The 141644-nt window shown below is 44.0% G+C and overlaps 8 protein-coding genes and 1 long non-coding RNA gene across 68 annotated transcripts in view; 4 read left to right on the top strand and 5 right to left on the bottom strand.

Annotated features, from left to right (window-relative positions):
* LOC126981197 (cell division cycle-associated protein 7-like) overlaps positions 1 to 7268 on the bottom strand; it is an 11289-nt gene extending 4021 nt beyond the window's left edge. For 41 of the 42 annotated variants that reach the window (XM_050831951.1, XM_050831965.1, XM_050831953.1 and 38 more), the window contains exons 1-5: positions 6838 to 7267; positions 4403 to 4508; positions 3261 to 3460; positions 2829 to 3063; positions 500 to 768 (exon numbers count right to left, since the gene is read on the bottom strand). In XM_050831951.1, coding sequence (XP_050687908.1) covers positions 500 to 768; positions 2829 to 3063; positions 3261 to 3460; positions 4403 to 4480 — 782 coding nt within the window. In that variant the 5' untranslated portion in view covers positions 4481 to 4508; positions 6838 to 7267. Of the gene's footprint in view, positions 1 to 499; positions 769 to 2828; positions 3064 to 3260; positions 3461 to 4402; positions 4509 to 6837 lie in introns of all 42 variants that reach the window. The other variant, XM_050831961.1, reaches the window with a different exon arrangement.
* A 4549-nt stretch (positions 7269 to 11817) lies between these two features.
* LOC126981198 (protein canopy 4-like) lies at positions 11818 to 19016 on the bottom strand. Of its 3 annotated transcripts, XM_050831997.1 has the most exons (7): positions 18851 to 19016; positions 16943 to 17172; positions 15736 to 15853; positions 15092 to 15226; positions 14653 to 14737; positions 12746 to 12973; positions 11818 to 12715 (listed from the first exon to the last, which is right to left on the bottom strand). In XM_050831997.1, the coding sequence occupies exons 2-6, from the start codon at positions 17052 to 17054 to the stop codon at positions 12755 to 12757; spliced, it is 669 nt and encodes a 222-aa protein (XP_050687954.1). In that variant the 5' UTR covers positions 17055 to 17172; positions 18851 to 19016; the 3' UTR covers positions 11818 to 12715; positions 12746 to 12754. The 3 variants fall into 3 exon arrangements, with proteins under 3 accessions (XP_050687954.1, XP_050687953.1, XP_050687955.1); XM_050831996.1 differs by having other exon boundaries at positions 11818 to 12973; XM_050831998.1 differs by having other exon boundaries at positions 11818 to 12973; positions 16943 to 17166; positions 18851 to 19009.
* A 2269-nt stretch (positions 19017 to 21285) lies between these two features.
* On the bottom strand, positions 21286 to 28531 carry LOC126981194 (protein CLP1 homolog). Of its 3 annotated transcripts, none has more exons than XM_050831942.1 (9): positions 28327 to 28531; positions 26961 to 27302; positions 26625 to 26786; positions 25862 to 26096; positions 25535 to 25705; positions 24699 to 24886; positions 23834 to 24053; positions 23450 to 23540; positions 21286 to 22199 (listed from the first exon to the last, which is right to left on the bottom strand). In XM_050831942.1, the coding sequence occupies exons 2-9, from the start codon at positions 27042 to 27044 to the stop codon at positions 22088 to 22090; spliced, it is 1263 nt and encodes a 420-aa protein (XP_050687899.1). In that variant the 5' UTR covers positions 27045 to 27302; positions 28327 to 28531; the 3' UTR covers positions 21286 to 22087. The 3 variants fall into 3 exon arrangements, with proteins under 3 accessions (XP_050687899.1, XP_050687900.1, XP_050687901.1); XM_050831943.1 differs by having other exon boundaries at positions 26961 to 27201; XM_050831944.1 differs by lacking the exon at positions 28327 to 28531 and adding an exon at positions 28279 to 28297 and having other exon boundaries at positions 26961 to 27201.
* A 249-nt stretch (positions 28532 to 28780) lies between these two features.
* On the top strand, positions 28781 to 40179 carry LOC126981193 (abl interactor 2-like). 2 transcript variants are annotated; one of them, XM_050831940.1, is made up of 10 exons: positions 28781 to 28932; positions 30141 to 30312; positions 30937 to 31104; positions 32409 to 32556; positions 32805 to 33040; positions 33501 to 33783; positions 34540 to 34629; positions 36439 to 36585; positions 37751 to 37822; positions 38508 to 40179. In XM_050831940.1, the coding sequence occupies exons 2-10, from the start codon at positions 30187 to 30189 to the stop codon at positions 38669 to 38671; spliced, it is 1434 nt and encodes a 477-aa protein (XP_050687897.1). In that variant the 5' UTR covers positions 28781 to 28932; positions 30141 to 30186; the 3' UTR covers positions 38672 to 40179. The 2 variants fall into 2 exon arrangements, with proteins under 2 accessions (XP_050687897.1, XP_050687898.1); XM_050831941.1 differs by lacking the exon at positions 34540 to 34629.
* A 373-nt stretch (positions 40180 to 40552) lies between these two features.
* LOC126981195 (aspartate beta-hydroxylase domain-containing protein 2-like) lies at positions 40553 to 44980 on the bottom strand. The gene is made up of 3 exons (XM_050831945.1): positions 43757 to 44980; positions 42896 to 43648; positions 40553 to 42706 (listed from the first exon to the last, which is right to left on the bottom strand). The coding sequence occupies exons 1-3, from the start codon at positions 43950 to 43952 to the stop codon at positions 42474 to 42476; spliced, it is 1182 nt and encodes a 393-aa protein (XP_050687902.1). The 5' UTR covers positions 43953 to 44980; the 3' UTR covers positions 40553 to 42473.
* Positions 44981 to 45190: 210 nt separating this feature from the next.
* LOC126981196 (28S ribosomal protein S33, mitochondrial-like) lies at positions 45191 to 47111 on the top strand. Of its 3 annotated transcripts, none has more exons than XM_050831947.1 (4): positions 45191 to 45417; positions 46089 to 46238; positions 46444 to 46558; positions 46931 to 47111. In XM_050831947.1, the coding sequence occupies exons 2-4, from the start codon at positions 46102 to 46104 to the stop codon at positions 47042 to 47044; spliced, it is 366 nt and encodes a 121-aa protein (XP_050687904.1). In that variant the 5' UTR covers positions 45191 to 45417; positions 46089 to 46101; the 3' UTR covers positions 47045 to 47111. The 3 variants fall into 3 exon arrangements, with proteins under 3 accessions (XP_050687904.1, XP_050687906.1, XP_050687903.1); XM_050831949.1 differs by having other exon boundaries at positions 46083 to 46238; XM_050831946.1 differs by having other exon boundaries at positions 45193 to 45400.
* A 2375-nt stretch (positions 47112 to 49486) lies between these two features.
* LOC126981192 (protein rogdi-like) lies at positions 49487 to 56540 on the top strand. The gene is made up of 7 exons (XM_050831937.1): positions 49487 to 49796; positions 51405 to 51476; positions 52099 to 52245; positions 52719 to 52876; positions 53256 to 53376; positions 54404 to 54613; positions 55089 to 56540. Exons 1-7 carry the CDS (start codon positions 49761 to 49763, stop codon positions 55155 to 55157), a joined length of 813 nt encoding a protein of 270 aa, XP_050687894.1. The 5' UTR covers positions 49487 to 49760; the 3' UTR covers positions 55158 to 56540.
* A 1764-nt stretch (positions 56541 to 58304) lies between these two features.
* On the top strand, positions 58305 to 79666 carry LOC126981191 (uncharacterized). The gene is made up of 6 exons (XR_007733803.1): positions 58305 to 58450; positions 59177 to 59254; positions 61939 to 62080; positions 64304 to 64410; positions 67807 to 67880; positions 79499 to 79666. It is a non-coding gene; the product is annotated as an uncharacterized LOC126981191 (long non-coding RNA).
* On the bottom strand, positions 70040 to 121077 carry LOC126981190 (uncharacterized). Of its 12 annotated transcripts, none has more exons than XR_007733799.1 (7): positions 110012 to 110441; positions 107851 to 107915; positions 104949 to 105036; positions 104084 to 104195; positions 91975 to 92043; positions 73698 to 79548; positions 70040 to 73655 (listed from the first exon to the last, which is right to left on the bottom strand). XR_007733799.1 is itself a non-coding variant. In XM_050831933.1 (7 exons), exon 7 carries the CDS (start codon positions 75357 to 75359, stop codon positions 73914 to 73916), a length of 1446 nt encoding a protein of 481 aa, XP_050687890.1. In that variant the 5' UTR covers positions 75360 to 79548; positions 91975 to 92043; positions 104084 to 104195; positions 104949 to 105036; positions 107851 to 107915; positions 117839 to 117915; positions 121035 to 121077; the 3' UTR covers positions 70040 to 73913. The 12 variants fall into 12 exon arrangements, 8 of the variants coding, with proteins under 8 accessions (XP_050687890.1, XP_050687889.1, XP_050687885.1 ...); XR_007733800.1 differs by having other exon boundaries at positions 70040 to 73572; XM_050831933.1 differs by lacking the exon at positions 110012 to 110441 and adding exons at positions 117839 to 117915; positions 121035 to 121077 and having other exon boundaries at positions 70040 to 79548.
* Between the last annotated feature and the right edge of the window lie 20567 nt (positions 121078 to 141644).

The raw sequence follows: 141644 nt of genomic DNA, 5'->3' as shown, positions 1-141644 counted from the left end.
AGGCAGGGAAAGGTGGAAGAGGAGGCAGGAAAAGGTGGAGGTAGAGGAGGAAAAAGTTGGAGGTGGAAGCATGGAAGTAGAAAAATGTGGAAGTCGAGGGATGGAGGTGTGAAAAAGTGGAAGAGGAGGCAGAAAAAGGTGGAGGTAGTGGAGGAAAAAATTAGAAGTGGAACCATGCGAGTAGAAAAAAGTGGAGGTCGAGATGGAAAAAAATGTTATTATTATTACTATTATTATTATTATCATTATTATTATTACATAGATGTATATAGAGAGAACATATGGGCAACGGTACCATATTATCGTACCCATACCTGCCCCCACCATCACCCCTATCCCCCATACACACCTGCATTGACCCCATACCTGCCCCCACCATCACCCCTACCCCCATACACACCTGCATTGGCCCCATACCTGCCCCCCACCACCCCTACCCCCCATATACACCTGCATTGACCCCATACCTGCCCCACATCACCCCTACCCCCCCACACACCTGCATTGATGACAAGTGGTTCCTATGTGTGCGTTGTAAGTCTTCCCGCCGCTTCGATCCGCCACGTTCCTCAGGGCCGAGGCACTGATGTCCTCCGGCATTTGAATATTCACGTTGGGGTCGAAGGTCAGGTTGCCGCCGCCCCGCCGTCGCCCACCGCCAGACCCCTCGCTGCCCCGTGTGGACCCCGTGCTGCTCCGCCGGGCCGCCTCGCCGGTGTAGGGCGGCTCGTACTGGGTGACCCGCCGCATCTTGGCAACGTCCAGGTCCTGCGGAGGGAATGGCATAAAGAACTCCATTGCTCAATGAATAAGACCTCCTTAACCTGGTAGCAGCGGGGATCATGTTTCTTAATGGTCCCTCCAAGCGAGAAAAATGAGAAAAAATCACCCCTCACACAAACCATTTCATAATATATATCAAAGCATTTGTGATCAGATTATGCATCATCTATTTTGGGGGGGTTATATCATGGCACAAATTTGGCCCATCGCTGCTACACGGTAAAGCCACAAATCTGGCCCGTCGCTGCAACACGGTAAAGCCACAAATTTGGCCCGTCGCTGCTACACGGTAAAGACACAAATTTGGCCCGTCGCTGCTACATGGTAAAGCCACAAATTTGGCCCGTCGCTGCTACACGGTAAAGCCACAAATTTGGCCCGTCGCTGCTACATGGTAAAGCCACAAATTTGGCCCGTCGCTGCTACACGGTAAAGCCACAAATTTGGCCCGTCGCTGCTACATGGTAAAGCCACAAATCTGGCCCGTCGCTGCTACATGGTAAAGCCACAAATTTGGCCCGTCGCTGCTACTGGGTTAAGTTTCTTCCTATGGTGTCCTTCCCCTTCCTTCACTACACTTTCTCAAACCCTTCCTACTCCTTCTCACACTCTTTTCTACTCTTCCTCAGCCTTTCTACACTTCCTCACACCCTTCCTACTCTTCCTCACACCCTTCCTACTCTTCCTCACACCCTTCCTACACTTCCTCACACCCTCTCTACACCCATTAAGTCACCAGGTATTGTTTCTGTCCCCTCCCCTTTTATTTTCATTCTTCTCCTTAGTTTTCTGTCACTGTCTTTTATTTTTCATTTCTGTCATCTTATTTCATCTCCTTTCCCTCAAGATGCTTCCACACACACACACCAAAACAGTACTGCAGGTATGTGGGGGCCAGTAAACACGTCAGCATACACATTCACCAAGGCTTTGTGGGAGTGGTGGTGGTGGTGGGCATTTCCGAGGGTAGCTTTATGAGCCTGGTGGTACAGGTAACTCTCGATTTATGCGAGTTTGGTTTACGCGTTTTTGAAATAACGCGTGGTCCAAAATCCAAATAAATGTTTAATTTACACGTTTTTTTTCACTTATATGCGATATTTTATGGAGTGGCCACCAGATGTCTCACGCAACTGGACTCACACGGCCACACAGCTGAGCTCAGTTCTTCCCGCGCGCCACTTAAACAACAATACAGTACCCACGCTGCCACGCTACTCAACAACAACAACACCCTCGCTGCTGTGCTACCACGAGGGGAAGGGTAGCCAGAGGAGGAACCACGAGAGGGAGAGGAGTCAGAGTGATACAGTAGGCAATAAAGGTACAAACCTACCTCTTGTTTGATTTACACTGTTTTTGATTTACGCGACCTCTTCAAGGACACAATATTCTCATAAATCAAGAGTTACTTGTAGTTTGAGAAAGCCTCTGAGCCATGAACATGAAAAAACACACATGAGAATTGGCCTTTGAGAATAATTTATGTGAAAACCAGAAGAATGGAGACAGAATAAGTGGAGTTGAAGGCAGGGAAAGGTGGAAGAGGAGGCAGGAAAAGGTGGAGGTAGAGGAGGAAAAAGTTGGAGGTGGAAGCATGGAAGTAGAAAAATGTGGAAGTCGAGGGATGGAGGTGTGAAAAAGTGGAAGAGGAGGCAGAAAAAGGTGGAGGTAGTGGAGGAAAAATTAGAAGTGGAAGCATGGGAGTAGAAAAAAAAGTGGAGGTCGAGAGATGGAAGCAGGAAAAGTGGAAGAGGAGGCAGAAAAAGGTGGAGGTAGTGGAGGAAAAAATTAGAAGTGGAACCATGGAAGTAGAAAAAAGTGGAAGAGGAGGCAGAAAAAGGTGGAGGTAGTGGAGGAAAAAATTTAGAAGTGGAAGCATGGGAGTGGAAAAAAAGTGGAGGTCGAGAGATGGAAGCAGGAAAAAAGTGGAAGAGGAGGCAGGAAAAAGGTAAAAGTGGAGGCAGGAAAAAGTTAAAGAGGTGGAAGCATAAAAATAGGAAAAGGTGGAAGTGGAAGAATCTAACACCACCACCACCACCCACCTCCACAAAGCACTGAATGTCATCGTCCTCATCCTCGTCCTCCTTGTCTGATTGGGCGCCGTCAGAGCTTTGGTGGTGGCGGACGGGGAAGCGGAACTTGACGTAGAGAAGGCGCGGCTCCCTGTTCTCCTCATCCTCGTCCTCCTCCAGGGGTACCCAGTAGGGGTTGACGTCATCGTCCTGGATGAGCCGCTCCCACTCCTCCTGCGGGGTGAGGGGGCGCTCCTTCTGGCTCCTGCGGAAGGGGAGTGGTTGGCGGAGTGACGGTTGGGGTAAACAAAGCAAGGGATGAAAGTATATATGGACTGGTTAACTCTTGCATTAGGAAGTTGGACAGTAGTGTAGCAAAAGGATATAAGAACACCACACAGAGATAAAAGGAAACTACAAATAAAATAAATAAATATATGAATAGATAATTAAAAATCTCACCTTGTCTTTGGCGGCGAGGTGTACGGCATGAACCTGTGTCCGGCGCTGTGGCTGCGAGTGTGTCTGCGCGGTGCCCATCCCTCGCTGCACCGCCTCCGCTGCTGCTGCTTCCTGGGCGGCCGCTGCACCTCCTGGATGGCCGGCTTGGGGGGCGCCACGCTGGCCTTGAACTCCTGGAAGTCCTTCATCAGGGCATCCATCTGTGTGGGGGGAGGAAGGGAGAGGAAGGAACATTAGTATAACCCCCTCCTCATCCTTTATCTTTTGACCCGTTCTGTTCAAGTACCACCTTCTAACCAACTCAATCAACTTCATTCTCCTTATTTACAGGCTACTATGTATTAACCCAGTAGCAGCAATGGGCCAAATTTGTGACTTTACCATGTAGCAGTGACAGGCCAAATTTGTACCATGATATAGACCCGCCAAAATAAATGATACAAAAACTAATCACAAATGATTTGACATATATTATGAAATGGTTTGTGTGAGTCTTATGCTTACTAATTCCTTCTACTTCTCTCTCATTTACTGTCCTTTCTCTCTCTCTACCTTACTCAATTACTGCCTTTTAACTCTCTATCATGTCCTTCCTCCTCATTACCAGGCTACTATTAATACATGTGAGATAAAGAAAAATTCTTGATCCTTACTAATTCCTTCCACTTCTCTCTCAATTACTGTCCTTTCTCTCTCTCTACCTTACTCAATTACTGCCTTTTAACTCTCTCTATCATGTTCTTCCTCCTCATTACCAGGCTACTATTAATACATGTGAGATAAAGAAAAAGTCTTGATCCTTACTAATTCCTTCCACTTCTCTCGCAATTACTGTCCTTTCTCTCTCTCTCTACCTTACTCAATTACTGCCTTTTAACTCTCTCTATCATGTCCTTCCTCCTCATTACCAGGCAACTAATAGACGGCAATGAAACTCTACACAGACTGTCCAAAATTCAGTGTGGCAGAAATATAACAACACTTCCAGACAGTTGCCGTAGAATCTATATACAGCCGATAGTTAAAACATCGATTATGTGGTGTAACTATATTTATGTGGACCATTCATCTTGGGGGAGCTACTCTTCAAATACTGTTGCCGTCTGAGGGCTGTTAACACGTGCGACAGTTTGCATCCTTACCATCTGTTTCCTCTTCTGTATGTTCTGTTCCCTCAGCAGCTCAAACTCGCTGAGGTCTTGTGGCCGCAGCATCATCATCTTGGCGGCGCTGACTGTCTCGCTCTACCTGAGGACACGGTGGGAGTGTTGAGATAGAGAGGCTTTGGGGTGGTGGTCTCGGTAAGTTGAACACACTGCTTTGTACCCAGAATGGAAGTGGAAGTAGTGGTGGTGGTGGTGGTCGTAGTAGTAGTAGTAGTAGTAGTAGTAGTAGTAGTAGTACTGTAGGAGCAGTAGAAAAAGGAGGAAAATCATAGTAAACAAGAGGAAAGGAAAGGAAAACCATAGGAGAGAGAAGAAAAGGGGAGGAAAACCACTGGAAAGGAGAAAAAGGAAAGGGGGAGGAAAAAGAAGGAAACCTTGGAAAAGAGGAGGAAAGAGAAAATATAGGGAGGAAAAACATTGTAAAAGAGGAGGAAAGAGAAAATATGGGGAGGAAAAACATTGTAAAAGAGGAGGAAAGAGAAGATAAGGGGAGGAAAACATTGGAAAAGAAGAGGAAAGAGAAAATAAGGGGAGGAAAAACACTGGAAAAGAGGAGGAAAGAGAAGATAAGGGGAGGGAAAACGTTGGAAAAGAGGAGGAAAGAGAAGATAAGGGGAGGAAAAACACTGGAAAAGAGGAGGAAAGAGAAGATAAGGGGAGGAAAAACATTGGAAAAGAGGAGGAAAAACATTGGAAAAGAGGAGGAAAGAGAAGATAAGGGGAGGAAAAACATTGGAAAAGAGGAGGAAAGAGAAGATAAGGGGAGGAAAAACATTGGAAAAGAGAAGATAAGGGGAGGAAAAATATTTGAAAAAAGAAGATAAGGGGAGGAAAAACATTGGAAAAAAGAAGATAAGGGGAGGAAAAACATTGGAAAAAGAGAGGATAAGGGGAGGAAAAACATTGGAAAAGAGAAGATAAGGGGAGGAAAAACATTGGAAAAAAGAAGATAAGGGGAGGAAAAACATTGGAAAAAAGAAGATAAGGGGAGGAAAAACATTGGAAAAAGAGAGGATAAGGGGAGGAAAAACATTGGAAAAGAGGAGGAAAACCAAGAAAAGAGATAAAGCCTTTCTTACACTCTTCCCCTGCACAGCTTCCTCCTCCTCCTCTTCTTTAGCGGAAATACTCGATAATCTCTTCTTATATACTAATGCAATGTTCCCTACCTTATTCATGGCACACAGTAAATCCTAGCCACACAAACACTATATTTCTTTTCAGAGAGACTATATCCTTAAAAACTAGTTGGAGGTTCAAACATGTTCCTCCTCTCTGCTCCCTGCTGCTCCTCCTCTTCTTTAGTGGAAATACTCGATAGTCTCTTCTTATATACTAATGCAATGTCTCCTACCTTGTTAATGGCCTTATGGTAGAGAATTAGAACTATACAGACACTATATTTACCTTGGAGGAAGAAACTATTGGTAAAAACATGTTGCTCTTCTCTCTCCTCCTCCTCTTCTCCTTTCAAATGCTCGATAATTTCTTCTTATTTACTAATGCAACGTCCCCTACCTTGTTAATGGCCTTATGGTAGTGAATTAGAACTATACAGACACTTTATTTACCTTGGAGGAAGAAAATCAGGGTAAAAACTTGTTAGGGATTTACGAACACTTTTCTCTCCCCTTCCTTTCTTCAAAACACTCAATAATTTCTTCTTATATACTAATACAACGTCCCCTACCTTGTTAACGTCTTATGGTAGTGAATTAGAACTATACAGACACTATATTTACCTTGGAGGAAAAAAATCAGGGTAAAAACTTAACCTTCCTCTTCTTTTATAAAAATACTCAATAGTTTCTTCTTATTTACTAATGCAATGTCCCCTACCTTGTTAATGTCTTATGGTAGTAAATTAGAACTATACAGACACTATATTTACCTTGGAGGAAGAAAATCATGGTAAAAACTTGAAAACTTGTTTGGAATTTACGAACACACTTCTCTCCCCTTCCTTTCTTAAAACACTCAATAATTTCTTCTTATATACTAATACAACGTCCCCTACCTTGTTAATGTCTTATGGTAGTGAATTAGAACTATACAGACACTATATTTACCTTGGAGGAAGAAAATCAGGGTAAAAACTTGTTAGGAATTTACGAACACTTTTCTCTCCCCTTCCTTTCTTCAAAACACTCAATAATTTCTTCTTATATACTAATACAACGTCCCCTACCTTGTTAATGTCTTATGGTAGTGAATTAGAACTATACAGACACTATATTTACCTTGGAGGAAGAAAATCAGGGTAAAAACTTGTTAGGGATTTACGAACACTTTTCTCTCCCCTTCCTTTCTTCAAAACACTCAATAATTTCTTCTTATATACTAATGCAACGTCCCCTACCTTTCAAATGGCCTCATAAGTACTAAAGAGTCGACATATAAGCACTATTTACCTTATAGGGGAGACAATATTCGTAAAAGGTTGCTGGAAACTTGTTTGGGATTCACTTGCACACTCTGAGCCTCCTCCTTCTCCTCCTCTTCTTCCTTCAAATACTCGATAATCTCCTCCTATTTGACTGTTATTATGTTCTCCACCTCCTCAACGGTGTAATGGCAGTGGCATAAGTGAGTCCCAGCCACGCACACACAATATTAAGCAAGGAAAACAAGGAAAATAAGGAGGCTGTGTAGGTGGAGGTGAGTGTGGCGGTGCCCTTCCTTCCTTCCCGCGTTTTTCGTGTAAATATTGGACTTTTAAAGATGGCGCGGGGGCAAAATTTTTAATTGCTATCTTCTTCCTGGGTCTGTTTTGCTTATGTGGGGAAGATTTGTGTGTGTAAATTTATCTTTATCCTTTTGAATGACTTATCTATGCAGACTACTCAGGTCAGGTGTACTACTGCTACTACTGCGTTTGACACGGTGGAGCAGTCATTGCTTCAGGATTGCAAGAATACTGGAATTGAGGGTGGCGCGCTGGATTATCTGATGAGTTACCTTGAGAACAGATTGATTGATTGATTGATAGTTTATTGTTGCAGGTAAACAGCAAGGGAGAAGGGAGGAACATGCCATCCCAACCCCCAGGCAGGACAGTGTGTGATTATACAACTATTAGTACATGTGTAGGTAGCACCATGAAACTAAAATGATACAATGGTAGGAAGGAAAGCACAACAAGGGGGGGGTCGTGCGTGACGCCGATGGTAGATGACGTAGATGTGACCCGTACATGTCAAAGCAGCGCGAACCTCGGGGTGATAATGCGCGAAAGTCGGGATGGTAAGAATTCAGGACTAACCGCGAAACTCGAGGATCGCGAAACTCGAGAGGGCACTGTATATTTTTAGAGCTATGAAAACCAAGGTAACACTCCTTGTTGATCGAAGGGTTATTCAATAATTGTAGATAATGAGTCTGATGCCATCAGGGTGTAAGGTGACTGTTCTTAAAAGTTGCATGAATGTTTGAACTAGGGCACTTAAGGGGCAATATTTCCTTCTCTTTTCTCTGAACTATTTATTATGTTAGTCGCGCATGGCGCAAGTGTTGGGGGGGGCTTCCTCCCTAAGAAATATGGGCGGTGTTGTTATGATGAAAAGTTATCCATGAAATAGCTAATCATGGGCACACACCAGCATCAAGACTTATGGCAAGAAGAGACAGTACATATGAAAATTTTATTTTAATTAATAATGAGCCAATTATATACTACTGTATTAATACTTACAACCCAAAATCTTCAGTCCTTATAAATGTTACTTCCAAGGGTTTAAGTATTGAGAATCACATGTAAGGTAATGTGAATATTTGTTTTGCCAAATCAGTCCACTACAAAAACTGTGAACTTGGTCTTGTTCAGTACAAGAACATGAACCCATGTATGGTAGATGCAGTGGTATGCAGTGAAGCTCACTGAAATAGGTCACTGTTTAAATATTTGTTGTTAAATCTTAGTATATATCCCTTTGAGTTGTCAGAGTGGTGCCTTTTAATGTAGACTATGAATGGAAAGGGTAATGAATATTTGCATTGATAGCAAAGGTGCAGGAAGTATAGGTAGTTAATGCTATTCAAACAAACAGACTACCCATCAGAGGAAAATGGGGGAGAATGAGATAAAGGCAACTGCATAGGATCAAGGGAGATGTGGCCTTGTAAAGAATTTTAATCCTTATTAAAAAGATGTTGGAGTGATAGCAGAAATAGGAATAAATATAATGTACAAACTAGAGAAGATAAAGACTCTGCCATGGCCATTCCTTCTAGTGAAGCTCTGAATGCATATGATGGTAGAGATTGACAGATGGATACATGGCTACAACTTAAGATTAAAGTAGGTGATGTTTCTACACAGGCAAAAGCTATAGAATACTAATGATTTTCAATCGTGTTATGCCATACAGTGCAGCAATATTTTCTCATTGTACAGTGCAGCAATATTTTCTCATTGTACAATGCAGCAATATTTTCTCACATTTCCAGGTTGCAGTAAATGGGTTAGTGATTGGCTTGAGGCACAATTCCATGTTGAAGTTATTGATGACAAACTTACATCCTTATGCTAATAGGCTAAACCTAGTTTGCCTATATAAGGTAACTTTGCAGTATTACTTAATATATAAATGAGTCATAGTATTTATTGAGTAGGACTTGAGTTTAACTCACTGTAGATTCCATGAAAGGTAGCATGATATCTCATACGTTTTATTTGATTAAATGGCTACTGAGAAAAAAAAAGTATTTTTCACTTTCGTTGAGAGAATGATGACAATAATCTTGCAACGAAACCTGCCCACTGGATGGCCGCCCTGCCAGGCTCCATCACAAACACCGACCTCTACAACACCGTGGGCAGCAGATAATGGTGAGCAGAACAAGTGGCTGGCTGGCCGCCTCACACACACAACACCAAGGCATAGGAAAAGGAATTCCTTAGACACACCAGCTGGGTTTTCTTGAATTTACTAAGTCACACGGGATACGTGACAGAGATATGCGGTACACAGGATACAGGCGCAGGCATGCGGACACGAGTAATCAGACACTTCCTCTCAGTCGCCTCCTCCAGGCTTCTCCCAAGACACGGCGTCCCCTCAGCCTGTACCCTTCAGCATCTACAACTACAACACACATACAAACGTCACTTTCAAACAAACACATTTGCAACATTAAACAAACCTATTTGCAAAAGTACACTACATTCTCATTATACATGAACACTACATAAAAACAATTTATTGCAAAAGAATATTTCATGAAAAAAAATGTTGGCAGGTATAGGGATACTTTCCTCATGCTGTTGTAACTCGCAGTAACTGCAATGGACTTCTTTCCAATTTATTTTTTGACCTGCTTACATCAGGACAGTGTTTTGTGGGTTGGAGGTTTTCCAACTCACAATTCAATGAGAGACAGTTAAGCCCCGTTCACACTGTGCCGACTCTGGGCCACGACAACCCAGCGACTTTTCCATTTGACAAGTTGGTTCCCACGCTCCAAGAAGGGGGGGGGGGGGGGGTCTTGGCGTCTTGGTGTCTTGCCGTCTGTGTGGGACATTCGGCCAACTAGTTGCCAGCATGTCGTGCAAACCCTCACGACTTCAGACTCGCGTCACGACGTCGGCGCAGCATTCGGCAACAGTCTCAAGCCTCTTTCAAGACATGCCCGACCCTTTCACATCAACACCCAACACCTCGTGTACCCTAGAGTCGTGGGTAGTCGTGGCCCAGAGTCGGCACAGTGTGAACGGGGCTTAAGCTTGGGTACTTAATGATTTCTTAATATGTGAATTTTTGCACCAGAAATGAATTTAGCGATCAACAGATGTAATTAAGTATTAGCATCAAAGAGCCTGAGAGGAGTCTGAGAGTGGACTTAATTAATGGGGCTCTAAGATGCGGACACCTGACAGTGGAGTGATAAGTAATGGGGGTTATACCTATTACTCCATGGTCAGGCCAGAGCGATGGTGCCTATTTCAAAGCAGTAGTTATAGCAATTTCAGACTGACTGCAGTCCTCTGTCGTTGGGGTTACTCTGAGTCTAGTTGCCGAGCGTATGATGCTGGTGAGGTTGAAGCACACCTTCGGTTTCATATCTCTTATTGCAGTGAACGTACACTCCTACTGAGATGTATGAACTTGAGGAGAAAGACATGTTCTATGCTAAGTTTAACTCTATAGTCGACCAGTGCCCCCCGTGCGACACACCAATTATCTTGGGTGACTTTAATGCATCTACTGGCGCAGAGAGAGCTGGCTACGAGTTATGTACGTGCTAGTCTCCATTGCTCTGGCACCAGAAACGTAAACAGCTATTTCCTTCTGAACTTTGCAAAGTCCAGAAGGCTGAGGACTGCTGGTTCCAAGTTCCAATGACTCGAGCCTCGGTGCTGGATTCGGTACAGTAATGGTGGCAGTGTGGCCAAGGAGACTGATCACATCCTCGTTAGGACTCAATGGAGGATCCTCCATAATTGTAGGGATTTCTGGAGTGCTGAGTTCTTTGCAACCGACCACAAGCAAGCTTTGTGAAAAAATAAAATGGGTTTCACAGAACGAATCATGAATTATTGCGAATTTATTGTTCGCAACACACACTTGTAAGGCCTGAATCACACACACCGACTCACCTGTGTTGTTACCAGATCCTTCCTCCCAAAAATTACCCAATAACCCTTCTCCTATGGGCCCAAAGGTACGAGATACTGGTAATACTTATGGTTGTAGGGCCTCCTTATCCAACCTTGGGGTCGCGACCCCAAGTGAGGTCGCCATGCGTTTTTCCTGGGGTCACCAAGACCTCAAAATAAAAAAATGGTGTTGTTATATTATAATAACACATATACAACTAAACTAGTGGGGTCGCGGTCATGTCTAGAGGTGCATAATTAGGGTCGCCTGAAAAAAGGATGGGAACCACTGTTGTAGGGTTTTCAGAATAGGTTGGTCTGAAGTGTGTCGGGTAAGGTGTGCCGGCCTGTAGTAATGTAGAGGTAGTAAGTAGATGGCACGTTGCTCGCGTGTTCTACAGCAGTGTGCATGTACTGCGGTGTTACCATGGTGGAGGCTCACAGCTCACTGAGCGCGTGGCGAGCTAGAGCTGGCCTTGTCTCTCACGGGACATTCTAGAACATTCTTTCATGGTTTGAAGTGAATTCGAATAGCAACTGCTAATTTCGGATGCTCCGCTTCGCTCCCGGATTACCTTCACCTCCTGGACAACCCTTAATTCCTAACACACTCCCCACAGAAGATTGCATTTTAAAATTGCAATGAACAATTTGAGGAATATGAATTATTTAGAGTTGTTCTAAATCTGAGATCTAGATTAGAACTAATCAAGTTTTTGCTAATGATAGCAGGCTCACTTTTATTGTAGTGCCCAAAATCATTTTATGGAGTTGCATTGAAATTAATTCTCACCTCTTAAAGTAAAGTGAAGCATTTTATTTAGCTAATTCTCATCTTTTATTTTAAAGGAAGGTGTAGCATTTTATTCTTAGATCCTCACTCTGACGGGAACAGGTCAAGAGTGCAGCATTCATAAGGTACGTCCTCACTCTGACTTTAGTTTGTCAAAAGTGTAGCAAGACATCCTTACTCTGAACATAGTATATAAAGAGTGTAGCATTTTAAAGTAAAGAAGACTTTTTTAGGAGAAGAAAAAGGACAGAAGCAGACTCTAGACACACTTGATACTTTTGTCAGTTATTGAGTATTACAAAATTCTGGTCCACATGAGAGATATTTATGTAACTTATTCTTTCCATGCATCTTGGTAGACAGTAAAATTATCTATCAGTTTATCGATGTAACTATCTGTCTATCTCTCTATCAATCAACTAATCTATCTTTCTATCTATCTGTATTTGTGGCACCTTGTAACAGCATCCATTGGTAACACACACACACACACACACAAACACTAGTATATCTTTTCCTCCTCCTCCTCCTCCTCCTCCTTATCATTACCATTATCATTAATCTGCCTTCCCATGATGAGCAATGAATGATTTTAAAGACACTTGCAAACTATACATATAAGAAAACATTGACAGTATAAAACCTAATGCTGCTTTATGACCTTGCTCTCTCTCTCTCTCTCTCTCTCTCTTCCCTTCTCTCTCTTTCCTTTCCTTCCCTTCTCTTCGTATCCCATCCTATCCAATCTCTTCACTTCTCTCCATTTTTCTTTCTTTCTCACACACACACACACACACACACACACAAACACATCCCCTCACACACAAACACATCCCTTCACACATACAAACACATCCCTTCACACATACAAACACATCCCTTCACACACACAAACACATCCCTTCACACACACAAACACATCCCTTCACACCCACGGTCACTAGAACTCATCCTTCTCCGAGGCAGTCCGGGCAGAGTCCCCCTTGGCACCCTGACCCTTGGGCGACGGGGGAGACTTGACATCCTCCCCGTAGGGCTCGGTGAGGCACTGGCGTTCCCGCAGCACCTGGGAGCACACCGCCTCCTGCAGCGTGTCGCCCTGGTCCCCAAAGTACCAGTCGCTGATGACCTCCTCGTTGTCCTCCACGAAGCCCTCACACTGCAGGAGGAAGGAAGTTTGATTGGGTTAAGATGTGCTGTTAACCCCTTGGATGCAGATTTCCTACAAAAAGACATCATCAAGCTGCAGGAGTGCAACAAAAAGTGGCTGCTCCAATTTAGTGAAGAAAAATGTGAGGTCATGCATCTTGGGAGGGGAAATCCAGCACACCAATATCACATGGGAAACACTCCACTACACACCACGGAGGCAGAGAAAGACCAGGAGCATATGTTACCAGGCTACCAGTGAAGGCGAAATTCGTGCCAATCGCAGCGGACGGGTTAAGGGAGAGAGAGAAAGGTGTGTTGATGTATCTATGGAGAAAGGTGTGTTTATTTATTTATAGGGAAGGCATTGTTGATGTATTTATAGGGAAGGCATTGTTTATGTATTCACAAGGAGGTTAGGTTAGGCTGTGTTCTTAGGTAAAGTAGAGAAGGTTGTGTTAGCCTGTGTTTAAGTATTTATAGGGAAGGCATTGTTTATGTATTCACAGGGAGGTTAGGTTAGGCTGTGTTCTTGGGTAAGGTAGAGAAGGTTGTGTTAGCCTGTGTTTAAGTATTTACAGGGAAGGGATTGTTTATGTATTCACAGGGAGGTTAGGTTAGACTGTGTTCTTGGGAAAGGAAGAGAAGGTTGTGTTAGCCTGTGTTTACGTAGTTATTGAAAAGGCATTGTTTATTTATTTAACCCAGTAGCAGTGACGGGCCAAATTTGTGGCTTTACCGTGTACCAGTGATGGGCCAAATTTGTGGTTTTATCGTGTACCAGTGACGGGCCAAATTTGTGGCTTTACCGTGTACCAGTGATGGGCCAAATTTGTGGCTTTACCGTGTACCAGCGACGGGCCAAATTTGTGGCTTTACCGTGTACCAGCAACGGGCCAAATTTGTGGCTTTACCGTGTACCAGCAACGGGCCAAATTTGCGGCTTTACCATGTACCAGCGACGAGCCAAATTTTTCCCATGATATAAACCCCCCAGAACAGATGATGCATAAACTGATCACAAATTCGTTGATATATATTATGAAATGGTTTGTGTGAGTGATGATTTTTTGTCATTTTTCTCGCTTAGAAGGGCTACCATTACCACTAACACTGGGTTAACGGTGAGGCTGTGTTAGGCTGTGTTCTTGAGTAAGGTAGAGAAGGGTGTGTTAGGCTGTGTTCTTGAGTAAGGTAGAGAAGGCTGTGTTAGGCTGTGTTCTTGAGTAAGGTAGAGAAGGGTGTGTTAGGCTGTGTTCTTGAGTAAGGTAGAGAAGGGTGTGTTAGGCTGTGTTCTTGAGTAAGGTAGAGATGGGTGTGTTAGGCTGTGTTCTTGAGTAAGGTAGAGATGGGTGTGTTAGGCTGTGTTCTTGAGTAAGGTAGAGAAGGCTGTGTTAGGCTGTGTTCTTGAGTAAGGTAGAGAAGGCTGTGTTAGGCTGTGTTCTTGAGTAAGGTAGAGAAGGGTGTGTCAAGCTGTGTTCTTATGGGGAAGGAGGGCTGTGTTCTTGAGGCAGAGAAGGCAGGACAAGGGGAGGAAGGCTGTGTAAATCATAGTTCTTGAGGTAGAGAAGGCTGAATTTTTAAGGCAGAGGAAGGCTGTGTTGTTAAAGTGAAAGTAAGGCTGTGTGTGTCCTTAGTGTTGTCCTCCTGCAGCTTCCTCCTCCTCCCCTCCTATAGTGTTGTGTTCACCTGTGTCTTGAGGTGTGCCACTTCCGCAGAGGGCTCGTCCCACAGGTCCATGGGGATGCCCAGGTCCACCTTCACACCCTTGTTCCTGCAACACACAGACAAACATGTAGGCACTCACTACAACATTATTTTTACTCTTACTACTACACACACACACACACACACACACACATTGTTGAAGCGAGCAGTGTCCATATTATGAAGGAAAAGTTGGACAAATATAGACTGGGAGACAGGACTGTCCGAGCTTGAGCTCAGGCCCTGTATACTACAAATAGGTAAATACACATACACACACTGCTCTGGTAGCTCAGTGGTTAAAGCTCTGCACTGCCAGGCTTCACAGCCTGGTAGGTGAAGGTTCGAGCCCTGCTTAGGCTGGGATTTTTCCGCTTAATAATACTAATACTAAAGAGCATGTCCTGCTGCCAACACTCACACCAGGTTATGCAGGGTCTGGAAGGTCTGGCTCATCTTCTTGGCCCAGCGCGTGGAGTCCGTGCGCTCCTTGTGGATGCGGTAGTCCATCATACCCCGGCACACCTCCTCCAGGGTCTCCACCAGGCGCAGCTCCCTGGAACAACACATGCCCCTTAGGGAAGCTGCTTGGCCACACACACTAAACAAAGAGTGATGAGGGAGTCTCCATAACAACCCTAACACATTGATTTGTGTTTTATATTATTTATCATTGCTGTTTGTTGATAAAATTACTTTAAATCTGGATAAAACAACAAGTAAAATGATTTTTATATAATATTTTGTTGAGATAAGGGACGCATGAATGGGAGTTACGTTAGTTTCAATGGGGAAATCCGTTTTGGTTTACGAGTGTTTTGGTGTGCAGCACAATTCCAGAATGAATTAAACTCGTAAACCGCGGTATGACTGTACTTCACCTGAAACCATTTTTACATCCCCATGCAACTTCCCTATCATTTATTTTTGGCATAATAGGTGAAGAGATGGACCCAGACTGACCCCCCTATGTGATACAACCCTTCCCCAGACTGACCCCCCTATGTGACACAACCCTTCCCTAGACTGACCCCCCTATGTGACACAACCCTTCTGCTTGCTTACGATTTGTTGTACTTGGTTTTCTTCTTCTTGGTATCCATGCTGTAGCCCATCTCAATGACCCCCGACGAGTCCTTGGCCTGCAGACGCTCACCCACCTCCTTGGTCACCAGCTTGCACACTGCGGCAACAACACACTCAAGTTAGTCAGGGCCCTTGATTGTTGGGGGGGAGTGAGGAGGGAGCGTGGAGAGGGGTTCATATCATAGAGTTACTTGAAGTGATAGGCTGAGATTAAAATGACTAGGTACTTCCGCATGATAATTACCTCTGGGAGTAAATAAATAGACAATCAAAGAGGGCAGGTACATAGATATATACACAGGTAGTTTTACACAAGTTGAAATGAATGTGAAGTCAAAAATACAATACATTTCATATATTTCCATCAGTGCCACAAACAAAGCCTTTCAGTTCCCTTGTATTCTTAACCCCTTGACTGCATATTTCCTTGCAGAAGACCTCACCAAGCTACAGGAATGGAACAAAAAGTGGCTGCTACAATTCAATGAAGAAAAATGTAGAGTCCTGCACCTTGGAAGGGGATATCCAGCACACCAATACCACATGGGAAACACTTCACTACCCACCACAGAGCCAGAGAAAGACCTGGGACTACATGTTACCAGGTTACCAGTGAAGGGATATCCAGCACACCAATACCACATGGGAAACACTTCACTACCCACCACAGAGCCAGAGAAAGACTTGGGACTATATGTTACCAGGTTACCAGTGAAGGGATATCCAGCATACTAATACCACATGAAAAACACTCCACTATCCATCACAAAGGCAGAGAAAGACCTGGGACTATATGTTACCAGGCTACCAGTGAAGGGATATCCATCATACCAATACCACATGGGAAACACTCCACTATCCACCACAGAGCCAGCCAAAGAAAGACCTGGGACTATATGGTACCAGGCTACCAGTGAAGGGACATCCAGCACACCAATACCACATGGGAAACACTCCACTATCCACCACAGAGCCAGAGAAAGACCTGGGACTATATGTTACCAGGCTACCAGTGAAGGGATATCCAGCATACCACTACCACATGGGAAACACTCCACTATCCACCACAGAGGCAGAGAAAGACCTGGGACTATAAGGTACCAGGCTACCAGTGAAGGCAAAATCCGTGCCAATCGCAGCGGACGGGTTAAGTACCAGACACATCTTCAGTCACCCTCGCACTCACCTTCACAGTCAGTGGCGTACCTCACCCCATACTCCTCCTCCTCAATGTTCTTCTTGGCCAGGGCACCCACACACATCCACACCAGGACTAACAAGTGTAACCTCAGCTCCATGGTGGACGGCCCGCAGAACACAGCACCGGCACCTCATGTACTGGCAAGGCCCTGGCGCACACCTGGCCTGTGTGTGTGTTGGCTCTCTCACTCGTCACCTCCCCTGAACCTCCTGCACCTGGCAAAGGAAGAATAAATTAGGGAAAAACATGAGGTAAGGATTAAGACAGAGAGATTAGGGTTTTTTTTTTTTTTTTTTTTTTTTTTTTACAGCAAAGGAGACAGTTCAAGGGCACAAAAAAAGTAAACATTAATAAAAAAAAAATGCCCTCTTCGCTGCTCTAAAAAAAAGAATCCAAAAGATAGGTCAGTTCGGGAGGAGAGGAGCTGGAGGTGTCCTGATACCCTCCCTCTTGAAAGATTCAGGAGGAAATACAGATGAGCAGGATGAAGAAAGATTGTCAATTGTTGGGATGAACCGAAAGGAGGGATGAAATGCTGGTGCTTAACCCCTTGAACAGGGGTGGGATGAGCATAGGATGAGGCATGAGAGAGTCGAAAGTCGGGCGGGGCAGGGGAGGAGGGGGAGGTTAGCAAGTTCAGAAGAGCAGTCAAGAGTGAAGATAGAAAAAGAGAGAAGAGAAAGAGAGAGAGATTTTTCATGTTGAAGAGAAGAGGAGGAGGAGAAACGCATAAGATAAGGAATGGTAGTACATGAATGCCTAACCTCCCATGTCAGGGGTGTACCCAGGGCTGTAAAAGGGAAGGGGGTCTTTTTCAACTAAATCAGGACACTCACTACTTTTATCTTTTTAGGAGCAGCGTTTAGCAGGCTTTTTTTGTCTCCTTTTTTTTATGCCCTTGAGCTGCTTCCATTGCTGTAAAAAAAAATGTGGACCTTTGAAGCCACTTGAAGAGCAAAGCCAAATCAGCTGGAGGGAGGAGGGTAAAAATTGACATATCTGGGTGCAAGTGCCGGCTGTCACAAACTGGGACTTTTTGTTTTGTTTTGATTTTCACAGAAACCGGACCTTATAGCAGATACGATGGGGGGTTGTCTGACCTCCTTGCTTGTCCTTGTACCTTCCACAGACTGCCAGTGAGTCAGCCCTTATGTAAGTCCTCCTACAACACATGAATGCCTAACCTTCCCATAGGGGTGTCATGCCTGCCCTGTGTCATCAGCCTTCCCCGGCCTGCCAGAGTGTGTCAGCCCTTCAACAAGCCCTCCTACAACACATGAATGCCTAACCTTCCCATAGGGGTGTCATGCCTGCCCTGTGTCATCAGCCTTCCACGGCCTGCCAGAGTGTGTCAACCCTTCAACAAGTCCTCCTACAACACATGAATGCCTAACCTTCCCATAGGGGTGTCATGCCTGCCCTGTGTCATCAACCTTCCCCGGCCTGCCAGAGTGTGTCATCCCTTATGTAAGTCCGCCTACAACACATGAATGCATAACCTTCCCATATGTCATCAGCCTTCCACGGCCTGCCAGTGAGTCAGCCCTTCAACAAGCCCTCCCCTTCAACAAGTGCTCCCATAACACAAAAATACTTTATCTCCCTGCTTGTGCCTGCCCTGTGTCATCAACCTTCCACGGCCTGCCAGATCAAATGTGTCAGCCCTAGCGTAAGTCTTCCTTCCAGAGGCTCCAGGGCCAACGAGACAAAGATGAGCACCGAGGCCAGGCGCAGTGACACCATGTTCCACCTGGAGGAGGGCGGCGTCCCCTTCACTATAAAAAAAAATATAACATGTATAAAACAATATTCCCAGCCCTGGGCCACGCCGCCGCTAAGGGTCCCTCAGGCTCTCCTCCTGTCTTACCCCAGCTGTAAATAGTCTTTCCCTACCTGTGTGTTGTCTAGTGTTCCATGTGTTGGCCTTGTCTCGGGTGTCTGGGCGGCCTGGGGGAGAGAGAGCCACGGGGTGTTCGCGGGACGCGAGCGTGTTGAGTTGAGATGACGTGTTGACACTCCTCCTCCCTCCAACGGTCTGGGTCTTGGTTATCACAATACTACTACTACTACTACTACTACTACTACTACTACTACTACTACTACTGCTACTACTACTACTAGCTACTACTGCTTCTATTATACTACTACTGCTACCACTATACTGCTATATATTTCAACTCCTCGATCGCCCTCCCTATTTCCCTCGATCCCAGCATCCGGCCTGCATCTTTTTTTTTTTTCTTTTTTTTCCAGCAGCCTTATTTCACATATTATCTTTCTCTTTTACATCCATATTTTATCTCCGCAGTCTTTTGCAATCCCTACTTCATCTCCTCTCCCTCCCCATTAAATTCTCTCTTATAACTGCACGTACAGCATCGATCCTTCATCTCGATCACTTTCAAAATCTTCATATCTCACATTCAGCATCCTCATCTCGATCACTATATAGTCCTCAGAATCCTCATCTCACTTTCGATTAGCATATCCTAGCTCATCATCTCAGTCCTCAGCATATCCTCGATCATATCTCACTTTCATAATCTTCTCACTTTCACCATCCTCGAGATCATCTCACTTTCGATCCTCATCCTCATCTCACAGTCCTCAGCATCCTCGATCATTTCACTTTCATATCTTCATCTCACAGTCCTCAGCATCCTAATTTCACTTTCATATATCTTCATCTCACTTTCATCATTCTCATCTCACGTACAGTCCTCATGCAGCATCTCACAGCTATATTCTTCAGCATCTTCATCTCATTATCATCATCTTCATCTCACTTTCAGCATCCTCATCTCACAGTCTTCAGCATCATCTCGATCACTATCATCATCTTCATCTCACTTTCAGCATCCGGCCTCATCTCGCACATGCAGTCTTCAGCATCTTCATCTCACTCTCTATTTTAAATCTACAGAACCTATTTTTTTATTTCACCCTCGTATATGTTAATTCTTATTTCCTTCCAATATATGTATAGTCACCCATAGCAGCCCTATTTCATATTTATCCCTATTTCTTATTTAACATTATATTTCCTCTTGTTGCATTCCTATTTCATCTCCTCGATCGCCCTCCCAACAACCCTATTTATCTCCTGTATATATTTATATATCATTGTTTTTCCTTCTCTTTTTTCCAGCATCCCTATTTTTTATCTTATTTCATCTTCTCAGCCTCACAGATTCCCTATTTCACCTCCTCACCCTCCCTATTTCCCTTTCATAACTGCCCATGCAGCATCCCAATTTTATCTATTTTGTATTTGTTTCATCTGCTAAACCTCTCTGCATCGATCCCTATTTCATTTCCTCATCTCCCTATTTTTCACACACATAACTGCCCGGCATCCCAATCTCATCTATTTTTCTAGCATCCTTATTTCAAATTATCTTTTTTTTCCATCCCTATTTTTTTATTTGTTTAATCTCCTCAGCCTCTCAGATTCCCTATTTCATCTCCTTCCCCTCCCTATTTTTCCTTTCCAACTGCCCAGCTTCCCAATTTCATTTATTTTTCTAACATTCTTATTTCACATTTTATTTTCCATCCCTATTTTATATTTGTTTCATCTCCTCAGCCTCTCAGAATCCCTATTTCATCTCCTTCCCTCCCTATTTTTCACTCAAATAACTGCCCAGCATCCCAATTTCATCTATTTTTCTAACATCCTTATTGCACATTTTATTTTCCATCCCTATTTTGTATTTGTTTCATCTCCTCAGCCTCTCAGAATCCCTATTCCATCTCCTTCCCTTCCCTAATTCCCTCATATAACTGTCCAGCATCCCTATTTCATCTCTTCTTTTTTTTCTGGCATCCCTATTTCACATTACCTTCTTTTCCATCCCTATTTTGCATTTGTTTCATTTCCTCAGCCTCTCAGAATCCCTATTTCATCTCCTTCCCCTCCCTATTTTTCACTCACATAACTGCCCAGCATTCCAATTTCATCTGTTTTTCTAGCATTCTCATTTCACATTTTCTTTTCCATCCCTATTTTGTGTTTCATCTCCTAATTAGCCTCTCAGCATCCCTATTTCATCTCCTCACCTCCCTATTTTTCACTCACATAACTGCCCAGCATCCCTATTTCATCTATTTTTCTAGCATCTGTATATCACATTCTATTATCTGTTTCCTCTAAGTCATTCAAGAGTTTATTTATCATAGTGTAGTCAGGTCTCTCTCTCTCTCTCTCCTCCAGTGTTATCAGCTGTACTTTTTTTTTTTCCATTTTTTCTTTGTAATTTAAGTCTTCCAGTTTATCTTATCTTATGTGCCTGTGATGAAGGGGTTGAGGGGCAAGTAAAACATATGAGTAAGTAATTCATGACCACAATTTATTAACAAACTTGTGATGACATTGTTAAAAAAAACCTTGTGAAAGTAGAAAATAAAATGACATCCTCCTGTATATATATACTTGTGTGGTGAGGCAACATTTTCAACTGTTATTATTTTTTTGCACATGTTTTGGGAGGCGAAACTGACATGGATAATACTCTTCAAGGAGGCTCTGCTGACGACTGTTACTACTACTACTACTACTACACTTACAATTACTACTACTACTACAATTACAATTACTGCTACTACATCTATGGTACTACTGCTATTAAGACTGGTACCTCTACAATTACTACTACTCTTCTAGGTTAACTTAAATACTGCTACAAGAACTACTACGACTACTACTACTATTATTGGTATACCTACTAATGATAATGGTAATACTACTTCTACAGCTACTCCCCCTCCTCTAGGTTAAAATCATTCTCCTTCTTTAAAGACTCCACTCCCTACCTCCGACCTTCCCTCCCCTCTCTCTTTCCCTCCCTCCCTAAAGTAACACTCCAGTCAACCCATCATGGCTTTGGAGGGAATCACCTTTCTTACTTGTCTCTCTCTTCATTTCTTCCTTCTTTCTTTCACTTATAAATCCATCTCACCTTCCACACAAGTGCACATAGGGCAGTGTTCCAGCCGCTCCGGGCCAGAGACTGCCTAGCCGCTCCGGGTGAGAGACTGTCTTTGTGATGGCAATGATGATGGCGACATACACGGTATGCAAACGTTACTGGTGAGGACTTATAGGAAACACACAGTGGTGGTGCTCTGGGCCTACGAGGAGTCCATGAACTGTACGTCTGTCAATATGTAGATGGTCTTGGGCAGGGGCTTGGGCTGGGGCGAGAGGACCTTGACCAACTTGTTCTCCTCGTCAACTTCCAGCCTGGAAAGAGGAAACAACATGAGCTGGGGTCTGGTGGAGGTGGTGGAGGGGTGACTGGTGGGTAACTGGGGCTGAGGAAAGAGCTGACAGGGCTGAAGAGACTGGAAAAAAATGGTTTACAAAGTCTGCTGGCAAGTTAAGAAGTGGGGACTACAACAGGCCAGTATTCTCAAGCATTTTGGGGTTTACACAGACATTTGATAAGACTTTGGTAGAGGTGGTGTTAGCATTTCCATGAGAGCAAGTGATCGCAGAAGCTGAGGTATATGGCAGGGATCAGGTGGCAAGACAGGGTGTTCAGTACAGATGTAGCTAACAGATGTGGAGCAGAGGACCTGGAAACAGTGCTCACAAGGGAAAGACTCAGATGGTTTGGACATGTAAAGAGAGCAGGGGAGGATGCAGTGCTGGGAGTTTTGGAGAGATAAGAGGTAGGAGGAAGATCAGTTGGTAGACCTTGGTAAACGTGGAGAAGGTGTATACAGGAAGACTTGGCACTAATGTGATTGGATGAGCATCAGGCAAAAGACAGAGTAGAATGGAGGAGAGCCATAAAGCGTCCAACCGCTCAGGAAGAGTGAAATGGATGGATAATGTTATGAGCCTGGTGAGAGTTTGACAAGGCTTCTGCACCATGAACTTGAAAACCTCTCATGGGAAACTGACTAATCTCTTTGGTGGCTTTTGGAAACAGTGATTGTGAAAGCCAAAAGCATTTCAGAGAACACATCTTGGCATCAGTTCTATACTTTCTGCCCTGCCTAGCCTTATAAACACCTGCCTAGCCTCTATTTCAAGCTCCCTTTCATATTTCCATCATCTAGAAAACTCCTATAGATGTTCCTCTCCTCCATCACCCTGAGCATGAACCAAAGAGCTTCTGAGAATGTGGACCTCAGAGTCAGTTCTATACTTTCTGCCCTGCCCAGCCTTATAAACACCTACGTAGCCTCTATTTCAAACTTCCTTTCATATTTCCACCACAGAGAAAACTCCTATATATGTTCCTCTCCTCCACCACCCTGAGCATGAACCAAAGAGCTTCTAAGAATGTGGACCTCAGAGTCAGTTCTATACTTTCTGCCCTGCCCAGCCTTATAAACACCTGCCTAGCCTCTATTTCAAACTTCCTTTCATATTTCCACCACAGAGAAAACTCCTATATTATGTTCCTCTCCTCCACCACCCTGAGCATGAACCAAAGAGCATCCGAAAGCATCTGAGACTGTGAATCAAAGAAGGTAACTCACACGCAGATGAAGCCGGCCACGTTGGAGGTGAGCAGCTCCTCGGGGTCGGTGGCCAGGCTGACAGCGAGGATGTGGTGCTTCAGCTTCACGCCTGGAAGGGTTAACAACTCTATTTTAGGCGAAGGAAACTATAGATATGTTTGTTGATATAGTGAAAGGGTGATAGTTGTTATATATTCATCTCTCTCTCTCTCTCTCCCTCGTCTGTCTGTCTCTCTCTCTCTCTTTCACTCTTCATTTATCCCTTCTTTCTTTCACTCTTTTATTTATCTTTTTCTTTGTTTATTCTTTCTCTCATATTATTTATTCCTCCTTTCTTTCACTTATTCATTCATATCTCTCTCTCTCTCTCTCTCTCTCTCTCTCTCTCTCTCTCTCTCTCACCTGGCTCCACAGGCACCAGCTTGGTCATGTGGTCATCCACCTTCATGTCCGCTGGCATGCAGGAGTCTGGCAGCGCTGGGGCCCCGATCTTGTATATCTGGAAGTGTGACATCTTGACCTCAAAGCTGTGGGGGTGGTACTTGGTGTGCAGGCCGTAGTAGTACTCTCGGATGCGGTCGTCACGGGAGGAGGCGCGCATGGCTTGGGTGCCCTCCACGACCTAGGGGGGGGAGAGAGGGCATGTGTATTTACCTATTTGTATTTAGCTATCAGTGGTTTACAGTGCCTGAGGTAAGCTGGGATAGTCCTGTCTCCTTGTATAAATTTGTCCAAGCTTTCCTATATTATATCTATATTATCTGATTCATCTAAATCATTTATGAGTTTATATCGTCACCCTCATAAGATAATTGCCTAAGTCATTTTTCAGCGATTTCCAGGTTTTTGTTTACATCAATTTTTCAACATGAGTGACCCCCATTTTTGTATAGCTGCCTTGGGTTTGAGTGTTCTAGAATTGGCCTTTTCATTTCTGCCTAAATCTTGAGCCAAATGAGATAATGACTTCTTTTTCTGATTTCCTGTAAAGTATAAAATAATGACTCAGGCACTCTGTTTACGAAGGAGACGATATACTCTAATCAGGAGCTTGGCAGAGAAGGGTGCAATGGTTGGGACACGTGAGAAGAGACAGAGGGCAGAGATGGTGGATGATGATGATTATTAGGGTGGTCTGTCTCGGCGCCGGAGAGAGAGATGGTGGAGGAAATGGAGGTGCTAGGGAGGACATCAGCTAGAAGGCCAGGGAGAACATGGAGAGGAAATGATAATAATGTTAGGCTAAACAATGACCCCTTGCACTCACCCCGCCACTCTTGGGTAGGAAGACGACCTTGATGAAGGGAATGTCTCGCACCAGCTCATTGTACAGCCTCTCCTGGTCCAGCACGATGATCACGTCCACCTCAAACGCCTGCGCCACGTGGGTCAGGCTCTTGTACCCCTCGTCCTTCACCCAGCCACACGTGTTGATCACCACGCCCGATGCAGCCACTAGGGGGGGAGACGAACATAGAAGGGGAACTTTTACACACTCCTATACACCTGACAATGAGCTTTAGGTGTGGAAGGGGGGCTCTCACACTCTCTTGCTCATCCCTATTCTATCCAAATTCCTTATGCAAGAGTTAACCAGCATCTTCATTCTTTCATTCCTTATGCTGGGGACAGATGAGAGTGAAAGGGGGACTCTCACACTCTCTTGCTCATCCCTATTCTATCCAAATTTCTTATGCATGAGTTAACCAGCATCTTCATGCTTTCATTCATTCTGCAGACAGATGTGGAAGGGGGGCTCTCAGGTGCTCTCTCACACACTCCTACACACCTGAATGCAAGGGCTGTGGGTGTGTCCCTATCTCTCTCTCTTTCCCTTCCTACAGCCTATGCCCCTTCTCCTGCAACCTTTTTCTCTCTCCCTCTTTCCCCTTCCCCCCTGCATAACTTTCCTCTTCCTCTCTCCCTTTCCTTCCTTCTCTCCCTCCTTTTCCCTTTCAGAGCCAACACTACCCTTCCTTTACCTGGCATATCTTTCCTCTCTCTCCATTCCCTTACCCTTCCTTCCCTTTCCCTTCTACTGCCTTCCCTTTCCTCGGCATATCTTTCCTTCCCCTTCATACCCTCCCTTCCTCCCCTGCCTACCCTTCCTGTTCCTGGCCATCTTCTCCTGCACGGTGGCTGCCATGCGGGACACCAGGATGTTGTACAGCGTGGGGTTGCTGGCGGGGGACAGGTGCCCAAAGTTGTAGACCAACGGCGCCTCCTGGGAGAACCCTTCACCCACCGAGGCCGCGCGCTCCACCAGCAGGGCGCCTGTGGGGGGTGAGGAAGAAGAAGGGGTTAGAGGAGAAGGAGGAGGAGGGGGAGTGATAGATGAGAAAAGGGAAGGAAGGGAAGACGAGAATAAACATGAAGAGGAGAAAATAGTGAGTCTCCCTCCTTGCCCCATGTCCCCCCCCCATGCCTCACCAATGGTCCCAGGTATGGAGATGGCCCCCTGGCCCACATCCAGGTCCACAAAGATGGGCCGCCGCCCCATCCGCACGGCGTAGTTGAGGAGGATGCGGCAGAGTGTGGACTTGCCCACCGCACCAGGGCCGACCACCATGGTGACGGGGCCGCGGGTCTCCTCGCCCCGCCCCAGACCCTCGTCAGCGTGCTTCCTCAGCCGCTCCAGGCAAGCGTGGGTGTTGAGGTACATCACCTGGGGGGGAGGGAGGACAGGTAGACAGGTACAGCACCACACACAGATACAGACACATTACTATATAGAGATAGATAGACATATATAGATAGATAGATCATGAAATAGATAATCTCCACATACAGATAGTAGATAGATTCTTCACCAAATACAAATACATCATCAAATATATTGTAGATAGACAGACATATAGATAGATACCGTAGATCATCAAATATAGACACATCACCACATATAGAAACAGATGCATCACCAATTATAGATAGATAGATAGATAGGCAGATATAGATAGAAAGATTACCAAATACAGCTACAGGCAGCCACTATAAACACCTGTCTGAGCCACAATGGGCCTACCACCAAGCCCCACCAAGAAAGCCTACTCCAGCCAGTGGTCAAAACATAAAAAAAGACCACCAAATATATAGACAGATATATAGATAAATAGAGAGAGAGCAAGAGCGAGAGAGAGAGAGAGAGAGAGAGAGAGAGAGAGAGAGAGAGAGATTGTAGTAGCGGCCCCCTCACCATGGGCGTCTCCTTGGCCACATAAGTCCCCTCTGTGGCGCCGGTCAGCTTGAGGCCGCAGCCGTGCCAGGTGTAGACAGCCACCTTGGCACCGGGGAAGAAGGTGTAGGGCTTGTCGGGTGCCAGCTCAGTGCCAAACACCTCCGCCTTGCCGCTGGTCAACTGGAAGACAGACACACATATTATTGGCACTTTTACAGCTCACTCTCCCTTTCACATTATTTCTGCTTCTTCAACTCTCTCTCTCTCTCTCTCTCTCTCTCTCTTTCTTACACATTATTTACACTTATTCAACTCTCTCTCTCTCTCTCTCTCTCTCTCTCTCTCTCCCCCCACCTTTAGCTCCACCGTATCCTTCTTGCTCTCCACCTCAAAGCGCAGCTCACAGTCATGGTCCAGCTTGAACTCCTTCTCCGCCATAGTGCCGCGGCCCACCCTGGCACTGGCACCTGGGGCTCAGGGGGAGACTGTCTGCTGTGGGGAGGCTCAGGATGCCACGGCCGCTGGGTACTGGAAGCTGCCGGGCACGAGGAGACTCAGCAGACCTTGGTTCCCCTTCAGCCACTACTGACAACACCTTCAGGAAAAGAATGAGATCTTGACCTCTTGTTCTTTTTTCTTTTATTCAGAACAGCGTCTAGTAAGCTTCTTTTTTTTCCCCTTGAAGTCCCTCCCTTGCTGTAAAAACAAAACAAAAGGAGGTGTTAGGGTGACAAGCTTGGGGCAGGGGTTGGCTATTGAGTGTCTGATAGAAGAAGAAGCCTGTATTTATAATGGTATCGGTGCCTCAGTTCACCTGTTTTGAAAAGCCCCTCGTAGAAGTAGGTGGGATTTTCCTGGAGAGATTTTGTGATCCTTGTGATAGTTTTACACGACTTCTGCCCCTTAAACAGGAAGGGCAATTTAGCAACCTTCAAGAAAGCACCGAAGACTCACTTACTCGCTAAATCCTACAACACAACAAACATGCGCACCGATGAGGATAATGTTCGGTACTAACATCATTATATTGTTGAAAGCCCTGCGGAGGACTGAAAACAACTTTAAACAAGTGATTCAAGCAACGAAACTGAAAATTTATAGTGACAGAGTTACAGCGAGGAAAGTTAAAAAATATAATGCCATTGACAAGCAAGTTGTGTGAATAAGCAGAAGAGAGGACTGAGAGGAGGAGGAGGAGGAGGAGGAACTAAGAAGCGATACATTGAGATACAACTCAAGAAGAAGATAAACGATTTTGGGAAAGTGCCCACCTCAAGACCTCACAGCACCAGGCAGAAGGTCAAGAAATTGCAGAGAAGAGCTTCCTACGAGACCTGGGGGTACTAGTCAGTCACGACTTTTCACCCACTGAGTACATTGACAACATCACAAGGACGGCCATGCCACCAGCTTTACCAATGAGGGACCAAGACTATTCAACTGCCTGCCGAGGGACATCAGGGACACTACTAACTGCAGCACGGAGACCTTCAAGAGAAAGTTGGACCTGTTCCTGCTGGGGATCCCCGATGAGCCCCTTGTTCTACACGCGACTACTCCAAGGGGGGCAGAGAGTAACTTATTCCCTGACCAGCTGAGCCACATTAGGAGTGGAGCACAGTGTGGGGGCGCTGGACTCCCAACGTCCCAAGTCGACCGTGGTGAACATTACCTGAGCTACAAGACAAGATAATCAGTCTGGGGGGCCACACACGCGTACCCTTGGTCAGCTGTGGGGTCCAGGCGGTGCAGGGGTGGGGAAATATTCTTCAGTGTGTTAGGGGTTGGAAATGTCGTGGCTTCTTCTTCTGCAGTGTTTTCAGGAGCAAGTAATCAAGTAATCAAATGGAAACAAGCGTGCGGCCCCAGGGTGAGGAAGGGGAAGCCGCCACACTGCTCAACGTAAACACTGAGGGAGGCTGGCTATAAGGTATGGGGTGGCTATGGTATAAAGTGACTCATTGAAAGAAAAATAAACCCTGGAATAACGTGAAACTGGCCATATTATATTTTTTTGGCATATCAACTTGTTATCTCAGGCAACTTTTATCTTGTTTGGTAGGATTTCATATGGCCTGCCCTGCCCACTAAACATGTCCTATTAAACTATTAATATTGTCTGTACCTTTGAAACTTGTAATAGGTCTAGTTTTTAGTGTATATAGGGTGCATTTTGTTGTTTTATGCATGTTTTAGTGATGTGTCAGAGGGTGCGAGTGGCAGCCCTGGACACACAACAACAAGGCAGGCAGCCGACGCCCTTCCTCCCTGTGCCGAGTTAATCCTTCCCGCCTCGCCCACAGGAGCTACGGAGGCGGCAGGGGATGTGAGTGTGCTCGGTGGATGTTGTGAGTGTGTAGAGGTGGGCAGGGAGCGCGGCTGATGGGGCTGGCTGGACTTACCGCTGCCCCCGAGAATGCAGGCCAGGCTTTAGGGGCTTATCTGTATCTGTTACATTTACTCGCCTGGTTGGCCCACCCGTTCTCTATACCACGACAAGGAAATACACTAGAAAAACTTACGTGGGTGGGGTCACATCATCACCTGGTTGCCTCCCCATGTGCACACGTTAGGCAATATTAGGTATACGAAATAGGGATAGAAAGGGGCAGTTGAAATCTGTAGGTACGCTAGTCTGTAGGGGTTTGTATATAACTGAGTGAGTATAAGACAATTAAGTACAAAAGACTGAGTTGTGTACTGTATATTCATGGGTGTATATTAATTATTGTTAATTAACTAGACTACTGTATGGCTCCCATCTATTAGTCTTCAGTGTGTAATGTCACTGAATGTTTGTAATTATAGACTGATAGGACAGTACAGTTTCAGCCAACCAACGATTTTCTCACACGGTTCATGTTTTTCTGGTGGTAGTTGTTGTGAATTGCATGATTTTGTACCTCGGTTCCTTCGCAAATGTCTACTTTTCGAGTCATGACCGGCTGATACTATTACCGTTTACCGTTGATGAGGTTTCAGGAGGGTATGGGAGTGAGTCTACCAGTTTTTCTTTTCCCTTAGAGTTAATTATTGGCAGACTTATAGTTGAGCATACCCAAGAACAATTATCCAGTCTGGGTTTAAAAGAACTGGTTGAAGGAGCATTGACAAGGAACATCTGAGTTTTTTTTTTTTATTTACATCAAAGGAGGCATCTCAAGGGCAAAAGAAGGAAACAATAATGAAAAAGAAGCCCGCTATTCGCTGCTCCTACAAAGAGCTCAGAGGAGTGGCCGAAAGATAGGTCAATTTCGGGAGGAGAGAGTTCCAGTCAGTTACAACTCAGATGATGGAAGTGTTTGCTCTGATCAAGGTCCTCTAGTGTTCCCTTTTCCTCTCTGCTGGACTCATGGCAGTATTTCAATCCCATTCCTTTATCTGTGTCTGCATCCTTCTTTTGACCTGTAACGCTTCGTATTGCTTCTTAGCTCCTCCTCCTCTCAGTCCTCTCCTCTTCTTCTTCACACACTTTCCTTTTCAGTATTTTCCTGTGATGACAGATGTGGCTGAGGGAGTGTTCCTTTCTTGCAGAGGGCCCGCAGGTGTTGTGCCACACACCACCACCACCACCACCGCCATGGCACTGTCGTCTGAGTTTGTCACGCTGGTGGAGCAGGAGATCCCCGAGGGCCGGCAGTCCCTCTCAGATTCCCACGCCAACCTGGAGAAGGTGGCCGCATACTGCATCGAGAACTTTGCCAGGGTGAGGACGCACACACCACTGTTTTGTTGCTCTCTGCTTTTTGTTTTCTCTCTGCTAAATGTGTAGTGTTGCTCCCTGTCAAAATGCTGGAGAAACCTTCATGTTATGGGTAATGGGTGAATATACACACTTGTACCACACCATGAGTTATTATGTCCTACACTGTATGTTATTGATACATTATTACACTATGTATTATTATTGATATCGGATGAATTACCGTATGAATAGATCACTTTGGTCTGGCATTAAATTTTATGTGTGGTCAATATCTATCTATATATTTATCTGTTTATATCTTTATTTTTTCATTTTTTATTTCATTTATTTATCTTATTTAGTTTTATGCATGTGTGTGTGTGTGTGTGTGTATTTACCTAGTTTACCTAGTTGTATTTACCTAGTTGCAATTTTACAGGGCCTGGGGTTACGCTCGTGTGGTCCCGTCTCCGTATCTATAATTATCCAACTTTTCCTTGAAGCTCTGCACACTCTTCGCCGATGTGTGTGTGTGTGTGTATTGTATTATAGAAAAGTAGTTTAGTATAGGAGAAAAAGTGCATGAGAAGGGGGCAGAAAATTCAATAAGTAAATAAGTAAATTCAATAAGCGTTCCACCGGCAGGCTGAGAACAAGAATGGCGCACTTGAGGAGACCAAGAACTACACAACGCAGAGCCTGGCCAGCGTGGCATACCAGATCAACACCCTGGCCTACAACTTCCTGCAGATGGTGGAGCAGCAGGCAAACCAGCTGGCAGAGATGGAGAGCCAGGTCAACTACATATCACAGGTCAGCACTCCTCCCTCACCCTCAGGCCCTTAGCATCTCAAGGCTCACACACTCACACTTGATAAGGCTGTGGTAAAGGTTATGGGTGTTGCCAAGGGTAGGAGGAGGAGGAGGAGGTGGTGAAGAGATGTATGTTAGTGAGAAGAAGATAAGGAAGAGGAGGAGGAGGAAGAGAAAGGGATGAAGGAGGAGGAGGTAAAGAGATGTATGTTAGTGAGAAGATAAGGAAGAGGAGGAGGAGGAGGAAGAGAAAAGGATGAAGGAGGAGGAGGTGAAGAGATGTATGTTAGTGAGAAGAAGATAAGGAGGAGGAGGAAGAGAAAGGGATGAAGGAGGAGGAGGAGGTGAAGAGATGTATGGGAGTGAGAAGCAGATAAAGAAGAGGAGGAGGAGGAGGAAGAGAAAGGGATGGAGGAGGAGGAGGAGGAGGAGGAGTTGAAGAGGTATATAGGAGTGAGAAGATAAGGAAGAGGAGGAGGAGGAGGAAGAGAACGGGATGAAGGATGAGGAGGAGTTGAGGAGGTATATGGAAGTGAGAAGATGAAGAAAGGTATATGAGAGAAGATGAGTCCTATTCTTCCACTATACATTTTATTCATAATTAATTTACTTCAACCTGTTTCTCTTGCCATCTATTGTACTTCTTGCTCCCAGGACAGACAGGTGGTGGGTGCAGTGGAGAGGGTAATGGAAGAAAGGAGTGTGGGCATGGAGGTAAATAGGGGAGTAAGGAACAGTACAGTCGTCCCTCAAATAGTACGTTTTCCAATAGTTCAGTTTTATGTGGATTTTCTAAGAAGATTTTTTAGGATTTTTAAATTTAAGGGATGACTGTATTATCCTGCATCAGACACCTGGACATGGAATACAGCACAGCAATGGAGAATGTATGCAGTGGAATTGAGTTCTATAAGAGGTGCATGTGGTGTGTCAGGATGGGATGGAGAGAGTTTTGAAAGCATGTATGAGCGGTTTGGTATGGGTGCGACAGCAAAAGTAGTGGATTGTGGAGTGGGTGAAGTGTGGTGCGTTGAGGTGGTTTGGACATGCGATGAGAATGGGGGAGAATGTATGAGGGAAGGACTGAGGGAGGGGGTGTCGCCTGTGAAGTGGATCAATAGGGTGAATGAGTATTGGAGCGAGAGAGTTGGAAGTAACAGGATTGAATATGCTGAGATGGAGTGCCAGAACAGGGAGAGATGGAGACGCTTCTGCTGCGGCCACCCCCTGGAGATAAAGATACCCTCTCGTGTGTCACCCCTCTGGCTCACCCCACACCAAACACCCTCCCCCATCCCCTGCAGATGGTGATGGTGCACAAGGAGAAGGTAGCGCGGCGGGAGATCGGCGTGCTCACCACCAACAAGACCACGGCGCGTCAGTACAAGATCCTGGCGCCCTCCAACACAGAGAAGCCTATCAAGTATGTCCGCAAGCCCATCGATTTTACCGGTGAGTGGGCAAGGTCTTGGGGTGAGAGAGAGGGGGGGGGGAGGGAGAAAAAGAGAGGGATGGGAGGGAGAGGTCGGTAAATAAAAAGCAAAAATGGAAGTAAGCAAGAGAGAGAGAATAAAATAAGAAAGAAGAATGTAAGGAAGCAAGAGAGAGAGAGAGAGATCGATAGACACAGACAGAGAGAGAGAGAGAGAGAGAGAGAGAGAGAGCAGGACCATCCTAACCCTCCCCCTTTGTGTCGACAGCCTTGGATGACATTGGGCACGGTCTCCGCTCCTCCTCCTCCTCCACGCCTCGGTCCAGACGGTCAGCCAGCAGCGTGGGAGTGCCGCCCCCCCCTGCCCACCAGCAGCCCCCCACCTCTGCCGGCCCCGCCCCCACCACCAAGCCCCCCACGCCGCCCCAGGCCAACCGCTCCGTGTCCTCCCTCTCGCGGGGCTCCAGGGAATACCGCACGCCCCCTGCTGTCGCTCCCCCACAGGTAAGTGCCCTCCCCTTGGTTTGTGATAGTCTGATAAGGCAGAGCTTGGAATAGGAGGAAGATGATAATGATGATGATGAGGAGGAGTAGAAATAGACAGATGAGCAGTAAGAGTAAGATTAAGAGGAGGAGAAGTGGGTGAAAGAGGAGGAGGAGGTAAAGAGGTATATGGGAGTGAGAAGATAAGGAGGAGAAGGGGGTGAAGGAGGAGGAGGAGATGAAGAGGTGTATGGGAGTGAGGAGAAGAAGGAGGAGATGAAGAGGTATATGGGAGTAAGAAGAAGATAAGGAGGAGGAGGAAGGGGTGAAGGAGGTGGAGGAGGTGAATGGGAGTAAGAAGATAAGGAGAAGGAGGTGAATGGGAGAAAGAGGAAGATAAGGAGGAGATGAAGAGGTGCATGGGATTAAGAGGAAGATTATAAGGAGGAAGAGGATAGTGCCTGAATATCCTCTGTTTCAGGTGCCGAGTAACTATGCCCCGAACTACCCCATTGGTCACCCACGGCGGGGCGAACGCACCAGCGGGTACAGCACACTCCCCCACCAGTCCGCGGCACATGTGGCACCCATGGCCCACAATGGGGGAGGCGGGGGAGTGGTGGCACCTCCCCCACAGGTTGGCATGGTCCACCCCATGGCTCACGGCGGGGTGCCCCAGGGAGGGTCCTATGGGGCCCCGCCGCCACCCCCGCCCCACATGCAGGAGCCACCCCAGTATGCTGCACACCAGATCAACATGCCACGTGAGTACGGATGTGTGGGTGGGTGTGGGTGTGGGTGGGTGGATGTACCTAGTTGTATTGTGGGTGTGAATGGGTTTGGGTGTGGGTTGGTGTGGGTGTCTGTGTGGGTGTAGGTGAGTGAGTGTATTTTTGATTGCTATTTGTATTTTTATAGGAGTGAGTCAAGCTTATAATGTGTGTGTGTGTGTGTGTGTGTGTACAATTTTCAAACATTCTTCCAAGGTCTCAGGGTCAAATCTTATCAAGGAAGCTTTGATTAGTTCCCTGACCTTAACACAGCATACACAGCCTTGCCAGTGTGAATCTTTCAGTGTGATTATTGACCATAGTTGTCATTTGGGCTGTGCTGTGCAGCCTGAGATTGTGTATCCTGTAAGCATTGACTCAAGGAAACCAATTGATAGCAGTAATGTTGGTGGAAGATGGAAGAGTGTGTGTGTGTGTGTGTGTGTGTATATATGAGAAATGATTTTCCTTATCTTCTTGATCTGGTGAAGCAACAAGCAAGAAATTATGAATTATTCTCCTTACTTTCTTGATCTAACTTGTGACTCAGTAAGTGTGTGTGTGTGTGTGTGTGTCTATAACAGTGTTGCTTTTCTTCAGGTGTGTATGCAAATCTTCCTCTTCTTCCTATGTACTACATCAGTGAGTAGAGGCTGTGTGTGTGTGTGTGTGTGTGTGTGAGTTTGTTCCTAACCCCCATAACCCGTGATTGCTGTTGCACGCTGCTGGACCTAACACACACACACTCAGGCTACCCCACGGTGATCCGGCCAGCCATGACCTTACCCAAGAACCTCACCAACAAGTCTCTGGCCAACAAAGTGTCAGAGCCAGCCCTAGGTAACCCTGTAGCCCTTGTGCACCCCTAGTAGTCCTGAGAGGGTAACACTGTGACCCTTGCTGTAGGGCTCAACAGTCTTGTGTTACTCTGGTCATTGAAGTCTTATACTTTCCTTCTAGTTTTTTATTGTATTGGATGAGTTGAGTTTTATCCTGTTGCTGTATTGATAAGTGGGTGTTTCCTTTTACTGTATTGTTAGTGGATGAGTTGTTTTAGTACTCATTATTATTGTTTAAGAAGATGAGTATTGAAGCCTCACATTTTCCTTCCATGGTTGTGGCGCCCACGTGTGCACCAGCATGCTCTGGCAGCCCGCTGTGTGTTTGATTTCATGGATAATTTATGATTGCCTACGCATAGCTGCCAGTATCAATAACATAAAGGCAGTGATGAGGAATACCTATAATTATGTTTGTTTTTAAGAAACAAATCATTGATACTGTCTCAGACACCTGATTTGTTATCATTTTCTCTACGGAGAGCAGTGCCAAGGCTGTTTAATAATTTTAATCAGCGACTTTATAAATTATCCAAACAGCTGTGACGGTGTTAATAATTTGAAGCTCAAAATCAACTATAATTGACAGTATTTGTCATTACTGCCAGCATAATAATGATAGTGACAGGTGTCTTGCTATCATTAATTACCCATGAAATGAGACATGCATTGTTGTGGCAGCCAGAGCATGGTACTGCACACCTCAGACACACAACTGTGCTTTTGTATTAGATGAGTTGAGTTTTATTTCTGTTGCTGTATTAATAAATGAGAGTTTCTTTTTACTGTATTGTTAGTAGATGAGTTGTTTTATTATTATTTATCATGATTCCTTTCATACTGTTATTTCATAGGTAATGTTGTTGAAGCCTCAGTTAATATTGTTGAAGCCATAGATAATGTTGTTGAAGCCTCAGTTAATATTGTTGAAGCCTCAGTTAATATTGTTGAAGCCTTAGATAATGTTGTTGAAGCCTCAGTTAATATTGTTGAAGCCTCAGTTAATATTGTTGAAGCCTTAGATAATATTGTTGAAGCCTTAGATAATGTTGTTGAAGCCTCAGTTAATATTGTTGAAGCCTTAGATAATATTGTTGAAGCCTTAGATAATGTTGTTGAAGCCTCAGTTAATATTGTTGAAGCCTTAGATAATGTTGTTGAAGCCTCAGTTAATATTGTTGAAGCCTTAGATAATGTTGTTGAAGCCTCAGTTAATATTGTTGAAGCCTTAGATAATGTTGAAGCTTCAGTTAATATTGTTGAAGCCTTAGATAATGTTGTTATACCCTTGATTAACCTTATTGCAGACTCAGATAATGTTGCACCCTTGATTAACCTTTCTACAGCCTTGGATAATGTTGTTATACCCTTGAATATTGCAGACTCAGATAATGTTGCACCCTTGATTAACCTTACTACAGCCTTGGATAATGTTGCAGCCTTAGGAATTCTTGTTGCTTCCTGAGGTAACTTTGTTTTACTGTACAAGGCTTTTGATCATCCTGTCTTACCTGGCACAGACCCAGCCTTGTGGCGGGAACAGTGTGGGGGGAGCTGGGACTGTTTCATGGGTGTGGGTAGGGGTGAGGGAGTGTGTCTACTATTACTACTGCTGTCTGTCAAGAGGAGAGTATCAAGACACTTTCAAGGGGAGAGTATCAGGAAGCTCAGGATCTTGTTGCTGTTTTTTATTTTATTTTATTTATTTATTTATTTTTTTGCCCTTGACCTGCCTTCCTTGCCATAAAAAAATAATATACCTCTATTACTGCTATTATTGGTGCTACATTATTGACCCTTCCCCCCTCAGCGCCCCCCTCCCCCGCCTCCTCTGGTCCTGTGAGTGAGCCCGACTACACCAGCCGCTCCTCGGGTGCCTCCAGCCCCCCCCTGCCGCCGCCGCCCCCCTCAGAGGTGGACGCCCCCCCTGCCATACCCCCGCACTTCATGGAGAAAGGTGGGGACTCTCTCTCTCTGTCTTTCTATATCCATATCTATTAGGGTTGCACCGATTAATCGGCAGGTAATCGGTAATCGGCCTTATCGGCCATTTTGCCGATTAATCGTTGGCCGATTAATATTATCAAAATTTTTTTCTCTCTTTTATGGTGCAATGTACATAACACAATATCATTAATATTGATATAAGGATGGTGATGTTACCAAAACTCTTGACACACCTTTCCACAGCATTTATTACAAACAAGTTAATATGCAAATGTACATTAGACAATTCAAATTCATTAATTATTTGAGAGAGATATTTCATGTCATTCCTTTCCCTTCATTAGGCAAACATGAATCAATACCTACTCAAGAACTTTTTTCCCAAAAATTATGGCAGATGGCAGACAGTGTATGGCAGATGGTAAGCAGCGTAATTATGGCAGAATTCCATAATTATGGCAGACAGCAACACTGGCCGGTGGTCATTGATGTTCACCGTACTGGTACTGGACACGTTCTGTTACAGAGTTCGTATGATACCCTCATACCATTTTCAGTTTTACCTAATTGATGGACAATATTTATGTAACTTTTCATCATTGTAGCTACACAAAGCTATTATTTAATCAAATTAATATATACGTAATCATTCTGCATATTTTATAGTATACTAATAGAAAATTAGAACAAGCGTGTTTTAGATTAGAATTAAGCTAACACAGTGTAAAACACAGTAAATCAGAACAAGACGTGAGAGATTGATAAACTCTCTGTACACTACCATTTCTAGTAGCATCTGTATATTCACCACAAGAACGAGAAACTGACAAATTTTAACATTAAAATCAGGATGTTGCCAAATCATAAGTAACAAATTACAAGAAGTATTTGCTCTCCATACAAAAGATGACAGCTGCCCAGTAAACAAAGTTGTAAACATGAGAGTAGAGGTATGTCTCTAACTTTGTGATATCAGTATCCACTCCAGTAATAATATTAATATTAATCTCATTTACAATTTCAAAGTAATCGGACGATTAATCGGTATCGCCCAACTGCTTATCGGTGCAACCCTAATATCTATCTGTATGTATGTATCTCTCTCTCTGTCTCTCCAAAATTACTCTTCATTTATTTTCCTTTTTGTATTATTTCTTGTTGCTGATATTTTTCAGTGATGGACGACATCCCGGTTCGTCACATGGGCCCCCCACCACCAGCTGTTCCGCCGCACTACCTGGAGAAAGGTAGGCACTGTTCCTCCTTCTCCTCCTCCTCCTCCTCCTCCCAGTACAATGAGCAGGTTCTCTAAAATTTGTTCCATGGGTTTCCTAAGGATCGAACTACATTGTTCATGCTGCCCACCTCCTTGTTGTCTGTGACTGTCACTTAACCCGGTGGTAGCTGTGAGCATCATGGTTTCTTAAAGGCCACTCCCTCCAAGCGAGAATAATGAGAAAAAGTCATCACTCATGCAAACCATTTTATAATATATATCAACGCATTTGTGATCAGTTTATGCATCATCTATTTTGGGGGTTTATATCATGGCAGAAATTTGGCCTGTCGCTGGTACACGGTAAAGCCACAAATTTACCCCATCGCTGCTACTGGGTTAAGGGGCTTGTGTATCATTCTCCAAGTGGAATTAGCAGCATCTTACCCGTAACTGTGCAGGGATGTGTGGGTGAAGTGTGGAGTGGTGTGTGTTTCATGGGTGTGGGTAGGGGTTTGTCTTCTACTACTACTACTAATAATAATAATAATAATTTCTTTCTGTCAAGCATCAGGGCAGCTCTCCACCTGAAACTGACCTCTCTTCTGGTTCCTCATTCTTTTTTTCTTTTGTCGGAAACGTCTGTCGGGCTTATAAAAACAGCGCCTGTGTATCATTCTCTGCGTGGGGCCTCATTTCTGCCGTCTCCCTTGCAGTGATCGCCGTGTACGACTACTCAGCAGACAAGGACGATGAGTTGACCTTCAGCGAGAACGCCGTCATCTATGTGCTAAAGAAGAACGACGACGGCTGGTGGGAGGGAGTCATGGATGGCGTGACAGGACTATTCCCAGGGAACTACGTGGAGCCCCTCATGTAACGCGCACACACACACACACACACACACACACACATACGCATACACAAATATAGATAAATAAATAAATGAACAAATGAATGAATGATTAAAAATAACACAAACACACACACACACACACACACACACACACACATAAGTAAGTGAATAAGTAAATTAATGACTAAGTAAAAATGATATACACACACACACACACACCACATGCAAGAGAGAGAGAGAGAGAGAGAGAGAGAGAGGAAGGGAGGGGAAGCAGAGGATGGTATAGTTATTCTCTCTCTCTCTCTCTCTCTCTCTCAAGCACAAACTACTATCCCAGCCATGACCTCCACACACACACACACACATTCATTAGTATTAGGCTGCATCCAGGTTATCAGTGTGGTAAGTCAATGGCGTCTGTGTATGTAAGTGTTCACTGTACATATATATCTTTTTCAGTAATAATTATAAGTAGTAATAATAAGATTGTGTTTGGAAGAAGGAAATCATGTATGTATGTAAGTGTTCATTGTACATATATTTCTTTTTCAGTAATAATAATAATAGTAATGATGTGTTTGGAAGAAGGATATTTGGGTTGAGTCCTCCTTATATTATACTGTATTATTATTATTATTATTATTTTATTTTTTCATTACTATTACTGGTTAATTGATATATGTTTTAGGCGGAGTCGTCCTCCTCCTCTGCATGCTGTGTATAGGTGTATGTGCAACACTTGATTCATATGAAGGTCAGCCTCCCCAAGGTGATAAGTGCATGTTTAATTGAGGAACAAATTGGACCCCACAGAGAAGTAGTGACCTCTTGCCAAAATTGACCCCCATCCAGGGCTGGGTCAGGTTGAATTCAGAAATTAACTTAATCAGTAGAAGTAGGATAGAAGTAGCAGACGTGGTAGCCGCAGAAAAGTGTCCCTATAATGTCCTTCCCTTCAGCCTGGCCTTGGCAACATTGGGTCGTATTACAAGATATTTTGTCTCCCAAGTTCACGTATTTGACAAGGCTTTCGTAGGAGTTGTGGGCATTTCCAGGAGTAGTTTTATGACCCTGGTGGTAGTCTGACCCTTCTTCTGTACCATGAACCTCAAGAAACACTCATTAGAACCCGACTGACCCCTCTTTGGCCTTTAGAATTAGCTGATGTGAGAAGCAAAAGTGTCTTATGATACCAACCATTGTGTAAAAGTGTAGCCAGTGACCGTGGCGTGGCTGAGTGTGTTCCGTGTGTGTTGTGCCGGACAGTGTGTTGAGGTGCAGGCTGTGTTGTCTGGCAGGCACTGATTACACACACGTTGGCCTTATGATCTGCGGCACCAGCAAGGAAGGAGTGGCACCGTTCCAGCCTGTCAAGGTGGTGGTGCCATTGCCTGCTGTCTTGCCTCAATGGAAAGTCTAGAGAAAATGTCTTCGGTCAGTCCCAATTTTTGCTCACCAGGAAATACTTTACTGTTAATTCATCAGTGAAAACTTTCCCTGTGCATTATATACAATAAACATGTTGTAACCCAGACGGTATTCATAAATTACATCCCATGCATGCTATGTACTCATGAAAGCCAGTCTGGTGTGAAGGCTGACCCATCCCTGTCCAAGAGTGTATCTCAGTGTCTAGAACAGTGATGGTAGCAGTAGAGGATGTAGAAGAGAAGTAGAGGCAGTAGTAGAAATAATGGTAGTCGTAGCTCTCTTTAGAAAGGCAGCATTCATGTAAAAGCTGACCACCATAAAGAAATGTACTTTTACCTGAGCATAGTTTATGGCCACTGGTGTTAGGCCATGAGTAGCTATGGCTGGCCCAGGCGTTGTGGCCACGGCTGGGTCAAGCAAGGCAATGTTAGGACAAACACTTCAGTAGGAGATACAAGAAAGAAACGACTGCTCTACAATCACTTCCCTTTTAATCTTAAACATTTTATACATTGGATGTGGTTTCAGTATTCCTCAATGTGCATTATTAGGTCACTGGAAGTAAGATGCTGCTCTACAATCAGTTTCCTTTAATTTAAAATCCCCCATACATCTCATGTAGCTCATAGTACACCCCACACACCAGCACTCATCATGATACAGAAGCTGCCAGCACTCAGACACTGCCCTAAGCACGAACACACTGAGATCAAACTGGTGTGTACAGGACCACAACCAAGGACTATAGTAGTGTGTTTTCAAGCCACTGACAGGTCCTGGTGAGCCTAGTCAGCCCATACATTTGTACCTATTGGAAGGACTCACATTGATGCCATTCCTTCTACCTTTAAATTTTCTTCTCTCTCTTCTTTGAGCTTCCCTTCCTCTTTTCAGTTCTCCCTCAAGGTTCTCTTCCTGTCCTCCCTCCTCCTCTGTTCAGTGTTACCAGCACTCATCTGTATTATTATTGTTAGTAAAATTTGACCACTATTTGACAACACACTATTTTAATTAATGAAATCCGAGCACTCTCCACACTATCTCTGCTCCTCCTCATTATTAGAACGATCTGACCACTATTCAACAACATTCACTATATCATTATATTACTGAAATCTGATCACTGTTCCACTTTATCTTCCCTCAAACTCATTAGAATTAATATCTGACCTCTAGTATTTGACAACATAGTATTTGCACTAATCATCCTTATTATTACTAAAATCTAATATACATAATTCACTGTTGGCATCTAATGAACATATACTTTTTTTTAATCTTGTAAGTACAATTCAGTATACATATCTATTTAACATGCATATACAGGCTCACCATTGACTAACAGAAGAATAACTCAGCTATACATAAACATAGGTAACTGTATACCAAACTATACGTATACTGGTAATCAAAAACTTTAATTAGTTTACCTGCACTGTCATCTATTATTTCTATCCATCACTTCCCTTCTAAAGCTCTTTCTCCCTATGTCTCTACTACTGTATCCCTTGACTAAAAGTCCTGTTTCTCCCTTACCAAATATTTAATCCAAAACATTAATGGGTCCCACAAGTGCTGCCTTCTCTTATTTTTGCCCCATCCCTTCCCTGCCTACACTCCCTACTCTATCTCTTAATGTTCCTCTCCTTGACTGAGTCCGGTTTCTTCCTTAGTTTTTATTTAACCCAAAACATTAATGGATCCTACAAGTGCTGCCTTCTCTTATTTTTGCCTCATCCCTTCTCTGACTACACTCCCTACCCTATCCTTCCATGCCCCTCCCCTTGACTAAGTCTGGTGTCTCGCTTAACAACTATTTAACCCAAAACTTTAATGGGTCCTACAAGTGCTGCCTCCTCTTATTTTTGCCTCATCCCTTCTCTGACTACACTCCCTACCCTATCCTTCCATGCCCCTCCCCTTGACTAAGTACTGGGTTACCCTTAATACCACAAGAATACAATTAGTTTCCCAGAGAGCAGTCATTCAGCATACACAGCTACAAGCTCCTGCAAGCCTAACACTGCCTCCCCTGCAGCTCTGTACCCACTCAACTGAATCTTCCTAGAGCTTTGCCATGAACTAAATCCTGTTCCCTTCTAAATATTTCTCATCCCCCAAAGGATAAGCCCCTGATCTCATGACTTCATATCCTCTTCTATATCTCTCCCAGCACAAGTTACCGGTCATGGTGGGAAAACAAATACTGAGAAAGCTGCCCAACTCTTTGTGGCATTAGTATAAACATCCACCTGGAATACTAATGAGTTTGTGCTGGCCATCAACACACACTTATATTTAGGAGACACAGCCTTCTTGTGCGGTAGGCTTTAACACACAATCGATGTAAAACAAAACAAAAATCAATCAATTACAAAACCAGCCATGACTCAGCTCAGTCCAGTGGTGCCAGCAGGTCCAAGAGGCACACCTTCTCCTCGTCACTCACGTCGGGGTGCCAAAAGTCCAGCAGCAGGATGGCACGGGGCTCACACTGGGCAGCACTCGGACGACTGCCAAAGTATGCTGAGTGGGTGAAGGAGTCATCGAAGAGTAAGGTCTTGCCGACACCCCAACGATGCTGCTGCCCGGCCACCTCCAGCCAGCACTCAGGAGGCACACGCAGGCCTGGGGGTGAGAGAGAGAGAGAGAGAGAGAGAGAGAGAGTCAAAAATATATAAAAGCACTTGATTATCTGCCCCTAACACATCACAGCACAATTAGCAGCACATCAAACCTCCCCCTTCAGCTATATACCGAACCTTAAACAAAGTCTGTACACTGGTAACCTAACTTCAAGAGGGCTGGCAGACGTACCGAGGTGGCAGCGAAGGCGCAGGTTGGTGGGTCCACAGTGTGGTGCGATGTGTGAGTTTGGGTAGAGGATGGAGAACGCAGCGTTGCCGAACACACAGTCATTCATCATCGCCGGCAGACAGCCAAGGACCAGCTCGGCCACCCCAGGACACCGCCGGCAGTTTTGGGCGACGATCTTGCCCTGGTTGACGAAGGGGAAGATGCACCAGTGGCCCTGCGGGATGTTGTTGTTCTTCCAGCCGCTGTTGTCGCCGGACTTGAGGGCATCAAAGACCGCACCAAACTCTTTCTGTATTATCTCCAGGTTGAGTTTCAGCAGTTTTTGGTCATTGGTATGCACCTCAAAGTCCGTCCAGTTAGGATTGGCCGCCAACTCCATGTGGAATATTGTGGGGCTCTGTGAACTCTGCGGGGACTCTGCCTTCCCTGACGATTCCTTATTTCCTCCTTCTTTCTTGTTCTTGCTGGGAGGACTCACTTTGCTGCCCTTCCCTCTGTTCTTCACTTTTCCTTCACTCTCTTCCTTGAGCTTCCCTTCTTCTTTCCCCTCCAATTTCTCCCCCTGTCTTCCCTTCTCCAGCCTGCTGACAGCCTCCTCCACACGTTTCAGCGGCCCCAAGTCCACCTTGCCCTTCTTCCATGTCCTCCACCTGGCCCTGACCTGCTGCCGAAGTACCTCGTGTCGCTTGCACCTCACGCACTCCACACTGTCGCAGCGCTCGGAGTCTGAGTGGCCAGCCGCACCCTCACTGTCTGGGAGGGAGAATAATAAGAGTAGGAGAGTTAGAGAGTAATAAGAGTAGGAGAGTTAGAGAGTAATAAGAGTAGGAGAGTAATACAAGAAGCCATGGAGCTACTCACTGTCCGGGAGGGAGCAGAACACATTCCTGGCGGCGTGGAAGAGGATATCCCTGAGCGGCAGATTAGTCTCCTTCTTGTAGAGGCAGAGGAGGATGACGGAGGCGAAGGAGGTGCCGAGGAAGAGGGAGGGCAGGAGGGGCACGGCAGGGTCCGGGAGGTTGGTGAGGAAGGCCGAGCAGCAATCAAAGAAACCCATCCTCGTTATCTTCTCTCTTCTTCAGTGTTTTCGTGGGTCTGTTATCCCATCAATACAATGGGGTCAACCTTTTCAGTGGTCTGGCAGGAAGCACAGCTGTTGGGAGATTCTGAGGCACTCTACTGTTGCGATGATGACCACTTGGCTTCCTCATGAATGCCCTTCTTCATCTCCTGGAGTGCCTTTCTTCTTCTTTTGGAGTGTTTTATGGGGCTAGTTAGGCTGAGGGACCATGGCCTCCAGAGCCCCGGCAGTGTTAGATGCTATCAGGTGTTTTAAGTTTGTCGTTCTGTCACCAAAGTTGGGATTAGATCCTGTCGAGTTGCCTTGACTTCTGCAGGAAGGTTTGCGTACACTTGAGGGCTTGGAAGGCTGTGTTGGGGCCGAGGGTATCGCTACCCAGCAGGTCCTCTAGGGTTGGCCTGTGAATGTGGAGTCAGGGATGCTTTGAGGCTGGTAGGGAGGGAGTGGAATCTTGGGCAGTGGAGCAGGAGGTGTTCTGGTGTGTCAGGTTGTGTGGGGGACCATTGGCAGTGAGGGTCCTGGACTATGTTCAGTCTGTGCAGGTGGGCGTTGAGGCGGGTGTGGCCAATCCTCAGGCGGGTGATGGCTGTGTCCAGGGGACGGCTGGGGGAGCAGGGCCGCCAGTGCTGGCTGGGGGAGTGTCTGCACCGTCCGAGGGTGATCTGTCTGAGGTCGGCTGTCGCCTGTCAATCTGGTGGTCCAGTGTCTGTTGGAGGACTGTCAGAGGTGGGTCAGCACTCAGCAGGTCACTGTGGTCCGGTGGCCTGTCGGTTGGCTGGGGATGGGAGTGCCTGTAGGGGTCCTTCTCTACAGGGGTCCTCACGGCCTCCTCCGCGCCGAGTGACAGCTGACAGGCTGCTGTGTGTATCTGCTGGACCCTTAGGTTTGCCGATTTCTGTCTCTCCCACCCCGATAACTGGCTTCACATATACTTATCGTTAAAATGCTTAATTATTGATGTCTTTAGCAATAGCTATAAGTGTCCAAAAACGGTAAATACGATGCTCGGAGTACGATTATCTGGCGACGGTGGACCGAACAGGACACTAATGACTGATTTCATCAACAAACAGAAAATTATAATGCGATGGCGTGTTACAGTGAGGAAAGTTACGTAACACAATACTGTTGAAAAGTGTCTGAATTAGAAGAGAGGACCGAGAGGAGAAGGAGGACCTGAGAAGAGATACATTACAGGTCAAAAGAAGAAGAAGAAGCAGCCCGCCAAGACCCAGAGACGGCCCGGCCCCTGCTGCTGCAGCCTGACCAGCCCCTAAAACACTGAAGGAGAACAGGAAAGGCTGCTCCCCCATCCCCGTCACCCCCAGCGTGCCTGCCTGAGGAGGAGCGGCCGCCCACCACGCCTGGGACGCCCCCGCAGGACACCACCACCCGAGGCCAGGCTCTGCGGGGCCGCCGCTCAGGTAACACCACCACTCAGGTAACACCACCACTCAGGTAACACCGTGGAGGCTGGGGGACGTGCCTGTTGTACTGTCATATGAAGGCCGCTGTGTTGTCCTCGGCCGACACACTGGTAGGAGGCAGGGCGGGGCGCTGCTCCTGCATGCCTGTGCCTCGCCCTGCCTGGCTGCCTCCATGGACGGGTTTACGGTCCCCAGACATGTCAAAGTGTAGTCAGTTGTGCTGGCTGACGCAGCTTCCTTCCTACCACAACAGGGCTGATTGACTGTTCACCAGCAAGCCTTAAAAATTCTATGTCTTAAAAAGACAAAAATTGACTTTTCCATGAGTCAGTACAGTATCTGTAACTGTCAAGCTGTGATGAGATAATAGTTCATAGTCATGTAGTATAGTATTAAAAAGTAAGTATATAATGTGTGGCCCTGTAGATAATGTCACCTTTGTGGTAAAAACAAAATGCCCAAGTCATTTTTCTTACTTTTTAGGAAATTGATAAAACCTTTTTTTAAATCAGTTTGTAATATTGACAGAAAAGTTAAGGCAGCTTCAGAACAGTCACACCCTAGAATGACAAAGGCAACTGAACCTAAATATGCGTCACATGATAACTAAACAAATTCTGGAAATTGTCAAAAAAATAGTTGGGCAGTTTATTTCTGAAGGTAACATTACATAACTCTGTTCCAGGTCCTCTCCAGTGATGGCGTCGCGGCTGCCGGCAGTGTCCGGGCTGTACAACTACGCCCGGCTGGCCACCAACACCACATCCTACAACAAGCGCATGACCAGACTCAGCAACAACATCTTCGGGGAGGTGGTGCGCCCAACCTCCAAGACGTAAGTGTGGGGGCGGGGAGAGGGATTCACACAGACCATGGGAGGATGTGGAAGAAGAGTACAGTGTGTAAAGTGGACTTGGGAAATGCCTCAAACACCTATGAAAGCCTTGTCAAATTGGTGTGCCTAGATGCCATAATGTTTAAGAATATGACTTAATAATAATAAGAAGAAGTGTGTTCATATTTCTTTCCCTTCCCCACAGGTCGCTGCGAGTGGTCAACATGTTCAGCCAGAAGCCCCTCGACCTGCGACCTGAGATCACGGACTACTACCCTCGCCACTACGAGACGCACAACCTCATGATGACCCTCAGGAAGGTGTGCTGCCTGAGAGAGAGAGAGAGAGAGAACAGTGCCTGTCATTTTGTCAACCTTATTTCTTTATTTATATAGAGTAGCAAGTTTGGGACATTTAGAGAGAGAGAGAGAGAGAGAGAGAGAGCAGTGCCTGTCATTTTGTCAATCTTATGTCTTTATTTATATAAAGTAGCAAGTTTGGGACATTTAAAGAGAGAGAGAGAGAGAGAGAGCACTGCCTGTCATTTTGTCCACCTTATTTTTTAATTTATATAGAGTAGCAAATTCGGAACATTTAATAATAAGAGAGAGAGAGAGCATATAATAAAAAATAAGTGAAGGAAAGAAAGAATAAACAGAGAGAGATATCACAGTCCGGCCTTCCTCCTCCAGTATGGGCTGTACCGGGACGAGCACCAGGACTTCAAGGAGGAGATGGTCCGCCTCCGAAAGCTGCGAGGGAAGGGGAAGCCGAAGAAGGGTGAGGGAAAGCGCTCCAAGAAGTGATGGACCCGGCGCCGCAACCCTGTCTGGCCACCTTGTAAATAAATAAATAAATAAATAAGTACTGTGACGGTTGTATGTTGGCCCTAGTGAGAGAGAGAGAGATACATAGGAAGAACAGACACCAGAAGACCTGTCGGTCTATGGCGAGGGTGTCTGTTTACTACCGCTACTACTAGTAATCTATGTGTGGCAGGACAGGATAGAATAGATGAAGGCTCCTCCCCACCCACCTCTCCCTCCGGCAACGTGCCGGCAGGAAATAGTTAGAAGAGAACACCATGTGCCTTTAAGGAAGAAAGGGACATGGAAATTTTACAGTAAAGAGAGAAATAAGAGGAAATTACTACCCTTAACTTACGCTACTGGTGACCTAAGCTGTGGGGAAAATTATTAAGTTGTCAGGTTGTACTCGTGCTGCAGAGAGAGAGAGAGACATATATAGATAGGTAGACAGAGACAGCTAGATAGAGAGAGAGAGAGAGAGAGAGAGAAGCAAGAGAGTTGGAGGATAAATTGGTTATGTCAATCTGCAGAACATAGTCATACTCACCTCTCCTACCCATGTACATCAATTTATGACCCCCAAATATTCCACCCACCTAAATCATTGTTCTCAACTGAAATTATTGCTTAAAAAAAAAACATAATTATTGATATGTTTCATGTTGATTATCAGCAAAACACATTGCCATAACCACCATGCCCAGAAGTCTATTAGTGTCATTAAGTTTTCAAGATGTACTCTCTCTCTCTCTCTCTCTCTCTCTCTCTCTCTCTCTCTCTCTCTCTCTCTCTCTCTCTCTCTCTCTCTCATACAATAAGTCATTAATGGGTTGTATAATTAGATTGCTATGGAGATTAAATTACTACTTAATTATCTACTTGATCTCCTACTCTAATTACTCTCCTACTCTAATTACTCTCCTACTCTTATTACTCTCCTACTCTTATTACTCTCCTACTCTTATTACTCTCCTACTCTAATTGTTCTCCTACTCTAATTAATCTCCTACTCTTATTACTCTCCTACTCATATTACTTTCCTACTCTTATTACTCTCCTACTCTAATTACTCTCCTAGTCTTAATACTCTCCTACTCTAATTACTCTCCTACTCTAATTGTTCTCCTACTATAATTAATCTCCTACTCTTAATACTCTCCTACTCTAATTGTTCTCCTACTCTAATTACTTTCCTACTCTTATTACTCTCCTACTCTTAATACTCTCCTACTCTAATTACTCTCCTACTCTAATTACTCTCCTACTCTAATTACTCTCCTACTCTAATTACTCTCCTACTCTTATTACTCTCCTACTCTAATTGTTCTCCTACTCTAATTAATCTCCTACTCTTAATACTCTCCTACTCTAATTACTCTCCTACTCTAATTACTCTCCTACTCTAATTACTTTCCTGCTCTTATTACTCTCCTACTCTAATTGTTCTCCTACTCTAATTAATCTCCTACTCTTAATACTCTCCTACTCTAATTACTCTCCTACTCTAATTACTCTCCTACTCTAATTACTCTCCTACTCTTATTACTCTCCTACTCTAATTACTCTCCTACTCTAATTACTCTCCTACTCTAATTACTCTCCTACTCTAATTACTCTCCTACTCTAATTACTCTCCTACTCTAATTACTCTCCTACTCTAATTACTCTCCTACTCTAATTACTCTTCTACTCTTATTACTCTCCTACTCTAATTACTCTCCTACTCTAATTACTCTCCTACTCTAATTGTTCTCCTACTCTAATTACTCTCCTACTCTAATTGTTCTCCTACTCTAATTACTCTCCTACTCTAATTACTCTCCTACTCTAATTACTCTCCTACTCTTATTACTCTCCTACTCTAATTACTCTCCTACTCTAATTACTCTCCTACTCTAATTACTCTCCTACTCTAATTACTCTCCTACTCTAATTACTCTCCTACTCTTATTACTCTCCTACTCTAATTACTCTCCTACTCTAATTACTCTCCTACTGTAATTGTTCTCCTACTCTAATTACCTTCCTACTCTAAAATACTGAGTAGGAGAGGTGAGTACGAGAATTTCTTACGACTTTTCTTCTCCCTACATTCCAAAATATATGGGATGGCAATATGTCTTTCGTTTCCTCTTTATTTATCCTCTTTCCTCTTGTTCCTTCTCCTCCTCTTTCCGTCCACTTATAGAACAATCTTTCCTCTTTCTTCTCGTGTTTTTCGTTTCTTTCTACAATGTGTTCTGCAGACTGATTGACAGTTTATTGTGATTGATTGATAGTTGACATATAACCAACGTCGTTTTATCCTTTTTACACGCATACAATATATCAATAATTAAGTTTTTAGTAATAATCTCAGCCGAATACCGATATACAAGTGGGTATAATATATATTTTTGGTCATAAATCGATTGAGTAAGATGCCATACGAGTACGATATCGCGATCAGCTGACAGAGTGAGTGAGGGGCCAGTGAATGACAGTGCCGCCCCGCTGAGTGCCTGCTGAGCGTGTGACAGGAGGCATGGACGGAGGAAATAACTAGGGAGGAAACACTAGATAAGGCTGGGCGTCTCAAGATAACCGTAATAATAGGCTGCTAAGGTGTCAGCCACTGCCAGCCTCACGGGTCACCGCGGAGAACCTGACCCCTCCCCTGCTGAGTGCTTGATTGACCTTTTTCTGGCCCCTGCCGTGCCCCGCCGAGTGCGTGATGGGTGACCCGGACAGAGGGGAGCTGATAGTGCTGGTAAGTACTGGATAAGTTCTGGTGTGTTGGTGCGTGGGGTGTGGGCTGCCGGGGCGGGCCAGACAGTGGCTGGCCAACTGGTGGGCCATGGCCCCGGCCTGGACGTTATGGTATTTACTGACTTAGTCTTTACTACGTAGGAGCCCTTCAGCCTCAGTGTTGTGGTGGTCCAGCCCTGGTGGCCCTATTGGCCAGGGCCACTTGGTGTGTGTGATGAATGTTCAGTGTGCTGGAAATAATTGTTGAATATTTAATTGTGATGCTATGATGAAAACAGCGGACACAAACACTGAACTAATTGTTATGTGATATTATTCGTAAAAGAAATTAAGACACTCACTCACTCACTACGATGTTTGAGAATAAGTGCATCGAAGACTATTATTGAGGCTCTCGTTCAAATTGTTGACGGCCCTCGTAGAGCACTGCATCAGCGGTGGAGCAGGGCCTGAAACCTCATCAACGGTCTGGTAGTGAGTGTGTTGTTGCCCGGCTCCTTGCAGTGTGGCCTGGTGTGGTGTCTCTCGGCGTCCTCTTATTTCTGGCTGTCCGTTTTGTTTACAAACCAAAAAGCGGATTGCTATGAACACAGATCCGTGTACACAGCTGGTCAGGTAAGACATTCTTGTTTTTTGAAAATATCAAGATGCTATTTCTCGTAGATTTACTGATGAATCCCAGCATGAAGGCTGCTTATTGGTCCTTCACTTCACCTGTTACAACACAGAGTGCTGTGTTTTCCTATGAAAGAATAAAACAATATGGCATCCTGTGCTGGAAAAACCTTGGGGGACAGCCAGGTACACCCGACCAGCTGCGTACACCGATCCGTACGTGTTCATAACAATCCGCCGTTTGGTTTGTAAGCAAAACGGACAGCCAGAATTAGGAGGACGCAGAGAATCACAACACTGGCACTGGTGGCTCATTTGGCACTGCCCTTAGGAAAGTATCGAGACTTTCTTTGAACTTATCCTCTGAGTGATTCTTCATTTCTCAACCTTATTCACTCATCCATAAAACCCTCAAATGGTGGCACCGCAGACATTGCATCACCCTCCCCTGGACCTGGAAACCTAGGCTCATCTTTGACTTGATGAAGACTAATGCACATACTCAAGAATTTTTTTACCAATAAGACTTGCCAATAAGATTCACCAATAGAGTCCACAGGATTTACCTATGATCTACATAGATCCTGTTGCCCACCTCCATGTTCATCTGTCTTTTGTGTTTGTCATATTTGTTCTTGAATGATGATGTAGATGTAGCATTAGGTAACTTTGTTTTCTGGGAGTGAGTTCCGTGAATTTACAACTCTGTGTGTGAAGGTGCGTTGAGTTTGTTTTGTTGCATCTCTGTTTGTTTGGAGTGGCCACTTTGTGCTGTGTTTGTGGCTTGGAAGAGTGTGTGTTTGTCAATGTTTTCAATGTCGCTCATTATTTTGAAGACTTCTATCAAGTCCCCTCCCTCTCTCCTATCTTCCTATTTAGGTATATTTTTTGATGCATTTGTGTTGTGATGTTTTGCATGAAGAAATTTTGGTGCATGTGTGGTTTCTGTGCAGCTGAATGTTAATGTGATATCATTCCTGTCCTCCCTTTGCAGCAGCAGGAGCTGGAGTGGGTGCTGAGTGAGGAGGTGCCTCGCGTCTTCTCCCTCATCATGCAGGTGTTGAAGGTGAGTGGCCCAGCTTGTACCGTTTACCACTGACAGGGTTTCAGGCACCGCACCGCTGCCAGCGCAGTGCTCCGCAGGACCGTCAACAATTATGATGTTAGCCTAAAAATTAATCCTCAATGCACTTATTTGCAACATTGTATTGAGTGAGTGAGTCTTGATTGCTTTCATGAATAGCCTGATGTCCTTTTAATAAACTTGCTATTGTTATAGTCACTTGGCCATGTTGAGGTTCGTACTAACATCAATATCTTTCCTTTTTATGGTATCACAAGTACCCAGTGTTTAATTTTTCTTTATTTGATATTTTCATACATAGTACGTAGTAGTCTTCCAATGTCTGGTGCCAGGCATTAGGCTGCTTCACTCTGATGGACTGATGATCCCCCCACCACTAAGGCCAGGCCACGAACAGACCGAACCTTACTGCTGGAACCATTATTTTTACTGTTTGAGTGATTCCCATTACCTACAGACTCTACCAGACCAGCTAATTCATTGTAACAGTTATGCAGAATAATACATCATGGAAAAACTTGCTGAGAATAGATATATAGATACAGTACTACTCAAATCTTGCTGGTGACAGTCTAGAGTACTCACTGATGTGCTGCACCCACAGGAGGGGGCCAACCACTTCCCCATGCCCTTGTGTGGGTCTGACAGCCCCATCAAGCAGGAGAAGTTCATCATGTCCACGGCCGCCCACAGCACACAGGACCAGGTGAAGTGCTTCGTCACCCTCACCGGAGACACCATCAGCCAGGCGGTGAGTGATGGTGCTTGTTGGAATGGGGATCGTAGTAGTAGTGGTAGTAGATATAACTCTTCCTTTACTGTAAAAAATGAATAAATACTACAACTACTACTACTACTACCAATGCTACTTCTCCTCCTCCTTCTCCTCCACCTATTCTTCTTTTTCTCATTTTCCTTTTATTCTTCCATCTTTGCCTTTTCATTTTCCACTTCTTCCTCCTCTGCCACCTCCTACTTTTCTTCCTCTACCTACTTTTCCTCCTCTGCTTTCTTCATTTTCTCCTCTTCCTTTTACTACTCTTCCTCCTCCTCCTTATTTCCCCCCCTCTTCATTTTTTTCTCTCCTTCTTTTCCTCTTCCTACCCTCCTCATCTTCCTTTTATTGCTTCTCCTCTTCCAAAACCTCCTTCATTTCTCCTCCTCCTCCTAGACATACCACACCACCCACACAATCCCTCAGCCCCTCGCCTCTTCCCCCCTCAGGACATCAACATGAAGGCCGCCAAGCACCAGCACCAGGTTCACCGCACCAGTGTGACGCCTGACGCTCCCTGGCGGATCCAGCAGATACAGGACGCCGCCAACTTCCTCCAGCTGGCCATGCAGTACCTCCAGGGCCTGGGTGCTAAGGCCTCCTTCAGGTAACACTGGACGCATGGGGACTTGCTTCTCTTCCTCCTTCCTTCCTTTCTTCCTTCTCCTTTGTTGTAAAAAAAAATAATAATCACCTCATATAAATCACAGCATCCACAAAGTCTAACGACATGAGACCTGGCAGCAGAGGGCGCCAGAGCATCAAGACACCTCCTCTACACCCTGACATGACCTGACCTGACCTCTCTTCTGACCTCTCCTTCTACTTTTCCTTTGCCAGAGCGCAGTGTTTAGTGAGCGTTTTTGTTGCTGTCTTTGTTTTTTTTCCATTGAGCTGCCTCCCTTGTTGTAAAGAATAGATAAATAAATGAAAAAAGCCTGGACCCTTCAGCCAGCCATTCCAGCCTCTCCTCTTTCCCCCTCCAGGACCAGCAGCGAGACCCTCAACGTCCTCAACCAGCTGATCAAGCCGCTGCAGAAGGGACGCAGCAGCCTGCTCATCCCTCGCAAGAAGACCATTGATGACCTCCTCTCCAGCAGGAACATGGTGAGTGAATGGGGTGGTGTGGTGGTGGTGGAGGGAGCCTGGTGTGGAGTGGTGTGGCTGGGTTTGATTTGCCTATCACAGTACTGCAGAAGAGGGGAAGGAGGAGGAGTTGTAGTCCAAGTTGCAACCATAAAATTTCCTGGAGTCGAAGTCAATATTTTTTATATCCAACACCACAGCCCTGATCATAGATATTTGTGAAGTGTGTGTGTGTGTGTGTGTGTGTGTGTGTGTGTGTGTGTGTCAGCTCTGGGACAGCCTGGTTGCCTCAGCCTTTTAGTCAGCCAGCCAGACCAGGGCCTTGTTTTGTGGTTCTAGTGGTTGTGCTTGTGATCTCATCATATTGTAATGCAGTGAGTCAAGGGATGTCAGTATACAGAGTGGTAAGCTGTGCTAGGCTTCCCAGGTTCAAGCTTCTCTGGAGGCCAAGTTTGAGACGAGGCTTGCTTCTTGTGAATTTTTCCTCTGTTTTAGTTAACCATAAAGCACTACTACTTTCCCCCTCTGTGTTTAACTACTGGAAACACTGTACCAAGAAATGTTTATGATTCCTTTGTGAACTCATAACTAGGATTATCATTGACTGTGGAGGAAATAAAATAAAACAATATATACTTGATATTTTGATGAAAACATGTACGTCGTCCCTCCACATTAGTCCATTACTTATCCCGTCTGCTGCAGTTGTCAGGGATTTGCCCTTCACTGTTAGCCAGGTACCATATAGTCCCAGGTCTTTCTCTGCCTCTGTGGTGGATAGTGGAGTGTTTCCCATGTGGTATTGGTATGCCACACCCCTCCTAAGATGCAGGACGTTACATTTTTCTTTATTGAATTGCAGCAGCCACTTTTTGTTCCATTCCTGTAGCTTGGTGAGGTCTTCTGGTAGGAAATCTGTCAGTCAAAGGGTTAATATTGTGAATCAAATAGTGTGGCTGAATGTGTCACCCACACCCTTGCTGCATGTTGTCCCCTCATGGGTGTGTGAGTCCCTCCTGTCAGCCCTCACTCCCCACATGTCTTGCAGAAGTCCCTGACGCCGCCCCTGCCCGGAGACATTGCCGTCAGCTTTTACCTGCAGGCCCACAAGCTGGTGCTGGCCGTGTACCACCTGTCCAGCGCCAGCGGCACCATGAAGTTTGAGAGTGTGCAGGCAGAGTGTGCCGTGCCCTGGCTCACGCCGGTGCTGGTCTGCTTCACCACGGCCCTGCACCTCGCACACCAGCTCAGGGACAAGGTGAGGGAGAGACTCAAATGGACTCATACAGCTTCCCTGCCCACGACTCTACAATGGGCACAGATTGACTTTACTGAACCTTGACACGACTGAATCCATTGTGTCAGAGTTTGGTAAAGTCATATTCTGGTCCCACTGTGGAGTCCTGGGTGAGTGGTGATGTCATAGGCCACTGCAGTTAGTTGGGAGGCTACAAGATACTCTGTAGTTATACATGTGCCTTGATGGTGCCATGGGAGAGAGGGTGTGGCACTGGTGGCATTGTGGTGCTAATTGTAAATCTTCCCCTGCTCAGAATTTCACAAATTTTTTATCAATTTTCTTTGGTTTTCTATTTTTATTTTTGTCCAGCCATATTTTTGTCAGATATTTAGGGTTCTGGATACCTGGGGGTCAAATAGTCAGGGTTTTACTGTAGTAGTAGTAGTAGTAGTAGTAGTATTGCCAGTAGTAGTAATTTTGTTGTCTTTTTCAGATTGCTGTGTTCTCTCAGTTCAAGGATTTCACTCCCGACTCTTGCAGTGTGTCAACCATCTCCTGCTGAGCTGTACACACACACACACACACACACACACACACACACACACACACACACACACACACACACACACCACGATTTTACTTAATTTAAATACTGATCTACTAACACACACATACACACACACACACACAGCACTGTTTTACTTATTTGAAATACTTATCTGGTAACACACACACACACACAACACTGTTTTACTTATTTGAAATACTTATCTGGTAACACACACACACACAACACTGTTTTACTTAATTTAAATACTTATCTACACACACACACACACACACACACACACACAGGTGGCCATTTTTCACTCTACTTAAATTCCAGTTGTTGTGTGGTTGTTACTGGTTGTCACATGTTGTTAGTCCTGTTAGTGGTGTAGCAGTGGTAGTGTGCATAGCAAAGTGAATGAATGGCTGAACCCACAAGCGCTTGGTGGCACAACTGTAAACACTCAGGCAGAACTCAGACCTCCCCAAGACCTTGATATGTTTGACCAGGGAGTGAATTAAACCCATTGGAAAAGCAGTCTTTACATGTTACAATTGCCTCTCAGCTCAGACCTTCCCAAGACCAAGGAGTGAATTATACCCATTGGAAAGCAGTTGATACATTGCTTCTCAACTCAGACCTCCCTAAGACTGTACACTGTTAGGCCAAGGAGTGAATTATACCCATTGGAAAAGCAGTGTATGTACGTTTCAATAATTGCTTCTCAACTCAGACCTCCCCAAGACTGTACACTGTTAGACCAAGGAGTGAATTATACCCATTGGAAAAGCAGTGTATGTACGTTTCAATAATTGCTTCTCAACTCAGACCTCCCCAAGACTGTACACTGTTAGGCCAAGGAGTGAATTATACCCATTGGAAAAGCAGTGTATGTACGTTTCAATAATTGCTTCTCAACTCAGACCTCCCCAAGACTGTACACTGTTAGACCAAGGACTAGATTGCGAGGAAATACTTAGATATATACTTAATGGAGAGTCTACTGTATGTATATGTTTGTAATAGTTGACCTCCATGCCCTGTTGTCCCCCCTTGAAAAGCTCTATGTATATAATTATATGGTAAAGTTGACCCCTCACACCCTGTTTGACTGAGGAATGCATTTGTCCCCCTTGAAAAGCTGTATGTATATATCTAATAGTTGACCCCACACTCTTAGCCTCCCAAATAGTCTGACTTCTACCTGAGTATAATAGAAAGGAAGGAAAGAAAGACAGAAAGAAAGGAAGGAAGGAGAATAAAAGGAGGGAAGGAAGAAGGAAAGAGTGTAGGGAAAGAAAGTACATTGATAGGTAATTGGTGCATGATGAAGTATAAATATGAATAGAAATCTTGTATAAGTTTGTGAGTTCTAATATATTCGTTCCATCTGCGTACATGATTTTCTCTAACCTGCTGTTGCTGAAAACCTCCTCAGTAGAACTCATAAGAAAGCTTGTGAAATGAAACAGCAAATTAGAATGTACCTGCTGTGTGGAGGGGGAATTCCCATTGTAAGTAGTGGTAGTAGTAGGTAGTAGTAGTAGTAGTAGTAGTAGTAGTTGAATTTCTCTCTCTCTCTCTCTCTCTCTCTCTCTCTCTCTCTCTCTCCTCCTCCTCCTCCTCTTCCCTTCTTTGCTTATTTGGAGCCCACATTGCATAGCTGTTGGCATAGAGAGAGAGGATCGAGGTTAGGTTGAGTATGGAATGACTAGGCCTACACAATCACAAAAGCAGCCTACAAGTATTGCAAGTAATGTATAAGAACAGTTCATAAGGAAGAAATGGCTAAATCCAGTTGGTAGAAAGAGAGGCGAGGTTAGGTTGAGTACTATGCAATGTAAACTCATGGCCCAGAATTAGTCAGCATGTGTTAGTTGCCCATCTGAGCTCAGCATATGGGGGTTCATAAATCAGTAATGTTAGTTTCACTCAGCATTGCCTGTGTATTAATGCGAAGGGTGCGTGGAGACATGATCGAGGTTTAGAGATTTACATAGATTTACATAGAAAATCAGACCACACAGACCCCATGGTCCAGACTTGGTGGTCTGTCCTTAAACCTAAGTGATTTTACATTAATCAGAAGACTCCAAAACGTTGCATTTCTACTCTAGTTGATATTAAGTTGAAGGAAGGCGTCATCGCTAACCACACGTCCATCTTCCCTTATTAAACATTTTAAAGCCATTACACGTTTATACGTCTGATTAAAGAGAAAAAGCGATATAATTACCATTTTATAGAGGGAGAAACGTTGTAACCTATGGCTTTAAGATCTAATATGTGATTTATTTCCCTTCCTCCCTCCCTCTATCTCCCTCTCCTTCCCGCCATGCTTCACTTAAGGGAGACTATGTGTATTAAGAACTCCCTGAAGCCATTATTCCCACATATATGCTCATTATACTGTATTGTAAACCCGTGCTGAAGGTTGACAGGATTTGTTACTTTTTGCAGTTTCGTTCATAATATGTGCCGAGACCCAGACCCAGACCAACCCATTAATAATGATTCCAAGGCTTTACCGCGGTTATTAAGGCCCCGGCAGAACTTAATTGGGGTTTACCAATGACAGGACAGGCGATAAAGGGGCAGTTAAATAGATTGATTAATATTTCTGAGGGTAGACTAAACTATTTATGTCAGCGATAATATACCAAAGTACTGCAAAAAAAGCCCTATTAATTAAACATTTCGACCCTAACTCTAAAGAAATCTAGTTATTGGAGCGGAGAAGACAGTTCTAGGGTTATTTAAAGTACGAGAAAAATCTATGTTACAGCGTCGTCTTTCTGTGCGAAATAACTCTTCGAAAAATATCTGATTAAACACCAGAAAAAACTTATTGATTTGCCTTAGTTTGATGTTATTTATCCACCTGAGATCTTTATAAGGGTTAATATTGCCTGTAAGGTAATAATACACCAGAGACACGGACCAAAGATGCAAGAAATAGGGGTAAAATAACGACTTGTAATTTTTTTCTCTAATGAACCATATTCGTTTGTTACTAAGCCTTCTACTGATTAATAATGTTCCTCTGATGTTTGTGCCGTGTATTGGAGACGAAATAGGGTCACAGAACGATAGAAGTGAGTGAAATATGGAAAAAAAGGAAAGTTAAACGTTTGAGAGTTATTTCGCGGGAGGTTGGCGATGTTATTCCCTATGGTGACGTCACTTACCTTCCTTCCTCCCTCCGCTGTGAAACCGTCAGTCTTCACGCCATTAAGAGCCCTGTCTGTTTTATGTGATTTCGTGGGATTTAGCCGCTGTAAAGACACGCCATGCAGATCAGAGAGGTGAGGAATGCCTTGTGCTTGTTTTGATATGGGTGATAACGGCGAGAAGTGTGATGAACGTGATAAATGGGGCTTTAAATGTGGGTTGACCGCGGGGTCTCGGGTTAAGATGGCGGCGCGGGTTGGATTGAGGAAAATATTTGTATATATATATTTTTCTCGTAAACTACTGGGTATACCGAGACGGGGCTTGAGGTCATGACATATAAGGTCACTATACTTCTTGAGGTCAAGCGGTGATGTGGGGAAAAGGCGGAAAATGTGTGATATATGCAAGATAAGAGGCGGCCATCAGCTTAACATGTGAACTTTTATCATCGATACCCAGTAAGCCCTTTGACCTCTACAGAGTGAAGAATTAAGGGGGATTGACCTGATATATGAGGTCAGATGAGGCGTGAATGTCGTAAACAATGAATTAGGTTTAGGGGTGAGCTCCCAAAGGCGACCGTGTGACCTTATTTCTGACCTTATTACCGACACTTAAGACCTATGATATGGAGAATAAGATGCATTGAGCTCTTACATGAGGTCAAATGGGGCGTAGCTGTCTTAAGTACGTAATAATGGGCATTTAGCGGCCAGGTCCAGCAGGTCAGAAATGGCCCGTCGCTGCTACACGGTAGAGCCACAAATTTGGCCCCTCGGGTTAAAAAAAAAAAGACAACGGGAGGTCATTTTATACGGAAATTTCCAACATGTAACCTTTTTTTATTGCTATTCCAGAAGTACACCCGATGGCAGGCCGGACCCTATCTCTCCTTCGGGGGCCAAGTTGTGATTTGCTTGGCAGGAGCCGAGGTGGTGAGTAAACTTTTCTGGGTTCTTCCTCAGTGAAGATTAAGCAGAATAGTAAAAAAAAATTGTATGTTTGTCAGATGGTAAATGTCCACAGAGTTGTCCATCTCACTGTGGTACTTCTCACCCTAACCATGCGTTAGATCTCTTAATTCTATGCATTTTGAATCCCATATATATGCCTCGCAAATTGACAGAATCGCTGCTAGTGATTTATGAAAGGTTGGTGTTTTTTTTTGCGGGCCGTGATGTTGTGGGCCCTGGGCGTGAAAGCGAGAAACACCTCCGCAGAGCTAAGTTGCATATACATGTGGGGGGGCGAAGGGGTCAAAGCCCCCCCGTTAGCTGTTAGGTCGTAGAGTTCGGTTGGGTTAGTTTAAATATGTTCCCCCACTGTAAACCGTCGCGTCGGTGCCACCACAAAATAGCTCGTGGGTCTGCATGTTCTAAAAAAATAAAAAATAACCATGCGGTAGACCTGGTCTCACACGAGTGGGCTAATCGCTAACCTAGCGTACCGTCGCTAACCAAGCGTTTGTAGAAAAGATATATGAAGACCTAGTGATGTTTCATAAAGTAAGTAATGGCGGCACCGACGCCCCGAACCGGCTGCCAAAAACTCACTAACTTTTCAAAAATCGCTGGCGGCGTTTCTAACAGTTTGCGGCGAACATAAATGGGGTTCAAAATGCATAGAATAATGAGATCTAACCCATGAGAAGTGTAAGAAGAGACGGGGAACAGAGTATTCCAGTCCCCCCGTGATGCTCTGAGGCGGCTGCAAAAAACTCGTTAACTTTTAAAAAATTGCTAGCAGCGATTCTGTCAATTTGCGAGGCATATATATATATATATATATATATATATATATATATATATATATATATATATATATATATATATATATATATGGGATTCAAAATGCATAGAATTATGAGATCTAACCCATGGTTAGGGTGAGAAGTACCACAGTGAGATGGGCAACTCTGTGGACATTTACCACCTGTCAGATTAGGTTAGAATTTAGTTAGGCTAGATTTCATTGTTTCCAGGTCAGGATAAGGGTGAAGTATTAACCCTTTATTTGTAAGTGTGGAGTATTCACCCTATTCATCCTGGGGGGCTTCATGGTGCAGTGGTTAGCACACTTGGCTCACAACCGAAAGAGCCCGGGTTCGATTCCCGGGCGGAGTGGAAAAATTTGGGTGGCTTTTCCGATACCCTCGCCCTGTCCACCCAGCAGTGAATGGGTACTACCAGGTATTAATCGGGGTTGTGTCTTGTTCCTTCTCCTATAATCCCGATGACTCCCGATAAGCCGGTCGCCGGTTGACCGGCTGTAAGATTGGGATTGTCGGCGGCAGACCGCCGGTCGACCCTGAGGACCGTGGACTCAGCTGACCACTGCCGGTCAACTTTAAAATTTTCAAAGATATCAGCGATGCGCCTGTCGACCGGGCGGTGTTGAAAATGTCCTAGTCGACCGGCGGTCAATCACGACACCAGGCAGACCAGCGGTAGACTGGGGGGAGCCCATGAGGTAACACCTGTCTATGATCTGGTGATTAGCAATGGAGGAAGTAGGACATCGAGGAGGACCAGGTAGGAGCGAGGGAATGAAGAGAGAGAGGAGATGAGATAAAGGAGGAAGAGGAGGATGAGAGAAAGAGAGAGAGAGAGAGGAAGGGAAAGGAATGGAAGGAGGAACAGGTGGGAGGAGTGAGGAAGAAAGAGGGAGTGAGGAAGTAAGGAGAGAGGATGGAAAGAGATGAAGAAGAGAGAGAGAGAGAGAGAGAGAGAGAGAGAGAGAGAGAGAGAGAGAGTTTTATGCACACAAATGAATTTAGGTTTGAAGCAGTTTATGAGGTAATTTTAAAATCTAAAAATGCAAAGATAGTGTTTGGTCGTCGATGTGCCACAGGTCTGTCACTGGTAGACCAGCGGTCTGCCACCGGTAGGCTGGCAGTCTACCGTTGACTGACCTGCTGCAGTTGCCGGTTGGAGAAATCGAAAATCGTATATGGTCGCCAGTCTACCGCCGGTCTACCGCAGGCAGACCGGTAGTAAGCTGCCGGTCCCGGGATTATTGCCTATTTTGTCGGCGGTCAGGCCCTGATCGACTTATCGGGAGTTATCGAGGACTATCGGGACCGAGGCCGGGAATGTGTGAGAGCCCCTTAAAAAAACTCTGTATACAGGAGGCTTTTCTCTAGAAGATGGAATTGTTTATAGCATTTCATAGCTGGTGCTGCTGCAAGTTACATGTAGAATGTGTTATTACGGAGTGTGATTCTTTAACCTCAACTCGTCGGTTAGTTTTTGTTTTATTGAGTTTTCACAAACATATTCAAGTTCTGCAATCACTGCTGCATTTAACGGTGTCAACCAAAATGGGCTATCTAATGTATGGCTGAGATAAGGCAAATAATACATGTCTGTGATGTCACTCCTGACCGAGCGATCTCGCGCAAAAAAACTCATTTGTCAACTCTTCTCGCTTTCTCGCCAAGCAGCTCGCTGCCAGTGTGGCATTGCTTATAATGTATTAACGTTCTTGCTCCCTGTGTGGCCTAAGGCTAGCTTAGGTTCATTAAAGTTTGGTCAGGTTAGGATGGCTGAGATTGTCTTTTATAAAATAGTTTAGGGTGACACAGTGAGTAATGTATTTTTATATTTTGAATATTCTTCAGCGGAACACTGGAGGCTGAGTGTGACGCTCCTTGTTGGCCGCTATGATGATGATGTGGTTTGGCTACTACCAGCTGAGAGGCCACAGCATGCTTTCCTGAAGACCGGCCAGCAACCCGGACTCTAGAGCAGTGGTTTGCATTGGTAAAAGTGTTATTTCTGCTATAATTGTCTCTTGTTTCTCGTACGACTGTCTTCTGTTTCTCATATTCTCTTATTTCTCCTGTAAGTGGTGTGCGGGAAAAACTGTGTAACAAATGTTCTGTGGGTTAGGACTCGCTGGCCTAACAAATATTAACCCAGTAGCTGTGGGGGTCATGTTTCCTAACCCTTTCATTGCGCAGTGTGGACGCGACTATCCCCTCAGGCACAGTTGGGCAGCCCAATTGGGGGTCTCTTTTAACCTCTGTATCTCAAAAACTATTCATCACAGCTGAAAACTAAAAACACCATTGGAAAGAGGAGGTCCGGATCTATAGGAGTCAGTTATGTATGCCTCTCTTGTGAACGTTCAGGGAGTGTTGAATGTTAACACTTACATCGGTGCGTGCGGGATGATCAGCCATATTGAGGGAACTGTGGACATTTTTTCCTTCAGACTCTGGCAAGGGAGCATTGCCAACTGCAATATTTACAACTATTTGGTCAAAGAATCAGTCAGGTGATCGGTGAAGCTATGCAAAAATGCCGCTATATTGGGCAAGAACATCCACCAGTTACTCATTCGTAGATTTGCCACGCTGGGCTGATATGATTTTCCACCAAATTTAGTGAAGAACCCACTCAATTGGCAATCCTATGTTGTGAGAATTAATGTTGGAACACTCATACGCACGAGATGTGAGTGTGGGTGGAGGTCATGAGCGTTTAGCAATGAAAGGGTTAATGGCCCCTCTAAGCGAGAAAAATGAGAAGAAATCACCCCTCACACAAAGCACTTAATTATATATATCAAAGCATTTGTGATCAGTTTATGCATCGTCTATTTTTGGGGTTTATATCATGGCACAAATTTGGCCTGTCGCTGCTACCGGGTTAATGTCAAAAAAATTTATTTCAAGTTTCTTCACGATAGTCTATCGATTTTAACTTGAGCCCTTGGGCGTGACTCAGTCGTTGTCTTTCCCTGTAATCCCAAGCCATTCATAACACCATGCAGTCGTATTATGAGTATGTGTATACTCCACAAATAGATAACGTACAGACTAACAGTGAGACAGATCGCAGGTCATGGCTAGATCTGTAAAGAATGGAGGCTTCCCCGGCCCAAACCTCAGGGCTCAAGTTAGAGTCCATGTACTATAGTGACTTTATAAGAACATAAGAACGTAAGGAGTCTGCAAGAGACCGGTTGGGCTATACAAGGCAGCTCCTATACACTCCACTCCACCTTACCTCACCATCCTTGGCTTTATCTAACCTCTTCTTGAATGTATCTACGGTATTGGCACCCACATCATGGCCCCCAAGCCTGTTCCATTCGTCCACCACTCTATTGGTGAACCAATTCTTGCCTATGTCTTTGTTAAATCTGGATTTGTCCAACTTAAAACCATTGCTACGCATCCTACCCGGCTCTTTTACTATCAAAATCTTATTGACATCCCCTTTATAGAAGCCCTTCATCCATTTATAGACTTTGATCAAGTCTCCTCGCAACCTTCGCATTTCTAGCGAGTGTACATTTAACTGCTTCAGCCTGTCTTCATGAGGCAAAAGCGACAGGCCAAATTTGTGTCTTTATCGTGTAGCAGCGACGGGCCAAATTTGTCTCTTTACCGCGTAGCAGCGACAGGCCAAATTTGTGTCTTTATCGTGTAGCAGCGACGGGCCAAATTTGTCTCTTTACCGCGTAGCAGCGACGGGCCAAATTTGTGCCATGATATAAACCCCCCAAAATAGATGATACATAATCTGATCACAAATGCTTTGATATATATTATGAAATGATTTGTGCGAGGGGTGATTTTTTCTCATTTTTCTCGCTTGGAGGGACCATTAAGAAACATGATCCCTACCACCACCACCGAGTTAATGATAAATATAAATGAATCTCGTTATTGGGGACCAGAAGACAGATTTTGTGTTGGAAGTCAGTAAATATAAGAGGCTGAGTACAACAGTCTGGCAACGTTGGCACTGCCTCAAAGTATAGGCCTGGCTGTATGTATAGAGTTATGAGGGGGGAGAGAGAGAGGGAGGGGAGAGGAAGAAATGGAGGAAGAAAAATATGTAAAATAACAAATATGAGAGAGATTATCTAATAATTATCTTTTATTATACAACCCTTGATAGAGAGAGATTTTATATTTTATCCCATGCCATCTTTCCCGGTACAAGACTTTGACAGTGGACACATATTTGCAGGTTGGTGTAGCAGTGCCGGGAGGTGACATAACACTCCCCTCAACAACAGTCTCTTCACCGACAAGTAATTCTTCACCAACAAGCTTTTCAGCAGCTTGGAGAAATAGGTAAGCTTTCTCTACTCACTTCCCTTCATTGGTGGGTTACCAGAAGACCCCAAAGGGTGAACCCGTTATATTGAGGTGTAAAATGTTCAGCAGCTCACTTAGTAACCAAATGTGTTGTAAAATGTTCACTACCTCTATGAAAAACAAGCAATGCGGCTAGCTTCAGATTGAGGAGAAAGACACCCTCACCCCTCGCACAAACCATTTCATAATATATATATATATATATATATATATATATATATATATATATATATATATATATATATATATATATATATATATATATATATATATATATATATATATATATATATATATATATATATATATATATATATATATATATATATATATATATATATATATATATATATATATATATATATATATATATATATATTGCAACCTTCCTGTAACCTCACCCAGGCGCCCAAACCCGTCAGCGTCCCAGGAGACTCACTCCTTGTGGCTGGCGTCCAACGTCTGGATGGGCTACTCACGTTACTTCGGGTCCTTGGTCCCTGAGGTGTGACTCCCAGGCGTGTATGCCACCTGTGTTCCCTCCGAGGCGACAGCGTGCGTGAAATCCAGCCTCTGACCACCAGTGCACTTTACTGTGGAAAGCAAACCCCTTCCACTTTGGCGGGCTCAGAGAAACACAATCCGCGGTTTAACGTGGTTTATTTCCTTTGTCACAGTTCCACACTGTTCCACGGGGGCCGGCCACTTGTTGACCGTCGAAACCCTCTAATAAAGTCCTAACCCAAACACCGCCAATTCAGGCACTTTCTTCAAGGGGTCCGTGCACCGCCCTTCTGAGCCTCAGGTCCCGACCGAGGTTGAATCAACTACTCTGCCTGCGGCGTCCCCCAAGACCTCGTGGCGCCCCAATCACAGGCCTTCCCGCTTGGCGTCACTTCCTGGCGGGAACCTCAGGCAGCAATATATATATATATATATATATATATATATATATATATATATATATATATATATATATATATATATATATATATATATATACAGGGGAAGTAAATCTAATATCTTGAGAATATAGGCGGTTCAAAGCCTATATCATAAATTCGCATATTAGAACCTTAAAAAGCATGTAAATAATGGTATATGGCGGTCAGCCACATTTTCCAAACTCTTTAACCTAGTATATCTTTTTTTATCATATAACTAAGTGGAGATACACATCACCAATGTACACATAATCCAAGAGGCTAAGGAGCTATGAAAGAAACATAAAGTGAATTGTTTTACCTTTATTGAATACATCTGGATTTTGGAGGTGGTTGATGTGAGGCAGACCTTCTTTTTCCTTACGAGATACATAGTGAGCCAAATATCTTTCCATTTGAACAATCACATTGTTTGAGGACTGGCTCCGACCGTCCAGTTTTGCTCCACCATACGTTTTCACTGTTTGCAAGATTTGGTCTTTCTGTTTCCAAATGTTTCTCACAGTAGATTCACCCATACCTAACGCCCGTCCAATTGAAGAATTGCCTTTTCCTTTCTTTTTCATGTCTATCACTTTTAACTTAGTTTCCAATGTAATAAACTGCTTTTTCGAGTTCTTTGGGGGCGCCATAATAACAATAACAGCAACAACAATAGCCCACAGGCTAGCTTGCACACAGCACAGACACAGCTTGTGAGAGCAATGGCTGCTTTAGACGTACTGATGAAGAGAACACGTGGAGCCGTCTCACAGAGTAGAGTTGCCAGATTGCGCCATTGTTTATTTCCTTCCTTGAAGTGAGTAACAACAAGTTCATTATTTGGTAGGAAATGGATGTTAGCAAGTCGGGAACATGAAATGAATGAAAAAAACTTTTCTCTTACTACCGAGTCAAGTCACTGCTCCCGTGCTCCACCCCCAAGGGGGAGGGAGGAAGGAGGTCGCATATGAGGTGGTTCGCATATCCCAAGTTAGCAAATCAGGCGACCCCTGTATGTATATATATATATAGATATATATATATATATATATATATATATATATATATATATATATATATATATATATATATATAATGTACCAAAATTATGTTTTCAGTTACTCTGAGTTACAGCATTTGAATAGAGATTTGAGTTTACCAACTGACGTTTTCATCCTGGTGTTAGTAAAATGACTGCATAATAAAAATAATAAAACCACATATAATTAAAACCACAATACCTGATGAAACTAAAAAAAGATTCACAAAAAACACTGGTTTTATTGATGTTTTTTTTTGTTTAAACCAGGGGTGTCAAACTCATGGCCTGCGGGATAGTTATAAATGGCCTGCGGTATCATGGTGCTTCAATCTTGTCAATGTATTTTCTACCCTTGTTGACCCCCATGACGGCACTTCAGAGTATGAATTGGCCCTCCAAGGGTTTTGAGTTTGACACCCCTGGTTTAAACCACCAACCCTGCTGTACATAATTAAAATCTTACATATAGTTAAAACCACAATACTGATGAAACTAACAAAGATACACACAAAAGAAAAAAAAATGGTTTTATTAGTTGGTTTAAACCAGTTTTTTTTATTGGTTTAAACCATTTGTGGCTTAGTGCAGTACAGTATGTTATATGCATTTGCTCAGTAAGTTTCAGAAAACAATAAGTTTGAATAAGTATTGTACTACATTTGAATTTACACATAATTTAGCTACCAGTATTTTTCTGTATGCATTGTTGGAAAGGATTTTTTCAAACAATTCATCTGCTGTTTAGATAAATTGTTTAAAAAAAAACCCAGGAAGGTGTCCCCCCCCCCCCTCTCTCTCTCTCTCTCTCTCTCTCTCTCTCTCTCTCTCTCTCTCTCTCTCTCTCTCTCTCTCTCTCTCTCTCTCTCTCTCTCTCTCTCTCTCTCTCTCTCTCTCTCTCTCTCTCTCTCTCTCTCTCTCTCTCTCTCTCTCTCTCTCTCTCTCTCTCTCTCTCTCTCTCTCTCTCTCTCTCTCTCTCTCTCTCTCTCTCTCTCTCTCTCTCTCTCTCTCTCTCTCTCTCTCTCTCTCTCTCTCTCTCTCTCTCTCTCTCTCTCTCTCTCTCTCTCTCTCTCTCTCTCTCTCTCTCTCTCTCTCTCTCTCTCTCTCTCTCTCTCTCTCTCTCTCTCTCTCTCTCTCTCTCTCTCTCTCTCTCTCTCTCTCTCTCTCTCTCTCTCTCTCTCTCTCTCTCTCTCTCTCTCTCTCTCTCTCTCTCTCTCTCTCTCTCTCTCTCTCTCTCTCTCTCTCTCTCTCTCTCTCTCTCTCTCTCTCTCTCTCTCTCTCTCTCTCTCTCTCTCTCTCTCTCTCTCTCTCTCTCTCTCTCTCTCTCTCTCTATATTTTTACCATGAAAAGAATTTACCACAAAAAATCAATTATCAACTTTATTAATCTCCTTACTTTACTCCTAGAGACAAGAGGAGAAGAAGAAGAAGAGGAAGAGGAGGATGACTTTGAAGACCAGCAGACAGACAGAAAGACATTGGTGAGTGTTGAATCATTCTTTCAATAATACTCTCTCTCCTTCCTTCCTTCTTGTCTCTTGGATAGGTTAGGATAAAAGGCCAGATTATTGAACCTCCTCACTCAAGTTCACATATTTGAGGATATGGTACGGGGCACGCAAGGTTGCAGTATACTGGTGTTGAAGGGTTAACTGTCCTTTGACGAAGTTGAAGACTGTATGACCATTGGCAGAACAAGTACAGAACATTGAAGTAGGATCACTGGGAGCACATTTTTATATACAGTTTTCCACCCAAAATAGACTTTCCTTCTATGATTTAGCAGGCCAGTGGGGGGTCCCTTTTAACCTTTGTATCTCAGAAACTATTCATCACAGCTAAAAACCAAAAACACCATTGGAAAGAGGAGGCACAGATCTACAGGAGTCAGTTATGTATGCCACTCTTGCGAACGTACATGCACGTTCAGGGAGTGTTGAATGTTAACACTTACGTCGGTGCGTGCGGGATGATCAGCCGTATTGAGGGAACTGCGGATATCTCTCCTTCAGACTCTGGCAAGGGAGTATTGCCAACTGCAATATTTACAACTATTTGGTCAAAGAATCAGTCAGGTGATAGGTGAAGCTACCGGGTTAACACAAGCAGACTCTTGGCACCAATCTGCTGAGGCTGAACAGTGGGCTGAGGCAGACTACAGTACCCCAAGGATGGGATAAAGGGACGAGGGCGAGGTGGCTGGCAGACGCTATTGTACTTACTGGAATTGGGTCCTTGGATTTCTCAATATAAAGGGGGGGCTTCGTGGTGCAGTGGTTAGCACACTCAGCTTGCAACTGAGAGAGCCCGGGTTCGATTCCTGGGTGGAGTGGAAAAATTTGAGCGGCTTTTTCTGATACCCTACGCCCCTGTCCACCCAGCAGTGAGTGGTTACCAGGTATTAATCGGGGGTTGTGCCCCGTCTCCTGGGGTCTGTTCCTATAATTCCTTCCCCTTCTGTCTCTCTCCGGCATATGACCACAGATGTTGTGCTGCCCACTAAACAAAACTTTCCAACTTTCTCGATGTAAGTGTGTCCGTTATATCCCAGGTTTACTATACAGGTAACTCGATTTACGCGAGTTTGGTTTACGCATTTTTTAAATAACGCTGGGTCCAAAATACAAATAAGTGTTTAATTTGCACATTTTTTTCACTTATATGTGATATTTTATGGAGTGTCTACCAGATGTCTCACGCAACTGGACTCGCACGGCCACACACCTGAGCTCAGTTCTTCCCGCGCGCCACTTGAACAACAATACAGTACCCACGCTGCCACGCTACTCAACAATAGGGGTGGGCAGGTATCGGTACTAACGGTACCAGCTATATGATACGGTACCAGTACCAGACTGCTCAGTACCTGTACCAATACTAGCCAGTCGCTCATGGTGTCCCTCATTTCTTCCTCACTCGAGTGAAGCTGAGACTGAGTGCCTGAGTGGATATTCTCTCTCTCTCTCTCTCTCTCTCTCTCTCTCTCTCTCTCTCTCTCTCAATCTCTCGCAGGTGGATAAAAACATCAAAATAAGGCAATTCTATGTAATTAATGTAAGTAATAATGTAATTCTCTCTCTCTCTCTCTCTCTCTCTCTCTCTCTCTCTCTCTCTCTCTCTCTCTCTCTCTCTCTCTCTCCCCCCACTGAAGGAAGTGAATATTTATTTTTCAATAAAAAACCTACCTCTTGTTTGATTTACATTGTTTTTGATTTACGCAATGACCTCTTCAAGGACACAATACTCGCGTCAATCGTGTTACCTGTACCTGTAAGACGTAAGCATAGAGGTTATATCATACAAGAGGCTGAATTGAAAAGCTGTGTAAGGCCACCTCCTACAACACCGTGGAGGACACATGGATGGGGCATTTTTTATGGGGGGAAAGTGCGTCTTAAAAGTCGTTAAAATACAGCACACCGGGTATTCAATATATGTGAGTTCAGTTATATTCGACTAACCTTAATGAGTCAAGAACAGGAAACACGATTGACACAAGTATTGTGAACTTGAAGAGGTCAAAGATTAAATCAAAAACAATGTAAATCAAACAAGAGGTAGGTTTTTATCGAAAAATAAATATTCACTTCATTCAGTGGAGAGAGAGAGAGAGAGAGAGAGAGAGAGAGAGAGAGAGAAAATCCATATCACCGAGATATCCACTCAGGCACTCAGTCTCAGCCTGTTGTTGTTGTTGTTGTTGAGCAGTGTGGGTACTGTATTGTTGTTCAAGTGGCGCGCGGGAAGAACTGAGCTCAGCTGTGTGGCCGTGTGAGTCCAGTTGCGTGAGACATCTGGTGGACACTCCAGAAAATATCACGTATAGGTGAAAAAAATGTGTAAATTAAACATTTATTTGGATTTTGGACCCAGCGTTATTTCAAAAACTCTTAAACAAAACTCGCGTCAATCGAGAGTTACCTGTATTCATTTTATGCAAGAAAAATTCGCTCATATGTAAATATCGGCGCTGGTGCGACTGGTTGGTGAGGTATGGTGACACACTAGAGGGTGCAGATAATGCTTTCCTGCATTTTCCTCGCCTATAATTAACCTTTTCCTCCCTCTGATCCTAAAGTTAATCCTCAGGTACCTAATTATCAGCATGTATCGTAGACTTTGGGTGTGTCTCCCCGGAAGCAATCAATGTGCTTTATTGTTGCTTTAGTGCTTTATTATTCTGAAACGGTGCCGAAATAAATAGTTAGAGGGTTCTAAAACGGGTCGTGGAACATAACCCCCTAGAATTAATGGGATGATAAGTTCGATATGTGAATTCACATTATGCGAGCTTTTTGCAGAACGTAACCCTCGCATATAACGAATACCATCTGGTGTACTTTGATGTATCTGTAGAATGTTTCCTGGGTCGTATATGAACAAAAACCTCACACTAGGCTACTGTTTAATCCCACTCCCCTGGCTTGAGACATTAGAACAGTCCCTCAGCAAGTTTGAATCCCTCTGGTGGGCTGATGTTAACTCGGTAGCAGCGATGGGCCAAATTTGTGCCATGATATAAACCCCCAAAAATAAATAATATATAATCTGATCACAAATGCTTTGATATATATTATGAAATGGTTTGTGTGAGGGGTGATTTTTTCTAATTTTTCTCACTTAGAGGGACCAGTAACCCATACAGTGTGGTCTTTTGTCATAGATAGAGTTTTCTGCATCTCAAAGCTAACCATGTTATACCAGGAAAGGGAAATTTATTTTAATTTTTTAGAGCCTATGTTCTTTCCATTATAAACACTTCTCACTACCCTATTGCGTGAGTAATGTATTAGTACTTCTTTGCATCACAAAAAAATAACAGTAATTATAAGTACAAGAAAATGGTTGGGTCAGGCAGCACTGCTCGCTTCAAGGCTGTCTGTACTACAACCGTAGTTCTCAAAGCTCAACATAATACCGAGGGCTTCGTGGTGCAGTGGTTAACACACTCGGCTCACAACCGAGAGAGCCCGGGTTCGATTCCCGGGCAGAGTGGAAAAATTTGGGTGGCTTTTTCGATACCCTACACCCCTGTCCACCCAGCAGTGTACCAGGTATTAATTTGGGGATGTGTCCCATCTCCTGGGATCTGTTCCATTCTCCTATAATTCCTTCCCCTTCTGTCTCTCTCCGGCATATGACCACAGATGTTGCGCCCCCTAAACAAAACTTTCCCTGTTCCCTTCTCCTGTAATTCTTTCCCCTTCTGTCTCCGGCATATGACCACAGATGTTGCGCCCCCTAAACAAAACTTTCCCTGTTGCCTTCTATAATTCCTTCCCCTTCTGTCTCTCTCCGGCATATGACCACAGATGTTGCGCCCACTAAACCAAACTTTCCAACTGTTCCCTTCTCCTATAATTCCTTCCCCTTCTGTCTCTCTCCTGCATATGACCACAGATGTTGCGCCCACTAAACCAAACTTTCCAACTGTTCCCTTCTCCTATAATTCCTTCCCCTTCTGTCTCTCTCCGGCATATGACCACAGATGTTGCGCCCACTAAACCAAACTTTCCAACTTTTTCCCTTCTTCTATAATTCCTTCCCCTTCTGTCTCTCTCCGGCATATGACCACAGATGTTGCGCCCACTAAAAAAAACTTTCCCTGTACCCTTCTATAATTCCTTCCCCTTCTGTCTCTCCAGCATATGACCACAGATGTTGCGCCACCTAAACAAAACTTTCCCTGTTCCCTTCTCCTGTAATTCTTTCCCCTTCTGTCTCTGGCGTATGACCACAGATGTTGCGCCCACTAAACCAAACTTTCCAACTGTTCCCTTCTCCTATAATTCCTTCCCCTTCTGTCTCTCTCCGGCATATGACCACAGATGTTGCGCCCACTAAACAAAACTTTCCAACTACAACATAATACTGTGATGCTTCCGACTATCAGTTTTCATTTCCGATTACTCTGAAGCGTAATTTACAATTCCTTATGCCTTACTGATTATAGAATCGAGGAGTAATTACCTAGGAGAAAGTAACTTACCTTCTTGTATAATGATTTTTGTTGGAATGCAGACAAATGTACAGAAAGGCCCTTTAACATCCATTTAAAACTACCAAGACTTGTCAAATTATTGCTCTTCACTGTCAATGAACAATGTTACATACACAAACAAAAATAAAGGGCGCATAAGCCCTCAAAAGAGCTTGCGTATATATACGTACTAAACACTTCCCTAAGAGGTATGTATATGTATGTACTAAACACTGTACGGGTTAAGAATCGTGATCCTCGCTGCTACAGGGTTAAAAGTCGCTAAAATACAGTATTTTGATGTGACTGTTGAATGTTTCCTGGGTCATATATGAACAAAAACCTCACACTGGGCTACTGTTTAATCCCACTCCCCTGGCTTGAGACATTAGAACAGTCCCTCAGCAAGTTTGAATCCCTCTGGTGGGCTGATGTTAAGTGTGTACATCAGTATAATAACCTTAAACATTCTACCAGTTGACGCAGGAATGCCTCCCCCTCCTCCCTTCCCTACCCTACCCTCAAGTTTTCTTCTCTCTCCTCCCCTGCTTAAATCTCTCTCCCCAATCCTCCCTCCCTCCCTCCCTTCCTGCTGAAACATCTCTTCCCCCTTCCTCGCCTGCTGGAATCTCTCTCTCCAGACTGTTCTCCCCTCCCTTTTCCCCTCCCCTTTCCTCCCTGCTGATATTTCTCTCCATACTGTTCTCCCTTCCCCCCCTCCCTCCCTCCCTCCTTGCTGACACCTCTCCCCCCCTTCTCTCCCCTGCTTAAATCTCTCTCCCCTTCTTCCCCTCCTCCCTTACTAAAACATCCCCTCTCTTCCCTAAAATATCTCTTCCCTCTCCCTTTCTTCGTCGTCCTTTCCACTAAAATCTCAGTTAATTTTGCATAAATCCTTGCCCTTCTCACTAAAATCCTAGCTGTTTCTGCATAAATCCTTGCTCCTTTCACTAAAATCACAGCTGTTTCTGCATAATCCTTGCCCTTTTCACTCAAATCACAGCTGTTTCTGCATAAATCGTTGCTCCTTTCACTAAAATCCCAGCTGTTTCTGCATAATCCTTGCCCTTTTCACTCAAATCACAGCTGTTTCTGCATAAATCCTTGCTCCTTTCACTAAAATCACAGCTGTTTCTGCATAATCCTTGCCCTTTTCACTCAAATCACAGCTGTTTCTGCATAAATCCTTGCTCCTTTCACTAAAATCACAGCTGTTTCTGCATAATCCTTGCCCTTTTCACTCAAATCACAGCTGTTTCTGCATAAATCCTTGCTCCTTTCACTCAAATCACAGCTGTTTCTGCATAAATCCTTGCACTTTTCACTCAAATCACAGCTGTTTCTGCATAAATCCTTGCTCCTTTCACTAAAATCCCAGCTGTTTCTGCATAAATCCTTGCTCTTTTCACTAAAATCCCAGCTGTTTCTGCATAAATCCTTGCCCTTTTCACTAAAATCCCAGCTGTTTCTGCATAAATCCTTGCTCTTTTCACTAAAATCCCAGCTGTTTCTGCATAAATCCTTGCTCTTTTCACTAAAATCCCAGCTGTTTCTGCATAAATCCTTGCTCTTCACTAAAATCCCAGCTGTTTCTGCATAAATCCTTGCCCTTTTCACTCAAATCACAGCTGTTTCTGCATAAATCCTTGCTCCTTTCACTAAAATCACAGCTGTTTCTGCATAAATCCTTGCTCCTTTCACTAAAATCCCAGCTGTTTCTGCATAAATCCTTGCCCTTTTCACTAAAATCACAGCTGTTTCTGCATAAATCCTTGCTCCTTTCACTAAAATCACAGCTGTTTCTGCATAAATCCTTGCCCTTTTCACTAAAATCCCAGCTGTTTCTGCATAAATCCTTGCCCTTTTCACTAAAATCCCAGCTGTTTCTGCATAAATCCTTGCTCCTTTCACTAAAATCCCAGCTGTTTCTGCATAAATCCTTGCTCCTTTCACTAAAATCCCAGCTGTTTCTGCATAAATCCTTGCTCCTTTCACTAAAATCCCAGCTGTTTCTGCATAAATCCTTGCCCCTTTCACTAAAATCACAGCTGTTTCTGCATAAATCCTTGCCCTTTTCACTAAAATCCCAGCTGTTTCTGCATAAATCCTTGCTCCTTTCACTAAAATCACAGCTGTTTCTGCATAAATCCTTGCTCCTTTCACTAAAATCACAGCTGTTTCTGCATAAATCCTTGCTCCTTTCACTAAAATCACAGCTGTTTCTGCATAAATCCTTGCTCCTTTCACTAAAATCACAGCTGTTTCTGCATAAATCCTTGCTCCTTTCACTAAAATCACAGCTGTTTCTGCATAAATCCTTGCTCCTTTCACTAAAATCACAGCTGTTTCTGCATAAATCCTTGCTCCTTTCACTAAAATCACAGCTGTTTCTGCATAAATCCTTGCTCCTTTCACTAAAATCACAGCTGTTTCTGCATAAATCCTTGCTCCTTTCACTAAAATCACAGCTGTTTCTGCATAAATCCTTGCTCCTTTCACTAAAATCACAGCTGTTTCTGCATAAATCCTTGCTCTTTTCACTAAAATCCCAGCTGTTTCTGCATAAATCCTTGCTCCTTTCACTAAAATCCCAGCTGTTTCTGCATAAATCCTTGCTCCTTTCACTAAAATCACAGCTGTTTCTGCATAAATCCTTGCTCCTTTCACTAAAATCACAGCTGTTTCTGCATAAATCCTTGCTCCTTTCACTAAAATCACAGCTGTTTCTGCATAAATCCTTGCTCTTTTCACTAAAATCACAGCTGTTTCTGCATAAATCCTTGCTCCTTTCACTAAAATCACAGCTGTTTCTGCATAAATCCTTGCTCTTTTCACTAAAATCCCAGCTGTTTCTGCATAAATCCTTGCTCTTTTCACTAAAATCCCAGCTGTTTCTGCATAAATCCTTGCACTTTCCACTAAAATCCATCGTTTCCACAAAAATCATGATTTTGTCCACAAAAAATCCCATTTTTTTCATTAAAATTCTTAGTTCTTATTCTTGTGTGGCTGTAACTGAATTGTTTCCACTAAAATCCCAATTGTTTTCATTTAAATCCTCAGTTCTTAACCTTGTAGCATCGGGGACCATGTTTATCAATGGTCCCTCGACGTGAGAAAAATGAGAAAAAATCACCCCTCACACAAACCATTTCATAATATATATCAAAGCATTTGTGATCAGTTTATGTATCATCTATTTTGGGGGGTTTATATTATGGCACAAATTTGGCCCATCGCTGCTACACGGTAAAGCCACGAATTTGGCGCGTTGCTGCTACACAGTAAAGCCACAAATTTGGCCCGTCGCTGCTACACAGTAAAGCCACAAATTTGGCCCGTCGCTGCTACCGGGTTAATCTTCCGTGCCTGTAATCCAGTTGTTTCTGCTGAAAATCTTGGTTGGTTCCAATAAAATCCCTCTTACATTTTCTCCCTCTCGGCAACAGCTTTCTCCCTATCCGTTCCATCCTTCTTGCCTCTTAAACAAGGCGTCGCAGTGCAGGGCGGTGTTAACATGAGCCCAATCAGAGTGGGATGGACGCAGGAGAGGTTTGAATTTAATCTGGGTTTTCATGACACAATATATATAAGACACTTTCCCTTCTCACGTCAACTATGTACCGTATTTCTGAAGGTCAAAGAGGGGGGCAATCGGGTTCTAATGAGTGTTTCTTCATGTTCATGGTACAGAGGAAGGGTCACACTACCACCAGGTCATAAAACTATACTCCTGGAAATGTCAAAGACTCCTAGGAAAGCCTTGCCAAATATGTGTTTCTTTAGGTTCAGGGTACAGAGGAAGGGTCACACTACCACCAGGTCATAAAACTATACTCCTGGAAATGTCAAAGACTCCTAGGAAAGCCTTGCCAAATATGTGTTTTTTTAGGTTCAGGGTACAGAGGAAGGGTCAAACTACCACCAGGGTCATAAAATTACCCCTGGAAATACCCAAACTCCTACGAAAGCCTTGCCAAATATGTTTTTTTAGGTTCATGGTACAGAGGAAGGGTCAAACTACCACCAGGGTCATAAAACTACCCCTGGAAATACCCAAAACTCCCTTGAAAGCCTTGTCAAATGTGTGTTTCTTTAGGTTCACGGTACAGAGGAAGGGTTACACTACCACTAGGATCATAAAACTACCCCCTGAAAATGCATAAAACTCCCTCGAAAGCCTTGTCAAATGTGTGTTTCTTTAAGTTCATGGTACAGAAGAATGATCAAACTACCACAAGTGTCCTAAAACTACCCCTGGAAATGTCCCAAACTCCTACGAAAGCCTTGCCAAATATGTTTCTTTAGGTTCATGGTACAGAGGAAGGGTCACACTACCACCAGGGTCATAAAACTACCCCCTGAAAATGCCCCAAACTCCCTTGAAAGCCTTGTCAAATGTGTGTTTCTTTAGGTTCATGGTACAGAGGAGGGGTCACACTACCACCATGGCCATAAAACTACCCCTGGAAATACCCAAAACTCCTACAAAAGCTTTGCCAAATGTGTGTTTCTTTAGGTTCATGGTACAGAGGAAGGGTCACACTACCACCTGTGTCTTATAACTACCCCTGGACATACCCTACAAACACTCGCCACTCCATCCACTCACCTAGAGGGTACTTTCATGAGTATGATGTCCAGCACTTTATAGTTCTTATCAAAAGTTAGCCTGTTCTCACGCCAAGCATCTTTCATTCTCCTTAAACATGATATTATTGTACCGTGTGGGACCCAGCCTCCTGGTACTGAAGGGAAGTGTGCTGCATAGGTTACGTATATGCGGTTACAGGTATGCGGTACCTAACATTGGGACCTGTTTGGGTGAGCTACGAGTGAGGATCTTTGCTCTCTATCTCCAGAGTCTGTGTAGTCCACTGTAAGTCAGATTATACTGCTTACTGTACCAGGAATGACCTTCTGAATAAAGCCTGTATTCTTGAACTTCATGACACCGCAGTTTGCTTGTTTGAAAAGCTGTTATGACTGTTTCCCAAAGCCACAGAGAAGGCTAACCGGGTTTTCATGGGTGGTTTAACCGTTCATGGTGCAGAGGGAGTGTAACCCTTCTACTGTACCAAGAACCTCAAACATTGTATTGGTTGTATTAGTGTCATATTCAAAAACATTTTGTTCCCTGAGTGAGGTCAACTGACAGGGCTTTCATAGGAGTTGCGGGCATTTCCAGGGGTAGTTTTATGACCCTGGTTGTATCAAGACCTTTCCTCTTTACCATGAACCTATAAAACAAGTCAAAAGAACCCAATTAATCTCCTTTACGGCCTTTGGAAGTAGCTGATGTGAGGAGCGGAAATGTCCGAGGCTCACATTCTTGAAAAAGCCATCCCGAGAGACTTGTATTTAAGGCTTCCGTAGGAGGTTTGGGCATTTCCAGGGGTAGTTTTATGACCCTGGTGATAGATTAACCCTTCCTATGTACCATGAACCTTCTAAACCACTCAATTAGAACCTGATTGATCTCCTTTTTGGCATCTGACAGTCACATTCTTAAAAATATTGTTCCAAGTGCACACATTTGACAGGCTTTTGTAGGAGTTGTGAGAATTTCCAGGGGCAGTTTGATGACCCAGGTGGTAGTTTTAACTTTCTCCTTACCGTGAATCTTAAAACAAGACTCGTGAGAACTTGATTGATCTCCTTATTGACCTTTGCAAGTAGCTGACGTGAGGGGCGGAAGGGTCTGCTTCATAGATCTTAGGAAGGGAAGTTTGAGACGTACTTTGAATCAGCTCCTTGACGACAGTAGACTCCATGGCTGGCGTTCCTTCCTCCTTGTCTTCCTCAAATTCCAGACTTTCCTCCTCTGTGATGTACCTTTCTCTCTCTCTCTCTCAGTTCTAATCATTCCTTCTTTATTTAGTTTTATTTATATATATATATCCTCATCTGTTTTACTTCCCTTTACTTACCTTAATCTCTCTCTTCTCCGCCTTCTCCTCCTCTCATACGTACATCCTTCTCGGTAAATCCTTTTCACTGTATCGTATATATAGTTCCATTATTTGCTTGTTTCCCTTCCTCCTCATCTCTTAACGTATAAACGAGGCTTCCGGCAGAGAAATCCTAAGGCACGATGACATATTGTTACGTATATTAGAGTACTGTAACACACTGAGAACAGATTACGAGACTTCCAGCCCTCCGTACATTCTATACAAGGTTTATTTTCCTTTGCAAGTTACTATATCTTGTTTTTCCTTTCCCCCCTTGCTAACTAGAACATAATTATTGTTATATTGCTCGTCATGATGTGTACGTTACAAGGGAAAGTGACCCTCCGTCTGCCCCATAAAAGTTGAGCTTCCATTTTGATTCGTCCCGCGTTCATCCTTGGAGGGGTAGTCTGTCTTTCCCAGTGCAAATTAGAGTTAAATTGCTATGTTATGATACTAATTGCGTACAATTTACACAAGGGTCGCCATTCCTAATGTCACCTCACTTCTCTGCCGTACGCCTCAAATATTTTAGTCTGTGATATGTTATCTGCTTTCTCTTTGTCTAAGGTATTATGTCATAGTAATAATCTCATGTCTGTCTTATTTTCTTCTTGGTTGTATATCTAAGGTCTCGTCTTCCTCTGTCTTTGAGTTCTTATCTTTTAGAGTACTTGTTTCCACGTCTTTTATTTCATATGTTATTATTGTCTCTTAATTTCCATTGCTTTTTCAATGACTTTTGAGCTCTTTATGTATACAATCTCTCCTCTTGTTAGTTCCCTTCGTTGTCTTCTCTTATATCTTGTTTCCAATTCATATATAATTCTTTTTATATTATAAGTTTTTTTTTCTGTATGAAAATTAGTTCCTCCCTTTAATATATATAGAATTAGCTTTTAAAAAAGATCAAAGCAATTAGATATATCAGCTTACAGCTCAAAAACATCTTGAAAAAGTCAATTATACCTAAAAAAGTGTCCGGTGATTAGCTAAATGGGTTTGGGGCAAGATAAAGTCATAGGTGTGACCATTAACTTTATTTATAAGACTTCATAGTACAGATACAGTTCACATCTTCTGTGACTGGCTTACAGAACAGTCCCTTGCAGAGAAAAGTACAAGTCATCAGAGTTGACTAACACGACTTCTTTCCCCTCGGCAGAATTGAATGGCTGGCGTCTCGGTCTGCCTGCCTGCGGGACACCGCACACTCTGGAACAAGAAAGAACACCAAGATGTCAAGTTCCTGCAGAATCAGCCTCTTAGTGAAGGAAATGTGCTCTATTTATTTAATAAATGATTGACAAAAAAATAATTTTGTATTTATTTTAGAAAAATTATATGGCTCACTTTTTGCATATATGTTGCAATACTATGCAATAAGTACATCATATATATATATATATATATATATATATATATATATATATATATATATATATATATATATATATATATATATATATATATATATATATATATATATATATATATATATATATATATATATATATATATATATATCATGCAATAAGTTAGCAATAAATATATATATATATATATATATATATATATATATATATATATATATATATATATATATATTTAATACTATGCAATAAGTTAGCAATAAATATATATATATATATATATATATATATATATATATATATATATATATATATATATATATATATATATATATATATATATATATTATATATATATATATATATATATATATATATATATATATATATATATATATATATATATATATATATATATATATATATATATATATATATATATATATATATTGCAATACTATGCACTAAGTACATCATGCAATAAGTTAGCAATAAATATGCCCTAAATATATATATATATATATATATATATATATATATATATATATATATATATATATATATATATATATATATATATATATATATATATATATATATATATATATAATATAATAATACTATGCAATAAATATATAAATATATATATATATATATATATATATATATATATATATATATATATATATATATATATATATATATATAAATGAAATTAAATATGTCGGCAAGAGAAGCCTGAACAACACACAGAAAGAGAACAGAGGTGAAATCTGTGACAGCCGAAGCAAATTTTACACAAACTACAAGACGTCCAGCTAAGATAGGCATAAGAGACCTTGTATATGGTAAAAGCAAGGGGTCGGCAGTCTTATAAGTGTTCTGGGGGAAGGAATCGAAACCTAATATACTCGAGAACAGGTCATTTAAACCCGATCTTGGCTGGACGTCTCATATATTACGCGCTGAGGAGGAATGGAATGACAGAAATAACATGGAATGATATACAGACAAAATAATCATTAAGAAAGACACTGAGGTACGACACCTATACGTATAAAAACGAAGGAAAAATCTAACAAACTGCGTCAGAATCTGAGAAACCGAAGCCAACATTACAAAAACTGCCTGGCGTCCAGCCGAGATGGGCACGTGGGACCTTGTATATGTTATAAGCAAGGGTCGGGAGTCTTGAAATGTGTTCTGGGAGGGAAACTGAACCCATAATTTACTGAAGAACAGGTCACTTAAACCCTCTCGGCAGGACGCCTCGTATATAAAACATTACGCACTGACTAGGAACGGACTGATTATGTGTAGAGAGAGAGAGAAAGTGGGAAGGAGGAAAATACACAATGGAAGGGAGATAAAATGAGAATAATAAATATACGAAGGGAGAGAAAGGTCCAGAGATGGAGGTATAAGGGAGGAAGAAGGATGAAGAGGCAGTCACCACAGGCCAGCCAACACCTCAGGTAACGTACGGACCCTTGACGAGAGGAACGAAACCCCAGCAAAAAAACCAATGACAAAAGTAAGTACAAGAACTGGAATAGCAGGAGAATGGAGAAATATAGGAAGATGCGGATACAAGGAGGTTGAGAAAAAGCAACTAGAAAGTAGAATGTGGAGCCGTGTATAGAGGAAGGTTTTACTATTCGAAGAAGAAGTCTGATGAATTCACAGGTGGGAGAGAGAGAGAGAGAGATTTATTGAGGAGAGGATTTATTGAGGAATGACGGAAATAATCAATAAGAAAGACACTGAGGTACTAACAACACCTATACGTAGAGGAGGGAAGTGAGGAGGAGGAGAGAGATTAAGGTAAGTAAAACAGAGGAGACGATGAGGATAAATATAAATAAAAGAGAAGTAAATAAAGAAGAAAGGATTAGAAATGAGAGAGAGAGAGAGAGAGAGAGAGAGAGAGAGAGAGAGAGAGAGAGAGAGAGAAACACACATCACAGAGGAGGAAAAATTAAGATATGAGAGGAAAGTATGGAATTTGAGGAAGAGAAGGAGGAAGGAACCCCAGCCATGGAGTCTACTGTCGTCAAGGAGCCGATTCAAGGTACGTCCCAAACTTTCCTTCCTGAGATCTATGAGGCAGACCCTTCCGCCCCTAACGTCAGCCTCTTCCAAAGGTCAATAAGATCAATCAAGTTCTCACGTGTCTTTTTTTAAGATTCATGGTAAAGAGAAAGTTAAAATTACCACCAGGGTCATCAAACTACCCCTGGAAATGCTCACAACTCCTACGAAAGCTTGTCACACTATCACAGGGTCACAAAACTACCCCTGGAAATGCTCACAACTCCTACGAAAGCTTGTCACACTATCACAGGGTCACAAAACTACCCCTGGAAATGCCCCAAATTCCTAGGAAGGCCTTGGCAAATGTGTGTTTCTTAGGTTCAAGGCACAGAGGAAGGGTCACACGACCACCAGAGTAAAAAAAACTATCCCTGAAAAGGCCCAAAACTCCTCCAAAAGCCTGGTCAAATGTGTTGTATAGAGGTTCATGGTACAGCAGAAGGGTCACACTACCAACAGTCATAAAACTACCCCTGGAAATGCCTCCCACAGCTCCTGGGAAACCCTTGTGAAATGTGTTCTATAGAGGTTCCTGGTACAGAGGAAGGGTCACACTACCACCAGGGTCATAAAACTACCCCTGGAAATGCCTCCCACAGCTCCTGGAAAAGGCTTGTCAAATGTGTTCGACAGAGGTTCCTGGTACAGTAGAAGGGTCACTACCAACAGGGTCGTAAAACTACCCCTGGAAATGCCTCCCACAGCTCCTGGGAAAGCCTTGTTCAATGTGTTCTGCTTGAGTGCTGAGATGGCCCAGGAGTCTGTCCACACACTGTCCTTCCCTCATTATTAATCTTTTTTTAATTCTGGCTATAGCAAATTAATTGATTAACCTTTGAAGTAAGTTCAGTAATAGTGTTGAAAAAATACCATGAGAAGGAAAATCAAGAAAATGTAATAATTAAACTAATTCCAAGATTCATGACGACCATTTTAAGGAAATTAATCCATTTAAAGTCAGTACAGAGAACTTTGAGGTCATTCATCACACACACATACACTATTATTTCTTCCTCGTTGTAAGTCTAAAACGACCTTTTGTAAAAACTTTACATTCTTTGATGCCAAAAGATCATTTAAAAATAAGTGAGTAATTAAATACAAGTATGTAATTTTGGTTTTGATTTGTAATGTTCAGTAAACTTTATGGCCAAATCTTGTGATAAGTTATTCAGATTTAGACAAGTTGTAATGGATGTGGGTAATGTTAGTTCTGAATATAGGCACCTTGCCTGGGGCAACACTAATCCTGCGGTGTCAGCGGTTTTGACCGTTGTGGCCCCTCAGAGGCTGGCAGTGCCTCAGGGGCCAGTTCACCCCGTCTCTGTATCGCGTACGCACGTACTCGTTCTTTCTCTGTTACTTTCCATAGAATATATGGACTTAAGTTTATTCATTGTTTGTCTATCCAATGAATACAAGTGTCGACAAGTACCTGACCAACATGGCGCAGTGAGTAGGATTCTGTCAAAAGAGAAATAGTGAAAAGCAGTGTACAAGCCAGTTGGCGTAACGGCCAGTCGCCCGCGTTCCGTGCGTGCCCTTATTGACCTGTGCCGGTGAGTGAGGCCCAGGGCCACACCCACCCGTGAACTCCGCTTATTGCTGTATGGTTATTTACGATTTATATGCGGTTCGAGTTGTCGAGGCGCCGCCCCTATATATCGTTGAAATAACGCAGTATTAAGTGTACATATGGGCAAGCGCGGCGTTCGGAACACCAGGAGTAACGCCACCGCCACCTCGCCCGCCACCCCCGCTACCTCGCCCCTGATGGATGAACCATCGGAGCCGCGCAGCCGAGGGCAGGAGGAGGCACCCACGCCTCCCTCCCCTTCTTCCTCCTCCGCCTCGCAAGGGATGGACATGTCATGCTTTCTACAATGGATGCGTGAGGACGCGGCACAACGCCGCGAGGAAGAGCGAGTGCGTCGGGAAGACAAACGGCTTCGGCACGAGGAAGAGCGTGTGCGTCGCGAGGAAGACACATGGCGCATCAAGGTACTGCTTACGAGTGCCACGCAGCAGTGCGTCTCCCCTCCAACCGAGAAGGCCCCCATCAAGGCCTCCGCCGCCACTCCTCCACCTCTCGCTCATGATGGGACGTTCCGACAATTCAGGATATGGAGGAGCCGGTGGAATGATCACGCCACAATGCGCCGCCTGTCGAGCATGCCCCAAGACATGCAGCGTGCAGAGCTGAGGACGTGCTTCTCCACGAAGACACTGAGTGATTTGGAGACCTCGCTTCAGATCCCCGTCGACTCCCCGCACACGGTGGAAGAGGTGCTTGACCTCCTGCAGGAGCACGTGAAGGGTCAGAATAACGAAGCAATCCGTCGCCGTGCCTTCTCCACCTGTAAGCAAGCCGAGGGTGAGAGCTTCATCGACTTCTACGCACGTCTCAAGGGTCTTTCGGAAGAGATTGAAGTGTGCTCAGGGGCACGTTGCGAGGAAGTCTGGATGAAGCATGCCTTGTTGATGGGAGTTCGCAACGGGGAGTTGAGGTGAGAGCTTATCACCATGGGTAGGTTAATGACCCTGGTGGTGGTTAAACCCTCCCTCTGTACCATGAAGAGAATCACACATTTGACAAGGCTTTCATTCCTAGGGGTAGTTTAACCCGCAAACTGCTGTACGCCTTCTGGGCGGCTGAGCGTAAGCTGCTGTAAGCCTTCTGGAAGCGGGCTTTTCAAACAGGCGCCAAAAGTTTCCGCCATGACTTCAGATACTGCCAGAAAAACATTTTTGTGATAGAAAAATCTAAGAAATATGCAGGATACAACACATTTCGAGCTACAGATATGTGTATTGTAATATTTATGACACGTTTATGTAACTTAGATATCATTTATTGAAGGTCAATCTCTCGCTGATATAGCCGCACTAGGCGACGCACTCAGAATCTCAGTCCCGCAGCTTACGGGTTAATGACCCTGGTGGTGGTTAAACCCTCCCTCTGTACCATGAAGAGAATCACACATTTGACAAGGCTTTCATTCCTAGGGGTAGTTTTATGACCAAGGTGGTAGTTCAACCCTCCCTCTGTACCATGAAGAGAAACACACATTTAACAAAGCTTTCCCAGGGGTAGTTTCATGACCCTGCTGGTAATCTGAACTTTCTTCTGTACCATGAACCTAAAAAACACACCCATTAGAGCTCAATTGATCTCCTTTTTGGCACTGGGAAATAAAGATGTGGGAACCGAAAGCACCTGAAAATAGTGAGCTGAGAGTCTTGGGTTAATATGAAGTTTATGGAAGCCAGGGTCCCTGTTAGTCAGCTAGTTAGTTAGTCAGTTCATTCATGAGTTAACCCCTTGAGTGCAGAAATTCCTATAAGAAGACATCACCAAGCTACAGGAATGGAACAAAAAGTGGCTGCTAAAATTCAATGAAGAAAAACGTAAAATCCTGCACTTGGGAGGGAATATCCAGCACACCAATACCACATGGGAAACACTCCACTATCCACCACAGAGGCAGAGAAAGACCTGGAAGTATATGTTACCAGGCTAACAGTGAAAACCAAATCCGTGCCAATTGCAGCAGATGGGTTAAGATGTCTTAGAGGAGCGGAGTACATAGTCGCATTGCCATGGTTAATATTACAGCACAGAGTTTTACAATACTATTCACAACAGATCTTGCTTGGAAAAGTACAGCTTATGGCAGGGGAGGGGAACCTTTTCAGAGCGAGGGCCAGATGACACTCTCGGGAGCAGTCTGCCGAACCTGCATGGGTTTACGAGTGCCTGACTTTACGAGTGTTTTGATTCACAAGCAAAAAGTAATCACAAGTTTGGCTTGTGATCGGTGCCCTGGTGTACCCTGTTTGTACAAGTGGAAGACAGTGGCGTGGGTTCCCTTTGTTCGCTGCAAGACCTCAGGGGCGGATGCACCAAGCGTTTACTTCACAGTTTTGTGCCTCACCAACAAAGTGGGATTGACAGAGCTCCTTGCTATCAACTATATGTTGTTAACTGCCTTGAATTTGGCATTCACATAAGACTGATGACATCATGAGGAGTGCCAGCAAGGGTATGCTGTCCACTGTGCCGTCACCATTCACAAAGCTCTCGTGTCGCCGATAACTACTGCCGCAGAGGATTAATAAATGTAAAAGTACTATCATTTTTACATATAACTGTCTATAGATTGCGTGTTTCAAGTTGAAATATAACTTTGTGAGAAAGAGAAGCAAATCCCTTCATTAAATGTTGAGATACACGCCTTGACAGGTTGGGATAGCATATCCACCAACACTGGCTGCTGCACTAGGAAGGGAATGATCACTGGAAAAAGGAGACCTCATTGTACCAGTGGCAAACGTATAGGGCCGGTCTTACAGTCACCCGTTTTCGTTCGCTAGCCTGCGAACGAAAGCCTTCCACGCACGATCGGGTCTTACAGTCGCTCTTGGCCGCTGCTTTTCGCTCGCTCGCGACCGAAAAATCGGCGTTTTGGTAAAGAGATTTTGGGGAGCGGTTGAGGTGACGAAAACGAGATTTGTAACCTATGAATTCAAAGTAAATAAGTAAATATGCAATGATATAACATACCTAGCATGCAGAGAGCATATATAAGGCAAATAATTATTCAAAACACCTTTATTTTTGTTGTACAAGCGTTTTATTGGGCAGTGTATCGTACACCGCCAGCACAACAGAGTCTGTCGTCTCAGCCAACGCAATGGATATTTTCGGTAAGTACATTTAGTGTTTTATTTATCTGTTGACATTTCTTTTTGAAAATGTTGTATGTAGTTGTCTTCATGGCTCATACGAGTGTGCTGATAGGGTTAAAAAACTATTGCATACCTGTGGATTTGGTGGCACTCAATCAACATGAATTCTATTATGAAATATTAAGAATATATAAGACAGCCACCCAAAAACCATTCAAGGTATAATGGAACTATTCATAGTAGTTGGTCCCAGGCAGAGGGGGAGAAAAAACAAAAACTATAGAAATACACCCATCACGGGTGGTCACCAGTTTATTTTGAATATATTTTTATGTAGTAATCAGTACGACTGTTTGTGTTATGAATAACTAGATAAGAAGTGATAGGCTACTGTCTTACAGTGAAAGGTAACTATTTTAGCTTGATAGATTCAGACGGCATTAGGGTACTAATTATTAGGTTTGCTTAGTTCCGTGGAATCATATATAATTCTCAATCTATTAAGTCGCCCTAGTTTATTTTAGCAGCAATAGGTTATTATCCTGAGCAGTGATAGGTTATTATCCTAATGTTGAGCTGCAGCTCTAAGATAGTGTCATTTGCCCTGACAGCTACTTCACAGCAAGTTTCCACAGCAATAAGATGATTTTTCTCATTTATTTAAAATACTGACTACAATATTAATTTCTGAATAATTTATGGGAATGGCAGTTAAGGAGATTTTTTTATATTTTCTTGAAATAGCTGTGTTGTTATTCTGTAAGTATTTTGCTCCATTGTTCTCGTCGTTGTATTCTGGTGCGACAGTTATTTCCATACGATAAAGCATCATAGGTTACCCAAAAAATTGAAGGCAGTCTCTGAAATATACCACTCAGGTCAGGCCAAAATCTTCAGGTAGGTTATGTAGGATTGTGCAGGATAGGTTCGGCTCGGCCCCCTTCCTATCTTTCAGTTTAAAAAAAATAAAGTTGGGGGCAAATGCTATAGCTGCATTAGCATTACAATTTGTTCTTCCATTCATCACTCTGTTCCTCAGTCACTGTTATTGTGTACTTGTTTAAATTTTCCAGCTTGTTTCTTTCTCAGTTCTCTTCTTTTCTGCACACCCAACATTTATTTATTTTCATCCTAATTTCAACATGACAGCATTTTTTTTTAATAATACTTTATGTACATATATGTCTCTCCCACAGGATGTGGAATTCTTCTGAATCTTAAGATGCTTGTCACAGTGAAATACCTGGTCACAAGCAATCTCCTCTTCACCATAGCTGACTGCATATAAATTGTCGTCATCAGGTTGCAGGGCTATTGGAGATGTCAACTAATATACCTGGTACACTTTCTACATATAATTTCTCTATCCGAGGAAGCACACCATGTGTCCGAAAAAGTTTATGATGTTGCTGGTATGGCAGGAGTTACAAAGAGTGTCAGGGTCAAGGTTAGACTACACCTAGGATCAGTCCGCTCATTCTCAGTAGTGATGTACAGGCTGACGGATGAGGTCAGGCAGCAGTCTCCGTGGACCATGCATGATATTTGTGGATGACATTGTGATATTTAATGAAGGCAGGGAAGAAACTGAAAATGAACTAGAGAGGTGGAGGTATGCACTGTATAAGAGGGATGAAAATCAGCAGGAGCAAGACTGAGTACATGTGAGTGAGCCCTACGGAAATGATACTGTGAGGTTTCAGTGAGTGGAGTTGGCAAAGGTTGATAAGTTCAAATACTAGGGCTTAACAGAACAAAGCAATGGAACGTGTGCTACAGAAAGGAAGAAAAGAGTACCGTACAGGCCAGATGGAATAGAGGGAGAATGGTGACACGATCATCCGATATTTCTGCTCCAGGACAAAGCCCTGGGGCTGTCCTGTGGTGACTGTGTCCATTTATAGCATCAAAGAGCAGTCAAGTTACAGATATCATAAAAGACCTTTTGCTGTATGAACATCTTTATTTGGTAATAAATTTACCTGTATTTTCAACATGGAAAAATAAATTTTTAAACTGTGTAATCCTTTTTTTCATCACACGTACTAAGGCTAAATAAAGCTATATTATCAATAAAATATTAATATGTAATGATAAATTCTTTACCCCATGCTAAATTAATTAATAAAGGTAAAGTTGGGGGCATATGCTTTAGCGGCATGTGGCCTCATTGCTCATCTCCATCTTGCTGGCCCTAGAGCTGCTTGTTGGCAAGAACTAATTATCCCGGGACATGGCTAGTGTGACAGGAGAGTTACCAGTTTATTTTCACCAGGTTATCCCAAATATCCATTTCTTTGAGTGAAGAAACAATTCCCCCTGCTTTATTTCTTAGTATTTTTGGATTAATAGTACTCAAAACCATTATAATTTGAAGAAAATATACAAATAAGTAATTCAATAGAAGTAATAAAGAAAACTAACTAATCTAAGAAAACCTAACATAACCGAACCAGAACTGTCAGTGCACTGGACAGTCAGGGCGGCGGCTGCAGTGGTTAGGTTTGGTTAGGTTATGTCTGTTTGGTTGAGGCAGCAGTCTCCGTGGACCATGATATTTATGGGTGACATTGTGATGTGTAGTGAAGGCAGGAAAGAAACTGAAAATGAACTAGGAGGAGCAAGCCTGAGTACACGTGAGTGAGCCCTATGGAGATGGTACAGTAAGGTTTCATTAAGTTGGCAAAGGTAGATAAGTTCATTTACTAAGGCTTAACAGTCCAAAGCAATGGAATGTGAGCTACAGAAGAGAAGAAAAGAGAACCGTACAGGCCAGATGAAATGGAGGGAGAATAGTGACAGAATCATCCAATATTTCTGCTCCCTGGGGCTGTCCTGTGGTGACTGTGTCCATTTACAGCATCAAAGAGCAGTCAAGATACAAATATCATAAAAGACCTTTTGCTGTAAGAAAATCTTTACCTGGTAAGAAGTTTACCTGTATTTTCAACATGGAAAAATAAATTATTAGACTGTGTAATCCTTTTTCATTGCACGTACTAAGGCTAAATAAAACTATTTTATCAATAAAATATTAATGTGAAACAACGATACATTCTTTACCTTTACCCCATGCTAAATAAATAAAGGTAGAGTTGGGGGCATATGCTATAGCTGCATGTGGCCTCATTGCTCATCTCCATCTTGCTGGCCCTAGAGCTGCTTGTTGGTAAGAACTAATTATCCCGGGACATGGCTAGTGTGACAGGAGAGTTAGCAGGTTACTTTCCCCAGGTTTTCCCAAATATCCATTTCTTTGAGTGAAGAAACAATTCCCCCTGCTTTGTTCCTTTTTGTTTTCAGATTAATAATACTCAATACCATTATAATTTGAAGAAAATAAACAAACAAGTAGGTAGTTCAATAGAAGTACTAAAGAAGGCTAACTAATCTAAACAAACCTAACATAACCCTGCCAGCACTGTCAGTGCACTGGACAGTCTGGGCAGTGGCTGCAGTGGTTAGGTGGTGCTACTTTGGCTTGTTATCTACAAGAACAAAAATATCTACACCGTACTTTGGCTTGTTATCTACAAGGGAAAGTATCTACACCGTAGAAATTTTATTTTGCAATGATATCTACATGGTAAAACTAATTATAACACTTTTGGTTTTGGTTTGGTTATGTTACGTCTGCTTAGGTTAGTTACTTATAATGTACACCTTCATATTATGGTTAAATAGCATTTATTTTTGCCCTTTGCCCACAGTTTGGAAGAGTACATGATATTTTGAAGTGGCAGAGCTAAACTATTTACCAAAGACTGTAAATATTCGTCCTTGGGGTGTTTTATCCTCTACTCCCCCTTTTTTTATCACACTGAAAAGGAGAATGATCAGCTGGGAGGGCTGCATGTCAAAAATGCCCAGGAGAAGATTAAAGAAACACTGGTACATTGGTTAGCAGGTTCAGCAGCAAATCCCTGTGTCCGTGTATGAATCTCAGCTTGATTAGTCGACACGCAGCTCACCCAGCTGTTCATGGACCCTTTTGGGCTGACCAACTAATGGGTATCTAGGAAAACTTTGGGAAGATAAACTGTGGGTAGCAGGAATATCACACTGGCCCTGTCATTATTATTATTATTACCCACCACAGACTCAAGGACAAGTAAGGCGGACAAACACAGAGGCCGCACGCAGCTTTGAGGAATGCCCACAACTCTACCTGGAGACGAGGTAATGCTGAAAACATGATTTATCTCGAGAAAAACGACAGTGATCGCTGCACAGTTCATGGTACGCGCCGATAAATCACGTGACTTTGTTTACGTTTTCACGCTCACGCTCGCCAACCTCGCCCGACCAGTTATACCAACACTGCCGACGATTTAGGTTCGGTGCGGGTCTCGTTGGGGAGCGTAAATCTTTGAGTGTAAGACGGGCGCCTGGCTCTCGTACGCCAGCCAACAAACCTGGTGCGCGTTTTCGTTTTGCCGCTCCCGAAAGGACTGTAAGACCGGCCCTAGGAGTCTGACATTTCCAGGAGTATAGTTTTATGACCAGGTGGTAGTTTGACCCTTCCTCTGTACCCTGAACCTAAAGAAACACATATTTGGCAAGGCTTTCCTAGGAGTCTTTGACATTTCCAGGAGTATAGTTTTATGACCAGGTGGTAGTTTGACCCTTCCTCTGTACCCTGAACCTAAAGAAACACATATTTGGCAAGGCTTTCCTAGGAGTCTTTGACATTTCCAGGAGTATAGTTTTATGACCAGGTGGTAGTTTGACCCTTCCTCTGTACCCTGAACATGAAGAAACACATATTTGGCAAGGCTTTCCTAGGAGTCTTTGACATTTTCAGGAGTATAGTTTTATGACCAGGTGGTAGTTTGACCCTTCCTCTGTACCCTGAACCTAAAGAAACACTCATTAGAACCCGATTGCCCCCCTCTTTGACCTTCAGAAATACAGAACATAGTTGACATGAGAAGCAAAAGTGTTTTATAATACCAATCCCAGGATATAGTTAATATTGTGTCATCAAAACCCAGATTAAATTCAAACCTCTCCTGCGTCCATCCCACTCTGATTGGGCTCATGTTAACGCCTCCCTGCACTGTGACGCCTTGTTTAAGAGGCCCCCGAGCCAAGAAGGACGGAACAGAGAGGGAGAAAACTGTTGCTGAGAGGGAGAAAATATAAGAAAGATTTTAATGGAAGCAACCAAGATAGATAATGGAGAGAGAGAGAGAGAGAGAGAGAGAGAGAGAGAGAGAGAGAGAGAGAGAGAGAGAGAGAGAGAGAGAGAATTACCTCCACTAAAAATGATCCATAAAGTCTAAATGGATGTATATAATCCCCCCTTTGCGCCCATGGACCCCCCTAACGAAACAGACCAGCTATAGTGTAAGCTATCTAATGGGGGCCTTCTCCCCATCGACAACTTAACAAAACTACAAAAAACATCATACTTTCCCTCCTTATTATAAAAATTCCTTGATTGCTCGTTAACCATTTTAGAAAAAAATAAATTAACACTCACCAATGGGTTCCTCCTGTGTTCCTCGTCTTCTTCTTCCTCCTCCTCCTCCTCTTCTTCGTTTGGTAGTGTCTGCAAATCAAGTTGGGTGTCAAATAACTGTGTAAACATTAAAATACTTTTTTTTTTACAGTAAACAGTTCAAGAAAAAAAAGAACCAATAATGAAAAAAAGCCCGTCACTCCAAAAAAATATCATTATAAATTGTGCGCAACAACTTCAGCGTGCGATGGTGTACCCAGTGCAGTCCAGCCCAGTATCACAAGTCTACAACAAAATGACCTGACCTGTCTCCCAAAACCTAGTCCTGATTTGAGTATGTAATGACCTAGCCACCATAGTAACCTGTCCCAAACATTCATAACAGCTTTTCAAACGAGCAGAGTGCGGCGTCATTACGTTCAAGGCTTTATTCAGAAGGTAATTCCTGGTACAGTGAGCAGTATAATCTGACTTACAGTGGACTACTCTGGGGGTAGAAAGCAAAGATCCGCACTCGTGGCTTACCCGAACAGGTCCCAACGTTACGTACCACATACCCGTAACCCAGGGGTGGATACGGGGTGACCTCATTCCTCACATGCAAGCAGAAAGTGAATTTTAGTGCAGGCCACTATCATCAGGAAATAAGGGAAGACTTCCTTGCCTTTGTGCACGCCAGGCCTCACCGGTAAAGGTTTAGCCTGGCTCCTTTTGCACACCGTTGAAGACCTCGGATTGGACATGGCCAAGTGCAGGGGACTTGGTTTCGATGGAGCAAGTGCCATGATGGGAAAATTCAAAGGGTGTGCCGCAGTACTCATGAAGAAGTACACCCTGGCCAAGCCGATCCACTGCTCTGACCACCGGCAGAATCTAGTACTGACGAAGCCGTGTGATGTCAAGGAAGTGAAGATCGCTCTTCAAACACTGACCGAGGTGTGCAACTTCGTTCATTCTTCAAATATGCACTGTCTCCGCTTCACAGAGGTTGTCAAGCTTACCTCGGCCAAGCGCGAAGAGCTTGTTCCCCTGTGCCCCACCAGGTGGATTGAGAGGCATGACGCAGTGCTGGTTTTTGTTGAATTTCTGCCTGTCATCACTGTTTTCTCGAGGAAGAACTTGACGCCACCGCTGGGCTCCTTCTCATCGCCATACATGTTCCCCGCTTTCTCGTTGGACTGGTTGTAGTGGAGTGTACATTGACGCATACTCTCAAGCCAAGCCGAACTCTTCAGAGAAAAGATGGCGACCAAAAATGCCTTGGTGTGACGTCACGGAGTGACAAACTGACCGCAGGTTAGGCCTGCTTGAGACCTGAGATTTCCTTGGTAGGCCTCCAATATCAATATAAGGTCTCTGGTATTTTATTTCCATTATAAATATTTACCGTTCTCCCGCAATAATTAAAAGAAGGCAGATTGACCACTTTTGGCAACGATACCCTGTTTTGACCCCTGACACCTCTGAATTTTGTTGACACTACAGATTGTAGGGGAGATATGGGAGCACAACAGGCCTCTTTGTTTCAACACCCATCTCTTCCCTCTCGCTCTCTCTCTCTCTCTCCCCTCTCTCTCAAACTTCTTTCTCTCTCTCTCCTCTCATACTTTTTATGTTTTTCCTCCTTCTCTTGTGTACTTCCTTCTTTCCTTTCTCTCTCTCTCTCTCTCATGAGAAACCCACATACATATATAACTGGTTGCGCAAACACCCCAGGTTAACTCTATTTACATGGGGAAAAATACCATTACAATTGTGGTACATTTCAGGCCATTACACGACCTTCCCCTTCGATTTGGTATTTTTTCCCATAAGTAAATCTAGAACATAGCCATAAGGAATAATACTAAGTACAGGAGATTGGTGACACACCTACCATGGGAGTACAAGGCTAGCAACAACTGCAATACGACATAGTATTCAATATTCATATCATCTAGGGTAGGCAGGTAAACACAAAAGACGTGGAAACTTCCACAAACAGGAGTCATTAACAACATCTGCTCCTACAGGGTGTACTCCAAATACTGCCTCCGCCCACTGCGTGAGAACAGTTTCTGTGCCTAGATTCAGCTAAAAGCGTCCCTTACGGACCTTACTACTCCCCTCCTCGACTTGAGCTGCCAGTCCCAGTATCCCTCTTGGGTAACAGGTTGGATGAGCGTCCGCAACAGGGACAAACTCGCCTCTCTCAGCGACAGGAAACGGCACCAAGGGGTCCTGTTTAGCACGCAACATCCGCCCCAAAAAAATCCAGAAAAGAAACAGAATCGTTCAACCCCCAGACATACAGGGGGGTCGCATGATATGCGAACTTGGGATATGCGAACCACCTCATATGCGACCTCCTTCCTCCCTCCCTCCCCCCCTTGGGGGGTGGAGCACGTGGGAGCGGTGACTTGACTCGGTAGTAAGAGAAAAGTTTTTTTTTCATTCATTTCATGTTCCCGACTTCGCTAACATCCATTTCCTACCAAATAATGAACTTGCTGTTACTCACTTCCCGAAGGAAGGGAAATAAACAATGGCGCAATCTGGCAACTCTACTCTGTGAGACGGCTCCACGTGTTCTCTTCATCAGTACGTCTAAAGCAGCCATTGCTCTCACAAGCTGTGTCTGTGCTGTGTGCAAGCTAGCCTGTGGGCTATTGTTGTTGCTGTTGTTGTTATTATGGCGCCTCCAAAGAACTCGAAAAAGCAGTTTATTACATTGGAAACTAAGTTAAAAGTGATAGACATGAAAAAGAAAGGAAAAGGCAATTCTTCAATTGGACGGGAGTTAGGTATGGGTGAATCTACTGTGAGAAACATTTGGAAACAGAAAGACCAAATCTTGCAAACAGTGAAAACGTATGGTGGAGCAAAACTGGACGGTCGGAGTCAGTCCTCAAACAATGTGATTGTTCAAATGGAAAGATATTTGGCTCACTATGTATCTCGCAAGGAAAAAGAAGGTCTGCCTCACATCAACCACCTCCAAAATCCAGATGTATTCAATAAAGGTAAAACAATTCACTTTATGTTTCTTTCATAGCTCCTTAGCCTCTTGGATTATGTGTACATTGGTGATGTGTATCTCCACTTAGTTATATGATACGAAAAAGATATACTAGGTTAAAGAGTTTGGGAAAATGTGGCTGACCGCCCATATACCATTATTTACATGCTTTTTAAGGTTCCTAATATGCGAGGCTTTGAACCGCCCATATTCTCGCATATTAGACGACCCCCCTGTACTTCCTAATCACACAACTCATCCGTTTCCGCAGCAGGAAATGCACCCATAGGTATATAACCGAGAGCCTGCTTGACGCCTCATGAAGAGATACTGCCAGGTCCTGCACACGGGGATCTGTCATACGTGCCTACTAGCATCCACGCCGGCACAACTTAAAACCTGAGCTCAAGTGAGGTGTTCCCCCTCTGCTAAATATCCACATTATACTGCATCCCTTCCCAACCAATTACAAATCATCCCCCAAGAATAGACACCAGCCACACCAAGCTGGAATGTGTAATACCAGCAGAAGGGTAAGAGAGAGGTGGAGCTTAACCCATCCTGCCTAGGTGTCCCTCAGTTAACAACCCCTCCCCCTCAACATATCCGGCTAACACCTTGTACAACCCAAAATCCTAAAAAAAACATACATTGTAGTACCATTGTAAAAATCCTGAGCTAATACAGATACAAGCTTATGAACTATGGACACAACATTCCTCCACATATCGCCTTGGTGGTCGACGCACTCGGGGCGGTAAAGGTTCAGGTTCAGTTTCTTCAGGGATTATTACCTCTCTGGGAGCGGTGATCCACTCCTCACTACCACAATAAGGTTTCACCTTCTCTGCAGCCCTTTGCAGTATTCGTCCATCAAAAACATTCTCCAGTACATAAGCAGAACCATCCCTGATCACTTCAACCACTCTGTAAGGGCCCAACCATTTCCCAACCCAACCAAGGAGGCCGAACTGAACTCGCCACCATTATCCACCAGGACAGCCTTAGGAGCTCCAAAGTCTGCAATATAACTCGAGAAAGCTTCACATACTCCCTCTGTGGCCTTAGTCTTCAGGGGAAACAATTTAGTGTACCTACTGTAGTGATCTAATACAGTCAATACATACCTAAAGCCTTGTGTACCTGCTACCATATCAACTACATCCATACTGACTCTTTCAAGAGGCTTATCTACTGCTGGCATTTCTTGCCACTGCTGCTGTAAGCCTGCAGAATGTTTCAGTTGTTGACAAGTGGAACAGGTTTTAACATAATTACATACATCAGTCTTCATATTACACCAGAAAAATAGAGACTCTACAGGGGTGAGGGTTTTCTTTTGACCTAAGTGACCTGACTGGACATGTGCATGATGGAGTGCACTCTGCTTTAAGGACTCAGGGACAACAAGACAAAATTGTTCACTGCCATCCTTCCTGGTCACTGTATAGTATAAGATATTATCCCACAAAGAGAACTGGTTCAGGGTGCAACGAGGAAGCCTTTTGCGTGGAATTCTACCACCCTCAAGGTACTCAGTCATTTCCTTCCATTTATCTTCCTCTAACTGCAGTGCCCTCATTTCCTCCTTGCTCTTACCCAACCATATTGGTTCTTGAGGCCTCTGTATCATCCTTACTGGCCGTGAAAGGCTATCGGCAACATGATTATCCTTGCCCTGAACATAGTGCACTATATAGTTATATTCCCTCATCTCCAGGATCCAACGGTTCATTCGGGGGGACTTAGTCTTTTTCTTAAATATACTAGTGAGGGGCTGGTGGTCTGTAAAGATGGTAAACTTTGCTCCCCATAGGTAATGATGGAGGTTCCTACATGTTAGGACCACTGCTAGTGCCTCCTTATCTGTAGCTGAATACCTAACCTCTGTTGGCTTCACTTCTTTGAGAAGTACGCTATGGCCTTGTTTGTCCCGTCAGGCTGCACTTGATTTAGTACACCACCCACATGTGTTTTACTGGCATCAGTTGTTACAACGAATGGCTGAGAGATGTCCGCTCTTACTAGGATTGGTGCTTGTGTAAGGCACTGTTTCAATTTTTCAAAAGCTTCCTGACACTTCTCTGTCCACACAAATGCTACATTATTTTTAGTAAGGTTGGTGAGAGGAGTTGCAATTTTGGCAAATCTGGGAATATGTTTCCTATAGAAGCCACACATTCCAAGGAAACGGCGGACTTCTTTCACCTTGGTTGGGGCTTTCATGTCTCTTATTGCCTCTACATTTGACGGATCAGGCCGACATCCCTCTTCAGACACAATGTGACCTAAGAATTTCACTTGCCTCTGACCAAAGGCACATTTACTAAGATTCAGTTTGACTCCACTCTGGGTGAAACACTTGAAAAGGGTGTCCAGCCTCTTAACTAGTGTCAAAATCAGGAGCCCATAGAATAACATCATCCAAATAGTTCCTTATCCAGCCTTGTTTAATAAGGGGAGACAATATTGTGGCCATCTGACGGGAAAATATAGCTGGACTGCAATTTAAGCCAAAAGGCAACCTTTTGAACCTGTACCAGAGACGTCACTGAAGGTGGTAACGTCTCTGCTCTCCTCGTCCAGCATCACCTGGAAGTAAGCATCTTTCAGGTCTAATGTGGCATAGTACTTGTTTCCTGATGCAGTTTCCACCAACTCTTCCAGTCTGGGGAGAGGATAAATGTCAGTGGTGAGGTGGCTGTTCACTTCTCTATAATCAAGACGCATGCGTTTACTGCCGTCTGGCTTGGTAACAAGGACAATAGGGCTTAGCCAAGCTGCTGTTGAGGGTTCTATAATGTCCCTAGCTTCCATATCTTGCAGGAGATCTGCTATTATCTCTTTTGCCTTTTCCGGGTAACGGTGGGCTGGTTTCCTAACAGGCGTTGGATCACTAATACCAATGTTAACTGGGGGAGATTGAATGCATCCCAACTCATTTTTGTCCAATATGAATGTTAGGTGATGTTCCTGGATCACCTCTGCCAGAAGTTGCTGTTGCTCTTTTGATAAATGATTCCAATCTTGCTTTTCTAACAAAGCCCTAAGTTTGTCACGCCTGTCCCCACTCCTACGCGGCTGATCTGAATGTGGGAGTAAATCGTTGTGGATGACTGTGGTGGATTTCACGTTACTGCTGTCTGGGGTTACTTGTTCATATGTCCCCAAAAGTGTCCCAACTTGGAGTACCCTGTTACTTCTACCCTTGTTCTCTATAAGGCATATCATCTTATTCTCCTCATCAACTGTGCTAATGTAAGGGTAATTCAGATTACTAATACCATGATGAGGGTAAACCATGATGGTCTTCCCTTTTGCAGCCTTCACCTCTAATGGGTACAAGTGGGACTGATAAGGAGGAATGACAAGCCTTTCCCTCACTCTGAGCTGGTTAGGTGTTTTAACCCTTTGATTTTCCCTTGAAACAAGGCTCTGTACTCTTTCCACCTTGCCTGGTTTCTTTGTTACTCTGGACACAGGATAGGTGGCATTTCCCCACAGCATAAGGCGGTTAGCCTGTCCTAAAACGTCCCAGCCCAACAAAACACCTGAATCTAAGTAGCTGTCTGGCACTACTGGGAACCACTGTTTATAAATTTTTTCTTCTCCAACCGCTATCTCAAGCCAGGCCATTCCCACAATACGTAGAGGGGTGCCAGTCACTCCAGCGAGGTTTGGTGTTTCTTTCCTGGTACTGATCTCCCCACCTTGTCTCTCTACTACTGATTTCTTTACCAGCGTGTGGCCACTGCCTGTGTCAACTAAAGCCTGCACGATTCTCCCATTTACTGCGATGGATATTATTGGGGAAGTATTTCTTATGGATCCTAGTCAGTGTGAGTTAGATTGGGGCTTCTTCCCTGGACAATTTGGGTGCCCGCGTCTACAGTACTTTCGTAGACAATCAAAACAATGTCCTGGTGGTGGGCTGCGTGTACATTCACGCTGGTCGTGGGAATTACTGCGGCAGTAGGAGCAATACCGCTGTCTTCCCGGGGTGAGGCGTTCAAGCTTCTTTGAGAGCGAATCAAGTTGGTTTTTAAGCTCCTGGAGCTCACTCTTTGACTCAGATTTCGGGGTAGTGGCTTCTGAGGCAGGTTGCTCCTTCTCAACTCTACCTATTGTAGGGACATGCTTTGCAATTATGAGCTGTCTCTCGTGCTCCACTCGGTCAACAAACTTATTGAGGGGGTAACTCTCATCCAAAAAGCCTTCTACCCTTCCCTTTGCCTCTGCTGGCAATCCACTCCACAATTTCCTTTTTATGGCCTTTTCTTTGTTAGGGAGGGGGTCACTGGGGAACTTACTTTCAATAACAGCATATTTGTACATTAGAGTATTCATAAATCCTTGTGGGTTGAGAGCCCAGTCATAGTGATGGCTCTCAAAATGCTGCCAGGCCCTATCAAGAGTCACCTCAGCAGCAAACTGGGTTTTTAGGAACTGTTTCAGATCCTCCCAAGACTGGCAATTACTTTTCCCCTGTTGATTATGAATGAGCATGGCAAGATCTGAACTAACTCTTGTTTTAGCCACCTTCATTCTATCCCCATCCTCGGTGGTACATTGTTCAACAAGGTCAAAGAAGAGACTGAGTTTCCCTGCAGCCTCTAAATCATCCAGTTCATGTAACTGCAGGATGGGTATGTCCCTGGGCTTAGTAGAAATGGTTTTGGGTGGAGGTGAGGTTCCTACTTCTGTCTTGACAAGGGTCTCATTACCTAGTTGGGTGAGAATTTCCCCCTGTGCAATAACAATATCCCCCAGCTCTTTCAACTTGTTCTCAAACTCTACCATCCTCACTTCTGGCTCTTGGGGTCCTCCTGTTGCCCCTGAGGACTCAAGTTTTACCTTGTCTCCAGGCATGTTGACAATTTAATTTCACTTCTCCTGACACTAATTCTCAACAAGTGAAGCCCGTCCCGAGCCTGTTGTTCACACCATCAAAGTAAATCATCCCACCGCTGCCACCATTAATTATGTAGGTTCATTATACCTCGAAGTAGAATTAATTATTGATCATTTAAACCACAGAGTAAAATTAGTAGTTTATTCACCCAGTCTTATAAGGCACCATTATCGCACACAGGATCATCACCTGCCCAAGTAATATCGGTAACACGACTTTAAGAAAGTTACTTGAGGTAATTATTGTTTAGGGATTCTGATGGTGAACTAAGGGTCATAGGACAGGGTCCACTTATTAGAGGTTAGCTTACATCACTAATTACACTTGTAAATACCATGAACACAGGTTGACATTAACACCTTAACCTAGCATGCACACATGGCAATAAGTAGCACCAACATAATTGTTTCCGCCCACACGGGGAAACACAGACTCCACCATTCCACACCTTAATTAAGTCCTAACTAAACTAGTGAGTGTTTGCGCTTATCCATTGTTACCCCTGAGAACGACACACATACCACCCTTTTGGCCTTCTTCTTTCCTTCCTCTCTTCACACACCCTGCCACAGGCAATCCCCCACAACGCAGCTTCAAAAGTGTTTACTGCTGCATGTTGGCCTTGGTCTGGACGACGCCCAGTTTCCCATCTGTCAGGCTTGCCTTTGGCACACCTGAAAGGGGCGATGTCGCTCGTGAGAATCCAGTCTCAGTTATAGTATTATAGCCAAAGTGAGTTGAAGACCGTGAACAGTTCTTTCCTCACCTGAAAGGGGCGATGTCGCTCGTGAGAATGAGCTCGCTCCCACAACCTACCACCGAGGCAGGGGCGTTAGTCTCGGCCCCAAAATGCCTTGGTGTGACGTCACGGAGTGACAAACTGACCGCAGGTTAGGCCTGCTTGAGACCTGAGATTTCCTTGGTAGGCCTCCAATATCAATATAAGGTCTCTGGTATTTTATTTCCATTATAAATATTTACCGTTCTCCGCAATAATTAAAAGAAGGCAGATTGACCACTTTTGGCAACGATACCCTGTTTTGACCCCTGACACCTCTGAATTTTGTTGACACTACAGATTGTAGGGGAGATATGGGAGCACAACAGGCCTCTTTGTTTCAACACCCATCTCTTCCCTCTCGCTCTCTCTCTCTCCCCTCTCTCTCAAACTTCTTTCTCTCTCTCCTCTCCTAATTTTCATGTTTTCCTCCTTCTCTTGTGTACTTCTTTCCTTTCTCTCTCTCTCTCTCTCTCTCTCTCTCTCTCTCTCTCTCTCTCTCATGAGAAACCCACATACATATATAACTGGTTGCACAAACACCCCAGGTTAACTCTATTTACATGGGGAAAAATACCATTACAATTGTGGTACATTTCGGGCCATTACATTTGGATTTACAAGCATCAAAATTCCCTGAAAATGCCTTAGTGTACGAGTGGTGTGTAGGAGCAACACCCGTTTGTACCAGTCAGGGACGCCAGCGTAAAGCCCAGTTGGAAAGTTTGGTTTAGTGGGCGCAACATCTGTGGTCATGCCGGACAGAGACAGAAGGGGAAGGAATTATAGGAGAAGGGAACAGTTGGAAAGTTTGGTTTAGTCGGCGCAACATCTGTGGTCATATGCCGGAGAGAGACAGAAGGGGAAGGAATTATAGGAGAATGGAACAGACCCCAGGAGATGGGACACAACCCCCGATTAATACCTGGTACACTGCTGGGTGGACAGGGGCATACGGTATCGGAAAAGCCGCCCAAATTTTTACGCTCCACCCAGGAATCGAACCCGGGCTCTCTCGGTTGTGCGGCGAGTGTGCTAACCACTGCACCACGAAGCCCTCTGTGCTGCAAGACCAGAGCGCTCAGAGCAATAAACAATGTGAATGGGCTGCATTGTACACTCACAGAGGTGGCACCCTCCTGAACACTTACGCTTGTGCTGTAGTGTGCGATCTCGGTGTTTTGAGCAGTACATTCATTTTGGTTTGAACTTTTCGGTTTGTGAGGAAAATAATATAAGGAATCAAGCTGCTAAACCGTGCTATGACTATTTGTTAGTGTTGGTACTTATTACTTCTTTTGTTTTTATAAAGCAGAGGAGTCACTTCAAGGGCACAAAAAGAGGAAACACATGTGAAAAAAAAGCCTGCTACTCGCTGTCCTGAAAAAAAAAAAAAAAAAAAAAAAAAAAAAAAAAAATCGGGAGAGGTGTCCTGATACCCTCCTCTTGAAAGAGTTCAAGTCGTAGGCAGGAGGAAATACAGATGAAGGAAGATTGTTCCAGAGTTTACCAGCGTGAGGGATGAAAGAGTGAAGATGCTGGTTAACTCTTGCATAAGGGGTTTGGACAGTATAGGGATGAAAGAGTGAAGATGCTGGTTAACTCTTGCATAAGGGGTTTGGACAGTATAGGGATGAAAGAGTGAAGATGCTGGTTAACTCTTGCATAAGGGGTTTGGACAGTATAGGGCTGAAAGAGTGAAGATGCTGGTTAACTCTTGCATAAGGGGTTTGGACAGTATAGGGATGAAAGAGTGAAGATGCTGGTTAACTCTTGCATAAGGGGTTTGGACAGTAAAGGGATGAAAGAGTGAAGATGCTGGTTAACTCTTGCATAAGGGGTTTGGACAGTATAGGGATGAAAGAGTGAAGATGCTGGTTAACTCTTGCATAAGGGGTTTGGACAGAATAGGGATGAAAGAGTGAAGATGCTGGTTAACTCTTGCATAAGGGGTTTGGACAGAAAAGGGCTGAAAGAGTGAAGATGCTGGTTAACTCTTGCATAAGGGATTTGGACAGTATAGGGATGAGAGTGTGAAGATGCTGGTTAACTCTTGCATAAGGGGTTTGGACAGTAAAGGGCTGAGAGAGTGAAGATGCTGGTTAACTCTTGCATAAGGGGTTTGGACAGTATAGGGATGAAAGAGTGAAGATGCTGGTTAACTCTTGCATAAGGGGTTTGGACAGTAAAGGGCTGAAAGAGTGAAGATGCTGGTTAACTCTTGCATAAGGGGTTTGGACAGTATAGGGATGAAAGAGTGAAGATGCTTGTTAACTCTTGCATAAGGGGTTTGGACAGTATAGGGATGAAAGAGTGAAGATGATGGTTAACTCTTGCATAAGGGGTTTGGACAGTATAGGGATGAGAGTGTGAAGATGCTGGTTAACTCTTGCATAAGGGGTTTGGACAGTAAAGGGCTGAGAGAGTGAAGATGCTGGTTAACTCTTGCATAAGGGGTTTGGACAGTATAGGGGTGAAAGAGTGAAGATGCTGGTTAACTCTTGCATAAGGGGTTTGGACAGTAAAGGGATGAAAGAGTGAAGATGCTAGTTAACTTGCATAAGGGGTTTGGACAGTATAGGGCTGAAAGAGTGAAGATGCTGGTTAACTCTTGCATAAGGGGTTTGGACAGTATAGGGATGAAAGAGTGAAGATGCTGGTTAACTCTTGCATAAGGGGTTTGGACAGTATAGGGATGAAAGAGTGAAGATGCTGGTTAACTCTTGCATAAGGGATTGGACATTATAGGGATGAAATAGTTTATATTCTGGTTAACTCTTGCATAAGGGGTTTAGACAGTATAGGGATGAAAGAGTGAAGATGCTGGTTAACTCTTGCATAAGGGGTTTGGACAGTATAGGGATGAAAGAGTGAAGATGCTGGTTAACTCTTGCATAAGGGGTTTGGACAGTATAGGGATGAGCATGAGTAGAAAGTCTTGTGCAGCGGGGCCGCGGGAGGGGGGGAGGCATGCAGTTAGCAAGTTCAGAAGAGCAGTCAGTGTGAAAATATCGATAGAAGATGGAAAGTGAAGCAACATGGTGGCAGAATTTAAGAGGTAGAAGACTATCAGTAAGAGGAGGAGAGCTGATGAGAGGAAAAGTCTTCCACTCTGTCCTAGAGAGCTGTGTGAGTGGAGCCCCCCAACACGTGAGATGCATAATCCATACGAGGGCAGACAAGGCCCTTATAAATGGAAAGCATCTGTGCGGGGGGAGAAGAACTGGCGGAGACGATACAGAACGCCCAACCTCGAGGAAGCTGATTTAGTAAGAGAGGAGGTGTGAAGTTTCCAGTTGAGATTTTGAGCTAAGGATAGACCAAGGATGTTTAGTGTTGAAGAAGGTGACAGCTGAGTGTTGTTGAAGAATAGAGAGTCTTTAGTCACTCCTTTAGAAAAACACACACACACACACACACACACACACACACACACACTTACTTGGCCAGACTTGAAGGCAGGGGGAGGAGGTCTGTCAAAGTTCCCTGGTGTAGAGTCACTCCCATGCTTCTTCTTGCCTCCTGGAACACTTGGCGATGGGTGGGTCCAGCGGCTGTAATGAAGTGTTGTGTATCTTATAACAGCATGAAGAACTTTAGTAAGGGGGATATTAATAATATTGTGATGGTTAGAGAAATAGGCAGGACATGTAGTAATGGGTTTAAACTGGATATATTCAGATTCAACAAGGACACAGGCAGGCAAGAATTGGTTTACTAACAGAGTGGTGGATGAGTGGAACAGGCCTGGCAGTCATGTGGTGAGTGAGTGCCAATACTAACAGACTGGTGGGTGAGTGGAACAGGCCTGGCAGTCATGTGGTGAGTGAGTGCCAATACTAACAGACTGGTGGGTGAGTGGAACAGGCCTGGCAGTCATGTGGTGAGTGAGTGCCAATACTAACAGAGTGGTGGATGAGTGGAACAGGCCTGGCAGTCATGTGGTGAGTGAGTGCCAATACTAACAGAGTGGTGGGTGAGCGGAACAGGCCTGGCAGTCATGTGGTGAGTGAGTGCCAATACTAACTGAGTGGTGGGTCAGTGGAACAGGCCTGGCAGTCATGTGGTGAATGAGTGCCAATACTAACTGAGTGGTGGGTCAGTGGAACAGGCCCGGCAGTCATGTGGTGAGTGAGTGCCAATACTAACTGAGTGGTGGGTCAGTGGAACAGGCCCGGCAGTCATGTGGTGAGTGAGTGCCAATACTAACAGATTAGCTGTCTGACTATAAAGCAAGATACTGTAATAATAACAGGATGTAGTCACTCTGAAACACACCCACACATTAAAATAAAACACACACACACCTTGTCTCAGTGAGTGGGGCAGCAAGACATTGGATCATTCCCTGGTCCTCTCTCCCCCTTCTCTCTCGTGGCCTTCACTTGCATCATCCTGAAAACACACAGTGACATTGAAAGACCATGCACTAAAGTTTCAGTTAGGGCAATAACCGCAAAGATTTCTTCCCTCGCTGGCTCTGATAAAAAGGCCCCTTGGTCTGCTTCATTGATTCAGGGGACAGACCTTTGGAGATTGCCTAACAGTTCTTTGTGGTAGGATTTGGTGTGTTTTGTAAAGATGGGTTGTTATTGTAGGTCATTAGTTTCTCAGACTGAAAGAAAAAAGGCCCTGTTTTGCTACACACTGAAATCTGTGAGGACGAAACTATTTTGTTCTGGTAGATTTCGGATATTTGTGATGCTATATATGAAAAGATCTTGATATTTTAGAGCGAGCCAAAACATGACAATGTGACTATGAAAATGTCAAGGTTATTGAGATGACACACACACACACACACACACACACACACACACACACACACACCAGTAACCTTCAGGAAAGTAACCACTCATTCATTACCACATTATCAACAACTGCATCCCTTGAGCTGTCTCCTTTGTTGTAAAAAAAAAAAATTATTAATAAATCATTATTATTATTATTATTATTTTTTTTTTTTGGCTAACATCATATATTGTTGATGGGCCTGAAACCTCATCAACAGTAAATGGAAATGTCTTCTTTATAAATAATGATGATTCCAGAAAAAAAATAGTGTGTGTTACGAATGTGTATGCTTGTATGTGTAATGTGATAAAATTGTAGCATGATGCAATGTTAGCTCAGCATGGTGCAACTCTACTTGTTGGGACAAGAGAGGCAGAGGGGAGTGCTGAGTTGGCTGTTGTGAGCGAGAGGCACTGAGGGGTGGTGAAGACAACAAGTGTCTGGGCTTGGAGAGGAAGTCGAGGAAGGCGAGCCCGGACGGTTTTCTCGGCTCGTGTTGGGGCTGTGGCAAGAAGGGGAACATGCGCAGTCGTTGTCCGAGGGAGTGAAGGACGCGTTCCCTTGGCTGACTGAGTTCTGACGCCTTTCAGCCTTGCTGCAAGGACTGTGGCAAGTCTGGCCACCGTTCAAGCGCCTGCCCCAAGCCCAGGGGCGCGGCGCAGGCAGGAAGCGCGGACGGGCTGGGGAAGGGAGTCGACTTCCAGCCGTCTCCCGCCCTTGGGCCCCACCTTGAGTAAGCTGCCGCCGCCTGACCAGCGTGTTGCCAGTGGGAGGCTTAGCGGTTGTAGCCACGACGCGTGACAGTGGACACCGGGGGCTGAGGAGTGCTCGGTGCGGCCTGACCCGGGGTAGTGTGTGCTGCTGGAGGGGCCAGTGGAGGCTCGTATCGGCGTAGGCAGTGCTGTGGAGCACCGGCCGATGGACGTCGCCGATTGAGACGAGCCGTGCTTGCTGGGGCTCGACTACCTGACGCAGGCCAGTAAGGCTTGTGGTGGCCTCGGACGGGAGCTGGAGAGGGTGACCGGAGTGGTGCCCTTTGCTTCCAGGAGGTTTTCGTGCATGGCTGTGTGGGGAGGTAGTCACGGCTGAGCGAGGGCACCTTGCCCCGAGGGTGGAGGCCAGGAGCTGGTGTCGACTGTCCCGAGCGTCATGTGGAGCGGATGGCGTGGAAGAGCCCACTGAGGACTGGCGGCTGGTCAATGGCATGGCTGACAGGCGGAGCCCCATGGGGGCGCGAGAAGAGACTGTGGAGGACGTGGTGGAGGACAGACTGATTTATGTGTATTGCATGTATTTTTCTGTGTTCAATGTTCGGCCGGGAGCTTAGGCTACCGGTGGATTTGGCCACGGGGCGGCCCCCCGACGTGAGCTTGCCCACCGTCACCTCTGGCTTCGCAGCGGCACTGCAGGAAAGCCTGGCTGAGGTGCACCGACGCGTGCAGGGCAAGCTCAAGGTGGCAGGCCAGGCCATGAAGGAGACATACGACCGGCGCAAGAGGGACGTGAGATACTCCGTGGGTGACAGAGTGTGGCTGCATAACCCCCGCCGTCAACGAGGGCTCTCGCTGAAGCTACAGAGCCCCTGGGAGGGGCCGTACACGGTGGTGGCAGCCCTCTCTGATGTTACCTACCGGATTTGACGGGGACAAAAGCGCCCGTCTGTTGTCCACGTGGACCAGCTGTGGCGTTACCACGGTCCAGGCCGCTACTCCTGGGGCCACGGCGGGGAAGGAGAGGACGTAAGCCCCAGCAGAAGCGACGAGGACGTGTCGGAGGCCGACCAAGGGGCGAACGAGAACATGGGCGGTGCGAGCGAAGCGGCAGACGTCAGTGATGACCCTAAGCAAGGACTTGGGACCAACGATGCCGTTCTGGGTGCCACCGCCTGCCTGCCGCCGCCCGCATCTCCCCAGCGGCACCCTCGGCGAGAGAGGCGTCGGCTGGGTTCATCTGTGTCTCCCGCTCGCAAGCTGTGCGCATCCGGTGTGCGTGTCTGCCGTGCCCCTGTACTGTGCCTGATTAACTAACTGTTCTGTGCCCTTGAAAGTTGCTGTACTGTGTGAGGAACCTGTCATTAAACTAGAAATTAGTGTTGAACGTGTATCCTTTATGCCCTGCCTCGTTCCTCCTTCCCCTCGGTGTTCTGTGTCGGCCGCTGTGAGTGACTGGTGCCCGTGTGGTTGTTGTGGGGATCACGCCGCCTGCCTGCCCGTGGATGGTGTGTGGTAGGGGGTTGGCATAACAATATTATATACTTGTCAAGTGACCCAAAACTTGAGTGATTATTATTAGATTTAAATTATCATAATTCACTAATAAATAAGATCCTGGCAGACAGTTTCCTTGACAGTGTTAATATGCACTGAAAACATGTAGTGCACCAAAAGGGTTACTAGTGTGAACAGAAGCACTTACCAGTCTGTTGTGGTGTTGTCCTCCCCATGACTCAGAGGACTGCTTCCACAATGTTTGCTGTCCACCTGTAACAAGGGAAACACTAAGCTTCACACAGCCCGGCACAACACACACCCAGAAAGACATTTGAAAAATTTGTAGAACACTGTGGTATAGCAATCAAGAGGAGGGTATCAGGACCTCTCCTCTTGAAATTGACCTATCTTTCAGCCTCTTGACTCTTTTGTGGGAGCAGTGAGTAGCAGGCTTTTTCTTTCATTATTGTTTCCTTTTTGTTGCCCTTGAACTGTTTCCTCTCCTGTAAAAAACAAAACAAAAAAAGAGGACATGGAGGAACTGTGATCAAACTTAAAATTGTATGTGGCGTGCATGAGAGTAACTGTTCACACTTAGCAATGGGGTTACTCTCTTTACGGCAAGCTCTGGAGGACCAATGAGCCTCACCGTTAATACCCAAAGACAGATTTTTTGCCCAAATGCCATCCTTCTGTGTCATGCTGGGGTGCGGAAATTACTGTGACAAGTTCCCCGATAAGTCACCCTCAGGCTACCAGCTGTGGACAGGGTACATCGGCTGAAAGGACTGAAAATAACACCAGAGCGCTGAGGGCAGAAAAACTGAGTAGTGGGATAACCCAGCACCATTATGACAGCAAGGGGTGGCCAGGTCAGGTTGGGTCAGGTTACATTAGTTCATTTTTATTTTTGTTTTCAGCCCCATCACTTAATTACAGGAAAAAGTTGGAAAGTTTTGTTTAGTGGGCAACGCAACATCTGTGGTCATATGCCGGAGAGAGACAGAAGGGGAAGGAATTATAGGAGAAGGGAACAGGCCCCAGGAGACGGGACACAACCCCCAATTAATACCTGGTACACTGCTGGGTGGACAGGGGTGTAGGTTATCGGAAAAGCCGCCCAAATTTTCCCACTCCGCCTGGGAATTGAACCCGAGCTCTCTCGATTGTGAGCCAAGTGTGCTAACCACTGCACCACGAAGCTCCCTTCTAATTACAGGTAAAACTCAAGAAATACACCCACGAACTCTCAGCGACAACCACCAACAGAGAAATACAAAGCCTGCCACATCTTTAGCAAGGCAACCTAACCCAATTTAACCTAATATGCAAACAATTAATCTAACCTAACCAAATCTGATTTCCGGAATAACACCCAAATAGTTTAGGACAAAATTAATGTCAAAATTCTTAGGCTACCCTTTCTTCAATAATACCCTAATGGTAACAAAAATACTAACAATAGAAATAAAATACAATAGAATAGAAATAGAATTAGAAATAGTATAGAAATAGAAATAATCTAACCTATCACTATTGCTAGTCAATGAAGGTGGAGTTTACAAGCGTCATTCCACACCACAGAAACCCAGGTGGACTGTGACCTGACCAACGTGACCTGACCTAACACCTGACATTTGACAGGTGCCCGACATTTTGACAGGAAGAGAATGACAGTTAAGTGACAGTTTGGTGGCTTGACAGGTCAGGGGCTGTCAACTCAACCCATTATACACCACCACCACCACCACCAACACCACCACAACGGTCAGCATCACTGTCACCCCTGCCATTATCACCACTAACACCTGTCAATACCACCGCCATCACCACCACCACCATCACCACCGCCGTCATCATCACCACCAACACCTGTCACCACTGCCGTCATCACCATCACCGCCGTCATCACCACCACCATCATCACCACCACCATCATCACCACTGCCATCACCACCAACATCTGTCACCACCACCATCACCACCGCCGTCACCACCGCCATCACCGCCGCCGTCACCACCACCATCACCACCGCCGTCACCACCACCACCATCATCATCACTGCCATCACCACCAACATCTGTCACCTGTCACCACCACCATCATCACCACCGCCGTCACCACCACCATCATCGCCGCCATCACCACCACCACCATCACCACCGCCGTCATCATCACCACCAACACCTGTCACCACCATCACCGCCGCCATCACCACCACCACCGTCACCACCATCACCACCACCACCACCGTCATCACCGCCGCCATCACCATCACATGAAACGGATTTTCCAATTTTCCCCTATTTCCACGCCCTGATTTCCTGTCCCTGCACACCAAAATAAGGGCAAAGCATCCACCTACCTTCCCACAGCATGGCGCTTCCGGGCACTTTATAATAACCTAAAAAACAATGAAAATACAGCGCTGTCTCGGTAGCCTTCCCAGACGGCAGGGAAGATGGAGGCCGTGACGTCATCATAGTGTTGGAACTTTAATACACGACAACCTTAGAACTTGACGACGGATAAATAGAGCAAGTTCACTGGTAAAAACACGCTCAAAATAACAGATAAGGGGAGACGAATAAGATCAGGGTATGCTATTAAGTATTAACGAAAGAAGAAAACGATACCCGAAGGGAAAGTTTGCATCAGTAAAGTCTTCAGAACACTTGAACTCGGGGCATAATAACGTGTTTAAGTGTGCAGGGTGACGTGGGTAAGTGTGGAAAAGTGTACAAAAGTGTGCAGAAGGATATGAAAAGCGAGACAGAGCGGGGAAGGTCAAAATATTAATAATTTTCTCCTTTTCTCTCTCTCTCTTTCTCTCTCTCTCTCTCTTTCTCTTTAGTAGTAGTAGTAGTAGTAGTAGTAGACTGGACCAATTTTTCTTCATCAACGTTGTAGTGCGAGGATGGACTAAGCTTAATTAAGGTGACCTTTCTGAGACAAAATCCGGGACATTTTCGGTGGACCTGAGGCTTAAAAACTTCCAAATGTAGCGTTTTTGTCACTGAAAAACCAAAACGGGGACACTGCCGGGCTTAGTACCATTCATGGAGCAGCATTCAAAAGTCTCTCACCCTATTTGGTTGATTGATTGATAGTTTATTGTTGCAAGTAAAAAAATAAAGGAGAAGGGAGTTCCTTAGCTATATACACTGCGCCGAGGTCCACAACTATATATACGTAGAGTTTGCTCAACATTTTCGTGTTCTTTTTTATCTTTGAGTCACAGTGAAAACCGGGGACAGGTCACTGAAAACGGGAACGTCTGGTCACCCTAAATAAGCTTCCTGCCTTCCTTCAGTGGTCCAGTGTTACACGACTGACTCCTTGAAAAACAAGCTCGGCCGTGTATTTCCCTCAACTCAATATTAACTATATAGAAATGCAACGTTCTGGAGCCATCGGATTAACGTAGAATCACTTAGGTTTAAGGACAGACTACCTATGTCTGGACCATGGGGTCTGTGTGGTCTGATTTTCTATGTAAATCTATGTAAATTTAAATCCACACAGCTCCGGTAGCTATGACGTAATGTTTAAATCTCCGCTTACCCAATCAGCTGATCGGTCACCTCAGCGCGTACACTACTGATATATCGTTTCCGGAGTCATCACACTCGTACAGAACATGTTTATTGCATGACTTGACCTGACCTAGCATACCGAGACACAGGGATGGATGAAATTCTCTAATATATAAACTTACGAGAAAATAACAAGTTTTTTTCTCTCAGAATGGCAACACCCCCGCCAATAGACTCGATCGCTCGCCATATATAATTCTTCCGCCTCGTCATTTTTTTTTTTTTTCAGCTTTCTCGTCCCCTGCATGCATGATGGTTAATGTTGTACTTAACGGCAACATCAATAAGGGCTGATATCATATTAAGCCGTGCTGGGAAGAGAGAGAGAGAGAGAGAGAGAGAGAGAGAGAGAGAGAGAGAGAGAGAGAGAGAGAGAGAGATGCTGACTTTAAATGCCGACTCATAAATGCTGACTGATTATGGGCCATGAGTTTATTGACCTTATAACACAAATGCATGCTGACTTGAGGTACGTGTTGATACTCAGCACTCAGCATAAAACTGATTTTCACTGCTGAACTAATAAACTATAAGAGATGAAGAACCCTTAGAATATATATCATTCTAGATCTCTTCCTTTCCTCTATGAAACACATAGGAATGTATAACTATCTCCTATAAGTCACCCTAAGGACCTTGCTCATGGTACAAGATACAGTAATGTCTTTGATAAACTAACTCAAAAGATGGACAATTGTAACCTATCCGAGTGATAATATATATTGAACAAGCCCTCTTTCCATTATTTTTGCAGTATTAAGGAATATATATCAAGCTGCTAACTCATCCCTTGCTCATGGTAGAAGATTGTGATATGTCTTTGATAAACTAACTCAAAAGATGGACAATTGTGCCTGATATATATATACTGAACAAGACCTCGATCCATTGTTTATGCAGTATTGAGGGATAGGTATATCAGTTTCCTAACTCACCCCTTGCTCATGGTATCTTCCTAAGGCATTGCTAGACTTGTTTTTATATGCCAAAGATTGAGTACATTAAGACCTTCTCAAAGTCTTACCCAAGAGTTAGTGCTTGATATAAAACTATGCTCATGATAATTAAGGCTTCACAAATCCCGACACTGACCATGGTAAGACACTTAATGTCCGGTAATTATCAAAACTAACACATAATTAATGGTTTTGATCCCCCAGAAAATAAGGTAGCTACTGGGGGGGGGGGGGGTCTGGAAGAGGCTGATCGAGGGTCTGGGGGCTTGAGCTAGGGGGCTTCAGGTAAGAGAAAATACATATAATTAATAGCTTGGACATCAATAATCTTGGCCAACCCTTGCTTATGGTAGCTTTCCAAGGCATCGCTAATAGACTTTTTATAATATAGCAAAAATAGAGCACCATCAAGGCTTTCTCAGTCCAATTACTCAAGAATTAGTTCAGTGCTTGTTATAATATTGTTTTCTCGGCCAACCCTTGACAAGGCTATTAAAACTGTTCTTGACAATGCTAGTAATTATCTAACATATACTGGAACCCTTACTAATGTTACATAACAAAGTGGAGACTTAATTGCTGGGGATATTTGATTCAGTTCCATATTAATTGTTTTTGCTCATTGGAAAGGTTAATTAAAATGTTACCGCCAGTATTATGCTAAGACACCTGCTTGGATAGGTTAGGTGACCAATTACTGGGGGCCTGAGGGTCTTAGGGCTGACACAGGAAGGGAAAACACTTATATATAATGTCTTTGACCCCCAGAATAAAGGTAATTTGGAGCCGAGACTGGGGGTGGGAATGCACTGGGTACTTGAGGGGGCTGGGTACATACTGTTTGGGCAGGTAAATCATTCTTCTACATCAATCCTCTGTTATTTTTAAGCTTAAGAACTTTGACTAAAAGCAGCGATGGACCTTCAACTGTAAGGACGTGGCAAATTCTACGAGTCTGAGGCCTCTTCAAGCACTCAAAATCTCTCTTTAAATAGTTTGGGGGAGATAATTCATTCCTTTACATCAAGCGTGTTATTTTTTAAGCTTGAGAACTTTGACTAAAAGCAGTGCTGGACCTTCAACTGTAGAGACATGGCAAATTCTATGTTTGAGGCCTTTTTAAATAGTCAAATCCCTTCTTATATGTTGTTTGAGGAGGTAATTAATTCTCCTATGAACTTACATGGCAAATTCTGAGTGTACGAAGCCTTTCCAAATAGTCAGTCTCTTTAAATACTGTATGGGGAAATAATTGATTCTCCTACATCAACCCTTGCTCAATGAAGATCTCACTCACTTTAAAATATTCCGCCCCCCAAAATATACATACTGGGATCAGAAATCTATGTGGTTGCAGCTATCCACAGGCTATGAAGGGTAAATTTCACTCACCAAAGGCCGCCGAGTGGCTTAACCCGGTAGCAGGGACGGGCCAAATTTGTGGCTTTACCGTGTAGCAGCGATGGGCCAAATTTGTGCCATGATTTGAACCCCCCAAAATAGATGATACATAAACTTGTCACAAATGCTGATATATATTATTATGAAATGGTTTGCGTGAGTGATGATTTTTTCCCATTTTTCTCGCTTAGAGGGACCATTAAGAAACATGATCCCCGCTGCTACCGGGTTAAAACTACCCACATGCTGTCCAGAAGACCACCTACCAACCCGGACTCTAGATTCTAGGATTAAAGATGAGCTCCGGGAGGGCAGCATGAGCCAATGCAAGATGGCACCACTATAAACACTTGCCTGCACCAGAACGGCTGGGCTGACCATCAGGCCCCACTGGAAGAAGCCTTGGGCCGACCATCAGGATCCACTGGGAAGAAGCTTACCGAGCAATAGGCCATCACGTAAAAAAAAAAAAAAAAAAAAAAAAAAAAAAAACATTTGACAAGGCTTTCAGGGGAGTTACAGACAGGGGTGCTTTTATGACCCTTCCTCTGTACCATCAACCTAAAAAAAACATCATTGAGAACCCAATTACTGACCTTTTTAGCCTTGGAAATATACAACAGAAAATACAAGACCCAAACAGTCCCCTCAATAAACAGACATACAACTGAAATTTGTGCCATGATATAACCCCCAAAAATAGATGATGCATAATGTGATCACAAATGCTTTGATATATAGTATGAAATGGTTTGTGTGAGTGATGATTTTTTCTTGCTTAGAGGGACCGTTAAGAAACATGACCCCTACCACCACCACTGGGTGAAATATGTTAGGTTGCAAATATTTCCACGAGTCACTACATCATTTGAAGGCTTTCCATATACGCTGTGTTGCTAGTATTTCCAAGGGTGGTTTTACGAGCCTTGACACCGTGACAAGGCTAACGTAACAGCCACCCATGACAGCCTGACCCATACCCTTAACAGCCGTGGGAAATTGCCGTCTCGAGATTCCAAAACAACGCCCGCCAGACTCAACGTCATATGGTGGTGAAGATTTTAACGCAGGTACACAAAGACGCAGGGATGGACGCTCAACCCTAAGGTCGAGACGTCGGCCGAAGATGTTGACGTAGCGATCCCAGACGCAGGGACAAACGGTCAACTGTGGGGTCAAACATCAGATATCAACCCGTTTTTTCAACCTGTACATATCTGCTGCCGAATATGGATGAGGGAAATATATTTTAAACCAATTTATTTTTTCCTGTTACGTATATTTATTTCATAGAGGTCAGAGTTCACCACCCGTACTGCACGCATGGGTGGGTAAAAGACATGTATATATATAACCGTACGTGTTTGAGGATAATCTCCCTCCATAGTCAGGATTCACACATGACTAGGTTACGTATGGTCATTGTTTAACACTTTCCAACTTTTTTCTAGTTATTTATTGAGGTACAAGCCTAACAGAGGTGTCCCCATATAGGCCTGAACCCCTCTCTGATACCTGGCCTGTACTGCTGCTCTCAAATTATGTCAAACTATTTTTTTTAAGGTGAAGGGAGACAGCTCTAGCAGGGAACGGAACCTGACGGAACCTCCCTCGCTAGACGCCGATCCGACAGGCTTGTTAGGGGTCACCTGAAGCACTGGGCGGCAGCTTACAGAATGGGTTAGGTCGTTAGGATACTCATACCAGCAGTGTGGGTTAGTGTGCAGCAGAAATGAAATGCGTTCACATGCAAAAGCCATACGTGCTGTTATGGAAGCCAGAGAGAATTGTCATACGTAAGCAGGAGTAGCTGTTATGCGAAATTTTGCCATAAGCAGCTGGAGTTGTCATGCAGAGAAGCCGTGGGATTAGTTACGAAGGAAGGCGCAGAATGTGTTGATAGGTACGAAAGCCAGAAGCAGAGAAGTGTAAATCCATGTGGGTTATGCGAGCAGGAGTTAGTATACAGAAGCCATGCCCTGTTACGACAGCAGACGCAGAACGGGGTGTTATGAATAGCAGAAGCAGAGTGAGTTGTTACAAGGGCATGCAGATGTTATGCCAGTCCCAGGAGTGCAGGAGTTGATACCCGGAGCAGCAGAGGTTGTCCTTGGTAGCTGAAATTAAAAGGTTTTGTTAATACTCCTAGTACGGAAGTGTTGTAAGTTATGGACAGCACCAGTAGTAGTAGTAGTAGCTATTGCAGAAGGGGTTGTTAAGTGAAGACAAATCCCTACAGACATTATCATATTACCCCAACATAAATACCCTTCCATCCAGTATCTTAACCTTCAAATACATATCTCCAATACATAATTAAATCTATACACAAGCACCAGTAGGAGTTGTTGCAGGAGAGGTTGTTAGTTACGACACCCCCACTACAGACCTTTCCCCTACATAAATTCCCCTCCATTCAGTACTTTAACCTTGAAATAAATACGCCCAATACACAATATATACCCCAATACATTGAATGCACATACACATGCAACTCAGTAACACGCACATTTAAATCCATACCAAGTTCCTTATACGTACTGGGATAGGAAATACCTTATGAAGAAATAATCACATACTTTGTATATAAATAACCCCAGTGCATAACATTCTTTCCCAACAAAACACCATTCTTAGGATATACATATATAAAACACAGAAGACGAAAATCCCAAATACACATTTTAGTATACATGCAACTCAGTAACTCACACATAAATCCATACCCAGGTTTCTTTTACGTACTGGGATAGGAAATACCTTAACCTAAAGAAACACTAAAGGCTGTATATGTAAAATCATGCGTAGTACCTTATAAGAAATAACCCCGGCCCTTTACGTAAATACTCTCAGTGCATGACATTTCAATACATGCCAAGTCACTATCTAACCCCGTACACATGCTGAAAGAAAGAGATTGTTGTTAATAGCCATAACGCACTTCCATACTTATTGATATAGCCTTCATCGATAACATGCACCCTTTCACTACTTTCTGAGCCAGTACACAAGCTGAAAGAATGAGTTTTTGGTTAATTAATAGCCATAGTAGAAAGGGTTTGTAGGAGTTACCCACAGCCACAGAACTTATAAGTAAAATCCTAAGTACAACCTTATAAGTAAAAAAAAACACCACAGACCTTGTAAGTAAATCCCATAGCCTTATACATACAAACATCCAAGTTCATAACATTTCAATACATGCATAATACAAATCATTTAAATATTTTCCTTGGCACATAAACTTCTGCCTATATTTACAAGTTAACCTTCTCCTCCCTCTTATCCTCTTTAATACATAGAATGACATATTTCCTCTACTCCATAAGCTTCTATATATTGATCTGCCTTTATGTATAGAACTCACATCCTCCTCTTCTTCTTCTCCTCCTCCTCCTTCTCCTCTGCACTGCTTGGCCTGTAAGAAGATGGGATTGTCAGATGTTTCCGACTCTAACATTAACTACTTGCAAAGGCTAAAAAAAGAGATCAATTTGGTTCTAATGAGTGCTTCTGTAGCATTATGGTACAGGGGAAGGGTCACACTACCACCAGGGTCATTAAACTACCCCTGAAAATGCCCACAACTCCTATGAAAGCCTTGTCAAATATATGTTTTCTTAGGGTCATGGTACAGAGGAAGGGTCAGACTACCACCAGGGTCATTCAACTATCCCAGAAATGCCCACTCCTATGAAAGCCTTGTCAAATATCTGTTTTTAGGTTCACGGTACAGAGGAAGGGTCACACTACCATCAGGGTCATAAAACTACCCCTGGAAATGCCCACAACTCCTAGGAAAGCCATGTCAAATATGTTTTCTTAGGGTCATGGTACAGAGGAAAGGTCACACTAACACCAGGGTCATTAAACTACCCCAAGAAATGACAAACTCCTATGAAAGAACTGTCAAATATATGTTTTCGTTGGGTCATGGTACAGAGGAAGGGGCACACTACCACCAGGGTCATAAAACTGCCCCTGGAAATGCCTAAAACTCCTAGGAAAGCCTTGTCATATATGTGTTTTTAGGTTCACGGTACAGAGGAAGGCTCACATTTTCATATATTATTTTTTCCTTCTTTTTGTAACTTCATTTTCCTTTCCTTTCCTTTCCCTTCCCTTCCTTTCCTTTCCCTTCCCTTCCCTTCCTTTCCTTTCCTTTCCCTTCCTTCTCATTCCTTTCCTTTTCTTTCCCTTCCCTTCCCTTTGAGCCTAACAAGATCAAGCAGACATTACCTTAGCCTGGCCTGATGGCGATGGTAGTGTTGTCAAGTCTCCACCTCACCACAGCCTCTCTCCTCCTCCTCACAGCCCTGAAAGAAAGTCTCATTAGTCAGATAAAGGTTCATATCCCTGCACAGAGGATGAAAAATTGAGGGAGGGAAGATGCCTGAGAGACATAAAGAAATATAGCTTCCTGCAAAGAGATATAGAGCTTTGGAACGGTGAGGATGTAGTATTGGCAGTGTGCAAAGCTTCAAGGAAAAGTTGGATAAATGCAGATATGGAGACGGGACCACACCAGCGTAAGCCCGGGCCTGTAAAACTACAACTAGGTAAATACACACACACACACACACACACATACACCACCACCACAATCAATCAATCAATGGGGGCATACGCAGGGGGGCGCGTCGCCTCGCCCACCCTACGACATAAGCCCAGGGGTCCCTCAGGCATTTCTCCCTGCAGGCCATCCTGAGTACCTCCCTGCAGGATCTACTATAACTTGCTCCAGCCACTAAGTCCGTGGATGTCCCCTTGGCTTCCTCCACTCAGGATTGTCTCTCACAGAGACACCCGATGAGCAGTTATTTGCTGATGACACCCAGTTCTACTTTTCCATCAGTGATATTGAAAATACAAGTGCTAAGATCAATAGTGTTATTAATTCAGTCAAGGAAGGATTGGATGCATTATAAGCAATTGAAATTAAACGATGATAAGACTGAATTCATGTTTGTGGGGAAGAAGGACACTCTACGTTATTTTGGTGACGGGAACATGATTATAGGTGGTAATGAAATTCATATTGTTGAAAGTGTTCGTGACTTGGGAGTGTTGCTGGATTCCAATTTGACACTGAAATGTCAGATAAATAATGTCGTAAGGATAGCTGGATATCACCTTAGAAATATTGCTTTTATCAAGAAATACCTGGATCAAGAAATTGGTGATTAACAATATTATATCAAGAGTGGATTATTGCAACTCGATCTACTATAACCTGCCAAAGCTCCAATTAAGGAAATTACAGATGATCTTAAACAGAGCAGCGAGACTAATCAAAGGAATTCCACCACGAGAGAGAATAACTCCTGTTCTGATAGAGCTCCACTGATTTGCCAATAAAAGCAAGGATAGTATTTAAGTTATGTGTTTTGACACAATTGCTTTGATCACTGGCCGTATTTGAGAGAATTATTACACGAAATACAGCCAGGTGAAGGCATTAACACTTGCCGAGCCACTTCTGGAATCACACTTCATGGTACTCTTCAAATGTTGGATTGCGCGCTTTCAGTTCTGCCACCCCAAGACTGTACAATAAGCTCCCTCCTGACATTAGAAGAACAAAAGATATCTCAAATTTAAGAAAAGGACTAAAACATTTCTGTTCTCTGACTGCTATGACACGGAAACATTGACAATTAACATGGCATAGAAGTTGTGATCAATATTGAAAATTTAATGAATTAAATATGTGGGTCCTGCAGAGCGCTTCGGCGGAAGTGGGACCAGATAAATAAGAAACACAAGTAACAAGTAACAAGTAAGTACGCCAGGATACGGTGCTCAGGTGTTGACTTGCCAGGCCAGACTGTTCAGGTCTCTGCACCTTCAGCAGCTGGCTGCGAATTTACATCAGCAATAGGTGGGCATTGCCTGGCACACTGAGCAGTGTACTACCGGTACTTGTTGCAGTCCTGGCAGTCCCCTTTCCTTTCCAGATAGGGACGACCAGCAGTCAGGAGGAATGGTACCAGACAGTCAAGACCACATGCAACCCGCGGATCACAGCCTCACGTCCAGCTTTTGAGCAGCTCCACTGATGTTACAGGTGCCAGGTGCCTTCCACCCCTCACCTAAGTCAATGTGCGATGAGACGTAGTAGTAGTAGTAAGCTATTAACTAAAAAGCATTGATATTTGGGGAGAGAGAGAGAGAGAGAGAGAGAGAGAGAGAGAGAGAGAGAGCAGGAGAGAGAGACTGCGAGCTCCGGGGTGAAGAAAGGAAGAGCCTGCACGGAAAAGAACACCTGTGACATAAACACGTCTGTTGGCTTGTCAAAACTAGGCTGGATGTGCTAGAAATGTTTATTACCACCACACCCTGCCCTAAACGCACACCACTAAAGAGCTTGTGGTGATGATAAGCGAGGGTTGTTTTGGTAGACAGCCAGTGTGACCTGCTGTAGCCCTGGTCAGGTCAGCCTTGACGTGAGATTAACTTTTAATTAACAAGAGTACTACATCACAGCGGTGCGAATATTCCCGAAGCCTCTGTACAGGGTCCTAGGTCACATGGGTGTTATTCTATACATTTGCTGTCCCTGGCACGAATGGCTGGCATCACACTGATTCTGGTACCACACAAATCTATGCCACTGTGAACACTGCCTGGTAACATAACACTGTCTGTGGCACTGCATATTAAACACCTTGCCTGGCTGAGCCCACATCACAGGAGGGGGTCACACCAGGTAGGTTAACAAGACACTGTAACACTGCAACTAATCTGTCTTGCATCACGTAACACCTGCTGAACTTGGAACTGTCGGTGGCACTGTTAACACTGCATAACACCTGAGAGCCCACGTCACAGCCCGTCACCTTAACACAGTGACGTAACACAGCAGTAACAGCCCTATCATGTATCCAGGTAACAGAATACTACTAATGTCACAACGTGTAACACTCTCTGGGATCACGTAACACATTTAAACACTGCTGCTACGTCACACACTCGTCCGTCACATGACGTAACTCTGTACTATGAAGGGAGAAAACACTCACGGGAAAGCGATTAATCTCTTTTTTTCACCTTTTTAGAAGCAGAGCAGCAGCAGGGCCTGAAACCTCATCAACGGTAACATGATTTTGGGGGCGGTTGATGCTTGAGGTCAATGAGTCACATATTTGACAAGGCTTTCGTAGGCGTTGTGGGGACATTTCAGAGGTAGATAATGACCCTGGTGGTAGCTGACCCTTCCTCTGTACCATGAACGTTAAAGTCACCACGGGAACACGATTCATCTCCTTTGTGACCTCTTAAGAACAGCTGATACGGCGCGGGGTCAAAACTCGTCACCTAAAACACGTATTTGACAAGGCTTCCGTAGGCGTTGTAAGCATTTTCAGGGTATTCAATGACACTGGTGGTAGTTTGACCTTCCTCTGTACCATGAACGTAAAATACACTGTCTTACCGCCAAAAACACTGCAAACACCTCTCAAAAACACGTCGTGAAGGAGGAACTGCGTGGACGATCAGCTGTGTATTTAGGATTTTTACCGCGCACCGATGCAAGATTATCGTACTCAGAGCCGCGCATTTACCGGCTTCTGACCCATACCTGATGCCAAGAAGCCCTAATAATTAACCCTTTAAACAATAAGCATATGTGAAGGCGGTTATTTGGGTGATAAAAGCAGTGGGCTCAGAGATCGCAGTCCCGCACTGGACTCTCATGCTTGAGGTGAAAGTGTTATACTTTGGGTCCCTAGAAAATAAAAAAATAAAAAATAAAATAAAAAGCGGCCATGTCCTGCAAAAGGCGACTAAACGAAGGAAACGAGACGAGAATCCATTTCTGGCCTCGGCATAACGATACACTAAATATTAAGGGAGATATCGGCACGGAAAACTAGCGTGAAATTATCAAAAACATGAAAATCAATTATATTTATGTTATTTGAAGCTATTTTCATGCAAACGGCGACTCTTCTTGGGTAAAATAAGACGAGAATCCATTTCTGGCATAATCATAACGCTACACTCAATATTAAGGAGATATCGGCCCGAAAGCTCGCGTGAAATTCACCCCAAAACATGAAAATAACCTATATTTATGTTATTTTCATGCAAACGGTGACTTTTTTAGTAAAACGAGACGAGGAATCCAGTTCTGGCCTCAGCATAACGCTACACTCAATATTAAGGAAGATATTGGCCCAAAAGCTCATGAAATTCCTCCAAAACATGAAAATCAGCTATATTTATGTTATTTGAGGTTATTTTCATGAAAACGGTGACTCTTCTTAAATTGGTAAAACGAGACGGGAGTTCATTTCTGGCCTCTGCATAACGCTACACCTGGGTCAATATTAAGGGTAATATCGGCCTGGAAAACTTGCGTGAAATTCCAAAACATAAAAATCAGTTATACAACAGAATACAACAGAATAAAAAGAGAATACAACAGAATAAAAGATAATACAACAGAATACAACAGAATAAAAGAGAATACAACAGAATACAAATAGAATAAAGAGAATACAACAGAATACAAATAGAATAAAGAGAATACAACAGAATACAACAGAATAAAAGAGAATACAACAGAAAACAGCAGAATAAAGAGAATACAACAGAATACAACAGAATAAAAAGAGAATACAACAGAATACAACAGAATAAAGAGAATACAATAGAATACAACAGAATAAAGAGAATACAACAGAAGCTAAAAAGAGAATACAACAGAATAAAAGAGAATACAACAGAATAAAAGAGAATACAACAGAATACAACAGAATAAAAGAGAATACAACAGAATACAACAGAATACAACAGAATAAAAGAGAATAAAACAGAATACAACAGAATAAAAGATAATACAACAGAATACAACAGAATAAAAGAGAATACAACAGAATACAACAGAATACAACAGAATAAAAGATAATACAACAGAATACAACAGAATAAAAGAGAATACAGCAGAATAAAAGAGAATACAACAGAATAAAAGAGAATACAAATAGAATACAACAGAATAAGGAGAATACAACAGAATACAACAGAATAAAAGAGAATACAACAGAATACAACAGAATAAAGAAGACAACAGAATAAAAAGATAATACAAAATACAACAGAATAAAAGAGAATACAACAGAATACAACAGAATAAAAAGAGAATACAACAGAATAAAAGAGAATACAAATAGAATACAACAGAATAAAGATAATACAACAGAATACAACAGAATAAAAAGAGAATACAACAGAATAAAAGAGACTACAACAGAATACAACAGAATAAAAGAGAATACAATAGAATACAGAATACAACAGAATAAAAGATAATACAACAGAATACAACAGAATAAAAGAGAATACAACAGAATACAAACAGAATAAATGAGAATACAAGAGAATACAACAGAATAAAAGAGAATACAACAGAATACAATAGAATAAAAGAGAATACAACAGGAATAAAAGAGAATACAGAATACAACAGAATACAAATAGAATAAAGAGAATACAAATAGAATACAACAGAAGAGAATACAACAGAATACAATAGAAAAGAGAATACAACAGAATACAACAGAATAAAAGAGAATACAACAGAATACAACAGAAATAAAACAAGAGAATACAACAGAATAAAAAAGATAAGCACAACGAATACAACAGAATAAAAGAGAATACAAAAAGAATACAACAGAATAAAAGAAAGATATTACAACAGAATACAACAAGAATAAAGTATTAAATAAAGAATAAAAGATAATACAACAGAATACAACGAATAAAAGAGATACAACAGAATACAACAGAATAAAGACAATGCAACAGAATACAACAGGAATAAAAAGAGAATACAACAGAATAAAAGGAAATACAACAGAATACAACAGAATAAAAGAATACAACAGAATACAACAGAATAAAAGAGAAATACAACAGAATACAACAGAATAAAAAGAGAATACAACAAGAATACAACAGAATAAAAAGAGAATACAATAGAATACAACAGAAAATTAGAACAAAAGATAATACAACAGGAATAAAACTTAGAACACAAAGAGAATACAACAGGAATACAACAGAATACAATAACAAAAGAGAATACAACAGAATAAAAAGTACAACAGAATAAAGAACACAAGAGAATACAACAGAATAAAAGATACTTACAGAATACAACAGAATAAAAGAGAATACAACATATTTGTGCTGCTATTATTTTAATTTATTTATTTTAATTCTCTTAGTCAGTTCAAGTGATTTCATTCCCAACTTGTTAGCGTGAACTCTTTTTTTCCTTTTTCCTCCTCCTACTTTTCTTCCTTCTCCTTCTCTTCTGAGTTGCCTCTATTGTCACTCTCTTATTTTACCTCCTTCTTCTCTTATTCCTCTCTTTATTAGCGCAAGTACACTGTACATTATTTTATTCATTCAAAGAGTGAACAGAGTATTTGGAGGAAACACCTGAGTCACTGTGGAGGTCCCTCTAGAGCTTGAGCCTGTTGGGAGGACGAAGGCCCTATCTTCCTTCTTGCCGTTGTAGGATGATAGGCTTTTGCAGTCCCTTGTTTCACAGAGGCTTCAGCTGAGGCCACACCTGTTAAAGCATTCTCCTTCACGATAAGTTTTTTCCTTTTGTTGTCACTTCTACCTGGTAATTTCCAGACCTCCTTTCCTCACTCCTGACGCCTTCATTCCACCTGTTCTTCTCGCCACCCAGCTGCTTTCTACAGATTTCCCACTTGTCCTTTTCTTTGTGTCGTCGACTTTTGCTTCAGAAATTGTGTAGATTACCCTGCATTAATTAATTTCTTCCTTTTTTCCCGTATTTATATCAATCTTTAACCGCATTATGGGATATAATTGAATCTTTTCAAACCTGTTATTTCATCCACCAATGACTAAGTTTCCTCTCCGCCTCCTCCAGGTGCATCTTCCGCTAACTGCTCTTCCAGTCCTCGCCTCGCCCACTCTCGTCTTCTTTCCTCATGATATTTTCTCTTGCACTCTGCTCTCATACACCCTCGCCTCTTTACTCTCCATGGCTTTTACTCTCATCTTCTCTCCCTGTCTCCTTTTCTTTTCTCTTTATTTTCCTTTCTGCCTTCACCCCCATGCAACCTCGCCTTTCCTCTCTCGCTATCCCCCTATCCTCTCTCCTCCTCTGTCCCATTCCTTTTCCTCATCAGCATTTTCCTTTCCTTTCTTCCTTTTCTCACACACACTCCACCTTTCCTGCTGACTTCCTCCTCTCCTTCTCTGTCCCTCTCTCCTTTCTCTCATCATATTTTCCTTTCCATTCTCACACATCGCTCGCTTTCCTTCCTCACTTCCTTCCCCTCTCCCTTTCTTTTCTGCTCTCTTCTAATTCGGTATATTCCTTCCCTCGCACTCTGGGTCCTCCTCACTCTTCTTTTTTCCTCGTCCAGTCGCCTCCCTCCTTTCCAGAAGGCTTCTCCTGAGTTTCCTCTCCTTCTCTCTCGTGTTTTGGGCAGAAGCCTCACGAAACTTCTTTAATCAGCTTTCATCAAACTTGGCGCTTAAAATTTCCAGCGACTTTTGCTTCATTACCCGCCGATTAACGAGAGAAAGTATATATTTTCATCACTTGCTGTTCTCTTTTCTAACGGGGTGTATCTTGTATTCATAGCTACAACCACACCCATGAAAGAACAATAACGAAAGCTGAGTATGAGAACTGTGCAGCGGCAAGACACGACAGAGCAGGGAGTAAAGTGATGAATGAATTCTCTCTTTCCTTTGTCTGTCGATTACGTGAAATGCAAACAGCGAAGAGAGTTTTCAGGAACGAACGAGCGCTCAGGTCTCGGCGAGCGCTCGGGGGCCCCAGCCAGCCAGCCAGCCAGCGCGGTGCAGCAGGAGGATGCAGGAAGAAACGCTGCCAAGATAAAAGAGGCAGCGAAAAAGGAGCCGAACCAAAAACAAAGAGATGCGGGTTGGCGAGGGAAGGGAAACGTGGCAGAAGGGAGAATCGAGGCCACGCTAGAGGCGACCTGGCAAAAGAAGAGCGGGGCTGTTCAGGAAGAGGAAGAGGATAGAGGACGAAGACAAGGAGGACGATAACGAGGAGAGGAGAAAGGGAAGGAGGAGACGAACGGTGGAGAATGGGAACGGAAGAAGCGGGCTGTTGAGGAAGAAGAGGAAGATGGGCGGGAGAATGAGACAGAGGTGCATGGTGGAAGATGAGAAGGAAGAAAAATGGATTTGCAGTGGAAGATAAGGAGAAAGAAGAGGAACAGAGGACTGAGAAGAAGAAGAAAAAAAAAAAACAGAAAAGAAAGAAAAAGAGTTAGCGAAGATCAAGAATATAAAAAGAATAAGAATAAAGAAGACGAAAAGAAGGAGGATAAATAAGAAGGGAGAGAAGGATGAATAGAAACAGGAGGCGCAAGAGGATCAGCAGCAGCAGCAAGAGGAGGAGGAGGAGGAAGAAGAGGGAGAGGAGAATGAGGGGAACGTATCGACACACACACACACACACACACACACACACACACACACACACACACACACACACGGGAACGATCACATGAAAACTTTACTTAATGACGGAAGGACACTTAAAGATACTCGACAAGGGAGCTCTTTTCCCGGCCCGCCCCTCCTCCCTCCTCCTCATCTCTTCTTTCCTCTTCCTCCCTCGTTAGCCCCACAATAACTCCTTCTCCTCTTCCCTCGCTGCTCTTGTGGTTTCCTCTTCCTCCCTTCCTCCCTCTCTTTTTTTTTTTTTTTCCTTGTCTCGGGGGCTCACCGCAAATCCCCTTCAAATAAGAGCCCGATACTTCTTTCTTTGCCCACTCAACCACTTTTTTTTTTTTTTTTTTGTAATTCCTCTTCGCCATGTGCCTTTCCTTTCCTCACCCCTCTTCCATCCTTTTTTGCGGTACTACATTGCTCCTCTTTTTCTGTTTTTCCTCTTCTCTTTCTCTTCGTTATCTCCTCTTTCTCCTCTCTCTTCTCGCCATGTCTCTTATCCTCTTCCTTTCTCTCTTCTCTCTCCTCTCCTATTTCTCTCCGTTATCTCCTCTTTCTCATAACTCTCCTTGCCATGTTCTCCTTACGCCTCTCCTTCTCTTTCTCTCCGTCATCTCTTTCTTTCTCTCTTTTCTTGCCGTGGCTCTTCTCTCCTTTTCTCTCTTCATTTTTCTCTTCGTTATCTCCTCTTTCTCATCTCTTCTTCCCGCGTCCTTCTCATACCATCAGCATCCAATATCTTATCCTTCCTCTCTCCTTTCTTCTTTTCTGCATCCTTTCCTTTCTTCCTTCTTTCTGTTTTTTTCTCTTGTTAAGATTCTTACTCTTTTCATCTTCCTCTCGAATCTCGTTGGCCTCCCTTCCTCTCTTAACTTCTTTATTTTATTTTCCTTCATCCTTTCTCATCCTAGCTGCACTCTTCTCCTCTCTCTCTCTCTTTCTCTCTCCACCGCACTCCCTCAATCATCCCGTTCTCTTTCTCTCTCACATTATAGTGTCGATAGTCTTTCCCATTTTCGGGTTTTATCCTTTTCTCTTTCTCTCTTTCATCCCATTCTTCTTCCATCCGTCACTCCATGTCCATCCTTTCTTCCCTCTATCTTTGGCATTTTCTATTTTCTTTTCCTTCCCTATCCAATTCTTTTATCCCTAACTATTTACCTTTTCCTCCTCACCTGCCAGCATTCGTCATTCCTTATATACTTTTTTCCCTCCTTATTCTTCCCTCATCTCCCGTCCAACTTTCGTCCCTCACACTTTCCCTCTGCACACTCTCCTCTGCCCACTCCTGTACACACCTCTATACACACTTTTCGACACACTCTCCTCTTCAAACTTTCCTCTGCACTTTCTCCACACACCACCCTGACACGCTCTCCTCTACACACACTTCTCGACACACTCTCCTCTTCAAACTTTCCTCTGTACACTCTTCTCTCCACACACTCACCCTGACACGCTCTCCTCTGCACACACTTCTCGACACACTCTCCTCTTCAAACTTTCCTCTGTACACTCTTCTTCACACACTCACCCTGACACGCTCTCCTCTACACACACCTCTCGACACACACTCTTCTGCACACTCTCTTATCCGTGAAACCTTATCAGGCGATGGGCTCATTCACCATTTCCAGTATATAGGCGCTTCATTACCTCTCCATCCATCCCCGAAATGAGAGGAAAGCTTGAATACACTCACAATTACACGAACTGGACGCTAATCACCCTTCCATTGCCTTGTTTGTGTATGAATGCAACTCAGCCTGTCTTGCTCTCCTCCTCCTCGTTGATGTTGCTCGTATTTATATGTTGTTGATGTTGGGTTAATGCTGCTAGAATGTACATAGGTGCTTATTGTGTTGGTGCTCCTGTTATAAACGTTTGTAGCGGATAAATTGTCTTCTGTCCTGAGAGTTTACTTCATATTTTTTGGTCTGTTGTTTCTTCGTCTTTTGTAAGTTCGTATTTTTATTTTATTTTATTATCTCTGCAGGTAGGAGAGTGAACTAGTGACATATATTTGCCGGACCCGTGCACAAAATAAACACCGGAATGCTGTCTGTGTTTCTCAACGTCCCCGCTTTAATTGGCAATACTGGGAGAGCTAAAGGGCAACATGTTATTCATCCTTTTTTAATGAAGGCTGTTGTTGATGGAGGCTTCAGGCAGCGACGGGAGGAAGGGGAGGAGGAGGAGAGGAGAGGAGAGGAGAGGAGAAAAGAGTTATAATTGAAAGGACAGAGTTAGTGTGTGTAAGTGTGGGGGTGGGGGGGGTGGGGGGGGGCAGGGGAGTGTGGGGGTTGGTGTGCGTGCGTAGGTGTGTTGTCATGAGGCGTGCAAGTGGCCATAAGCGTGTTACATGGTTGTTAAGTCGGTTTATTATTTGTTGACGGCGCCTCGTGTTTCGTCTCTCCTTTACTCACTAGAACGATTTGTCCGCCTTGGATATTGTCCGTCGCAGCACACACACACACAGGGAAGAAATAAAGCAACAGAGAACCGTTTGTTTTATTAGTTGTACGTGCAATTCTAGAAACGCCCCTTCGGAAAATGTTCTCTAAGACTGTTCGTATTTATTCGAGGGTGACAAGTTCAGTATAGAGTTAAGAGTATTGTTTCATTTTGTCTTGAAGTTTGCTAATATAGCGTCATAGAGAAATACTTGCTTGTTGAATGAATGTCCAGGAAAGAAAGAAAATGCATCTTCGCAGTTGTGATATTGAAATTGACCTTTGACCGTCCCGTACCAATTTTAACGTCATTTAACTTGCATGCGAATGAGTAACGTAACCTGTGTGTCCATTATACCTTACTACATACAAGAGATTTAATCAGCATGAGGCCACACCCACACCTTGAACCCTGAAATAATTTAACCTAGTACCGAACATAACTTGGTCTCCTGACTTTGCTCTCTTACCAACTTTAGTCTCCACGAACGCAACATAAATAAAATGGACACGATGTAACAAATACTCGCATCAAATATCCCGGATATCGTTAAAACCTGGGAATTGATAAAAAGTGCATAATTTTTTCACGACCTTCAGAGTCAATCAATCTGGCTACAAAAAAAGGAATTACGGAAAGTCTGCATTATATAAGCTTTAAGGTGTCGTGAAGGGTACCGTAACGAATAGACTTACTGGTCGCTGGAATACCTGCCTGATGCTGTTTAGGAACGAGACAACAATTCAAAACAGAGGAATACAGGCGAATGGACCGCTTGAGGCACAGCGAGCGAATCTAAAGAAAATATTGGCTCAGTTGTGTTCAGGCCGTAAGGAAGGTAGCCCGGCCTTACACAGCACCCTACAACTTTACACACGTCAACCTTCATGTCTTCACATCCCCAATGATTGCCTCCCACCACACCCATCCACATCTCTCACCCTCAACAGACCCCCACATCCTTACACGGCCAACCTTCAAGCCTCAATAACCTCAATGGTACCCTTCCACAATAACCCTCCACATCCTTCAGCCCTACACAGACCCCTCCATAGCCCTCCATAGACCCCCACACTGCCTTCAACCTCACGCCGATAACACACCCCGGAGTCAAGACCCTAAAAGAGAGGAAATATAATCAAACGGCTTCCAGGAGCTCCCGGGCAACGGCGGGCGGCTGCGGCGGGTCGCGTAAATAGCCACGGGGTGAAGGAGTCTGGAGCGTCTGCAAATATCCAATATAGTGATGCTTCCAGCCCTCGCCAGTCCCCCCTTTCCCCCACACAGCCTCCCCCTCTCCTCGACCTCCTCAAGTTTCAAGTTAAATATTGGAGCGTGTTTACCGCCGCGCGTTCGTCCGTTCGTTTGTGTGTGCGTCCTTTTTAATGCTTTATTACTACGGTTCACTTGTTAATTTTGTTGTTGTTGAAAATGCTGCTGCTGTTGCAATAGAAGTAGTTGTTCTTTTTGTTATTGGTGGTGGTGTGGTTTGTTCTGTGGATAATATGGTGGTGGTGGTGGTGGTGATGAGAATTTTTTGGTAGTATTTTTGGTGGTATTTTTTTTTTTTTATACTATCCGTCATTACAATTATTAACATCCTATAAATTTGGACGCTTCATATTTTCTATTCTCTTTGAAGATGCATACACCCCCCCCCCCCCCCACACACACACATACACCAAACCTGCGAAAGAACCTGCGATACTCCCTCCGTTAGCCAGGGCGTGTCAGGGTCCACGTGTGTCAGCCGCGCCAGCAAAATGATTTTCCGATGGTTCCCACATCACACGCTTATCCCAGCACGCGCTTTTGTGGCGATATGAAAAATGGTTCGGTCATGGGAGGCCGCGCTGTCAAGGCTGTATGGCGTAGCGAGGGAGAGGGAGGGTAGGAGGATGGGAAGGCCAGGTTGTTGGAAGGACATTTTCAGCTTGTCGTTTAGTTATTGTTGTCGTGCTGTTTCTTCGTCGTTATATTGATAGGAACGAGTAAGAGCATGAAAGTGAACCGCACGAAAAAGAAGTAAAGATGGAGAGAAGAAAACGCTTGTCGATGGAGGGAGTTTTCAGCCTGTCGTTTAGTTATTGTCGTCGTGCTGTTTCTTCGTCGTTATATTGATAGGAACGAGTAAGAGCATGAAAATGAACCGTACGAAAAAGAAGTAAAGATGGAGAGAAGAAAACGCTTGTCGATGGAGGGAGTTTTCAGCCTGTCGTTTAGTTATTGATGTCGTGCTGCTAGTTACTCATTTTAGGGAACGAATGGGATGGGAAAGAATAAAAGCATGAGGAAGAAAAGTAATGGAAGGAGGTAATTGATTGCTCTTTCGGCCGCCTCTTCGGACTCTTTACAGGAGCAGCGAGTAGCGGGCTTTTTTTGATTGATTCCTTTTTTGTGTGCCCTTGTTCTGTCTCCTTTGCTGTAAAAAAAAAAAATATGGAAAAAAAGAAAACACTCGCTAATGGAGGACACATTCAGCCTGTCGTTTAGTTAGTGTTGTCGTGGTGTTTGTTCGTCGTTGTATTGGTAGGAACGAATAACCGCATGGGAAGGAGAAGTAGGAGAAGGAGAAGTAAAGATGGAGAGAAGATGAAAACACTCACCGATGGAGGATTTTTTTTATCTTGTCGTTTAGCAATTCCTATCATCCTGTTTGCTTGTCATTGTATTGATAGAAACAAATAACAACATTAGAAAGAAACCATGTAAAGAAAACCTTCACCAAATTTCTGGGATATCGTTAAAACTTGGTAACTAAAAAAAGTGTGTTCTTCTATTCTCACAACCTTTAAAGTCAATCAATCTGGCTACCAGGAAGTAATTACGAAAACCTTACATTATATAAGCTTAAAGGTGTCGTGTGCGCACCGTAGCGAACACACGTCCTGGAAAGATGGAAGCACTCGCCGATGGAGGGAAAGAGGGAGGGAAGGCTGATGAAGGGATATTTTGTGGCTGTCTTGCTGTTTGCTTGTCATTGTATTGATAGAAACGAGTAGCAGTATAAAGAGGAAAAGGAAGTACAGAAAGAACAAATGAAAAGCAGATGAAAACACTCGCCTAGGGATGAAGGGAGAGAGGGAGGAGGCGATGATGAAGGGATATTTTCTTGCTGCCCTTCTGCTATATTTTAATTGTATTTGTAGAAACGAGTAGCAGTATAAAGAGGAAAAGGAAGTACAGTAAGAACAAGTGTAACGCAGATGAAAACACTCGCCTAGGGATGAAGGGAGAGAGGGAGGGAAGGTGATGATGAAGGGATATTTTCTGGCTGTCTTTCATCCATCCCCACCCACCTGTTTGTCCCTCAGTTTATTGATGGGAACGAGTGACAGCATAAGGAGGAAAAGGAAGAGAAGGAAATAAAGGCGAAGATTGAAGGAGAGAGGGAGTGAAGGCAATGATGAAGGGGTATTTTCTGGCTGTCGTTCATATCCATCGCCACCCTCCAGTTTGTCCGTCCGTGTACTGTTGGGAAGAAATAACAGCATGACTCAGCCTAAACACAGCATGGGAAGGTGATGGGAGGGAGAGAAAAGGCCGTAGATGAGGTAGGATCATTTCAGTTTACCGCTTAACTATCAATAGCCGTCAGTTTGTCCTTCAGTGCAGTAATACGAACAAATATCATCACGTTTAGTTCATTCTCAACACAAAAACACGCTCGCGCGCGCGCACACACACACACACACACACACACACACACACACACACACAGACACACACACACACACACACACACACACACACACACACACACACACACACACACACACACACACCGCTCCGGTGGCTCAATCGGTAGAGTGCAGCGCTCCGAGTCTTAACAGCCAAACAGGCGGCGGATCGAGCCCCGCTCAGGCCGGATTCTTTCGGTTGACTAGGATAGGTTACTGTCCCCCCTTGAGCAAGGGGGATGGGATGTGTGGTGTGTGAGGTCCTGGCAGTACCCAGAGATCGACGATAATGAGCACTTGCTCTCGTCGGGAGGGTACCTGCTGGCGAAAGCGAGTCCAACTCGTGATCAGGCCGTGAATTACACACACACACACACACACACACACACACACACACACACACACACACACACACACAATACAAACACACAGACCCACAAAAAAACGCCTTCCTTTCTCATTTCCGAGCAGCAATTGGAATTTGAGTTTCGTTGCCGCGCTAAAACTCCCCGCAATTACTCGGCTTTGGGTCATGAAGCTAATCCGATTACAGGGGAGAAGAGAGGCCGCGGTTATGGCTCACCCGCCCACCCGCCCGACCGCCCGCCTGACTGCCCTTTCGACCCCCCGTCTCCGTCTCCCCCCAAGAATGCCACACGACACACGCAGTTCATTATGTAGGATTATATTTTCTTCTGAGGTAAAGTCTTCCCATCCCCACTCTGCCCCCCTCCCCCACCCCCCTTATCACCCCTGCTCGATCACCTACTTACCATACCAACCCGCCTTTGATCTTCATTCGCTATTTTCTTAATTGTTTACCTTGTTTTTGTTTTTTTTCATCTTGTTATCTCGCAGTTTCTTATATTTCCTCCTGCTCTTTTTCCTCTTCCTCCTCCTGCTATTGTCTCTCCTCCTCCTCTTCCTCCTCGGCCTCCTCCTCTTCCTCCTCCTCACCCTCTAATGCATCACCTCAACATCCCTTGTCCTAGGTTTAATGTGTTACTGAAATCAATGAAGTGTTGACAGCATCTTTTTTTCTTTTCCTTTCATCTATTTTCAGACAGTCCCATCATCGTTTTATTCGGACATACTCACAGTTTTGCCCTCTCTCAATTACACCAGTACGTTTCCTCTTTCTCCTCTCCTCTCTCTTTGTCTCTCCCTCTCTTACCATGTCGCTCCCTTTCCTTCTCTTATTCCCGAGTTCACATCTTCACTCAGCGTCCCCTTTCTCTTGTTTCTCTCGCCTCGCGCGTGCTCCTCGGCGTCTCGTAGTTTTTCCCCTCCAGTTAGCCGTGTTTACCTTCGCTTTCCCTCGCCCTCTGTATCTCAGGCAGAGGAAACACTCCCCCTGAATGTAACGGAGACGTGAGGCGAATTAGGAAGGCGCGTGTGGAACCAGAGACAAGGGAGCTGGAAAGGAAGGGACGGGAGAATGGAAAGCGACGCGGAGAGAGGGAGGAAAGGAAGAGGAGAGAAGAGAGAGGATGGAAGGAAAGTAATTGTTTGTGTCATATAGCTGAGGGAAAACACTGAGCTAAAAGAGACCAAACACCAAACACGAGAGAGGTGGAGAAAGAGGAAAACAAACAAACATAGGGAAGAGTTTAATGCGATCACGTTAAAAGAGAATGTCTGCACTCCAGCCATAAAGGTTTCAACTCTTCGCTAAAACTTTATAAAGACTGAAAATTCTCGTGGGGGAATAGGGGCACATTGTTCTTGGTTGAGGTGACCAGACCAGGCGTTGCATTACTGATAGGTTAAAAGGTCGTAAGCATACACTCACCTTGGCGAATATCGTACGCAGGATGACAGCAACAGCGGAGAGAAGAAAAAAAGTTAGTGGTGTTTTTCTAGACATTTCAGCGCCCAAGTTCACATATTTGACAAGGCTTTCGTAAGAGTTTGGGGCATTTCCAGTAGTAGTTTTATGACCCTGGTGGTAGTTTGACCCTTCCTCTGTACCGTGAACCTAAAGAAACACTCCTAGAACCTGACTGACCCCTTCTTTGACCTTTAGAAATATTTGATGTGAGAAGCGAAAGTATCTTATAATACCGTCTTTAGTGTTGTGAGAGTAGGGATAAGAAAGCAGGAAATATCTTTAAGCCAACACGTAGATTTGATGGTAGTTAGACTGGCAATAAGTGTGTAGAAGAATTTTGGGGGGGAGAGAGAAATGCTTTAAAAATAATAAGGACGAGTGATGGAAATCCAGCTCTTAACGTGTATATATAACGGGAATTTCAGCACTCAAGGTTGGACGCTACCTTGCTATAACTTCTGAATGAGGCAGAAGAAACTTAGTGTCCTTCATTCATAGAGTGTTAAAGGAAAAAAATGCATGTTCGTGTGAATAGAGGGTAAAAATTGCTGAGTAAATGTGGAAAGTGGGCAATAAAATAGATAAGAATGATATGGTATGCGTTGTTGTAAGTCATCTAGCCGTGTAGAGTTAAAGAAATACATAAACGTGTGAATGGAAGGTAGAGATAGACGAGTGAAAGTGGATAGTGTGCAATAAAACTTGTCTTCAGGATCCAGAAATTGAGAAAGGCAAACAAGGGAAGACCAAATCCATTTCAGTACGTGGACTAAAGTTACTCCGGTCACTGAGGACAGACAGCAGGAGGGAACGAGGAGAGGAGAGGAGATACGGAGACGGGGACTAAGGAGACGGAGACGAGACGCAAGATAAAACGAGGAGACAATCACACAGACATTCAGGAAGGGGTGGAGACAAAGATGAAGAAGAGCGACATCCACGGAAGGGAAACTAAGGAAGGAGACAGATAGAGAGATGGGAAAAGGGCTGACAAATACACAGGACTTCGAGGCCGCGACGTCTGAAACCTGTGACCGATCTCTGAGGACACAATGCCAGTGCCTCCGTCAGCGACTACACCTCTTCGTCCTCCTCCTAACCTTTTTCCCTCCTCCTCTACCTCCTCCTTCTCCACCTCCTACTCTTCCTCTCTGCCCTCCTCCTTCGTCCTCAGGCGCGCCAAGGTCCCAATCTGACAGTATGATAAATCTGAGAACTATTGTAAAAGAAAACGGCGTCCGGGCCCCGAGGGAAGAGGCTGGAGGGAAAAGTTTGCGATGGATCAGACTGCCGCCCCAACTCGTGCCGGCGTCAGCGGTAATGGAGTGCCGCCGTCCACAACAAAGTCTTCTGCTTTAGAGACTAGATTTCCAAGAGTTTTTCTCCGTCCGTGTGTGGGGAGAAGGGGGGGAGGGGGGGGGGCTGGAGGACGCAGGAAGAGAGAGGGAAAGGTTGGGAAGTCACAGTCAGTCGATGTGTGGTTCGTAGTCTATTGCGTTGTGAGTTCGTGTGTTTGTGTGTGTTTGCTTGTTCATGCGTGGTGTTGAGATCGCGTTTGAATTTTTTTTTTCGTGTGAGTGTGAGTGTGAGAGTGTGAGTATGTGTGTGTGTGTGTGTGTGTGTGTGTGTGTGTGTGTGTGTGTCAGTTCTCTACACTATTGCACTAAAACAAAAGAAAAGGAAGCAGTGTAAAGTAATCCAGCCTCTGTGTTTGTTCCTTTAGTCATGATCTGTGCCTGAGGTTTTCCACATTGTCTTCATCCCAACTTGTATTTATTTTTACCTGACTTACCCTCAAACGTGAAAAGAAACTAAACTACTCCAGGAACGTAACCACAAGATATAATAAATCCCACCCAAGAGTAACGTATTTTGTGTGTGTCTGTGTCATATATTCCGCCACGCAACCTCTCACTCAACCCTGCACTCGAAAACCCTGGAACTTGATTTGACAGTTCTTCGGCACTTCCTTGTGTTTTCTCTATTCGAGTTCCTTGTTAAGATTCTTTTTGCAGTAAAGGAAGCAGCTCAAGGGCAAAAATTAATAAAAGCAGGAAAACCCCTCCAGAACTGCCAACCTATAGCGCCGGTAGGCTTTCTTGAGGGGCCTGGATGGTAGTCGGCCCCAGCCCGTCATGGCGCAGGCAAGTTTTATAGTGGCGCCATCTTTTCTTGGCTAATGCTGCCTCCTCGTCGTAGAGAGAAAGCTTCCAATTCCTCGCTTTGTAATCCCGGGAGCCGCAAGCCACGCACCACCACGCCCGCCACCGACACACCCACACCCACACACACGCTTGTTGACTCGGCAAACAGCGATGGTGTTTGGGCTTTACGGTGTTGACAGTCAGGCGGGCGAGTTGTCAGTTACTTGAGACTCGACATTCATCACATCAAGGGAGAGAAAAAGTGCTTGCATAACACATTAAGAAAGAAACACACACAATGGCAACCAGCAGGAGTCCCTCGCCCCCGCCTCGCCCCCGCCTCAGCCCCGCCTCGCCCCCGCCTTGCCCTGCCTGTCCCTGCCTCGCCCCGCCTCGCCCCTGCCTCGCCCTGCCTTGTCCCAGCCTCGCCCCCGCCTTCCTCTTATCTTGTCTTGATTCGACGCATTTTGCAAAAATCCTGGAAAAAGAAACGAATAGAAGTAGGGGGGGGGAGGTGAGGAGAGAAGAAAGGAAATAAAAAAGGAAAAGAAAGGAAAAAGAATAAAAGAAGAAAAGAAAAAAGATAAAAGAAGAAGAAGAAGAAGATGAAGGAGGAGAAAGAGGCGGAAGATGAGGAGGGAAAGAAGGAGTGATAATAGTAATAGTAGTAGTAGTAAGGCAGTAGTTAAAGAAGAAAAAGAAAGAAAAGCAGAGGAAGAAGAAAAAAAAGAAAAAATGAAACGGAAGAAGTAAATGTGAGTGAAAAAGACAAAAACAAAATACGAAAAAGACCAGGGAAAGGAGCACGAGAAGTATAAAGGACAGATTTTTATTCAATAGTCACCCCATCACCATCCCCACAAAGTTACGTACGTATGAGTAACTAACGGCCAAAGTAGTCCCCCCTCGGCGTCAATAAACGTAACACAAGGCAGAAAGAAAACGGTAAGTGGAGGAAGGAGCGTCCGGGCGAGCGTCGGGCACCAGACAAAGGGAAGAATGGGAGGCGGGTCTCCAACTTGCGTGTCCAAACATAAAAATGCAAATATTCAGAAGTTTTAAAAGAAAGCGAAGAAGTGAGTGGCTGTTGCATAATGAGGTTCGTTTTGTGTTTGATGCTTTTTTAGACCCCATGAGCGTTCTGAAGGGTTGGGAGGAGGAAAGGAGAGCACGGAGGGGAAGGAGGAAAGGGGAAGAGGGAAAGGGAAAGTTAGGCAGATGGATGAAAGAATAGGCAGAGAGAGGGAAGGAGAAAAAGAGAGAAGGTGCCAGAAGATGGAGGGAGGAAAGGAAAGCGTAGGAAAGGGGGAGGGGAGATGTAGGGAAGATAGGCAAATGAGGGGAGAGAAGGAAAGCCTAGGAAAGGAGAAAAGGTGAAGGAATGATAATGGAGATGGAGGGAAGGAAGAAAAGAATAGGAACCTTACCTTATAGTTTTTGATTATTGAAAAGGAAATGTGAAAAGTGGAAGAGAACTGATTTACAACATTCTAGATTTACTCATTTATTTAGGTGTGTGTGTGTGTGTGTGCGTGTGCGTGTCTAGCCTGTATTAGGGACAATTAAGCCATTAGAGAACGAGCCATGTATTATCATCTGAGCGGCTTGGGCTGGGACGGCCAAATATAGCGTTGCCGTAAATCATTAGTCCGCGTCGGCCAGGTAAAGGTAGTCCACAGGTAATTAGGGTGTGATTAGGGAAGTTTGTTGTCTGAGGAGAAGGCATGCAAGTTTCTCTTTTTGCATTACGTGGGTAGTTATTCTTTTATGAGCTAAGTTAATCCTTTTTTTTTTACTTTTTTGTTATCCTTTATCTCATCTTCTCTATCTGTATCTATCTATCTATTTATGTATCTCTATCTATCTATTCATCTATCTTTCGTACACCACTCCTTTCCTTTGTCTATATCTCTTTAAACCTATCAAACTCACATCCTTTTTTTTTTTTTTCACTTTTTTGGTATACTTTATAGCATCTTCTCAAGATGTATATATTTATATATTTATTTATCTCTATATATCTATCAATCTATCTTTCGTGCACCACTCCTTTCCCTTGTCTAATCTCTTTAAACCTATCAAACTCACATCCTGACAGTCATTTTCTCACTTTCAACTTCAATCCACATACCTTTTTAAGTCTTCCATCCCGCGTATTACCAACTCTAGAGATCTTTTTTTCTTTTTACATAGTTACCTTTTTCTCTGTGTGAATTTATGTCCTTCACTTAACCCTCAGGACGTGACTCGGCGATGAGAGCAAAATAGATTGTCTTTAGTAACCTTTCTCACAGCTCGTTGGATATACAGGTGTAAGTCATGATTAAATCGAGGTAAATCATGCGCGAATGTATTTTTTTTTTTTTTACGTCGTGGCCTATTGCGCCGGTAGGCTTCTTCCCGGTGGATCCTGATGGTCGGCCCAAGGCTTCTTCCCGGTGGGGCCTGATGGTCGGCCCAGCCTGGAGCTCATCTTTAATCCTAGAATCTAGAGTCCGGGTTGATAGGTGGTCTTCTGGACAGCATGTGGGTAGTTTTAAGCCACTCGGCGGCGGCTGAAAAATCCCAGCTTTGTGGCACCGGGCGGGGATTGAACTCGCGTCCTCCTGAACGCGGCGCCGTCACTCTGTCGACTCAACCACCGCGCACCTTTTCCTACAACCCTGCCACTCGCTTCCCGCCCTGTTACCTGCCTCTTCAACACCTTCACACCCGCCTGTCGATACATCCAGTCCATTCAGGTAATTCGTCAACCATTCATCCAGTCAGTCAGCCCGTAAGCCGTCAGTCATCCATTCAGCCGTCCAATCATTCGGCAAGCATTATCTCCCTAAGCCTGTCGTTCCCTTGCCAGCTCCCAACTCAGCCACACATCCACCCACTCAACCAGCAAGCAATCCAGCCATCATCCACCAGTCCGTCCATCCAACCAGTCAGTCTGTCTACCCAACCAACGAGCCAGTCAGCCGCCAGTAGTTTCTTCTTCCAACCAGTCAGTCATCCAGTCAGCCATCCACCAGCCCGTCCATCCAACCAACCAGCCAAATAGTTAATCAGCCAGCCTTCCAGTCAACCATCCAGTCATTCACTAATTAACCATCCACCGGTCCACCCAGTCTTCCAGTTCGTCCATCCAACCACCCAGCCATCCTTCTAGTCAGCCATCCACCAGTCAACCAAGCTATTGAGTCACTTATCCATTAGTCCGTCCATCCAGTCAACCATCCAATCGCCATCCATCCACCTAGTCAGCCAGTCAGCAAGTCAGCCAGTCAGTCAGCCAATCAGTCAGCCAGTCAACACTCCCGGGTAGCGACGGCACGACGTGAGGAATTATTTCCCGACGAATTATTTCCAGCGACAACGTACGATCTGATTACCTTGGCGCGGCTTTGATCTCGCGCGGGGACGCCAATTTTGATCGCGTGTCTCGTAATTCTATTTGAAAGATTCCCTCCATCCCGACCCGGCGTCAGTCTTTTTTTTGTGTGTGTGTGTGATAATGTACGTTTGATGCTCCAGGAAGGGAAAATAATAATGATAAAAGTCCCCCCCCCCTCCCCCCGTATAATGTCAGACAATGGGGGAGGGTAGGGGGGGGGGGGTTGTTCATGAATGCTTATATAATGCGTGGGAAAGGGGTCTTGTTTGTGTTGTGTTGTGTTGTGGGAGGTTATCTGTATGTGTGTGTGTGTGTGTGTGTGTGTGTGTGTGTGTGTGTGTGTGTGTGTGTGTGTGTGTGTGTGTGTGTGTATTGGTTTGTCCGTTTATGCATGCCTAAGTTTGTTTTGATTCCGTTTCGTTTGTCTTTTTTGTTTGTGTGTGTGTGTGTGTGTGTTTGCCTTGATTCATCAGGTTACATCTGCGTAAGTGTTTTGTTTGTTTGCTTGTTAGCTTGTTTGTGTGTCCGTGTGTGTGTGCCTTATGAGCGTGTGTGGAACTTTTTAGATACACAGCTTTTACTCGAATCCTTTGCTCTTTTTTTACTTTTTTACTCAACTCCCACTTTCCTCCTTGTATGCCGGCGCCTCGAGGCCAAATCCTGTTTCCTTCGGGCGGCGTTGGGTCAGGAGGCGCCTTTTTATTAGGTTACCCGTCCGGCCGGCCAGCCACCCAACCAGGCACGGGGCGAACCAGCCAGGCCGACACGCACTCTACTGAAGCGAAGACGAAGAGTATGCTTGCCAGTCCGTACGTAACTTCCCAATTGGTACCAGGATCAAGAAAAAAACTCCTCTGGAAAATGGGTCGCAATGTTGTTTTTTAGTTTAGTTAAGGAGACCAAAGGGGAAACAAAAGCAAAATACAAACCGCCTTAAGAAAAAGAGATCCAACTAACCAGCCAAACAGTTAATCAGCCAGCCTTCCAGTCAACCATCCAGTCACCCAGTCAACCATCCAGCCAGTCCTTCCTTCCACTAAAACATGGTTGGTTAGAGTTCATAATGCAATTCCTGTTGTGTTAATGTGTTGCTGAATGACGTGGAATAATGCAGAGTAGCTAAATAGTCATCGGAATAAGAAACACAGGAACAGAGAGGTGACAAAACTACTTTAAAATTACTTATACGTTTATTTTTTACATCACTTCGTTATTTTTACTCAGCTCAATAATGATTTTTTAGTGCTTAATCATTTTATTTCTTTACTTATGTGTGTGTTGACTAAATAATGTTGCGCACGGAATGACGAACGTACCCAAGTGGATGGAGAGAGAGGAAGGGGAGAAGGAAAGGCGGACTGGAGAGGAGGAGGGAGAAGGAGGTTTAGGAATAGATACATGGTGGTGGAAAGGATAGACAGAAGGAAAGAGGGAAGGAAGAGCGGGGTAGGAGGGGGTAGGAGGATGGATAGAAGGCAAGGGGGAAGGAAAGGCGATAAGAGGATAGATAGAAGGGAACAGTAGGTAGGAGGAAGGAAATAGCAGGTTGGATAATAGATAGAAGGAAAGAGGGAAGGAAGAGCGGGGTAGGAGGATGGATAGAAGACAAGGGGGAAAGAAAAGACGATGGAAGGATAGATAGGAGGAAACAGTAGGTAGTAGGAAGGAAATAGCAGGTTGGATGATAGATAGAAGGAAAGGGGGAAAGGAAGGGCGGGGAAGGAGAGGGGAAAGTACGAGATTCAGGGCAGTCTTCCTTGATCCACTAAGATAATTACCTCAGCTTGATTCACTCTCAGCATATATTTACACGCATTTCGAAAGTCTTTTTATTATCTCCTTTTTTTTTCTAGCGACGGTAAACACATATCCGCCGGCCGAATCTTTTTAGTCCTTTGGCGCGTTTCAGAATCTGTGTTCCGGCCTGGGATTCACGCCTCGCAAACTTGTATTAGTCGATGATACGGACGAAGCGGCAGCGGGGAGGATTTCATATTTCCTTCCCGTGAGTCATGCGTTCACTCCCGACCGCGTTTGGGAGGGATGGTGGGGTGGGAGGAAGTGGAGG

This window comes from Eriocheir sinensis, chromosome 47 (assembly GCF_024679095.1).
Source record: "Eriocheir sinensis breed Jianghai 21 chromosome 47, ASM2467909v1, whole genome shotgun sequence".
NCBI lineage: Eukaryota > Metazoa > Arthropoda > Malacostraca > Decapoda > Varunidae > Eriocheir > Eriocheir sinensis.
Note: the sequence above shows the minus strand (reverse complement) of the source record. Positions and strands in the feature narration are given on the sequence as shown.

Excerpts from the sequence above, each read along its gene's own strand:
- LOC126981192 (XM_050831937.1), top strand. The coding sequence starts at position 49,761 with ATGGGTGACCCGGACAGAGGGGAGCTGATAGTGCTG. Across the intron at positions 49,797-51,404 it reads GAGGGGAGCTGATAGTGCTG|CAGCAGGAGCTGGAGTGGGT; the intron begins GTAAGTACTGGA and ends CTCCCTTTGCAG. Across the intron at positions 52,877-53,255 it reads GGTGCTAAGGCCTCCTTCAG|GACCAGCAGCGAGACCCTCA; the intron begins GTAACACTGGAC and ends TTCCCCCTCCAG.
- LOC126981196 (XM_050831947.1), top strand. The coding sequence starts at position 46,102 with ATGGCGTCGCGGCTGCCGGCAGTGTCCGGGCTGTACAACTACGCCCGG. Across the intron at positions 46,239-46,443 it reads GTGCGCCCAACCTCCAAGAC|GTCGCTGCGAGTGGTCAACA; the intron begins GTAAGTGTGGGG and ends CCTTCCCCACAG. Across the intron at positions 46,559-46,930 it reads TCATGATGACCCTCAGGAAG|TATGGGCTGTACCGGGACGA; the intron begins GTGTGCTGCCTG and ends TTCCTCCTCCAG.
- LOC126981198 (XM_050831996.1), bottom strand. The coding sequence starts at position 17,054 with ATGGAGCTGAGGTTACACTTGTTAGTCCTGGTGTGGATGTGTGTGGGT. Across the intron at positions 14,738-15,091 it reads CAGACCCTGCATAACCTGGT|GAACAAGGGTGTGAAGGTGG; the intron begins GTGAGTGTTGGC and ends TGTGTGTTGCAG. Across the intron at positions 12,974-14,652 it reads TGGCACACCTCAAGACACAG|TGTGAGGGCTTCGTGGAGGA; the intron begins GTGAACACAACA and ends TTCCTCCTGCAG.
- LOC126981194 (XM_050831942.1), bottom strand. The coding sequence starts at position 27,044 with ATGGCGGAGAAGGAGTTCAAGCTGGACCATGACTGTGAGCTGCGCTTT. Across the intron at positions 26,097-26,624 it reads TGGCCAAGGAGACGCCCATG|GTGATGTACCTCAACACCCA; the intron begins GTGAGGGGGCCG and ends CCTCCCCCCCAG. Across the intron at positions 24,054-24,698 it reads TCCTACCCAAGAGTGGCGGG|GTCGTGGAGGGCACCCAAGC; the intron begins GTGAGTGCAAGG and ends TCCCCCCCCTAG.
- LOC126981193 (XM_050831940.1), top strand. The coding sequence starts at position 30,187 with ATGGCACTGTCGTCTGAGTTTGTCACGCTGGTGGAGCAGGAGATCCCC. Across the intron at positions 32,557-32,804 it reads CAAGCCCATCGATTTTACCG|CCTTGGATGACATTGGGCAC; the intron begins GTGAGTGGGCAA and ends TTGTGTCGACAG. Across the intron at positions 34,630-36,438 it reads AGTGTCAGAGCCAGCCCTAG|CGCCCCCCTCCCCCGCCTCC; the intron begins GTAACCCTGTAG and ends TTCCCCCCTCAG.
- LOC126981190 (XM_050831933.1), bottom strand. The coding sequence starts at position 75,359 with ATGAAAAAAATGGGATTTTTTGTGGACAAAATCATGATTTTTGTGGAA.
- LOC126981195 (XM_050831945.1), bottom strand. The coding sequence starts at position 43,952 with ATGGGTTTCTTTGATTGCTGCTCGGCCTTCCTCACCAACCTCCCGGAC. Across the intron at positions 43,649-43,756 it reads GTTCTGCTCCCTCCCGGACA|ACAGTGAGGGTGCGGCTGGC; the intron begins GTGAGTAGCTCC and ends TCTCCCTCCCAG. Across the intron at positions 42,707-42,895 it reads GCGCCTTCGCTGCCACCTCG|GCCTGCGTGTGCCTCCTGAG; the intron begins GTACGTCTGCCA and ends TCTCACCCCCAG.